This window comes from Benincasa hispida, chromosome 2 (assembly GCF_027475165.1).
Source record: "Benincasa hispida cultivar pf3 chromosome 2, pf3_genome.v1.1, whole genome shotgun sequence".
In the NCBI taxonomy this organism is placed as follows: Eukaryota; Viridiplantae; Streptophyta; class Magnoliopsida; order Cucurbitales; family Cucurbitaceae; genus Benincasa; species Benincasa hispida.
This window is the reverse complement of record NC_143479.1, coordinates 57,264,208-57,408,386: the sequence shown is the minus strand read 5'-3', so window position 1 is coordinate 57,408,386 and position 144,179 is coordinate 57,264,208. Positions and strand designations below refer to the sequence as shown.

The window sequence follows — 144,179 nt, the reverse complement described above, 5'->3', positions numbered from 1 at the left end:
CATACTTCCTTAGTATCGAAACATGGAAGACATTATGAACTGAAGACAATGTTGGGGGCAAGGCCAAACGGTAAGCTACAAGGCCAACTCGTTCCAGGACCTCGAAAGGTCCAATGAATCTCGGACTCAACTTTCCATTCCTGCCAAACCTCAGAATACCCTTTATGGGTGCCACCTTTAAGAACACTTTCACCCCAGTCTCAAATTCCAGGTCCTTACGTCAAACATCAGCATAGCTCTTCTGTCTACTCTGGGCTGTCTGCATACAAGACCTGATCTTCTATATGGCCTCATTTGTGATCTGCACCAATTCAGGTCCTAAAAATCTCCTCTCTCTTACCTTATCCCAACACACAGGGGACCTGTAACTCTTCCCATATAGGGCCTCAAATGGTGACATCCCAATAGTGGACTGGTAGCTCATATTGTACACAAACTCCATTAAGTGCAAGTGAGCATCCCAACTTTCGAAAAACTCTATGGCACAGGCACGCAACATGTCTTCCAGTATCTGATTCAATCTCTCTGTCTGCCCATCAGTCTGAGGGTGGAACGTTGTACTGAAGTTTAATCGGGTCCCCATTGTTTCCTGGAGACTCTTTCAGAAGTTAGACGTGAAACGAGGGTCTCTATCCGACACAATGGACACGGGTACTCCATACAATCTTACCACTTTCTTCATGTATATTTGTGCCCACTTATTCACTGAAAAAGTGGACTTTCCAGGTATGAAATGTGCTAACTTCGTAAGTCTGTCTACAACGACCTATATCACAGTGAAACCTTTAACTGTTTGAGGCAACCCCACGATGAAGTCCATAGACACATGCTCCCACTTCCATTCTGGTACATTTAATGGTTGTAACAAGCCTATTGGCCTCTGCCTCGGGGCTTTCACCTGCTGGCACACCAAACACTTACTGACAAACTCCGCAACCTCTCTTTTCATATCGTTCCACCAATAGTAATGTTTCAGATCCTAGTACATCTTGGTGCTACTGGGGTGGACTGAGAATAGGGAACTATGAGCCTCTGACAATAGCTTATCCTTAATGTCACTAACCGCCGTCACACATAGACGCCCCTAATAAAGAAGGCCGCCTTCTGCTGACATAGAGAATTCTCTATCCTGGCCTGACTCCACTTTACGAACTCTCTCCTCCAAATAAGGGTCGTCTCTCTGTGCATCAATAATCTTCTACCTTAGGCTTGCATCGACAATTGTGTTAACTGTGCCGCGACCTTCCCCATGACTATTGCAATTTTTGCCCTCTCAGTTCCCTGCATAGGTGAGTTGTCCGGTAATGAGAGCTGCGGAATGGGCCATCTTTCTGCTTAAAGCATTTGCCACTACGTTTGCTTTCCCCGGGTGGTACAAAATTTCACAGTCATAATCCTTTACTAGTTCCGACCACCTTTGTTGCCTCATGTTTAGCTCCTTCTGAGTGAAAAAGTACTTCAAACTCTTGTGGTCGGTGAAGATCTGTATCTTTTCTCCATACAAGTAATGTCTTCAGATCTTGAGAGCAAAAACCACCACTGCTAACTCCAAGTCATGCGTGGGATAATTCTGTTCGTGCTTCTTCAGCTGACGTGAAGCATAAGCAACTACTCATCCCAACCCCTTCTTGGATGCATCACTAAAAATGACGAAACCACCTGATCCATCCGGTACTGTGAGAGCTGGGGCTGAAACCAGCCTCTGCTTGAGGTCCTGGAAACTGCTTTCACAAGCCTCATTCCAAACAAATGCTGCCCCCTTCCGGGTCAACTGAGTTAATGGGGCGACTATGAGAGAGAAATCCTTCACGAACCGTCTGTAGTAGCCTACTAACCCCAGGAAGCTGTGCACCTCACTAACCGTGGTTGGACGAACCCAACTCGTAATTGCCTCCACCTTTGCAGGATCCATTGAGACACCTTCCTTGGATACCACATGCCCTAGAAAGGACATCTACTTCAACCAAAATCCATTGTTCATCTTCTTCCCAATTCCTTCTCAAATTCACCACAAATTTGGATCCCACCATCCACTCTAAGACTAGAAAATAGTAGAGAAGACTCTTGTGGTGGTCTACAACCAAGTGGTGCTGAAATTCATCAAGAATTGAAGGCGAATTTGGAGCTTCAAGGGTAAGTGTTCTCGAAACTTTGTCTTTCCTTTTTTAATTGCATGTTTAATCCTCTAAATTGGGCATCTTAGAGTGAAAATTGATCAAATCAACTTCTGCTGCATGCTCATTTATCCTGCAATTGGTATCAGAGCTAATTAATTTCACTCAATTTGCTTTGGTGGCGCTTAATTCATGAGATGAATGTTTATGGGAGCTAAATTGGTTTTTCTGGATTTGGCATTTTTTTTTACCCTGCATTTGTGGTCAAATTTTGTAATAATCTAGAAGTTTGGCTCGTTAATGAGTTAGGAAGAGTCTGTATTTTTCCTGAGATTTATCGAGTTGTACTTTGACCAAATTTTGAAGAGAACCGAGAAGTGCTCATGAAGAAGGAAAATAGAGCAGAATTTTTTTCCTTTTGGTTGAAATCACGAGAGGAAGAAGAAGATGAAGTTGACCGGTCAAAGTTTGATTGGCTCAATCTTTTTTGGACCGGTTCAACCCTATTTCAGCCGGTTCAGCCCATTTTCGAGGTGTTTCAAGCCAATTCAAGCTGGTTCGAAGTGTTCAGGACTTGTTCAAGCAGTTTTTTTAAAATTATTATTGTAATAATTTAGGTTTTTGCTTGCTAAAAATGCGAAAACTGGTCCAATTTAGTGTGTTTTAAATTTATTTATGCATTATGAATGTATGTTTAAGTAATTTAAATTTATTTGTGCATATAGTATGCCATATAGACTTAAATCCCCACCATAGGATAAACATGTTTCATGCATTTTATGTATGTTATAAATGTTATAATGTATTTTATGCATGATTATTTAATTTCATGAGTGTTAATATAATTAGTAATATTAATTAATGAAATGTATATATATGTTATGGTTTTTTGAATTGTTTATTTTATAATTGTTATAAAATAAATTAGAATTTTAAAATCTATAACAAGGATAATTGCATGTTCACCTAGGGTAAAACTGGTGCAACTCAAATAAACCTCTTTTAATAGTTAAAATTAGGTCGATATCGTGTAAGTGTTTACAAAACTCACCCAACAAAATTCTGTCTAAGGCTGGAGGTATTTAAGTTGACGGTTTACGGAACACCTCCTACCTGGGGATATAGTTGGCGTCTGAGTTGAGTTAACCCGATTTTATGAGCATGCGAGAGCGGTGTAAAGTGAGTTAAAATGATTTAAATCACTTAAACATCATAAGTTAATACAAACCAGTATAAACGTTATACTTGGATTGTTCACCTAAACTTAGGTTGTATATATTTAGTCGGAATATAACCAAGTATAAACCCAATTAAATTACAACACTTCAGTGGGAGATTAATAATGTATACGATACATTATCATTAGGTCTCACGTCCCTAAGATTTCACAACGTGAGATCCCATGCTCGGCTTCGAGTTGCTATTTGGGCAACCTCCCTTCGGAAAGTGTTTTCATGGGTCAATAACAAGGTGAATAGGGGAAGTAGTTCATAGTAAGTGGGTGAAGGGTGTGTGTCAACACATCCTACAGTCTCTTTTATTAGGTCACATCATGAGATTCCTATGTTTCACTTGCTTGGCGTTGATAGGCGCCTATCCCTTCGGAAGGTTTGTAACGTAGGATTCGGAACTCTGTGAACTCTAGAAATGGATAGAGTTACTTAGGTCCGTTTTCAAGCCATTGTTTCTCCTTCGAGGGCTTGTTTTGATTCTGATCTCTGTGATTCGAATATGGAGGGTATACACTTACAAGACTTACTAAGTGTTAGTAAAGTTCTTGACCAAAGAAACGGTAACGAAATACTATAAGAATAAGATTTATTTTGGTATTAGTATTTAGTCAAGAGTATCTTGATTCAGTGAAGGATTGGTCGACTGCCCTTCGGTTAGGGCCATTCTGACTCACTGAAGTATCCTTGCAAAATAGATAATGAAATATGGGTACATTATTACTTGTTAAATCAATTAGATTAAAATTTAGAGTAAATTCACTAATTAAACTTGTTCATTTCTTTCAGCAATGAGTACATCTATAGTTCAACCATTAGCTTCCGAGAAACTTAACGACGATAACTATGGAACTTGGAAATCTAATTTAAACACTATACTAGTTATCGATGATCTGAAGTTTGTTTTAACAGAGGAATGTCCTCCAGTTCCTGCTCAGAATGTGAACCGAACTATTTGGGACGCTCATGATAGATGGACTAAGGCTAATGAAAAAGCCAAAGTCTATATTTTGGCAAGTATATCAGATATACTATCCAAAAAGCATGAAAAAATGGTCATGGCTAAGGAGATCATGGACTCACTGCAAGCCCTGTTTGGACAACCGTCCTCCTCGGCTATGCATGATGCTATCAAATATGTTTACAATTTCCGAATGAAAGAAGGAACGAATGTTAGGGAACATGTTCTAGACATGATGGTCCACTTCAACATCGTGGAAGTAAACGGGGCTGTCATGAACGAGAAGAACCAAGGAGGGTTCATCATGGAGTCTCTTCCGAAGAGCTTTTTCCAATTCAGAACTAACGCCATGATAAACAAAATAGATTATAATCTTATCACTCTTCTCAATGAGTTACAGATTTACTAGTCCTTATTGAAAAATAAAGGTTTTGAGGCAGAGGCAAATGTTACTACTACCTCAAAGAGGAGATTCTAAAAAGGATCTACCTCTGGAAATAAATCTTTCCCAAAGAATAAAGGTATTCAGAAAAAGAAAGGAAAACGGAAAGGGAAAACACCTCCTACTACTACTGCAGAGAAAGAAAAATGTTTCTACTGCACCGGTGATGGGCACTGGAAAAGGAACTGCCCAAAGTACCTTGCCAATAAGAAGGCTGGAAAAGAGAATCAAGGTAAATACGATTTACTGGTTCTAAAAACATGCATAGTTGAGAATAATGATTCTACTTGGATACTGGATTCAAGAACCACTAATCATGTTTGTTCTTCTTTTCAGGAAACTAGTTCTTGGAAACAACTAGGACATGGTGAGATAATTCTTCGGGTTAGATCAGGGGAGCGCATCTCAGCTTTGGCAGTGGGAGATGAAAATTATTTTTGGAAATAGATATATATATACTTAGAAAATGTTCTGTATGTACCCTCTTGCAAGAGGAATTTAATATCTATTTCTTGTTTGATTGAACATATGTACAAAGTTTCTTTTGAAATTAATGAAGCGTTCATTACTATATAAGTTAATGCAAACGTAAATAATAACTTATATAAGTTAAAACCAACCAGAGTTAAGGCTATTTACAATACTGAAATATTTAAAACAGCCAAAACTCAAACAAAACGGCGACGCATTTCTCAAAGTACTTATCTTTGGCACTTAAGACTTGGTCACATTAATTTCAATAGGATTGAGAGATTGGTCAAGAATGGACTTCTAAACAAGTTAGAAGATAACTCTCTACCACCATATGAGTCTTGTCTCGAGGGAAAAATGACAAAGAAAGCTTTTACTGGAAAAGGTCTTCGAGCCAAAGAACCCATAGACTCGTGCATTCAAACCTTTGTGGACCAATGAATGTAAAGGCTCGGGGAGGGTATGAATATTTCATCAGCTTTATTGATGATTATTCAAGGTACGGTTATATTTACCTAATGAATCATAAATCTGAAACCCTTGAAAAATTCAAGGAATTTAAGATCGAGGTTGACAACCAATTAGGTAAAACTATTAAAACACTTCGATCTGATCGAGGTGAAGAGTATATGGACTTAAAATTCCAGGACTATTTGATAGAACATGGAATTAAGTCTCAACTCTCTGCACCTAGTACGCCACAGCAGAACGGTGTATCTGAAAGGAGAAACAGAACCTTGTTAGACATGGTTCGTTCAATGATGAGTTACGCATCGTTGCCTACCTCATTTTGGGGATTCGCAGTGGAGACTACGGTTTATATTTTGAATAATGTTCCCTTTAAGAGTGTTTCAGAAACACCCTATGAGTTATGGACAGGGCATAAAGCTATTTTACATCACTTCCGGATCTGGGGTTGCCCAGCACATGTGTTGGTGCAAAATCCTAAAAAATTGGAACGTCGTACAAAATTATGCCTATTTATAGGATACCCTAAAGAAACGAGAGGTGGGCTATTTTATGATCCTCAAGATGAAATGGTAATTGTATCAACAAATGCCACATTCCTAGAGGAAGACCATATACGTGATCATAAACCATGCAGTAAACTAGTATTAGAAGAGATTTCAAAAAATGTTACAGATAGATCAACAAGAGTGCTAATCAAACTGGCCAATCAACAAGAGTCGTTGATAGAACAAGCACATCTAGTTCGTCACGTCCATATCAAGAGTTGAGAGAGCCTCGACATAGTGGGAGGGTTGTTAGAAAGCCTGACCGCTATATAGGTTTAGCTGAAACCGAAGTCACCATACCTGATGATGGCTTAGAGGATCCATTGACCTATAAACAAACAATGAATGATGTTGATCGAGATCAGTGGGTTAAAGCCATGGACCTCCAAAATGGAGTCTATATACTTCAATTCAGTCTAGGAACTTGTAGATCAACCTGATGAGGTAAGACCTATCGGTTGTAAATGGATTTACAAACGTAAACGAGACCATATGGGGAAGGTACAGACCTATAAAGCCCCATCAGTAGCAAAAAGTTATACCCGGATAAGAGGGTAGACTATGAAGAAACCTTCTCACCTGTTGCTATGATAAAATCAATAAGAATACTCTTATCCATTGTCACTTTTTATAATTATGAAATTTGGCAAATGGACGTCAAGACTGCCTTCCTAAATGGCAATCTTGAAGAGAGTATCTACATGGTCCAATCAAAAGGGTTCATAGAACCAGGTCAGGAGCAAAAGGTTTGCAGGCTGAATAGATCCATTTATGGATTAAAACAGGCATCTAGATCCTAGAATATAAGATTTGATGCTGCAGTCAAATCTTATGGCTTTGAACAAAACGTTGATGAACATTGTGTATACAAAAGGATCATCAACTCCACTATAGCATTTTTTGTTCTATATGTAGATGATATCTTACTTATTGGAAATAATGTAGGATACCTTACTGACATTAAGAATTGGCTAGCAACTCAATTTCAAATGAAAGATATGGGAGAAGCTCAGTGTATTCTTGGGATCCAAATAATTTGGAACCGCAAGAACAAAACACTAGCTATGTCTCAAGTATCTTATATAGACAAAGTGTTGTCTAGGTTTAAGATGCAGGATTCCAAGAGAGGTCTTTAACCTTTCAGGTATGGAATACATTTGTCAAAGGAACAATGTCCCAAGACACCTCAAGAGGTTGAGGATATGAGACGAGTTCCCTACACATCAGCTGTCGGGAGTCTGATGTATGCAATGCTATATACACAACTAGACATTTGTTTTGCAGTAGGAATTGTTAGTAGGTATCAGTCCAATCCGGGGTTTGCACATTGGACTACCATTAAGAATATCCTCAAGTATCTAAGGAGAACGAGGAACTATGTGCTTGTGTATGGAAATAAGGATCTGATCCTTGCCGGATACACTGATTCTGATTTTCGAACCGATATAGACTCAAGGAGATCTACTTCGGGATCGGTATTCACTCTTAACGAAGGAGCAGTAGTGTGGAGAAGTATTAAGCAGAGTTGCATTGCCGACTCCACAATGGAAACAGAATATGTTGCTGCATGCGAGGCAGCCAAAGAAGCAGTATGGCTTAGAAAGTTCCTGAATGATCTAGAAGTTGTTCAAGACATGCATCTGCCAATCACTTTACATTGTGATAACAGTGGGGCAGTAGCGAACTCCAAAGAACCAAGAAGCCATAAGCGCGGAAAGCATATTGAGCGCAAATACCATCTCATTAGAGAAATTGTGCAAAAAGGAGACGTTATTATAAGACAAATAGCATCTGAGCACAACATTGCTGATCAATTTACAAAGGCCCTCCCAGCTACTGTTTTTTAGGGCCACCTGAAAAGTTTAGGACTACGAGTAGAATAAATACGGCAAGTGGGAGAAATTAAAATTGTGGGTATGGGATGCCCTAGTTTATTGTATTTAGATTTCTTTTCCTGTAATCAACTTTGTTGTAACCCACTAGGAGTTTTAGTCCAAGTGGGAGTTTGTTGGGTTGTATGTCCTAAAACTCGTAGAGTTTTTGTAAATAAGTGAATTTTAGTACATATGAAGTTATTTAAATGAATTAATTGTTTGTTCTAAATCCAATTAAACTATGAATCCTTGGCTATTATTATGAGTACTTGGACTTTATGTGGAGACATAAACAGGATCAAAGTTCGAGTAAGTAGCCTAAATAGTCTATAGTACATGGATCAGGTTGGGTACCTCTTCCTGGAGACACTATTGAATACGACCTGCTTCATGATTGTTACAAATGTTGTAAGGTGTCATAAATGAAGTGATCCTGATTTTTTCATGTAGAGACATGTGAGCGGGGGTATTCTACATAATAAGATTGTGTAAGACTGACCCTAAAATAATCACTGTTATGTATTAACACCGTTGACGATTAACACTGATTAATTTCACTTAACGATGACCTAGATAACTTGATCTGAATCTTGAGCTATCTATGAACTCCTGTTTATTCAGAATTATCCCTTGATCTGCATAAGTGAGAGTAAGCTCAATAGCACTACTCAATATTCCTCCCATTTCAGGGATAAGACCGGGTAGATAGCTGGGGACATAGAATTTGCAAGACGGAATTCACTCCTACCTAACTTAGGGATAGTAGAAAGGTTGTTCTCTTAAGATCTATTCCCGAGTCTTGAACAAGGGGCCCCATCCTCTCACTGGCCTGAGAGGGAATGGATTTAGTGATTAGATCCTAAATCAATTGTTCATTAGAGGGACAGTGGTACTTAAGGAGAAAAGATGTAACTCAGAGGTAAATCGGTAATTGACCTAGCTGAAGTTGTGAACGACCTGTGAAGGATTGACTTACCGATGACGGTTATATCTAATGGACACAAATATCTCTACAGTGAGGAGAATGCAGCTACGGGCTTTAGTGGAGTGCCCCGTTAGTTAACGAATGTTAGTTAACTAGGTTAAAGAGTTTGGCCGGTTAATCTCGGATCGTTGGAGCTCATAATCTGTAGGTCCATTAGGTCCCTCTACTAGCTCATAAATGGACTAAAATCTTAGATAGTATGGTGAATGAGTTTGAACCGTTCAAATCTTGGCTTAAGGAATGAAAGTAAGATATATACGATATATCGATGTTTAATTATGAATTTAACGGAAAAATAGAGTTAATTATAATATTTAAATATGATTTAAATGTTAATTATATTCATATCGGCTTTTAGAAAAATCGGGACAAGTGGGAAAAAATAATATTATTTTATATTAAAATAATATTATATTTAATTAAATTAATTAAATATTAAATTATTTGTATTTATTTAATTTTTTTTAAATTAAAAATCAATTTTAATTCAATTTTTGGAAATTCATTGAAAAATTGATTTTAAAATTGACTTTTGAAGATTGGATTTTCCCACTAATTTTCCCACTAACTAAGCTAGGAGCTTGGTTGTCTTCCTCACAATTAACCAACAAATTAACCATTTTGTGTTGTCAAATTTTAATGCAATTGGATTGCATGTTATTCTTTAATAAATAGAGATGATTTTGGCATAAAAATGGTTAAGAATTTTCTGAAAAAAGGTTAATTTTGCAAAATTCAATCCATCGTTCATCTTCTTCCCAACCTTCATTCCTTCTCAAATTCACCACAAATTTAGATTCCACCATCCAATCTAAGACTAGAGAATAGTAGAGAAGACTCTTGTGGTGGGCTACAACCAAGTGGTGCTGAAATTCATCAAGAATTGAAGGAGAATTTGGAGCTTCAAGGGTAAGTGTTCTTGAAACTTTGTCTTTCCTTTTTTAATTGCATGTTTAATCCTCTAAATTGAGCACCTTAGAGTGAAAATTGATCAAATCAACTTCCGCTGCATGCTCATTTATCCTGCATATGGATGATATCCTACTAATGTGGAATGATGTAGGTTTTCTAACTGACATTAAGAAATGGTTAGCCACCCAATTCCAAATGAAAGATTTGGAAGAGGCTCAGTTTGTTCTAGGGATCTAAATCATAAGGGATCGTATGAACAAAAGGTTGGCCTTGTCTCTGGCATCGTACATTGACAAGATGTTGATCAGGTACTCGATCCATAATTCCAAGAGGGGTTTATTACCTTTCAGGCATGGAATTATTTTGTCCAAATAACAGTGTCCTAAGACACCTCAAGATGATCAGGGTCGGTATTGGAAGCCTCATGTATGTAATGTTATGTACTAGATCTAACATTTGCTATGCGGTAGGGATTGTCAATCAATATCAGTCCAATCCAAGATTAGATCACTAGACGGCAATCAAAACGATCCTCAAGTATCTTCAAAGAACGAGGAACTATATGCTCGTGTATTGAGATAACGATTTAATCCTTACAGGATACACAGACTCTGACTTTCAGACTGATAGAGATTCTCGAAAATCGACAACAAGGTCGGTGTCCACTCTGAATGGAGGGGTTATAGTTTGGTGAAGGATCAAGCAGGGATGCATCGCATACTCCACTATAGAAGCCGAATACGTAGCCGCTTGTGAAACTGTTAAAGAGGTTGTTTGGCTTAGGAAGTTCCTTACAGATTTGGAAGTTGTTCCAAATATGTCTTTGTCGATCACACTCTATTGTGACAACAGTGTGGCTGTGGCAAATTCTAAGGAACCTTGGAGTCACAGAAGAGGCAAGCATATAGAATGGAAATATCATTTGATCAGGGAGATTCTGCATCGCGATGATGTGATAGTCACGAAAATCGCGTCGAAGCACAAATTTTCCGATCCATTTACAAAGGCTCTCACAGCTAAATTGTTTGAGGATCATTTAGAGCGGGTCTACAGAACATGCGACACCTTATCTAGGGCAAGTGGGAGATGATACTGGGGTATAGAGTATGCCCTAGTTTATTGTATATTGTACAGTTTTTTGAATTGTACATTAGTCTCCTGAGACATTTGGACAAGTGGGAGATTGTTGGGTGTTGACTCAGGAGGTATGTATGATATTAAATGCTCAAAATGATGCGATACTACTTCTATTTATGCGTCAATTAGGAATATTCATGTAGTATGCTCTGTATTGTCACAAGTTTCCTTACGATGGAACCAAGTGTAATTCCACCGCAAGTTTCTCGGTATGATCTGAGGTCGAACATGGGGAACTGGTTTTTTATTATTGCGGTATGTTCATGGTATATGCGACCAGGTTTTCAATTCTTTATAAAGGGGTCTGTATAGGTATGTAAATTGCGGTAAAATAAAGGAAAGTAGTAAAGATGCGATAAAACATAAAAATACAATAAACCTAAGATAGATGTTACAAGATATAGACTTCATGTACAAGATGCTAGGATTAAGGTTGTCTATGAAGGTCATGCAAAGATGTGGGATATGGCGACAAGTCTTATGAACAGAATAGAAAGAGAAAGATAAGCGTTATAAACAACACAAGCTCTTAATTGGATTGAAGGTAAAAATACTGTTCCGCTCTTCTCTTGGCATACACCTCTCAGTGATCAGCCATGTTCCCCACAAGTCTGTGGTGAAATAGAGCCTGACGTAATGAATGCAAGGGGTAAAGAGCCGTAAGCGTGGTGGGGGGTGACAGAGGACGGTTGCTTCCATGTCTGGAAGTACTACTTGCTTTAGTTAACGCACTCTTCTAACTCTCTCTCGATAGATCAGAATGACATCTTCACTTCTGCTCTCACAGGTGAAGATGTCGTCTAGCATGCTTTAGCTAAACGTATTTTATAATTTTAATATAGATTAAGTTCTTAGTGATTCATATTGCTCATCAGGAGATTGAGAAAAAATCATGAAGAAAGTGACTAATGGGTGAATGAAAATAGACAGAAAATGGTAGATGGAATCTATCGAAACATTTAATATTTCTACTAAGCGTTTGATAAGTGATTTTTGAATGAAGAGGTAAAGAAAATATGGAATAGAATGAAAGAGAGGCAGAACAGATACAAACAAGTGCCAACGTCTTGGCACAGATTCGATGGAGATCTGTTTGTCGGATCAAATGGTTTCGATGGCAAGAAGAGCTTCCCTCTCAGGCTTGCTCCACCAGTAGCAGGGATCTCTACACAGAGCTTCTATCAGGTGTATGGAAGGTTGGACTTGAGATTCACCTTTCGGCCTTATCTCGTTCTCTTCTCGGATTTCTTCTCTTCAGCACTCAACTCAGCCTTTTCTCTCTAAAATCTTACAGCATTTAGCCCCGTATCCAATAGCATACTTTTATCTGAAATCAATGGGGTATTTATAGAAGTAGATCCTTGACTCCGGCCTTGTGGTCCCCACTTGATGGTTATAGTAATTGCGCAGATGGAGGGATATTATTCCGTCTGTTATGCAATCAGACCATCAATTCTGCAAAACTGTTAGTTGTACACGTGTCGCAATCCTCCGCTCTCGCGTTGCTCAGTTGCATCTTTCGATCATAGCTTCGCATGCGGTGTTTGTTTTTATTACCGCATGCGGTCGAAGCATAGCTCTGGACCGACTGTCTCCTTGCGCCATCACTTCGGTAGTCGTCTCTTCATGGTTGATCGACAGGCGCAATTGTGACATAGATGCGTTGATTAGTTTCTCATGAGCCTTGAGCACAAGCGGTGACTTAGTCTTCTGCAAAACAGAGTAAAGTTTGGCTTGTCTTCCATCTTTTTGGCGTTAGTGGGTGTAATCGCAAACATTTATAATTATTGCCATACTAGGCTAATTTTCATACAATTGGCACATAATTACTAATTTTTGGCCGCAATATCTAGATAAGGTGGCATAAATAACTTGTATTTCTACAAGTTATCACACCCCCAAATTTAGATATATGCTTATCCTCAAGCATATCTTCTACAAGGCAATCATGCTCCAATCCTATCCTATATTTCTGCGATGATTGGTTGCTCCGAATGTTACACTTAGGCACATTACCTGACATCGCACTTTCCTTCTATCCCTGCTAATTCTTAGCAAGCCTTACTTTATTCTTCTATGTAACAAAATTCTGCTCAAAGACACTTTTCTAGTTTTCAAAATAGAATGCTTATCTCTTCTTTATGAAAGCAACTTGATGTATCTATATGCGGTGAGCAAAATTTTGTGTCATTTATTCACTTAGAGACAGTTGGTCATGGTTACACTCTTCGTTTTGGCTTGTCCCCATGGGTGTCATGCAAACATCCAACTACGATTGTGTGCCAGTTTCAACTTTTAACTCATGATAATCAGAGGAGTCGTCTCTTGCCTTCCTTTTCTCTTTTTTGTTTATACTCCGTTGTTCTTGGAAACCCACCTTCGTTTTGGCTTGCTCCTACGGGTGTCATACGAGCATCCAACTACGAGCAGACTTCTTTCACAACTGAACTCTTATCAAGTTGGGAACAGTTTTGAAATTTTCCCTTGCACTGACATTGGAATTTTGCATAAATAAATATTTTTTTTTTTCGATGGTATAAAAATGGACGCATTTTCTTAAATACTGCATATTCCTGATCTCATCTGCTCAGACCTTCCCCACCCCCAAATTTAAAGATGAGTAAGGTTCTCATTGCATTGTTTGGATAGACTAGACAAACACTTAGGAGAAAATTTCAAAAAGAAGGTTTGAGTAGAACTTTGAAAGATAAAAGGTAAAGTACTACTAAACTAAGAATTAACTAAGTGTTAGTCAGAATTTACTAAGTATGGGAAATGTTTCTAAGTGTAACACATAATACATCATAGCAACGCAATGAAGATCGTAAAAATACAAGAGGAAAAATATAGCAAAGATTATCAAAGGAAGATAACGAAAGAGGCATAGGCAAAGAGTAGAGTAAATTATGTACTTTGATTGTATTGACTATTAACAAAGTATGCGAATATATTATAAATGATCGCATTACAAAAACAAAATTTCTAATGCCTGTACAAGAGTCAAAGAATTTGGTTAAGTTACAAAATTTGATTCGGAAGGGTGCATGATTTGCAGTGCATATCATGCTTCCAATAAACGTAGATACATTTTTGATGAGGACGAGCAACACGCATACATCCCCGCAACACACCCCTTAAATAAATACATTTCTAGAGGATGCTTCAACATAGTGCATTTAACTAAGGCTGGGCAAAGGACGCATATGTGCGTAACATACCCCTCACTACAATATATTTGGGTGTATTAGATGCATATCTCCCTTTTCTTTCTACTTATTACACCCATCCTTTCGTTATATGCCAGTTTATTTTCCTGTCTTCCTAAGTCAAGTTGAAAAGATCTTGTGGTGATTTATCCAACATTCACAAAAACATGTGCCCAGTTCTACTACATGTAATGTAAGGAAACATATGCGACACAAAACTACTAAAGCATTAAAGACCAATACTACTAAATAACAATCACAGCATGAAACAAACGGTAAAAGAAAGCTGTAAACAAAGCAAGTAAACATAGATGGGAAGGCCGACTGAAAGAAGTTCTTAGAGTTACTGCAATCGGTTTCCCTACAAGCATTTTAATCCTGCTTGCCCAAATCAATGGTGTCCATGTGTCTATCGAAGTCACCTCAATAGTAGGGTTTGATCCGCTAACCATTGACTTTGAATGCGTTGCTCCCATCTAAAGTTGTTAATTCCACTGAGCTGTGGGGAAAGATGGTCTTGATCCGGAATGGCTCAGACCAGTGAGACTTCAGCTTCCCAAAGAACAATCGCAGACGTGTGTTGAATAGCAGTACCTGCTGACCTTTGATGAATCCGGTCGTTTATGCGTTCATCATGCCATTTCTTTGTTTTCTCCTTATATATCTTGGCATTTTCATAGGCATCCCTTCGCCATTCAATCAACTGATTCAATTGTAACTTTCGGACTTTCCCCGCACTAGCTAAATCGAACTTCAGCTTCTTGCATGTCCACATTGCCTTGTGTTCTAACTCAAGCGGCAGATGACAAGCTTTTCCAAAGACCAAGGTGTATGGGGACATGCCAATTTGTGTTTTGTAGGTAGTCTTGTAGGCCCATAGTGCTTCGTCAAGCTTGGATGACCAATCCCTCCTGGTAGTATTAACTACCTTCTCCAATATAGTTTTGATCTCTCTACTAGAATTCTCTGCCTGCCCATTAGTCTGTGGGTGGTAAGCAGTTGCCACTCGATGGCTGACGTTGAATTTAGTCAGCAGGTTAGCAATTATGCGGTTGATGAAATGAGAGCTCTCATCGTTCCATAGCGTGCAAAAATATTCTTCTTCAAAAACTTTGCCACAGTTGCTGCGTCGTTCTTGGCACATGCGATGGCCTCAACCCATTTCGAAACGTAATCAATCGCAACCAGAATATATTGATGACCTTCAGATGATGGAAACGGGCCCATGAAGTCAATTCCCCATACATCAAATAATTCAACTTCTAAGATTGACATCAATGGCATTTCATTTCTTTTGGACATATTCCCTGTCCTTTGACACCTATTGCATTACATAACATGGGCATGGGCATCTTTGAATAGAGTTGACCAAAAGTAGCCACACTGTAAGACTTTTGCTGCAGTTCTTTGCCCTCCAAAATGTCCTCCATATGGGCACTCATGACAGAGTTCTAAAATGCTCTTGGCTTCTTCTTCTGTTGGTAGGTATAATCATCCAATAATTGACCGCAAACTATATAGTTTACTATGTCCGCATACCAGGGGACATTAACGCCTACTGTCATCAGCAGCTCATTGGGGAATCTTTCCTCAATATCTTTTTCTGTCCTTTGAACCTCGCAATTTTCTAGTCTTAACAAATGATCTGCGACTTGGCTCTCGATGCCCTTCCTATCTTTAATTTCCAGGTCAAACTCTTGCAGGAGGATAACCTACCGTATCAATCTTGGTTTTGCATCCTTCTTCGTCATTAGATATTTAATCACAGAGTGATCCGTATACACCACCACATTTGTTTCAATCAGGTACTATCGAAACTTCTCAAGTACTACTACGAGCATTTCTTTCTCTGTGGTCGTATAATTCTCCTGGGCGTCGTTCAGTGTTTTACTCGTATAATAAATGGGATGCAATAACTTTTCCCGGTGTTGACTCAAAACTGTGCCCACAGCATATCTGCTAGTGTCACACATCAATGCAAAGGGTTGCGCCCAATCTGGCACAACCAAAATCGGAGCAGAGATAAGTGCATCTTTTAATGTGTTAAATGCTTTAGTGCAGGCGTCATCAAAATTATACTCGTGGTCAACTTCGAGAAGTGCACTAAGGGGTCTTGCAATCTGAGAGAAGTTGCGAATAAATCTTCTATAAAATCTTGCGTGACCCAGAAAGCTCCTTATTATCTTTACATTCATCGGTGGGGTAATTTGGAAATTGCGTCGATTTTTGCTTGATCAACTTCCAATCCTACCTTGGAGATTTTGTGACCCAGAACTATTCCTTCCTTCACCATAAAGTGGCATTTTTCCCAATTCAGAACAAGATTTGTTTCCACGCATCTCTTCAAGACTTTCTCAAGATTAGTCAAATAGGAGTCATAATTACTGCCAAAAACTGAGAAATCATCGATGAAAACCTCGACTGACTCCTCCAAGTAATCTGAAAAGATTGCCATCGTGCATCGTTAAAAAGTACCTGGTGCATTACAGAGTCCAAATGGCATGTGTCGGAATGCGAACATACCAAACGGCACGTGAAGGTTGTCTTGTCTTGGTCCTCCGACGCAATTGCTATTTGGTTATACCCTGAATAGCCATCAAGAAAGCAGAAAAATTCATTCCCCGCAAGTATTTCCACATTTGGTCAATGAACGGTAGTGGAAAATGGTCCTTTTTAGTGGCCAAATTTAATTTGCGATATTCCATGCAGATTCTCCACCCCGTGGTTGTCCTTGTGGGGACCAATCCATTCTTGTCATTAGTGATGACTGTCATCCCCCCTTTCTTTGGAACACATTGCACTAGGCTCACCCAGCTGCTATCAGATATCGGGTAGATTACACCGGTGTCTAGCCACTTCACTATTTCCTTCTTTACAACCTCCTTCATGGTTAGGTTTAAGCGATGCTGCCTTTCTACTGATCCATTCTTTCCTTGCTCCAGATGAATCTTATGCATGCAATACGAGGGACTGATTCCTCGAATATCTGCCAAGGTCCATCCTAAGGCTTTTGTGTTGTTTCTTAGGATTCGTATGAGAGCATCTTCTTTCTATTTACTTAGTGATGCAGAGATGAGAACTGGTAACGTGTCGTTACTTCCTAAGTAAGCGTACTTTAAGTGCACTGGCAACGACTTTAACTCTAATATAGGTGGCTCTTCTAAAGATGGCTTAATACGTTGCGAAGTTCGTTTAGATACTTTGAGTGGTTCAAAAGTAGATTCAGCATGAATTGCGGAGCAAACTTCCTCCAATATTGCATCGTCTTCAAAATCTTCCTCCTCCATTTCCTTCAAGGATTCGTGCAGCTGTTCTCCCTGAAGTTCTTTGATGTATTGGCAGTTTTCTATATCTTCTAGATACTTCAACGCATTGAGAACGTTGAACTTTACCTCTTGATCATCGACCCGGATGGTCAACTCTTCTTCCTGCACATCGATCAACGTTGAGCTTTAGCAGGGATCTCTACACAGAGCTTCGATCGGGTGTATGGCAGGTCGGATCTGAGATTCACCTTTTGGCCTTTCTCGTTCTCTTCCAAGATTTTTTCTCTTCAGCACTCAGCTCAGCCTTTTCTCTCTAATATCTTACAACACTTAGCCCCGTATCCAGTAGCATACTTTTCACTGAAATCAATGAGGTATTTATAGGAGTAGATCTTTGACTCCGGCCTTGTGGTCCCCACTTGATGGTTATGGTAATTCCGCAAATGGAGGGATATTATTCCTTCTGTTATGCAATTAGATCATCAATTCTGCACAACCATTAGTTATACACGTGTCGCAATGCTCCGCTCTCGCGTTGCGCAATTTCATCTTTCGATCATAGGTTCACATGCTGTTTTTATTACCGCATGCGGTTGAAGCATAGCTTTGGACCGACTGTCTCCTTGCGCCATCACTTTGGTAATCGTCTCTTCATGGTTGATCGACGGGCGCAATTGGGACATAGATGCAATGATAAGTTTCTTATGAGCCTTGAGCGCAAGCGGTGACTTGGTATTCTCCAAAATAGAGTAAAGTTTGGCTTGTCTTCCATCTTTTTGGCGTTAGTGGGTGTAATCGCAAACATTTATAATTATTGCCATACTAGGCTAATTTTCATACAATTGGCACATTATTACTAATTTTTGGCCACAATATCTAGATAAGGTGGCATAAATAACTTGTATTTTTTGGCTTCAGGTTGCGGCAGCTCCATCAATTGCGCCACATCCCCCCTATCCTCCCTTACTGAGGTCGATTCTCCATCCTTCTCAGGGCTTGCAGCCCTCTGCTTTGCTTCTTCTTCTTCTTCTCTTAGGCGCCTCTTCTCCTTTCAGCACAATCTTCTCTCTTCTTTCTCCTTCTTCTCGGCCTCTTCATCTTCATCATCATTCTTTTTCTCTTTGTTCTTTCTTGATTTGTGATGATGCGACGACTCCGGCTTTCCACTCTTCTTTCCCTTACTCTTATTATTCTTCTTATCTTACTTCTCAGCCTCAATAGCCTTCTTCAATCTAGCTCCTTCTTCCTTCTCTGCCTCGGCTGCCTTCAACTCTTCCTTCTTGGCCTCTTCTGGCAGCCCATCCCCTGCACCCTCCTCTATCGCAATGTCAGGGGTTATTAACGCTATTTCCGCTTCTCCGGCCTCTTCAACTGCGATCTCATTTTCTTCTCTTCTAATGATTGCAATTTCATCTTCTTCCATTTATGGAGGCTCATAAAAAATCTCTGCAATGATGGTGGCCAGAGTCTCTGGGACCAGAACATCATTCCCGTTTTCTTCTTCAACCACCACTTCTTCCACCACCACTACTCTATCCTTTATTGCTTCATCCGCCACAACCACCGCCTCCTCCTCCATAGACAGTGGCTGGTTTACAACCCCTGCCTCGGGCAGTCTACCTCCTTGTTCCAGAGTGATTAGGATGTTGCCAAACACCTCCGTATCATCTCGCCTCTTTCGTTCACTTTCAGTGGAGACGAATGGTGTTGGCGTGGGCATGCTCTCAGTGATTCCTCCTCTCTTGAATGCAGGAGGCCTAACTGCCAAAGGATTTCTCCGGGATCTTTCGGTGGGTCTGGGGATGGTACGGGCTTGTGTGGCAAGCCTGTGACTGACAGCCAGGAATGCTACCTCTCGCATGGCTGCTTGGTTAAGGACGGAAGGTGAAGCAGGTTGATTTGATGTTTGGTCGGCCATGGAAACGGATTGGAAGGTCTGGTAAACTTTGAGCTTTTGGGAGAAGAACAAGGTTTTGAAACAAAATGTTTAGGGTTCCGATTTGCTGGTAAAGAATTTCCAAAGACGGGGAAGGGGGTATTTATAAGTTGGGCCGTGGTGGGGCCCAGTGCGATTTGTGCGATGACTGACCTCGAGTAGCTCAGCAGGTGCGTTGTTCCACCTCCCGTATTTATGGAATTTTCAAAAAAAGCATCCTTTCGTCTGCCAAACCATAATTGCTTTGGGATACGAATCGATTGGACTTCTTACCGAATTACCAAACAAATTTTTTTTAATATTTTATTTGAATGGACGCATGATAAGTTATAACACATTGTGTTCAATAGTGCAACTGTATCTTGCAGAGGACGGGCAACAGCGCATATATCCCCGCAACACACCCTTTAAACAACGCATTTCTGGAGGATACCTCGACATAATGTATTTGGCTAAGGACAGGCAAAGGACATATACGAGCGTAACACACCCCTCAACTCAATACCATTGAGTTAGGTGAATGCAGTGCATTCCTAGTAGGTTTGGGATGCGTCCATTGTCGTCTTGCTTTCTTGTTGTTAAACGTTTTATTATCGTAACTTATATTTTACACATCGGTATATTTTTTTTTTCTTATGACTCAATCATTTACAATTTAAAGCACATACGCTGACTACAGAAAAAACTCAAAGAATTAAAGGCAGGAATGAATTAAATGCATTGAAGTAAATGAATAATTAAATTCGAAGAGTCAAAATTTGAACTAAATTAATCATTAAAACTGGGTTCAGAAATCAAAGAAGGAATTCAATAAAGTAGAGTAAACATAGTATTGAGATATGGACCGAACATTTTTGCGTTGTCTCTGATGATCACAATCCACATCTCCGCAGGTGATCAGGCTTGCCTGCTCAATGTTTTCACGGACATTGCTCTTTCCCTATTGATCCTGGGGCTTCAGAATTGCTGGGCAGTGTTCCAGGTGTCCGACTTCTCAGCTTAGAGGCCAGCTGGCCCACTTGGATCTCCAAATTCCTTATAGAGGACGTTTGCACTTGCATAACTGCATCATTCTTGTCCATGTACTATTTCAGTGGCGCCTCTAACGATCCTCCCAAGGCATTAGATGATGATGATGGTTGCTGGTTCTGCGGTCTTGATTGCCCCTGGTTGTGGTGAAACGAAGGATTTCCTCTATTGCCCCCCTGATGGTTCATTGGCCCCCCTAGGTTGGGATTGCCACCCCAACCGAAGTTAGGATGACTCCTCCAGCCCGGATTGTAGGTGTTGCTTAAAGGGTTGTTCTGGATAGCACACACTTGCTAAAGATTCAATGGGCATCCTTCAGCTCCGTGAGCCCTTCCACAGTTGATGCAACCAATTGCGACCACTTGAGCCGGCGCAGCGGGTTGCGCTGATTGTGGAGCAATGGCTCCTTGATTAATGGCCATTGATTGAAGGATTGAGGTTACCGTGGCCATCTAGGCGGCCAATGTAGTCATTGTCTCTGCAGGGACAATGGCTATTTCAGGTTTTCTTCTCTCGGCACCTCGATCTCCATATTTATCATCTATCTATTCATCCATATTCCACGAGATGCGGTCAAGGATTACTTTGGCCTCCGTGTATGTCTTGTCCATAAAACCTCCTGTCATGGAGGCATCAACAACAGCTTGTGTTGCTCTGTTCAAACCATTGTAGAATGTTTCCATCAAGACGCAATCAGGAATCCCGATATATGGGCAGTTTTTCACCAACCTTCTAAATCGCACCCAGGCGGTGCTCAGGGTCTCATTCTCTTTTTGTTCGGAGTTCAGCACATCCTTTCATCTTCTTGCGTTGACAACCAGTGGGAAGAACTTCTTATTAAACCGCTCAACCAATTGCCCCCATGAAGTGATTTCATTGGGCTCTAGTGAATAAGCCCACTTCTTAGCCTCATCCCTCAAGGTGTAAGGGAACAAATATAACCTAATATTCTCTAGGGTCACGCCAGGTAGGGAGAAATTACCGCACATCTCGACGAAGCTGGTCAGGTGGGCATGCAGGTCTTCACCTTGCAGATCCCCAAACTGCCCTGCATTCTGAATCATTTGAGATTTCAGGCAAAAATCGTATAGGTTGGATGCCGCATAGTTTCGCATTGGGATATTGCGATCGACTGCCAAGAATACGAGATCCTGAGCCGGTCGAACAACCCCTTGATTCACATCTGGAACCGAGTTATCATTATTATCTGCCATGCTGGCTGCCTTTTTTTGTCGATTTCTGTTCTTGCGTATCCTCGCGCGAAAGGTTCGCTCGACCTCAGGTTATTTATGCCACCTTATATAGATATTGCTAACAAAAATTAGTAATTATGCGCCAATTTTATGAAAATTAGCCTAATATGGCAATAATTATAACGATTACACCCACTAACGCCAAAAAGATAAAAGACAAGCAAAACTTTACTCTGTTTTGCAGAAGACCAAGTCACCGCTTGCGCTCAAGGCTCATGAGAAACTAATCAACGCATCTATGTCACAATTGCACCCGTCGATCAACCATGAAGAGATGATTACCGAAGTGATGACGCAAGGCGATAGTCATTCCAGAGCTATGCTTCGACCGCATGCGGTAATAAAAACAAACACCGCATGCGAACCTATGATCGAAAGATGCAACTGAGCAACGCGAGAGTGGAGGATTACGACACGTGTACAACTAACGGTTGTGGAGAATTTATGGTCTAATTGCATAACAGAAGGAATAATATCCCTCCATCTACGGAATTACCATAACCATCAAGTAGGGACCATAAGGCCGGAGTCAAGGTCTACTTCTATAAATACCCCATTGATTTCAGAGAAAAGTATGCTACCGGATAGAGGGCTAAGTGCTGTAAGATTTTAGAGAGAAAAGGCTAAGCTGAATGCTAAAGAGAAGAAATCCAGGAAGAGAATGAGATAAGGCCGAAAGGTGAATCTCAAATCTGACCTACCATACACCCGATCGAAGCACTGTGCAGAGATCCCTGCTACCGGTGGAGCAAGCCTGAGAGGGAAGCTCTTCCTGCCATCGAAACCATCCGATTCGACAAGCAGATCTCCATCGAATCTATGCCAAGACGTTGACACTTGTTTGTATCTTTTCTATCTCTCTTTCATTGTATTCCATATTTTCTTTACCTCTTCATTCACAAATCATGTATCAAACACTTAGTAGAAATATTAAATGTTTCGATAGATTCCATCTACCATTTTCTGTCTATTTCCATTCACCCGTTAGTCACTTTCTTCATGATGTTTTCTCAATCTCGTGATGAACAATATGAATCACCAAGAACTTAATCTGTATTAAAGTTATAAAATACGTTTAGCTAAAGCATGCTAGATGGCATCTTCACCTGTGAGAGCAGAAGTGAAGATGTCATTCTGATCTATCGAGAGAGGGTCAGAAGAGTGCGTTAACTAAAGTGAGTAGTACTTCCAGACATGGAAGCAACCTTTCATTCATTACGTCAGACTCTATTTCACCACAGACATGTGAGGAACATGGCCGATCACTGAGAGATGTATGCCAAGAGAAGAGTGGAACAGTATTTTTACCTTCAATCCAATTAAGAGCTTCTATTGTTTATAATACTTATCTTTCTCTTTCTATTCTATTCATGAGACTTGTCGCCATATCCCACATCTTTGCACAACCTTCACAGCCAACCATAATCCTAGCATCTTGTACATGAAGTCTATATCTTGTAACATCTAGCTTAGGTTTATTGTATTTTTATGTTTTATCGCATCTTTACTGCTTTCCTTTATTTTACCACCATTTACATACCTGTACAAACCCCTTTATAAAGAATTGAAAACCTGGTCGCATATACCATGAACATACAGCAATAACTGAACACCAGTTCCCCGTATTCGACCTCAGATCATACCGAGAAACTTGCGGTGGAATTACACTTGGTTCCATCGTAAGGAAACTTGTGACAACGCAGAGCATACTATATGAATATTCCTAATAGATGCATAAATAGAAGTAGTATCGCATCATTTTGAGCATTTAATATCATACATACCTCCTGAGTCAACAATGGATATGGCCCGCTTTGTAGATGTTACAAGTGTTGTAAAGTGCTACAAATGGTATGATCCTGACCATTCATGTGGAGACTGAAGGAACTCTTATTCAAGAGTACCTACAAGTGGAAGCAGATCTTTCCAATTCATTATGACAGAATTACTGCATATACATTCAAACATGCTTTCATAATGCTAAAGGGATCAAGAAATCATACCAGATGAAGATTTCTTCTTAACAGCGAGTATGAAGCCCAACCGTCTACCTCGAACAATCACCACTAGGACAGAAGAAAACGGAGAAGACAACACCACTTAGAGCCCTCAATATTCTTGGAGTGAGAATCCAAAGTGTGGGATTTGTTCGGATTTGGTAGAGGAAAGGAGGAAGAGTGATCGTACACAACGATCAAGCAAGTGGGAGATGTGGTTGTCTATCGCATAGACAATATGCTTGATCGTTTAGGTAAAGTACACGATCGTGTAGTAAAAGTAAGCAATCGTCTAAACGATCTTGTAGGAAAAGGTAAACGATCATGTAGGAAAAATGGTGAGCGATCGTCCAAATGATCGCGTAGGAAAAACTAAGTGATCGTCTATATGATCATTTAGTAAATATCATGAGATAAACGATCGCTTAGGAAAAAGGTAAATGATCTAGATAATAGCGCGCGACGGTTTAATAGGTATGCGATCGCTTAGCAATATCGTATATGTAAGCGATCGTGGAATCACTATCGTATAGGCACTGATTTTCTAAACGATGCCACTATCTTTTTCACAATATCCACACACGCTGAGATCAACACACCGTCTGGTATTTATGATGCCTCATCCGTTATTTAGAACAAAGAGGCACCTTCCCATTTCCTTTATAACTATCCATTGAATGTGATCTTATCACATTCATAACTTATAAATTAATGCCATATATTAATTATAATATTTTTCTCTACTAGATATAAATCATATTTATATCCAATTTCCTCCAAATTAATGTATCTCATACATAAAGTTAACTATATCATATTTAATTAACTCGTTCAATTATATCATATATAATCGAACTCCCTTTTGTTAATTTAAACATTTCAAATTAACCCAAAAACTGACTCTCAACTTGTATCCAAGCTACCAAGGGGACCTTATGGACTTATGGCTCGAAGCTCTAATAGTACGTGAGTAGCTGACTAAACTCTTTAGTCATAATATCCACAATCCGTTAACTGCCAGACATTCCACTAAAGACCGACAATTGAACTCTTCTTGCCATAGATATATTTCTATGTCCATTGGATATAGCCAATCATCAATACGATGACCCGTCACAGATGCTCGTAATTATAGCAGGCCAATTTACCATTTTGTCCCTGTAATTACATCTTCCTTCTTAAGTACCACTGATCCCTCTAATGAACAATACAACATAGTCCTACTATTTATGAACACCTCTCAAGCCATGAGAAGGTGTCTGGCACCACATTGTTCAAACCCTAGAATCAGCCCTTAAGGGAGCTATCTATCTACTTACCCCTGCCTCAGGGAAGGAGTGAATTCGAACTTGTGAAGTTGAGTTCCCAGCTCCCAAATCAGACGAATCCCCAAAATGGTAGGTTTGAGTCGGCATTCTGGCTACTCGCACCCATGCAAATCAAAGGACCACCCTCAATGGCAGAATTAATGCCATTACATTTCCAATTCACTGTGACAGAATTACTGCATATACATTCAAACATACTTTCATAATGCTAAGGGATCAAGAAATCATACCAGATGAAGATTTCTTCTTCACAGGGAGTCTAAAACCCAACCGTCTACCTGGAACAATCACCACTCAAACAGAATAAAATGGAGAAGACAACACCACTTAAAGCCCTCAGTATTCTTGGAGTGAGAATCAAAAGTGTGGGCTTTGTTCGGATTTGGCAGAGGAAAAAAGGAAGAGTGACCCTACACAATGATCAAGCAAGTGGGAGATGCGATCTTCTATCGCATAAATAACATGCTTGATCGTTTAGGTAAATTATACAATCGTGTAGTAAAAGTAAGTGATCATCTAAACGATCGTGTAGGAAAAGGTAAACGATTGTGTAGGAAAAATGGTGAGTGACCGTCCAAAAGATCGTGTAGGAAAAACTAAGCGATCGTCTATAGGATCGCTTAGTAAATATCAAGAGCTAAATGATCGCTTAGGAAAAAGGTAAACGATCATTTAGATAATAGCGCACGACGGTCTAATCGGTATGCAATCGCTTAGAAATATCGTATATGTAAGCGATCATGCAATCACTATCGTATATGCACTAATTTTCTAAACGATGACACTATCTTTTTCACAATATCCCCGCACTCCGAGATCAACACACCGTTTGTTATTTATAATGCACTCAACGAAGAGGCTCTTCCCATGTCCTTTATAACCGTCCAATGAATGTGATCTTATCACATTAATAACTTATATATTAATATCATATATTAATTATAATATTTTTCTCTACTAGATATAAATCATATTTATATCCAATTTCCTCCAAATTAATGTATCTCATACATAAAGTTAATTATATCATATTTATTTAACTCGTTCAATTATATCATATATAATCGAACTCTCTCTTGTCAATTTGAACATTTCAAATTGACCCAAAAACTGACTCTTAACTTGTATCCAAGCTACCAAGAGGACTTTATGGACCTATGGCTCGAAGCTTCAACGGTACGTGAGTAGCTGACTAAACTCTTTAGTCATGATATCCACCATCCGTTAAATACTAGGCATTCCACTAAAGACCGATAGTTGAACTATTCTTGCCATAGATATATTTCTATGTCCATTGGATATAACCAATCATCAGTACGATGACCCTTCACAAATGCTCATAATTATAGTAGGCCAATTTACCATTCTGCCCCTGTAATTATATCTTCCTCCTTAAGTACCACTGATCCCTTTAATGAAAAATACAACATAGTCCAACTATGTGTGAACACCTCTCGGGCCATAAGAAGGGGTGTGGCGCCAAATCGTTCAAGCCCTAGAATCAGCCCTTAAGGGAGCTATAAATCTATTTACCCCTGCCTTGAGGAAGGAGTGAATTCCATCTTGTGAAGCTGAGTTCTCAGCTCTCAAACCAGACGAATCCCCAAAACAGTAGGTTTGAGTCGACGCTCTGGCCACTCACACCCATGCAAATCAAAGGACCGCCCTCAATGGCAGGAGTTCCCAACTCACTCAGGATTGAGGTCATGTTACCTATGGTCATCCTAGTGAAGTGAAGTCCCAGTTATGAACAGTGTTATATAATGAGACGTTAACACTTTGTGGTCAGGTCTTATACAAACTCTTTGTATAGGACGCCCCCACTCGCATATCCCCTATACGAATGATCAGGATCAGATCATATGTGACAAATCATAACACTTGTGACCATTCCACAAAGCGGGTCGCATCCGTAGTGTTACTAGGATAAGGTTTCCCTCCTATATCCATATACTACAGACCATTTTGGTTCTCACTCAAGACATGATCCACTTGTATGTCACCACATACATGCTTCAGTCATATATATATAACCAGGGATTTTATGTTTATTGGTTTGTGGCAAAATCTAAATGTGCAAAGTCAAGTAGTGAAGTAAATATCATTTATATTATACATCACAAGTGTTTGTACAGAGTTGTTTACAAACTACTGGACATAAGACTTTAGGGCACAAACCCCAACAGAGACATGCGAGCAGGGGTATCCTATACAAAGAGTTTGTATAAGACCGGACCATAAGATGATTAGTCTCTTTATATAACGCCGTTGATAATTTAGACTTACATTTCACTAAAATGACCATAGGTGACATGACCTTAATCCTAAGTGAGTTGGGAATTCCTGCCTATAAGGGTAGTTCTTTGATTTGTATGGGTGAGAGTGGCCAAATTGCCAACTCAAGAAGCCTAGCATTTTAGGGATTCGTCTGATAGAGGAGCTGAGAACTTAGCTACACAAGACGGAATTCACTCCTTCCCCGAAGTAGAGGTAAGTAGATAAATTGCTCCCTTAAAGGCTGATTCTGGGTCTTGAACATAGTGGCCACACCCTCTCCTGGCTCGAGAGGACTCAGTCATAGTAAGACTATGACTTATCATTCATTCGAAATCAGTGGTACTTAAGGAGTTAGATGTAACTACAAGGGGCAAAATGATGAATTGGCCTAGTTGTACTTACGAACGATTTGTGAAGGGTCATCACACTATTGATTGGTCATATGGACACAGAAATATATCTGTAGTGCGAAGAGTGCAGCTATTAGTCTTTATTGGAGTGACCAACAGTTAACGAATGGTGGATCTCGTTATTAATGAGTTTAATCAGTTATTCACATATCGTTGGAGCTTCAAGCTACAAGTTCATGAGGTCCCCTTGGTAGCTCAATGGGTTCAAGTTAAGAATCAAATTTTGGGTTAATTTGAAATGTTCAAATTAATAAGAGGAAATTCAATTAAATATGATATAATTGATTAATGTATTCGATACATTATCATTGGAGGAATTAATATAAATATGATTTATATTAAATACCATAAAATAGAAAAAGAACTATGGTTTATTTGTTTCATATGATGAAATATTAAAACTATAGGTTATAAATATAATATGATACATTGATTATTATATTTATTTATAACATATTATATATATGATAATTAATTATTCTTTTTCTCTAATAACCGAATTGAGTGGGAGGTTATTGGAAGTTTTATGGTAACTGTGAGATGAGAGGAAAATGGTTTTCTAAAATTAAGTTGATGATTCATTCGAAATAATCTCACAAAAAGGCTATCAAGTAAAAGTGTTTTATTAAACGATAGCATACAGAGCATACAGGAATGAGTTACGAGTTTACTATACGATGGTTACTCGTTTACTTGTTGCTACACGATCGAGTAACAAAGACTACAAGATAGGCTTCGTCTTTCTAAACAATTGAGTAATTCGTCTATACGATGGACAATTTTCATCTCCTATTTACTTGATCGTCTACATTCTACTTTCCTCAATCCATAATCATACAGAGCCCACAACTCCTAGATTCTCACATCGAGAATACCAAGGTAACCATTGTGGTGGTATTCTAATTCTATTCGAGGATCGAGGTTCATTTAGACATTCGTTGACATTGTATTCTGATCGTTGCATTCGAGTTCATGCTGATTGAATAATTTGTTGAACGATCGAGGGATACTTGAAGAAGAGTTCTTCAAAAGTTTGAATACTCCATCCCTTGTATCTTCATTTATAAATAGCATGCTGTAATTTTCTGTTTATGCATAATCATGTATGTTTAAATTGTAATTGATTGTGTTCTATCTCAATGGGATTTGGAACGATCCGCTTCCGCTCAAAGGATTTCTATTTATATTTCCTTCAATAACCCCACTCTAACCAATCTACCTTAAGGAAGAACATAATTGGTGCAATTGATTATAGCGATCTTATCCATTTCCAAAGTTTGTAATGTCTTCCCCATGCAAATACCTTCCTAAGAGAGGGTGTGCCTAGGACAACACAAGGTCGAGCATGAAAGAAACATTAGAAGCTAATGAAGGAGGACCACGAGATATGTTGTCACATGTCCTTCTCCCACTTACTATAAACACTTTCTCCATTCACCTTGATATTGACCCATGCAAATACTTTCCTAAGGGAGGCTGCGCCCAGGGCACCACGAGGCCGAGCATGAATCCCATTCTATGAATTCTTTAGGAGAACGTGAGTGAAAAAATGACATATCATATATATCTTTTTCCTCCTGCTAAGTGTTTTACCTTTTGGGTTTATTAACTTAGAAAAAGTATGGCTAAACTATTTTAACTAAGTCCTTGTTAAATTTGCTCAATATAACACTTATATTGAATAGTTTAACAATATGTGTTTTTATTCATTAAACTCTTTTAATGAAATTAATCACTTATTGCATGCTTATAAAATATTTTCCCAATTCACCTTCCAGGTTCGTTCCCAGGTAGAGATGTTTCGTTTCCGTCAGCTTAAGAACCTCAACCTAGGCAGAACATTCCTTAGACAAAGGCAATTATTTTATAAATTTAATCTTTTAATCAAGTTTACTTTAATCCTATTAAACGATTAAAAGATTAATCTCATTAGAAATATGTTAACATAAGTCTAGGTGAATTAATTTTAAACCATTTAAAATTAATTTTTCACCAATATTTGCATGTAACTCTTGATTATAAATTTTAATTCTAATTTCATTGAACTTATTATCTTTATAAAACAATGACTTTTTCAAAATCATTTTTTTGCATTATGACGAATTTGATTAAATATAACGTTTATATTAATCTAAGTAATGTCATGCTCAATGCAAAGTTCATTTTTCATCTAATTATAATGCTTATAATTATCATACATAATAAATAAACATATATATTTATTTCTCTACATTATACATTATAACATTTATGATGCATGAATATGCTTACTCAAAACATGCATTCAAATAATAAAACAATTATATTATAATGCATGACCATGCATATATTAATCATATAACCATATAACTTTTATATGAAGCATGATCATGTTTATCCTAAGGTGGGATTTTAAAACTATATGGTATACATTATGTAACATATAAAACATACAATTAAATAATACATCACATGCATATAAAACTATATAAAAGCTATGATAGACCAAATATTGTCACCCTAATTTTAATAAAAATAAAATTACAAAGGAAAGCTGCCATCCTCGTGTCGAAGAGACTCTTGCGATTAACTATCTACCAGATACCTTCCATGACGTACAAGCCGAAATGAACAAGGGATTTTCGCTGAACTCTGCAGATGAAGTGCTCGATACATGAGTTTTGAGTACCGCATGTGTTGGACAATGAAGTTCATCGCATGGGCATCGTCCATCCACATGCGACTGTGAGCATTGCATCCACCACGCCTAAATTCCTTCACCGCATAGGCATTGACTGGCCACATGGTTTTGGGTTCCGTCTTGTAAGTGTCGATGCATGGTATATGTTAACGCACTTATCTTCAAGCTCTTCTGCTTTGCAACACCATCACCCCATCGCATGGAATGCGTTCCGTGGCAAGCCATCATCACATGCCATCTCGCTACAAGCCATCACCACATGCCATGATACCAGGCACCGCAAGATAGAAGCAAATCCATCTTATTTTCTTTGAAAATTTAGGTCTTCAGACAGCTTCGATTTTGACCGCAAATGACCCAAAAATACAGACTGGATTGCAAAAATAAAGGCCCATACATTAATAAAATAAACATAAAATTTTACAATCTATGGTGCCAATAAATGAAATGATATATCAAGAAAACCTCATACATTTTCAAGAAAAATGTAGAAAAATAACCCACCTCTTGAACTGCTTTTTGTTAAAAAAAAAAAAAAACATAAAACTCAAAATGAAAAAAACCATTGGCTCTGATACCAATTGCAATAATCAAATTTCTGTGGAAGCGTGTGAACTCCTTGCATTTAGACATTCGATTTATGGAAAACAAAAACGGTAAATAAAATATGCATCTATAGGATAAACATTCAAACAAAACCATAAGCATGCTAGGAAAGGGGAAGAAGAGAAGAAATCAAAACTCACCTTTGATGATTTTTCTAGCTTTTCTCTTCCTCCATTATCAACAATCTCGAACTTCTCCAATGAAGAAGTGTTAGAGTTGATGCCCTAAAGTCTCGTGTCTTGTAGTTTGTAAACAGTTTGTAAGAACGCTTGTGTTGTTAATATATGATATTTACTTCACATCTTGTATTTTGCCCAGTTACTTGTTTTATTTGCTTTACCACAAATCAATAAACATAAAATCCCTGGTTATCTATATGTGACTCAAGCATGTATGTGGTGACGTACAAGTGGATCATGTCTTCAGTGATAACAAAAATGGTCTATAGTATATGGATATAGGAGGAAAACCTTATCCTGAAAACGCTACGGATGTGGCCCGCTTTGTGAAATGGTCACAAATGTTGTGACTTGTCACAGATGGCCTGATCCTGATCATTCGTGTTAGGGACATACGAGTGGGGGCGTCCTATACAAAGGGTTTGTATAAGACCTGACCATGAAGTGTTAACATCTCGTTATATAACACTGTTCATGACAGAGACTTCACTTCACTAGGATGACCATAGGTAACATGACCTCAATCCTGAATGAGTTGGGAACTCCTGCCATTGACAACAGTCCTTTGATTATGGGTGCGAGTGGCCAAGTCGCTAATTCAAACCTACCATTTTGGGGATTCGTCTGATTTGGTAGCTTGGAACTCAGCTACCCAAGATGGAATTTCACTCTTTCTCTTGGCTCGAGAAGTGTTCACACATAGTTGGACTGATTCCGGGAATTGGGAGATGGAATTCACAGGGGTAAGTAGATAGATAGCTCCCTTAAGGGCTGATTCTGTGGCTTGAACGATGTGGCACCACACACCTTCTCTTGGCCCGAGAGGTGTTCACACATAATTGGACTATGTTGTATTGTTCATTAGAGGAATCAGTGGTACTTATGGAGTGAGATGTAACTACAAGGGTAAAACGATAATTTGGCCCAGCTGTATTTATGAGCATCTGTGAAGGGTCATCGTACTCATGATTGGTTATATCTGATGGACACAGAAATATATCTGTGGTAAGAAGAGTTCAACTTTTGGTCTTTAGTGGAATGCCTGACATTTAACGGATGGTGAATCTCGTGGCTAAAGAGTTTAGTCAGCTATTCACGAATTTTTGGAGCTTCGAGCCACAGGTCCATTAGGTCCCCTAGGTAACTTGGATAAAGTCGAGAACCAGTATTTGGCCTAATTTGAAATGTTCAAATTGACAAGAGGAAGTTCGATTATATATGATATAATAGGATGGGTTAATTATATATGATATAATTGGCTAAATGTATGAGATACATTATTTTGGAGGAAATTAGATATAAATATGATTTATATCAAGTAGAGGAGAAAATACTATAGTAGATATGTGATATCAAACTATAAGATAAAAATATAGTATGATTATATTTATTAATATTTTAGTTGGTTAATTATGTGATAATTAACCCAAAAATCACGTTTAGACATGGGTTAGTGGGAATGAGTTGGTTATTGTAACCGATGAAATAGAAATGAAATTGTTTAATTTTGAAGAGTTGGTTCAATTGTCCAAAAGAAAAAGCTGAAGCGCGCGTTGGTAGAATAGAAAACTATCGCTTAAGAAAATCGTGAGTCTATATGATAGTTGCTCCATGTCTAAACGATTCCACCTCGCACCTAAACGATCGCTTAAGCATTTCGAGAGCCTATACAATAGTTCCTCTCCGCCTAAATGATCGTCCACCTCGCGCCTAAACGATCGCACACTAATTCCTACACGATCACATAGCTTCCTAAACGATCATAGTGTGTGCCGATTTTGCTAAACGATCGTATACCATTTTCTAAACGATCGTTCAGTAAAACCTACACGGTCGTGTAGCTTCTCCTAAACGATAAGCATTTTGCTATGCGATAACGTCTTTTTCCCTCCCACTTGCTTATCGCCTACATAATCCGTGTTTTCTCCTTCCTCTACCAAATTCACCAAAGACCACGCTTTGGGTTCTCACTTCGAGAATACCCAGAGATCGTTTTTGGTGGTTTCGTTCCGTTGCGATCATGAGTTTGTGGTTGTGCGTGTTGCTACATTGACGATTGGGTAGAGGTTTCCGCTGCGGTGAGTTCCGAAGTTTCGAAGACTATCTTCAACTGGTATGGAACTCTCTCCCTTGTTATCTTGTTCTTAGCATGCCGATAATTACTTTTGTTTGCATAACTGTATGTTTTGAATGTATAATCTGTATTTCGGTCACGGTGAGATCGGAGCGATTCGAACGCAGTCATGGAACTCATCAGTAAGAGATCCTTCAAAAAGGACATCACCAACAAAGTTGCCTTGATATTCTCTAGGATTCCAAAGAAGTTGGTGAAGGAAGTCGTGCATGAGGATTTCTATGAGCAGCGGAAAGATCATTCCAAATTACAATTATATATGAACTTTATAATTACAATCATAAATAAAAACATACGGTTATGCATTCACTACAGAAATTACAGCATGATAATACAAATGATCAAGAAGAAACTCTACACACATTTGTAGACTCATCGCCAAGCTCCTTAATCACGAACACTCAAACACAGCAACCTCGAATGCTCGTCCAACACAATGCTACACTGCACAAACACCGCGCACTCGAACTCAGCAATCACTTCAATCTCGAACACCCCAACAGCACGAACAGCCTCCACAGAACCTCGACGATGTCGAGTTGATTATGACACCACCAAGAAGGATACCTTGGTATTCTCAGTGTGAGAATCCAGAGGGTGGGCTCTGTGTGGACTTGGATTGAGGCAGATGGTGGAGGAAACAACAATCATGTAAAAGTGAAAGATGGCTGAACCTATCGTATAGGTCGATGCCCAATTTAGCAAAAGCTAAAAGATTGTCTAGCAAAAGCTAAGCGATCGTTTAGCTCATCGCTTAGCTGCGTGTCTGTCGCCTACAAACACTACACGATTGTTTAGCTCACTCCACGTTGTCAATTAATAAATCCTATTTACTTGACAACTTTCATGAGAATCCGAGAGAGAAAAACCAATTTCACAAAATCTCAACATTAACATTACTAAAATTAGGAAAACAATTTTTCTTTTATCTCACGATTACCATGAAACTACCAACAACCTCCCACTCAATTGGTTATTAGAGAAAAAGATTTAATTATCCAATAATTAATATTATTATAAATATAAATGATAACCAACTTATCATACTATATTTATAACCTATACTTTTAATATTTCATCTCATGAAACATATAAACCATAGCTCTTTTTCTATTCCATGGCACTTAATGTAAATCTCATTTACATTAATCCTCCACTAGATGTATCTCATACATCATACCGATCATATCATATATAATCAAATTACCTCTCATCAATTTGAACATTTCAAATCAACACCAAGAATTGATCCTCAATTGAATCCATTGAGCTACCAAGGGGACCTTATGAACCTGTAGCTTGGAGCTCCAACGGTAAGAGAATAACTGACTAAACTCTTTAGTCATGGGATCCACCATTCGTTACCTGTTAGGCACTCCACTAAAGATTAATAGCTGAACTCTTCTTACCACAGTATATTATGTGTCTATCTTAACCTATCAGCAGTGCGACAACCCTTCACAGATTGTTCGTAAGTACAGCTCAGCTAATAACTATTACGCCTCTGTAGTTACATATAACTCATTAAGTACCACTGATCACTCTAATGAACATAAGTCATAGTCCTACTATGACTGAGTCCTCTCTTCCAAAGATAGGATGTGGCCACTATGTTCAAGCTCCGGAATCAACCCTTAAGGGAGCAATCTCTCTACTTATCCCTGCTTCGGGAAAGGAGTGAATTCCATCTTGTGGATTGAGTTCCCAGATCCCAGATCAGATAAGTCTCCAAAAAGGTAAGCATGTTGAGTTGGCAATCTGGCCACTCTCACCCATAATAATCAAAGGATCGCCCTCAAAGGTAGAAAACACTAAAGATTGAGGTCATGCCACCTATGGTCATTTAGGTGAGATGTAAATCTCTAGTATCAACGGCGTTATATACAGATTCTAGTCATCTCGTGGTTTGGTCTTATACAAACTCTTTGTATAGGACATCCCCACTCGCACGTCTCCATTTGAATGATCGGGATCTACCATCTGTAGTAGTTTACAACACTTGGCAACCTCTACAAAGCGGGTCGTATCGGTAGTGTCACCAGGATCAGGTATCCAACCTTAATCCTTATACTACAGACATATCTAGGTTATTATTTAAGGCATGATTCACTTGTATATCACATATACATGCTTAAGTTCACATCAGATAACCATGGAGCTTTGTTTATTGGATATGAGTACATGCCATAATGAAATAGCATTTATTTTATTCATCAAACAATGTGTACCATTACAAACAACGAGACTCAGGGAGAATTAGAACAACAATCCGAACAGTTGGAAGAGTGATCTTCAAGAACTTTTGAGGAGGAAAAGGGTACAGAATTTCTGAAGAGAAGTTAGAGAAAAGGTGGAGGTTTGGAGGCTTGTGTAAAAAAACTCCCTTGCCCTAAATGGGCTATAAAGATATATTTATATAGAGAAGGGTTAACCCTTTCTCCAAGAATTTTCCTTTATACCCTTAGTGCTAATTAATTAAATAACCCTTATTTAATTAATTGGCACATTAATTAACTAACCATATATTAAATCTCATTTAATATACATTTAATTAATTATCATAAATATCATATATTTATACTAACCACCAATCTCCATTATTTCTTAGTCAATTAATTAACCATTAATTAATCAATTAAATAACTATATTAAATCATATTTCATATGAAGTTAATTAACATATAAATACCACATATTTATATGCATACATCTCTTTATGAATCTAGTTCATATGAATCTAATATTTGAATCTTATTCAAATATATGTCTCCTACATAATTTAGATTATAAATAATATCTATAATTAACCATTAGATATTAATCTATTTAATTTAAACTCCCTCATTTGATTTGAAAAACTTAAATCATTCCACATTGCTATCCTTTTGTGAGCTAACAAGGGGAACTTATGGACCTATAGATTAGAAGCTCAAATGATATGAGATTAATTGATTAAACTCCTTTAACCCAATTAATCAATATTCATTAACTATCGATCACTCCACTAAAGACCGATAGCTACACTCTTTGCACTGTGGATATATTCCTGTGTCCATGGATATAACCAATCAACAGAGCAATGACCTTTTATAAATGCTCACAACTATAGTTGGGTCAAAATACTTTTTACCCCTACAGTTACATCTATCTCCTTAAGTGTCACTAATTCCTTTAATGAACAAATAATTTATAGTCCAACTATAAACTAACATCTCTCAGGATAGTGGGAGGTTAAGGCCTTATTGTTCAAGACCCGAAAACAGCTATTAAGGGAGCAATTTATCTACTTTCCCAAAGAATGGGAAAGAATGAATTTCATCTTGCGTAGTTGTGTTCCCAGCTCTAATTAGACAAATCACTAAAATGGTAGGCTTATTGAGTCGGCTATCATGGCCACTTTCACCCATACAGATCAAAGGACTACTGTCATAAATAGGAGTTCACAACTCACTCCATTAAGGTCAGGTCTCCTATGGTCATCCTAGTGAAGTATTAGTTTCTTCAAGTAATGGTGTTATAAAGAGAAACTAATTATTTCGTGGATTGGTCTATGTATAAACTCCTTTATACAGGATATACCCAATCACATGTCTTTACATGAACAATATGCTTTATATTGTTCATAACACTTACATTTCATGTAACAATTACAAAATGAGTCGTATCCAAAGTGTTACTAGGATAAAGCACCCAATCTTCATCCATTTACTGTAGACCTTTTAGGTAATTACTTGTAAAGGATCTCTTACCGAAGAGTTTCATGAGCGCATTCAGATCACCGATCTCACAGTGACCGAAATACAACAATATACATTAAAACATACAGTTATGCAAACAAATCTTAATTAACGGCATGCTATGAACAACAACATAACAAAGGAAAGAGTGCCATACCAGTTGAAGACAATCTTCAATCTTTGGAACTCAACATAGCGGAACCCTCCACGCGATCTACCAATGCCTAGAAGAGTCATCCACTACAGCAACACGAACATGAACGTCGCAGGGACAATACCACCAGAAAAGATCCCCTAGTATTCTTGGAGTGAAAACCCAAAGCGTGGTCTTTGGTGAATTTGGTAGAGGAAGGAGGAAGCACGGATCGTGTAGGCGATAAGCAAGTGGGAGGGAAAAAGGCACTATCGCATAGCATGATGCTTATCGTTTAGGAGACACTACACGATCATGTAGGTTTTACTGAACGATCGTTTAGGAAATGGTATACGATCGTTTAGCAAACTCAACACACACTATGATAGTTTAGAGAAGCTATGCGATTGTGTAGGAACTAATGTGCGATCGTTTAGGCGCGAGGAGGACAATCGTTTAGGCGGAGAAGGACTATCGTATAGGCTCTCAAAATGATTAAGCAATCGTTTAGGCACGAGGTGGACGATCATTTAGATGCAGAGCAACTATCGTATAGGCTCTCGATTATCTTAAGTGATTTTTTTCTATTCTACAATGCGTGCTTCACCTTTTTCTTTTGGACGATTGAACCAACTGTTCAAAATGAAACAATTTCATTTTTATTTCATCGGTTACAATAATCGACTCATTCCCACTAACCCACGTCCAAATGTGATGTTTGGGTTAACTATCATATAATTAACCAACTAAAATATTAATAAATATAATCATATTATATCTTTATCCTACAGTTTGATATCACACATCTACTATATATTTTCTCCACTACTTGATATAAGTCATATTTATATCTAATTTCCTCCAAAATAATGTATCTTATGCATTTAGTCAATTATATCATATATAATTAACCAGTCCAATTATATAATATATAATTGAACTTCCTCTTGTTAATTTGAACATTTAAATTAACCCAAATACTGGTTCTCGATTTTATCCAAGCTAGCCAAGGGAACTAATTAACCTGTGGCTCGAAGATCCAAGAATCCGTGAATTGCTGACTAAACTTTTTAGCCACGAGATCCACCATCCGTTAACTGTCAGGAATTCCACTAAAGACCAACAGCTGAACTCTTCTTAACACATATATATTTCTGTGTTCATCGGATATAACCAATCATGAGTATGATGACCCTTCACAAATGCTCGTAAGTACAGCTGGGCCAAATTACCGTTTTGCCTCTGTAGTTACATCTCACTCCTTAAGTACCTCTGATTCCTCTAATGAACAATACAACATAGTCCAACTATGTGTTAACACCTCCCAAGCCAAGAGAAGGTGTGTGGCGCCACATCGTTCAAGCCCCAGTAACAACCCTTAAGGGAGCTATCTATCTACTTACCCCTGCCTCGGGGAAGGAGTGAATTCCATCTTGTGTAGTTGAGTTCCTAGCTCCCAAATCAGACGAATCCCCAAAATGGTAGGTTTGAATCGGTGACCTGGCCACTCGCACCCATACAAATCAAAGGACCACTCTCAATGGCAGGAGTTCCCAACTCACTCAGGATTGAGGTCATGTTACCTATGGTCATCCTAGTGAAGTGAAGTCTCTGTCGTGAACGGTGTTATATAACGAGACATTAACACTTTGTTGTCAGGTCTTATAGAAACTCTTTGTATAGGACGCCTCTGCTCGCATGTCCTCAACACGAATGATCAGGATCAAATCATCTATGACAAGTCACAACACTTGTGACCATTCCATAAAGTGGGCCGCATCCATAGCATTACTAGGATAAGGTTATTCTTCTATATCTATATACTACAGACCATGTTGGTTATCACTCAAAACATGATCCACCTGTAAGTCAACACATACATGCTTGAGTCACATATAGATAGCCAGGGATTTTATGTTTATTAGTTTATGGTAAAGCAAATAAAACAAGCAAATGAGAAAAAATACAAGATGTGAAGTAAATATCATATATTAATAACACAAGCGTTCATACAAACTGTTTACAAACTATAGGACACGAGAATTTAGAGCATCAACCCCAACAACTTGAACATGAACCACTGATAACGGGCAGAAATGCACGTTATTACAATGCAAAGATATAAAACAATGTAGGATTGCGATGGTAAAAATATGTATAATCGTGTCCAAAAGCATTAAGTTGAGAACATTGCGATCGCATGCGCCCGTCACATTAAAGCAGCTAATTTACGTATTTTGTGCAGGAAAATGCGTTGGCGCAAGGCAGAAGTGCAATCCAAGGAATTCAGTGCCCGAGCATATTAAAAGATTGAGACTGTAAAGCTATGCGATTGTATGCGCTCACAAAGACCTGCTCAAGAAGGTGGCCACAAGACGATGCATCAAGGTGAAAGCTTAATAAATCACAATGGGACAGAAAGCTGATGACTGTCAAATTCGAATTTAGTTGACAAGCCGTTAACGACACACTATAGCAAGTACACTCAACTTTTCGGTGACAATTAATCAGCGCATCAGACAGAGATTTAATGGCATCCCATCAGTGCAATCATTTGAGAGAAAAGCCCTTCACCCTGAAGCTCTATAAATACCGAAGGCCACCTTCGTGAAAAGAGTTCAGCAATTCAGAATTTTGGAGTTCTCTTTCGCCATATACATAGAGATAATAGATAGTCGTAGTCTGTAATTTTTATACTTAGAAGGCGGAGGTGAGTGAAGAGAGAAGATGCCAGAAGATTATTCCTGGTTAGCTCGAGGGACTTCCGGGAAGCGCTGAGAATGGAAAGAGGGCCGACTCTTGCGAAAGAAAGAACATTCTTTTGGGCAAAGTAGAGTAAACTACAGTATAAAAGCCTCGGGAAGCAAGACATTGCTACTAGGCTCCCTATCCTTACTTACCATTGTCATCATGTATTCTGGTTTCATTTATAAAATGGAATTTGCATGTTTACATCTGTTCACTCTCTTTACATAACACATGAGTAACTAAACTTCCGAATGGGTTGAGAAGCACTTAGCTAGCATGGCCTAAGATCTTCATTTTATGCGATTATCTTGTCTTATGTATGCATCCATCACCCTTTAGAGATACTTGAGAGAGTAGTCTAAAGAAAGAACCTAGACTTGAGAGAGTTAGGTTAGAATCTAGGCTTGAGAAAGTTAGATTAGAACCACATAAGCAAGAGATAGAAACTTAGAGATAAGTTCTATTTACTATCATGCATCGCATGCACCCTAGAAATAGGATATGATAGTATGCTGTCGCCTTGTGTATGTGTGTGTCATTCATTATTGCATAGATAAGAATAGAGGCTTAGACATAAGTCCTATAGACATTATCGTATACATCGCATGCGTCCTAAAATTAGGAACTATAGCATTTGCATTGAGAGATGACATTTGTTGTATATGTGTAACACGATCGCATAACTTGAACGCAATCTTAGGAAGTGTTAGCTAAATCTCTTCTAACCCATTCCCTATATACTCATTGTAACTTTCGTTGTTATTAACTCTTTTCTCAATTCTGCCGCATAGGATTTATACTTTGATTGTTACCGCAAAGGAATTAGAATTTACCATTGCATATTGTCTCAATAGTCCCTGTGTTCGACCCTGGGCTTAACAGGCAACCTAGTAGGATTTATACTTAGATTCTACTACGAAAACTTGCATGTACAACACATACATCACCATCGCAATATACACCATTATTTTATCATATTCACGAATGCATCAAGTTTTTGGCGCCGTTGTTGGGGACTATGGCAGTACATATTGTGCTAACGGTAAATTTTTTTATTTTCTTTGCAGCTTTCCATCTCTGTGCACTGCCTTTCCTTTGATAAGGGAAGAAGCGAGTGTCGTATGAATGAAGGAAAAATTCCTGAGCCCAATTATGACCCAGAGATTGAGAGAACTTTTTGAAGAAGAAGAAGAAGAAACAACTGCCTACATCAACAACAAAAGAGAAATCCCAACATGGCAGAGCAATGATAACGGGCAGAAATGCACGTTATCATAGTGCTAAGTTCTTAAACAATGTTGGATTGCATTGATGAAATATGTTAAATTGCATCCATTAAGCATAAATTCTATAATCATGCGGTTGCATGCGTTTAACGCATTAGAACAATTGATCTTGGTATTTTTGTGTAGAATATGCGTTAACGCAATACAAGATTGCGATCATAGGAAATCATCGGTCGAGGCAACTTCACTGCAAGGCTTTGCATTGATCGTGCTCGCAAACATTTGCCCAAGAAGGATCGCCGCAACTTGGTCAGCGCAACATGGTGGGTGCATCCGGGTGAAAGGATAATTAAGAGTGATCGGACAAAAAGCTGATGACAGTCGAATCCAAATTAAGTTGACAGCCGATAACGGTCACAAAGTACATTAAGCTTTATCAGTGACAATTATGCGGCACATCAGTCAGGAATTAAAGCTGTCTCATCTGTACAACCAGGAGAGAGAAGCTGCCTTTTGATAACTTGTAGAAATACAAGTTATTTATACTGTTTTATTTAGATATTGTGGCAAAAAAGAAAGAAAAGTTGCGTCGATAGTGTAGAAATTGGCTAAGAAATGTGAGAATTATAAATTGTAGTCAATAGACCCATAACACCATTGCGATGGTAGAATAGAGTGTTTCAATTTATGTTTTGCAGGAAATCAGTCACCGCATGCGTTAATGGCTCAAAGATAAAAGAAACAACACATCTACTTCGCATTATGCCCATTATTTAGAAATGAAGAGAAGATCAACGCAATGACGACGCATGCGACAATCGATCAAGAGCTTTATGATCAACGCAAATTCACCGCATGCAGTAATCCAAATCAAGACCGCATGCGGCGATCGATCGAAGATGTAAAGACAACACAATTGCGGAGGATTCTGACACATGTGCAGCTTTCAGTTGTGCATTTCTGACAGGTTGATTGCATAACAGAAGGAATATTCACTCCACCATTTTAGGAACTACCATAACCATAAAGTGGGGACCACAATGCAAAGAGTCAAGCTTCGCCTATAAATAGCTTCTACAAATTCACTGAAAGATATACTTGAATACATAGAAACGTGTATATACTGATTTAAGAGAGAGACTGGTCTGAGCGACTTCCAAAGTAGATCCGGGAAGAATCACGAGATAAGGCCGAGAGTTGAGTCTCTGGGCAAAGAATCCTTCCAATCCCCGTCGTTGAAGCTCTGTACGAAGGTAACTTCTACCAGAAGAGCAAACCTGAGAGGGAAGCTCTCCTCTTCATCCATTCCACACACCGGTAAGCATAACCTCCGTTCAGATCTGTGTCAAGACGTTGACACACTTTCTGTATTTGTTTCTTAACTCTATTTCATCACTTGTACTCATCTTCTTAATCTTTCATTCACACCATGTATCGAACGCTTAATCGTAGTATTAAATGTTATTATAATTTCCATTATCATCTCTCTGTTTATTCCCGTTCATCCATGATTCACTTTCTCCATGATGTTTTCTTAATTCCCTGGGTAATTAGTAAGAATTAAGCAAGTAAATTAATCTGTGTTAAGGAAATAATTATGTTTAGCTAAAGCAAGCTAGAGGGCATCTTCACTTGTGAGAGAAGAAGTGAAGATGTTATTCCGCCTATCGAGAAAGGGTTGGAAGAATGCGTAAACTAAAGCGAGAAGTACTTCCAGAGATAGAAGCAACCTTGCATTCATTATGTTCATCTCTGTTCACCATAGAGATGTGGGAACACGACCAATCACCGAGAGGTGTACGCTAAGGGAAAGCGGAACCCTAGTTGCATCTTTAATGCAATTAACAAACTTGCGATGTTTTTACTATTTATTATTTCTATTTCTGATTCATCCATAAAGACTTGCCATCGCATACCACGATCCTTTGTTTAACTTCACAGTCAGTCTCGACTTCAGTATCATGTATCATGTATCTTGTATCTTGTATCATGTTAGCTTAGGAATTTATTTTCAACGAAATTTTATTTTATCAACGCAATTTATGTTTATCAAAATTTAAATTCACGTACAAACCAAATCTTTTATTAATTGTAAAATTGGTCGCATGTATCATAAAAGTAACACATTAACGAAAAAAATCCTTGTGTTCGACCTCGGATTATTCTGAGAAACTTGTGTTGGAATTATACTTGGTTTCAGCGCAAGGAAACTTGTGACACGCATTACTCTATCGCATACTAAAAGCATATAGTTAACACGCATATTTAGAAGTACTATCGCATAAAGTGTGCATGAGCATAACACATCATAACATTCCATCTTTGTCAAAAAGTTTATGTTTTTAACGCGTATACTTGTTCATTCATTCATATTCATATTTGTTTATCTGCTGTAAGATATAAAAAGAGCGTTAAAAGTTTATGGCAACATGAGCTTGTAGCACATTATCATGCATGCACAACACGAAATCCATTTTTAGTTAACACGTTTCACCATGGATACTTTATAAATACCAAGTGCATTCTTCAGAAAAGGGGTTCACCGTTTTTGCAATCTTTTGTTCCACAAGTCGCACGTCCGTGTTCTTAATTTTCTTTCATTTTAAGGCGGACGCGAGGGAAGAAGTTGTTTCGGTAGATCCTTCCAGTAAGCTTGGGAAAGCACCGGAAGCTCCAAGGACAGAGAGATGGTCGACGCCTGCGGAAGCGGGAACATCTTTAGATCATAATAGAGATTTCATTGTAAAAAGCCTTGGTTAGTAAGGAATTACTACCAGGCTCTCTACCTTTACTTTCCATTATCATTTTGTACTCAACTCATTTATAATAATGGAATTTCTTTCTCTATATCTGTTCACTCTCTGTTATTCAAGCATGAGTAGCTAAATTAGTTGAATGGGTTGAGAAGCATTTAGCTAGCACAACTAGGGAATATTCATTCTTTGCGATTATTTTGTTTATGTATGCTTCATTCGTCCATTAGAGATATTCGGAAGGGTAGTCTAAGGACAAGATCTAGACTTAGGAAGGTCAAGTTAGAATCTAGACTCGGAAGAGCCAGATTAGAACGCATAAACGGGAGATAGACGCTTAGGAATGGGAACTATTTGTTATCAACGCATCGCATGCATCCTAGAGATAGGATATGATTGTATTCGGTCACCTTGCTTTCATGCATTTTGCATTATCGCATAGGACAAGAGTAGAGACTTAGGGATAAACTCTATGGACATTTTGCATTCAACACATGCGTCCTAGATTTAGGAGTATCGCATTTACATTGGAAAATGACTTGTTGTGCATGGTTGTAACATGATCGCATAGTCTGAAGCATTCCCAAATAACGCTAGCTAAAGATCTTCTCAACCCGTTCATCGCATACTCATTGCATCTATCAATGCAACTTTCTTTTTTCAAATCCGCCACCTTTATTTATTTCTTTTTCATCAACGCAAACAACAAACCCAACACTTATTTATTTACTTTGTTACAACAAAGTTTTCATTAAAATTACCAATGCAATCTATTTTTACAAGTCCCTGTGTTCGACCCTGGACTTACCAGGAAACTAGAGGGATTTACACTTGAATTCTGCTAGGGAAACTTGAGTGCACAACGCAAATCCATCAATGCATATCATTCATATTTCCACTTCATAAATACGAGCATCAAGTTTTTGGCGCTGTTGCCGGGGACTTGGGCAAGATAGTTTGCTAATGGTAATTTTTTTTTATTTCTTTGCAGAACTCTCAATCTCTGGCGAATTAAGACCCCAAGATTGAGAGAACTTTTAGACGAAGATTGAGAGACCGCCAATAAAAACCACAATCTGATAAAGAAGAGACGGCGGAGCAGCCTGGAAATGGAGCACAAAATGATAATAATGTCATGGCGAATCCATCAGGGACTATGCATCGCCAAACCTTTATGATATCTCTCCGAGAATCATGAGGCCTGTCCTCGACGGAAGCAGATTCGAAATGAAATCGGTGATGTTATAGATGATCCAAACTGCAAGTCAATTCAGAGGAAGGCGTGGCGAGGACCCACACGCTCACCTCTAAAGTTTTATGAAATCTGCAATACTTTTGTGTTCCTCAACATCTCTGCTAAAGAAGCTCGACTAACGTTATTCCCATTTCTCTCTGTGATTGGGCTAGGAAATGGGCATATTCTCTCAAACCGGGAGAGATCACTTCTTGGCAGCAAGTAGTGGAGAAATTTATGAAGAAGTATTTTCCACCTACTAAGAACACAAGACGAAGGAAACTTATTACAAATTTTGAACAAGATATGGACGAATCGCTCAACGATGCTTGGGCGTGGTTTAAAAGATTGGTCCGAGATTGTCCGCATAATGGGTTACCAAACTGCCTTCAAATGAAGATTTTCTGTCATGGTTTGAATCCCGCTTCACAGACCACTACCAATGCGGCAGCCGTTGGTGGTCTGCTTGATAAAACTTACGATGAGGCAAAGAATATCCTGGATTGCATCTCCAAGAGCCATGAAGACTGGAGAGAGAGTCATCAAAGATTGAGAATTAAAGACTCTGATGCAAAAAACGGTGCTATTACTTCATTACAAAACCAAATGACCGCAATGATGAATTTGATCCAAAGAATGGAGATCAACAGCCCAACACCGCAAGGTGGGCAAATCAATGCAATCAGTCAAAACACCGCAAGGTGTGTGACTTGCTGTGGTAGGCATGCGATGGAAGATTTCTCACAAAATCCACAATCTATATAGTTTGTAAAGAATAATCCCTTTTCAAACACCTACAACCCCAGGTGGAAAAGTCACCCCAATTTTGCTTGGAAGAATCAATAACAAAATTTTCAACCCGTGGTGCAAAAAGAAGGGCCACCAGGATTCTTTCAACGCAACAATGGTCAACCGAGCAATCAAGCAAGTAGTTCACAACAACCACTGCAATCCTCTTCCTTGGAGAGCCTATTGAAGTAATATATGGAGAAAAACGAGATGATGCTTCAAAGGTAGGCCACGTCCATCCGCAACCTTGAATTACAGATGGGCCAGATTGCGAGTGAGCTGAAAAGTAGACTGCACGGGGTGTTGCCAAGTTCAACTGAACTTCCACACAACCCGAGGGGATAAGGTAAGGAACAATGTCAGGTTGTGACATTGCGCAGTGGGAATACTATGGAGGGAGAAAATAAGGAGCATAGTAGAACAACTTACATTGCAGCTGAACCTGAGATTGCGATAATGCAAGAAGAAGAAAGAGAAAATGAAACAATAAAATAAGAGGTTGCATCAACCTCGAAGCCAAATGAAACGGGAACCGTGAAAGACCAGTTACCACCCTTCCTTCAGAGGCTAGGGAAGAAGAAAAACGAAGAGGTACAGTACCAACGCTTCTTATCTATGTTAAAGCAATTACATGTTAACATTCCTTTCAGTGAAGTGATTGAGGAAATGTCTGCCTATGCCAAGTTTCTGAAGGACATGGTAACTAAGAAGAGGGGCGCTGGAAAATTTGCCACGGTGGCATTAAACAATGTTCCAAATCAATTATCCCACCGAAGAGGAGCGATCCTGGGAGCTTCACTATTCCTTGGTCCATAAGAGAACTTTACATTGGCCAAGCCCTGTGTGACTTAGGGGCCAGCATAAATTTGATGCCACTATCAATTTTTAGACAATTAAATGTCGACCAACTTGTGTCCACATCAGTGACTCTCCAATTGGTCGACATATCTCTAGTCCATCCAGAACGTAAGGTGAAGGATGTGCTGATAACAATTGACAAATTTATCCTGCCAGCTGACTTCATCATTTTAGACTATGAGGCTGACAAAGATGTGCCCATCATTTTGGGGCGACCTTTTCTATCAACGGGTCATGCTCAAATTGATGTGTATAAGGAGAAATCACTTTGAGTATTAACGGACAAAAGCTCAAATTTAATATAATTCGTGCCATAAAGTTTCCAGATGAAGAAGACCTGCAAGATTCTGATGATGACCTGAATTTGATTGAAGAAGAAAAGTCTGATGAAGAGTATGAAGAAGAGGATGCCAGCGCATTCGTTGCTGCCTACAATGTGATCACAAAAAAAAACAAGGAAAAAGAAATGATCGCAAAGCAAGAAGTAGAGGTGACAAAAGAAAGAAAAACAACGCAACCTTCCTTAGTGGAGCCACCAACACTTGAACTAAAGACCCTACCAACCCATTTAAAGTACGCATTTTTTGGGCAGAATGAGAAGCTGTCAGTGATCATTTCCTCTACGCACAACGAAGATCAGAAGAATGTGTTGATGAGCATTCTCAAGAAACATGTGCGAGCAATTGGCTGAACGCTCGCTGACATCAGAGGAATTAGCCCTACGTACTGCATGCACCACATTCGTCTTGAAGATGACTACAAAGCAACAATTGAACATCAATGCAGACTCAACCCTGCGATGAAGGAGGTCGTCAAAAAGGAGATTATCAAATGGCTAGATGCAGGCATTATCTACCCCATAGCCGATAGCACATGGGTCAGCCCCATGCAATGTGTGCCGAAGAAGGGCGGAATGATGGTAGTCCCAAATAAGAACAACAAATTAATACAGCAAAGGACCATCACTGGATAGCGCATATGCATGGACTACCATAAACTGAATGCGGCCACAAACAAAGAACATTTACCCCTGCCGTTCATCGATCAAATGCTAGACAGACTCGATGGGAATGATATTTACTGCTTCTTGGATGGGTATGCCGGATACAATCAAATCATGATAGCTCCTGAAGATCAAGACAAAACCACATTCACCTACCCATATGGGACATTCGCTTTTTATCGCATGCCATTTGGCCTCTGCAATGCGCCAAGCACGTTCCAAAGGTGCATGATGACGATCTTTTCAGATTATCTCGAGGACTCCATGGAAATATTTATGGATGGCTTCTCCGTTTATGGGAATACTTATGTAGTCTGCTTAGACAACTTCGAAAAGATTCTAAAAAGATGTGAAGAGACGAATTTGGTGCTCAATTGGGAAAAATATTATTTCATGGTCAATGAGGGTATAGTGTTGGGACATAAAGTCTCCCAGGATGGGTTGAAGGTGGAAAAAGCAAAGATCGACGCACTTGAAAAGCTTCCACCTCCAACCAGCGTGAAGGTTGTGCGAAGCTTCTCGAAAAATATTATTTGTCAAGGACTGTTTTAAGATAGCACGACCTCTGAGTGCATTGATAGAGGCTGACAGAAAATTTGGGTTCGACAACAACTGCCTCAACGCATTCAGACTTTTAAAAGATGTGTTTATTGCCGCACCCGTACTGATTGCGCCGGACTGGACATTGCCATTTGAAATCATGTGCGAGTAAAACTTTAAACCCTGCTCAAACAAATTATACCACCATAGAGAAAGAACTCCTGGCTGTGATTTTTGCGTTGGCAAAATTCTGGGCATATCTGTTGGGAACCAAGGTACTCATCCACACTGATCACTCGACGATCAAATACTTAATGACAAAGAAGGACACAAAGCCGAGGTTGATCAGATGGGTTCTCCTCCTTCAAGAATTTGATATTGAAATAATTGATCAGAAGGGGACAGAGAATCAAGTTGTGAATCACTTGTCCAAACTGGAAAATCCCAAGGTTGACCGCAATAAACCTAAGGTGAGTGCTGTATTCTCGGATGAGCAGCTGTTTCACATAGAAGAATTTCCTTGGTATGTGGACATCATTAATTATTTGGTTTGTGAGCAACTTCCTGAAGATTGCACCTATCATCAACAGAAGAAGCTCAAGCACGAATGCAAACATTACTATTGAGATGAGCCAAATCTGTATAAGAGAGGTGTAGACTAGATTATTTGATTATGCATGCCAAATGATGCTCAACAATGCATATTGTCACAATGCCACGACTCACCATATGGTGGGCATTTTGGAGGGTAACGCACTGCAGCCAAAGTTTTGCAAAGTGGATTCTTTTGGCCCACATTATTCAAGAATGTTGCTGACTACGCAATGAAATGTGATCGGTGTCAACGCACAGGCAACATTTCATGGAAAAACACAATGCCAATGAACACTATCTTGGAGCTGGAATTATTCGACGTATGAGGGATTGATTTCATGGGACCATTTCCTCCTTCACATGGCAAGCATTACATTTTATTGGCCGTCGATTATGTCTCCAAGTGGGTAGAGGCAATAGCATGCACCATAATTGATGCGGCGGTAGTCTCCCAATTCCTAAAGAAAAATATTTTCACTCATTTTGGCACTCCTCTACAAAGTGGCCCCTGGAACATTTTGTCAATCATAATATCAAAGAGCTGATACGTAAGTACAACATCCTCCACAAAGTGGCCCCTGGATACCATCCACAAACGAATGGTCAGGCTGAAGTGTCTAATCGTGAAATTAAGTTGATACTTGAGAAGGTAGTAAAGCCTTCACGGAAAGATTGGGCAACAAAACTTGACGATGCATTGTGGGCATACCGAACTACATTTAAAACACCAATAGATATGTCCCCCTATGCGTTGGTATTTGGCAAGGCATGTCATTTGCCTTTGAAGCTGGAGTATAAGGCATTGTGGGTGGTCAAGAAGCTGAATTTTGATTTGAAGAAAGCAGAAGACGCGGGAAAAATGCAGTTGGTCGAGCTAGAAGAATGGAGGATCTACGCATATGAGAATGCGAAGATTTATAAGGAGCGCACCAAGCGCTAGCATGACAAACGCATATGAGGTAAGAACCTCCAAGTCGAGCAAAAGGTCTTACTCTTCAATTCAAGACTGCAGCTCTTCCCAAAAAAATTAAAATCATGCTGGTCCGGTCCCTTCATCATTAAAGAAATATTTCCACATGGTAAGGTGGGCCTGATCACTGAGGATAGCAGCCGGACATTTAAGGTTAATGGACAACGAGTTAAAGCATATTACTGAGGTGATTTTCAACAAGAAAAATTCTTCGTGAAGCTGAAAAACCTAGATTACCCCCCTACATGATTTTTGAACTCTTATTTCTTCGTCTCTTTTACTAGTATTTAGCTATCTAAATCTTACTGAATTTGACTTCTTTGTCTAAAAAAAAAAAAAAAAAAGAAAAGAAAAATTGTTGTTTTGTTTTAAATCATTTGACCCTCTCTTTGTCTATTTACAACGATTATGGCACAGGATTGTGGAGATGTTACGTGACAAAGTATTTATCTTACTCCATCATCACAACCCAAAGAAGAGAGATTGTCGCAAAGATGGATGCATCAATACATAATGCGGGCGACAACGCAAAATTTGGGGGTGTACTCTTCCCTATCTTTATTTCCAATTTTGCTCTATCACATCGCATGTTAATTTTCAAAGTCTCATCACCGCATCCTATTTAATTACCACAATCATCTGACATAGATAAATTTAGTAGTTTATCGCATTCTGTTCTTTGCCAAGTATGATTTCAATGATGACAAATATGCTTCTATTTCTTTCATATATACTAGAGTCAACTTAGTCTTAAGATAGACACCTCATGAAATATTTCTCGAAGTTAGGGGTTTGCTAGCTTTCTTTCAAACTCTCTTTATAACGCATTCTATGACCATCGCATGACTTATTTTAATTTATTGGCAATGAGGACATTGAAGCATTTTAAATTTGGGGGTGAGGTATTTATTTTCGACCTTGCTATAAAAAAAAAATGAGAATAACAACTCTACTGTCAACGCAATGGGAAACCCATGTTGATAAGAGTTAAGTTGTGAAAGGCACATACCCATAGTTGGATGTCCGCATGACACACATGGGGGCAAGCCAAAACGAAAGTAAGTCACTAGGATCAACGCATAAATCAATGACCGCAACTCCACTGCCAAATCGGTATGAGTTTAGTCTAAGAAAGAGTGCATTGCTCGTAGTTGGATGTCCACATGACACACGTGGAGGCAAGCCAAAACGAAGACAAGGCACTTGGATCAACGCAAGGTCAAAAAAAAATATCAATGAAGAAAATTTTTGTGCAAAGATAAAATCATTTGTCACCCTGGTAGAAAATTTTCTTTTTGAAATAAATCATTCGATGTTTCGAAATTTAGTTAAGTCCTTTTAAAAGTTAAGCTTGCATTTCCTAGGTCTTAGAAATATTTTAAGAAGAGACTTGAATAAGACTTAAGGAAATTCTGGTATATAGGATTTGAACGAAGTATTCTTGAGAAATCTGGGAAAGAACTTTGCGGTTGACTTGCTAAAAAAATCTTTAGCTTATGCTTGAGGACAAGCATTGTTTAAATTTGGGGGTGTGATAACGGGCAGAAATGCACGTTATCATAGTGCTAAGTTCTTAAACAATGTTGGATTGTGTAGATGAAATATGTTAAATTGCGTCCATTAAGCATAAATTCTATAATATTGTGGTCGCATGCGTTCAACGCATTAGAACAGTTGATCTTGATATTTTTGTGCAGAATATGCGTTAATGCAATGCAAGATTGTGATCATAGAAAATCATCGATTGAGCGCAACTTCACCGCAAGGCTTTGCATTGATCGTGCTTGCAAACATTCGCCCGAGAAGGATCTCCGTAACTTGGTCAGTGCAACATGGTGGGTGCATCCGGGTGAAAGGATAATTAAGAGCGATGGGACAGAAAGCTGATGACAGTCGAATCCAAATTAAGTTGACAGCCGATAACGATCATAAAGTACATTCAGCTTTATCCGTGACAATTATGCAACGCATCAGTCAAGAATTAAAGTTGTCCCATCTGTACAACCAGGAGAGAGAAGCCGCCTTTCACCATGGATGCTCTATAAATACCAAGTGCATTCTTCAGAAAAGAGGTTCACTGTTTTTGCAATCTTTTGTTCCACAAGTCGCACGTCTGTGTTCTTAGTTTTCTTTCATTTTAAGGTGGACACGAGGGAAGAAGTTGTGCAGGTAGATGTTCCGATAAGCTTAGGAGAGCACCAGAAGCTCCAAGGGCAGAGAGAGGGCCGATGCCTGCAGAAGTGGGAACATCTTTAGATCAGAATAGAGATTTCAGTGTAAAAAGCCTCGGTCATCAAGGAATTGCTACCAGGCTCTCTGACTTTACATTCCATTGTCAATTTGTACTCAACTAATTTATAAGAATGGAATTTCTTTCCCTATATCTGTTCACTCTCTATTATTCAGGCATGAGTAGCTAAATTAGTTGAATGGGTTAAGAAGCATTTTGCTAGCACAACTAGGGAATCTTCATTATTTGCGATTATCTTGTTTATGTATGCTTCATTCGTCCATTAGAGATACTCGGGAGGGTAGTCTAAAGACAGAATCTAGACTTGGGAAGGTCAGGTTAGAATCTAGACTCGGAAGAGCCAGATTAGAGCGTATAAATGGGAGATAAGTGCTTAGGAATGAGCACTATTTGTTATCAACGCATCGCATGCATCCTACAGATAGGATATGATTGTATGCGGTCACCTTGCTTTCATGCATTTTGCATCATTGCATAGGGCAAGAGTAGAGACTTAGGGATAAGCTCTATGGACATTTTGCATTCAACACATGCATCCTAGATTTAGGAGCATCGCATTTACATTGGAAAATGACTTGTTGTGCATGGTTGTAACATGATCGCATAGTGTAATGCATTCCCAAGTAATGCTAGCTAAAGTTCTTCTCAACCCGTTCATTGCATACTCATTTCATCTATCAACACAACTTTCTTTTCTCAAATCTGCCACCTTTATTTATTTCTTTTTCATCAATGCAAACAATAACCCCAACACTTATTTATTTACTTGATTACCGCAAAGTTTTCATCAAAATTACCAACGTAGTCTATTTTCACAAGTCCCTGTGTTCGACCCTAGACTTACCAGGAAACTCAGAGGAATTTACACTTGAATTCCACTCAGGAAACTTGAGTGCACAATGCAAATCCATCAACGCATATCATTCATATTTCCACTTCATAAATACGAGCATCAAGCAACCAGAAGACATAGCAAGAAATGCAAATAATATCATGGCGGACCCTATTCTCTTAGTGAACGACCGTAATAGGCCCATCTGGGACTATGCGTTGCCCAACCTCTATGATTTCTCACCAGCAATCATGAGGCCAACCCTGGATGGATCGAGGTTTTAGATGAAGCCGGTGATGTTGCAGATGATTCAAACTGCCAGATAGTATGGCAGTAGCATGGCAAGGATCTTCACGACCACCTCTAGAGTTTTATTGAAATCTGCAATACGTTTGTGTTCAACAAACATCTCCGCTGAGGAGGTTCGACTAACATTGTTCCCATTTTCGCTGTGTGAGCACATAAATGGCCTTATTCTCTCGAATCAGGGGAGATCACATCATGGGAACAAGTAGTGAAAAAGTAAAAGAAGTACTTCCCCAGATAGAAAATGCGAGACAGAGGAAGCTTATCACTAATTTTGAACAAGATATTGACGAATCGCTCAGTGATGCCTGAGCGAGGTTTAAAAAACTGGTGCGAGATTGTCCGCACAATGGCTTACTAGATTGTCTCCAAATGGAAATTTTTTACCACGATTTGAACCCTACATCGCAGACGTCTGCCAATGCGGCAGTAGCTGAAGGTCTGCTTGACAAGATATATGACGAGGCTAAGAATATACTTGATCGCATTTCGAAGAATCATGAAGACTGGAGAGAAAGCGATCAATGACTAGGAATTAAAGATAGTGATGCAAACAATGGGGCCATCACATCCCTACAAAACCAAATGAATGCGATGATTAATTTAATACAAGGAATCGCAATCAGTAGCCCAAGAATGCATAGGGGGCAAGTCAACTCAATCAATCAAACGAGCGCAAGTTGTACTACTTGCGGAGAAGCCCATCCAATGGAAGAATGTCCGAGAAATCCACAGTCTGTTTGTTTCGTGAAGAATAATACTTTTTCCATTACTTACAACCCTGGGTGGAGAAACCACCCTAACTTTGCATGGAAAAATCAACAACAAAATTTTCAACCGATGGCGCAAAAAGAAGGCCTGCCAGGATTTTTCCTGCGAACAAACGGTCAACTATAAAATCAAGCTAGTAGTTCGCATGCGCCGAAATCTTCATCTCTGGAGAGCTTACTGAAGCATTATATTGAGAAGAATGAAACAATACTCCAACCTCAAGCGACGTCTATCCGCAACCTAGAAATTCAGATAGGACAGATTACGGGCGAGCTCAAAAGTAGACCGCAAGGGGCATTGCCGAGTTCTACTGAACTACCGTGTAACCCAGGGAGTAGGGAAAAGAGAAATGTCAAGTTGTGACTTTGCGAAGTGGAAAGATAGTGGTGGGAGAGATAAAGGAGCTAAGCCGGCCTATTCCAGTTGCGATGGAACCACAGACCCCGTTGACTTAAGAAGAACCAGAAGAACAAGAGATGATGGAACTAGAAATTCATCCACCTCTAAGCCGATAGAGCAGGGAACCGTGAAAATACAGCTACCACCATTCCGCCAGACACTTAAGAAGAAGAAAAATGATGAAGTGCAATATCAACGATTCATGGACATGCTGAGACAGTTGCATATCAACATCCCTTTCACTAAAGCGATTGAATAAATGCCAAAGTATGCGAAGTTTTTGAAAGACATTGTGACGAAGAAAAGGAGCACATGTAAGTTCGCAACTGTGGTGTTAACACAAAGTTCAAAAACTATTATTCCACCGAAAATACACGACCCCAAAAGTTCCACAATACCCGCTTGGCGGGATATATATTGGTCAAGCACTTTACGATCTCGGGGCCAGTATCAACTTAATGCCCCTTTCAATTTTTAAGCAGCTGAATGTGAGGCAGCTAGCGCCATGATGGTGACTCTCCAGTTAGCTAACAGGTTCCTTGTTCATCCAGAAGGGAAGGTGAAGGATGTCCTGGTCTCGATTGACAAATTTATCTTACCAACAGACTTCATCATCCTTGATTATGAAGTGGACAAGGATGTACCCATCATTATAGGATGACCATTTTTATCCATTGGTCGCGCTCAGATTGATGTGTACAAGGGAGAGATCACACTGAGCATGAATAGAAAGAAGATTAGGTTTGATATTATCAGAGCCATAAAGTATCCGGAAGAAGAAGACCTCACAGATTCCGAAAATGAACCCAGTTTGTACAAAGAATAGAAGTCTGAAGATGAAGATGAAAGAGAGGATGCGACCGCATCCATAGTAACCTGCAATGTGATCATAGAAACAACAACCAAAGAAGAAAAACTGACAATGAATGAAGAGAAAAGAGCACAAAAACTATCATTGGAACAACCGCCCACAGTAGAACTGAAAACCTTGCCAAACCACCTGAAGTATGCTTATCTGGGGTAAAATGAAATGTTACCAGTGATAATTCCCTCTGTACTTCAAGAAGATCAAAAGAATGTGCTGCTGAGCATCCTGAAAGAGTACATAAAAACAATAGGTTGGACGCTAGCAAACATTAGAGGAACCAGCCCCGCATATTGCATGCACAGGATACATCTCTAGGACAATAAAAAAGGATCGATCGAACATCAACGCATACTAAACCCTGCAATAAAGAAGGTCATGAAGAAGGAGATAATCAAATGGTTGGACGCAGGCATTATTTATCGAATCGTTGATAGCACGTGGGTCAGCCCCGTGCAATGTATGCCAAAGAAAGGAGGGATGACGATAGTCCCAAATGTAAATAATGAACTAATATCGATGAGGACCGTCACTGGCTGGTGAATCTGTATAGACTACCGCAAACTAAATGCGGCAACAAAGGAAGATCATTTCCCTTTGCCTTTCATTAACCAGATGCTAGACCGCCTAGTAGAAAATAATTACTTTTGCTTCTTGGATGGATATGCAGGCTACAACCAAATCATGATTGCTCCTGGAGATCAAGAGAAAACCAAATTCACCTGCTCCTATGGAACATTTGCGTTTCGACGCATGCCATTCGGCCTATGCAATGCGCAGAGCACATTATAGAGGTGTATGATGGCCATCTTTTCTGAGTATCTTGAAAATTCTGTAGAAATTTTCATGGACGACTTCTCAGTGTACGGGCAAGCATACGAAGTCTGTCTCAATAATTTAGAGAAGATATTGAGGAGATGTGAAAAGATGAACCTTGTGCTGAACTGGGAGAAGTGCCACTTCATGGTGAAGGAAGGTATTGTGCTCGGGCACAAAGTCTCCAAGGATGGGCTGGAGGTGGATAAGGTGAAGATTGAGGCAATTGAAAAGCTCCCACCTCCAGTAAATGTGAAAGCTGTCAGGAGCTTCTTAGGACATGCAGGCTTTTATCGACGTTTTGTGAAGGACTTTTCAAAGATTGCGTGACCATTGAGTGCGTTGTTGGAGGCAGAAAGAACATTTGACTTTGATGAACAATGCCTCAGCGCATTCAAGATACTGAAGAACGCATTAATAACCGCACCTATGTTAGTCGTACCGGACTAGACAAAGTCATTTGAATTGATGTGCGATGCAAGCGGTTATGCAATGGGGGTAGTATTGGCGCAAAAGAAGAAAACAATACTATATCCCATCACATATGCAAGTAAAACCTTGAACCCTGCTTACACTACCACATAAAAAGAACTACTTGCGGTGATCTTTGCTATGGAAAAATTCAGAGCTTACTTGCTGGGATCCAGAGTGATCATTCACACCGACCACTCGACAATCAAATATTTAATGACAAAGAAGGATGCAAAGCCGAAATTGATTCGATGGGTTCTCCTCCTTCAAGAATTCAACATGGAAATCATTGATCACAAAGGAACGGAGAACCAGGTTGTAGACCATTTATCAAGATTAGAAAATCTGGAAGTCGACCGCAACCAATCAGAGGTGAATGCAACTTTCCTAGATAAGTAGCTGTTTAAAATTGAAGAGTTACCATAGTATGTAGATGTGGTCAATTTCTTGGTTTGTGAGCAATTTCCTAATAACTACATAGCCCTCCAAAAGAGGCGGCTCAGACATGAATGTAAATCATATTATTGGGACGAGACAAATCTTTACAAGAGAGGATCAGACCAGATTATGTGCCTATGTGTACCAGACGCTGCTCACTAGTGCATACTATCGCAATGTCATGACTCAGCATATGGTGGACACTTTGGAGGCCAACGCACAGCAGCAAAGGTGTTATAAATTGGATATTTTTGGCCAACTTTATTTAAGGACGCAAGAGACTATGCAATGAAATGCGACTAGTGCCAACGCATGGGAAACATTTCATGGAAGAATGCGATGCCCATGAATATCATCTTAAAATTGCAGCTATTCAACATATAGGGCATAGACTTTATGGGACCATTTCCACCATCCAATGGTCACAAATACATTTTATTAGTTGTCGACTACGTTTCAAAATGGGTAGAAGCGGTATCGTGCATCACAAGTGATGCGGCGGTAGTCTCCAGGTTCTTGAGGAAAAATATTTTCACTCGTTTTTGCACTCCACGTGCCATAATAAGTGACGAGGGCCCTCACTTTGTTAATAACATCATCAACAAATTGTTGCTCAAGTATAATATCCACCATAAGGTGGCCACCGCATACCATCCACAAACAAATGGTCAAGCTGAAGTGTCCAATAGGGAAATCAAGCTGATATTAGAGAAGGTGGTGCAGCCTTCACACAAAGATTGGGCAATAAAGCTGGACGATGCCTTATGGGCATACAGGAATGCCTATAAGAAAACTATAGGCATGTCCCTGTATGCGCTGGTGTTTGGAAAGGCATGCCACTTACCGCTTGAGTTAGAGCATAAAGCAGTGTGGGCAGTGAAAAAGCTCAATTTTGATTTAAAGACTGCAGGGGAGGCAAGGAAACTTCAGTTGGTCGAGCTTGATAAATGGAGAACTCAAGCATATGAGAATGCCAAAATCTACAAGGAGCGCAGAAAACATTGGCATGGCAAACAACTATGCGAAAAGAATCTCCAATTCGGACAAAAGGTCTTGTTATACAATTCTCGGCTATGACTTTTTCCCGGAAAATTAAAATCAAGATGGTCTGGTCCATTCGTAATCAAATAGGTATTCCCGCATGGTGCGGTTGAGTTATCTAGTGAGGACAGGACCAATGCATTCAAAGTCAACGGGCAAAGAGTCAAAATATATCACAGAGAAAACTTGCATTCGGGTAAGCCAAACCTTCTCTGAAGGATACGTTGCTTGTAGTTGGATGTCTTTCACGTAACCCATGTAGGCAAGCCAAAACAAAGGTGGCGTAGTCTGGATAAGGGTTTCTTTTTTAGCAAAAAAAAAAAAAAAGTAGAATAAAAGTTTGGTTCCCTTAAGTTTTACATTTCCACCTTGGGACTAGGAAGCTTAATACTTGATCCTCCGAGCCAGAGTAAGGGAAAATAAGTTGAGGACCGAATAAAACCTTCTCTGGCTAGTAAAGACCTAAATAGGATTGGCTAAGCATACACACACGTAAGGGATAGAGAATTAGTTTTAAATTTCTTGATTTAACTCATGCATTTGAATGACCCTATCTTTGTGAAGAGTTTGTTATCTTTAGCATTGAGATTTGAGTCACTCATTTGCACCACATGATTTATGTATAGATTTTGTTTTACCTTGCTCGGGACGAGTAAGAATTAAGTTGGGGATGTTTGATAGCTCTCAAAACGAGCTATTATTCCTAGCTTAATTTAGGCTCGTTAATGAATTTTTAAGTTAATTATCCTATTTTTCAAGTATTGATCGCCGAAGAGGTAGAACCGAGCAATTGGAGTCAAATTGGGTTAATTTAGCAATTTGGAGGTGATTTAAGCATTCGGGCTTCAAACGAGGAGAAATGACCAAAATTCCCCTGATTGGAGCATCGCAACCCTTGCTAAATACTCCAGTGCAATGCTGAAAGACAGAACACATGGATATAGGGTAGCGTTGCAACGCTATGACTTTTAACAAAATTCCACCAATGCACGTGCGCAAGGAAGTGTCATGCAAAAGTTGCAATGCCACTCCAATGCTCGAGGGCTGTTCTTGACAAGAGCGTTACAATACTCTTCCTAGCGTTCCAACACTCGCCTATTGAATAAAAGGATTCTTTTCGAAAGGTAAAGAGAAGGCTGATTTCATAGAGGCCAAAGTGGAGCTTCAATTTTCTTATTCTCCTTTCAGATTTTAGCATCTTCACTTAGGTTTTACATTTTATTTTGAATTGTAATCGAAAGATCGGATCTTTACCTCGAGTTTATCTATAGATGTTTTAGGTAATTCCTATCTAATTTCTTTAAGAAAGAGTTTCTATGTTCAATTTCTCAGAAATGACCAAAATTCCCCTAATTAGAGCATCGCAACCCTCACTCAACACTTCAGCGCAATGCTGAAAGACAGAACGCATGGATATAGTGTAGTGTTCAACACTATGAATTTTAACAAAATGCCACGAATGCACGTGCGCAAGGAAGTGTCGCACCAAAGCTGCAATGCCACTCCAATGCTCGAGGGCTGTTATCGACAAGAGTATTACAATGCTCTTCCTAGCGGTTCAACACTGCGCCTATTAAATAAAAGGATTCTTTTTTAAAGGTAAAGAGAGAAGGCTGATTTCATGGAGGCCGAAATGGAGCTTCAATTTTCTTCTTTTCCCTTCATATTTTAGCATCTTCGCTTAGGTTTTACATTTTATTTTAGGTTGTAATCAAAAGATCGGATCTTTACCTCAAGTTTGTCTATAGATTTTTTAGGTAATTCCTATCTAATTTCTTTAAGAAAGAGTTTCAATTTTCAATTTCTCGAGATTTTTTTAATTAAATTTGATATTCTTCAACTATATGCCTTCTTTGAATTTTAATGTAATTTAGATTTGTGTTTATGTGTTGGACTGACGACCTTATCGTCTATGCTTGAATTTACCCTGGTAGCATAGGATTGAATGTGAATGCTTAGATTTATAGGCTGGACTAGAATCTTAACAATGTATGTTCAACCTAGGTTCAAAGAATAAATTGATTAATTGAATTAGGTTGTCCAATGAATTAGTCAACACAATTGAATCCTTGATCTTCATGCATATGATTTTTAATTCTATATGATCCCGGAGAACTCAGTAGAATTTAGAGCATATAGTTTAGTTAGTGTTGGCTTTCTAACCTTAATTAATGTTTAAGATGCTAGATCGATTTGCTTTTAATTAGTTGCCAGCCTTTGCAGAGACTACTTAAATCGAATTGATTTAATAGTTGTGCATGCATAAAATGGAATGTTTGTTTAATTATTGAACTCCATGATAGAAATTTCATAGGATTTTCTCTCTTGCTCTAGAAATTGGATAGACCTCTATTCTAAATTACATTTACCCTTGCATTTTATATTTCCCACGTTTATCTCTTTCACATCAAAGCCCCCATTTACCACTCTAGTTAGGAAATTCGCTTAACGAAACAAATCGTCTTTGTAGTTATAGGAGTAGTTCGGTATTATAAATTTTCTTTTCATTTATTGCTCTCTTCGGGAATTAAACAACACCGGAAATGGTCGCGATCATCCTATAGATTAGAAGCTCCATCAATACAAGATTAGTTAATTAAACTCTTTAATTAAATTAATCAACATTTATTAACTATCGATCACTCCATTAAAGACCGACACCTGCACTTTTCGCACTATAGATATATTTCTGTGTCCATTGGATATAACCAATCAACGGTGCATTGCCCATTCACAAATTTCTTGTAAGTACAATTGGGTCAAAATTATCGTTTCACCCCTATAGTTACATCTAACTTCTTAAGTACTATTGATGCCTGACAGAGCTCATAATCGATGTCGTTAATTCGACTCCAAACTGAATCAAAAGAAAATTTGTAAAATCACCGAACTACTCCTATTACTACTAAAACGTAGCAATAGTTGTAATTGTAGGGTCGAACAACAAAGAAGTGAAGAATGAATTTCTTTTTTGGTTAGCAATACTTGCCTCGAAATTGGGGAATGAGTGAATTACTTTTTATGTAGCTGTGTTCCCAACTCTCCAATTAAACAGATCCCCAAAATGGTAGGCTTATTGAGTTGGCGTTCTGGCCAATCTCACCCATACAAATCAAAGGATCGCCTTCATAGATAGGAGTTTACAACTCATTCAAGATTCATGTCATATTACTTATAGTCATCCTGGTGAAATGTAAGTCTCTATTATGAACAACATTATATAATGAGACTAAATATTCTGTGGTACAGTCTTATACAAACGCCTTTGTATAGAATATCCCCGCTTACACGTCTTTACATGAATGACCAGGATCAGATCATTTGTAGTACTTTACAACAATTGTAACATCTACAAAGTGGGCCATACTCGTAATGTCACCAGGATAAGGTATCCAACCTTATCTATTTACTACAGATCATTTAGGTTTTCATTTAAACATGATCCATCTGTATGTCTCTACATACATGTTTAAGCTACAAGATAACCCTGAATGTTAGTTTATTGGTTTGTGGTTAATGCAACTTATTTTGAAATAAAACATCATATATTTTATTATATGAATAAAATGTTTGTACATTACAATTACAAACTATGGGACCCTACGAGATTTAGGGCATCAACCCTAATAATCTTCCGCTTAACCTAAAGCTAGTGGGGTGTACAGTGTAAAGTCAAACTAAAAAACAAACTATACAAATAAATAAACTAGGGCACTAACCGCCCAGTACATATCTCCCACTTGCCCTAGTCTAAATGTGGCCTGACCCATAAACCCATACTCTATAGGTGATCCTCAAACACCTTAGCCGTGAGGGCCTTTGTAAATGGACCAACAACATTGTGCTCCGAAGCTATCTGCATGATGATCACGTCCCCTCGATGTACAATCTTTCGGATGAGAAAATATTTCTAATCTATGTGTTTCCTGCCCTTGTGACTTCTAGGCTCTCAGGAATTAGCCACAACACTACTATTGTCACAATAAAGTATGATGGCCTTTGACATGACTGAAACAAATTCCAGATGAGTCAAGAATTTCCTGAGCCAAATAGCTTCCTTAGCAGCTTCACAAGCCGCTACGTACTCAGCCTCCATAGTGGAGTCAACATTGCACCCTTCCTTGGTGCTCCTCCAGACTATTGTTTCTCTGTTAAGAGTGAACATTGATCTTGATGTGGGTTTCCTAGAAACCTTATTAGTCTGAAAATCAGAGTCTTAGTATCCTGTAAGGATTAGATCCTTAGAACCGTACAAGAGCATGTAGTCCCTCATTCTTCGTAGATACTTAAAGATGTTCTTAACGGCAGTCCAGTGATCAAATCCTAGATTAGACTGATACCTACTGACTATTCCCACTGCATAGCACATGTCGGGTCTCATGCATAACATTGCATACATCAGGCTCCCAATAGCCGATGCATACAGGATCCATCTCATTTTCTTAACGTCTTGAGGTGTCTTAGGACATTGCTTCTTAGATAATATCACTCCATGCTTGAAAGGTAGTAAGCCTTTCTTGGAGTTATGCATCGAATACTTGACAAGCATTTTGTCAATGTACGATGCTTGAGACTAGCATTTTGTTCTTTTGATCTCTAAAGATCGGAATTCCTAGAACAAATCGAGCTTCTCCCAAATCTTTCATTTGGAATTGGGTCGCTAGTCAGTTCTTAACTTCAGTCAGTAGACCTATATCATTCCCAATGAGTAGGATATCATCTATATATAATACTGGAAAGCTACTGAACTGTTGATGATCCTCTTGTATACACAAGGCTTATCAACATTTTGATCAAAACCATAAGATTTGATCGTAGTATCAAACCACATGTTCCAAGATCAAGAAGCTTGCTTCAGTCCATAAATGCCGATTAAGCCTGCAAACCTTTTTCTCTTGACCTTGCCTTATGAATCCCTTGGGTTGCTTCATATAAATGGTCTCCTTAAGATTGCCATTTAGAAAGGCAGTCTTGATGTCCATTTGCCAAATCTCATAGTCATACTAATAGATAGGAAGATTCTGATAGACTTTAGCATGGCAACAGGTAAGAAAGTCTCTTCATAGTCAACTCCCTCAACCTGGGTATAACCCTTTGCCACTAGTCTAGCTTTGAAGACTTGCACGTTCCCATCAGCACCTCGTTTTCTCTTGTAGATCCATTTGCAACCTATAGGTTTAACTTATCAGGTAGATCTTCAAGATTCCAAACTGAATTGAAGTACATTGACTACATTTCGAGATCCATAGCTTTGATTCATTCATCTCTATCAACATCCTCTATTACCTTCTTGTAAGACAATGGATTCTTAACCTATTGGTCAGCTACCATAGCTAAGATTTCCATTAAACCCATGTAACGGATAGGTAAGTTCGTAACCCTTCCACTACATCGAGGCTCCCTCAACACATGAGGTGGATTTGACTTACCAGATGATCCAACTTCAACAACTCTTATTGAGGCGTTGGGTTCTTCAACAACTCCTGTTGAAGGTTCAACACTTTCTTTGGAAAGTTCATTCAACACAACTTTACTATGAGGCTTGTGCTCCCTTATGTGGTATTCTTCAAGAAAAGTAGCGTTTGTCTACAAACACTTTGTTTTCTTTAGAATCGTAGAAGAAACCACCTCTCGTTCCTTTAGAGTAGCCTACAAATAGACACAATTTTGAATGAGATTTCAGTGTCTTAAGATTTTCCTCAAGCACATATGCTAGGCAACCTCAGATTCTGAAATGACGTATACAACCATTCCATAACTCCAAAGGTGTTTTGGTAACACTTTTTGATGGAACGCAGTTTAAAATATACGTTGCAGTCTCTACTACATAGTCCCAAAACGAGTTAGGTAAGGAAGCGTAACTCATCATAGATCGAACCACGTTCAATAGGGTCTGATTTCTCTTTTTTGATATACCATTCTGCTGAGGTGCACCAGGTGCTGAGAGTTGGGATACAATTCCAGAATCTATAATCCAGGCAGAATCATGATTCTCCACTAAACATGTTTCCAAAACAAATAAATCGCATTTACCTTACTTGGCTTTCTTCTTTTCTGCCAAGTACTTGGGATAGTTCCTCTTCCAATGTCCCTCCTAGTTGCAATGGAAACAAATTTCCTTTACAACCTTGGCTTTCTTACCTTTTTGAGCAGCAGCTGGTGGCTTATCTTTTCCTTTTCCACCTTTCTTCTTCTTCCACTTCTTAGTGCTGAAAGAAGAAGGTACAGACTTTGTCCCAAAAGTCGAACCTCTGTGGAACTTTTTAGAGGATGAAGCAAAATTTGCCTCACTATTCTTTTCCTTGCTTCTCATCAAGAACTAAAAGGTTTGTAGCTCATTGAGCAAGGTGGTTAGGCTATAGTCAATCCTATTCAAAACAGAATTACTACAGAAATGTAGGAAACTTTCAGGTAATGATTAAAAAATGAAGCTAACCTGGTTGGCTTCATCGATGATGGATCCATTCATCTCTACCACGTTGAAGGATCGTCATGTTGAGAACATGTTCTCAAACAGATGCCCTTTCTTATATACGGACATTAAAGATACGCTTGAAAGCATCATACCTGAGTTGTGTGGACGATTGTCCAAACATTCCCCTCAGGGACTCCATGATCTCATAGATCGTGAGCATGGGCTCATGGTCAAGACTTCAAAAAGGCTCACCAAGATGTACGCTCGGGCCTTTTCTTTTATCCGTGTCCATGCTCATATGCTTTTAGAACATTTCAAGCAGCATTAGGAGTTGAAATGGGAGGACAGTCCTCCATAAGGACAAAATGAAGGTCATCGATAATAGGTATTGTGTTGATCGTGTTTTTTCATAAAGTGTAATTTTTTCTAGTTAATTTATCAACAACGAGTAAATTTAATGTCGTGGAAGTCATTGTGAAATAAGATTGCTAAAACCATACACATTATTTATTATTAGTTTATTTGCATTAAACCAACAAGACAACCAATCAATTTTAGCAAAAATAGACTAATATACCCTAAGTGACATCTATTTTGCGATGATGTTTCAGTGAGACAGGACAAAAGTCACTGTAGGGTGATCAAGTGCCCCTTCACTGAAATAAGATATTCTCAATCAATAGACAGAACAACACCGTGTTACTGTAACTATCAGTCATCATTGTTCAATCCAAAATTTGTTAAACTCGCTTAACAATTCTTGTAAGTGTAACCCCTCATTTTAGGTCCTAGAGTTTCGCCCCAATGAGCCAACCGTAGGGAAAAATCTATTGGAACATGAAACTAAAGCAACCCTATCCATTCCTGGAGTTTGAATAAAGTGTCATGCAAAAATGCCATCCTTTAGAGGGACACCCACGCTGCCACGAGGCCATGCATGAAACTTTACTTCAAACTAATAAGAGAGACTGAGGGATGTATTGTCACACGTCCCGCTCCCACTTACTATAAACACTCTTTCCATTCACCTTGATATTGATCTATACAAATGTCATCCGTATGGGGACACCCATGGTGCCTCGAGGCTGAGTATAAATCTCACGATGTGAACTTTGAGAAACATGAAGAGGATGAAATGAAGTATCAAATACACATTTTACACCCACTGAGTGTTTTACCTAGGGTTGATTAACTTAGGAAAATCCGGCTATTGAATTTTAACTAAGTGATTATTTAATTTGTCCAAAAACAACACTTAGCTTTGGATAGTTAAACAATTTTGATTAAGATCCGTTAAACTCTTTAATAAACTTCAATCAAACTTGCATGCATGTGACAAAGCTATCTAATTCATCTTCCCAGGTAAGTCCTAGGTAGGGGTGTTACATTTCCGTTAACTTAAATACCACAGCCTAGATAGAGCTCGCTTTAGACAAAAGGTCCCTTATAGATACATTTTTTTACATGGTTAATCTTTTATTAGGAATCAATTTAATCCTATTAAACCGACTAAAAGATTAAACTTATATTTCTAATCTCATTAGAAACGTGATCTTAGGTCTATGTGAATCATGTTTTAAAATAAATTTAAAAGATGATTTTTAACCTAAGATTTGCATGCAACTCTTAATTATTGATTTTAATTTCTAATTTCGTTTTGTTATAACATTTATAAACAAATGAAATAAATTAAAACCATACATTACAAGCTTTGACATACTTCAGTAAATTATAACATTTATAAATTAACCTATAGTACTGTCAAGCTTCATGCAATTTCATTTCATTACTAACTTATATAACATTTATATAATAAAGTAATGAAACATACAATAGCATACATCCATACATACATTAAACTTATATTATAACAATTATAATATAAATGATGCATGGATATGCTATTAATGCATGATTGCATATATTATAACATTTATACTATATGATGCATGAACATGCTAGATTAAAACATGCATATACAAATATTATAACACTAAATGATGCATGAAATTAAATGCATAACCTATGGTGGGATTTAATTCTATATGACATACTATATGACATATATATAATAATATTAAATCATACATCACATGTACAATAATAAAAGCAATTAACGGACCGGGTTGGACTCCTAAAAGAAAAATAAAAGGGTAACTATCACAAAAGAATATCCATCTGGTTCGATACAGGTGAATCGGGCCTTGAACCAGTCGAACCATACTAGAAACTGGTCCAAATGAACCCAAAACTAACTAAACTGGACCAGCAAACCACGAATCACACACAAATTGGAGATGAATCGAGTGCAATTTTCATCTCGGAGCGTTGCAACGCCGGGCCCTAATGTTGCAACACTATGAAAAAGTTTCTCGTTCGCCGCATCTCAGCATCGCAATGCTAGGGCACAATGTTGCAACGCTACAGTATAGACGCCTTTGTACTGTTTCGAACTCTTTCGAAATTCCACCGTTTTTTCGCCTCATTTTCTCCAGAATTTGGCCACGAAGTATTATGAATGACTAAAGGACTTTGAATACAAACTCGATAGCTTAATTATGCCCCAAAACACGGGCCTTTACAAAACGAAAAGTAAAAGAAAACCATAAAATAATACAATCCAATCCCGTAACATCTATTAATGCAAACCACAATCACAATTACTCATCTCATGAATAGATAGAATGCAGTAAAATAAAATCACACCATTACTGTAAAATTAAAGTCTGAAAAATTTATGGAAATTGGGATCAAAACTTGGCTCTGATACCAATTGAAGGAACCATGTGAAGGGACCTTGAGCGGAAGCGGGATTGTCCCAATTTTCCAAATTTATGGAAGAAAAATTTTATGGAGAAAAATATTCAGATCATGCATTTAATTCAAAATATAGCATGCTTCTAAAATAAGAAGAGAGAAACAAGAAGGCTTTCAAAAACCTTATTTTTGAAGAACCAATCTTCACATAATTCCTCTTCTTTATACAAATAAAAAACAACTCCAAATAGACACTACCAAGAAAGAGACCTTGGTATTATCTGGGGTGAGAGTCCAAGAGTGTGTGGTGCTCTGGTGATTTTGGATTAAGAGGGAGGGATTGATTGAGAGAAGAGAGGAGAAATAATTGGGATTAATTTCTTCTGATAAAACACAAAGAGCTTTACTGTCAGTTTTTCAGGAAGAAGATGAAGTTATTTTAAAAACTGATTCCCACTCACATAAAATGGAGAAAAAATAAGGGGGGAGAGAGAGGGAGTTGCTCCCTCCCATAATTTTAAAAAATTAATTAAAATAATTAAATAAAATTTATTTATTTATTTAATTAAATAATTTAATATATATTAATATGATAACTACCTTATCATATAATGTATATTAAACTATACATTATATCAAATATAACATATAACCTATAGTTTTAATATTGTATCATATACGATATAATCTATTGTTTCTTTTCTCTCACTAATGAATTTTAATATAAAATACATTTATATTAAATTCAACCATATGAATCCAATTCATATAATTAATATTTGAATCATATTCAAATATTTATTTCCTCTCATAAATACTTAATATATAATGTATCAAATACATTATAGTAATTATATCACATATAATTAAAATTAAATTAATTATATCATATATAATTAATTCCCCCAATTATTTTGAACAATTCAAATTAATCCAAAAATTGATTCTCATTAATTCTTGTTGAGCTACCGAGGGGACATCATAGACCTGTAGCTTGAAGCTTTTGTTGAGAATGTCCTAAAGCTTGCAGTTCGTAAATATTTAAAACATATTCTATTTATTAATAAAAGTATTATTGAGTTGTTCATTCAAATATTTTTGATATTGCATTCTGTTATAAAAATTCAATAAACGAATCCATGGATATAATATGAATACTTTAATCATTATGTGGAGACATAAAATTGGATCAAGTTTTAGTATATACCAAAAAGGTCTATAAGTATATGGATGAGATTGGGTACCTCGTCCTGGTGACACTATTGGATGCGATCCACTTTGTATACTGTTACAAATGATGTGATCCTAAAATCATCCATTGGAAAGATACGAATGGGGGCATCCTATGCAAAGGATGTTTGCATAAGATTGAACCTCGAAATAGTCACTTTTCTTTATAATGACCATTTACTGTTAAAATTGACTATTTTAAATTCGATGACCTAGGATAACTTGATCTTAATCCTGAGCTAACTATAAACTCCTGTTTATTTGGGATTATCCTTTGATCTACATAGATGAGAGTAGTTCAAAAGCACTGCTCAATAAGCCTCCTATTTTGAGGATAAGACCGGATAGATAGCTGGGGACATGGTTTTGTAAGATGGAATTCACTCCTACCCAATTTAGGGTTAGCAGACATGTTGTTCCCTTAAGTACTGACTCCTAGTTTTGAACAAAGGCGCCCCGCCCTCTCATGACGGAGAGAGATATGATTTATTAGTTGGACTGTAAACCAATTGTTCAATAGAGGATCAGTGGGAGCTTAAGGAGCAAGATGTATTTATAGGGATAAAACGATAATTTTGACGTAGCTGTAAATACGAACAACCTGTGAAGGGTCAACCTACTAATTGATGGAACACGAGACATACGCAGTGGAACTAGGACCTAATTACACTCTAATTACTCTTAAATTAAAGGAAATAAGCATGCATCATGAAGGAAAAAAACAGTGAATTAAAAGTGTAGAGATACTACCTTTGAAGCTCCCGAAAGCCGCTTCTCCTCGTTGAATCTCGATCCGAACTCTTTTAGACCACCACTAGAGTTGACCTACTATCCTTTGGACTCAGAACTGAGTTGTGGGACTCGGTGGATGAAGAGAACCGAGAGAGTGAAAAGAGATGAAAATAAGGAATGGAATTTTGAGTAGGTTTATGTGTTTCCTTTTTTTTCTTCACAAAGTTGTAATTTTCCAGCCCAAATATCAAAAAACTAATTTTCAAAATGGCAAAAGTCTTTTAACTAAACTGAAGAGCCCAATTTATAGAAAAAAGACATGCAACAATTGCATGAAAAAACTTCACAAAAACCCAACACCTAGAATCCACTCACTTAGTGGGCTTAATGTCTCCACTATAAGCCAACATCTAACCCACTATTTTTGTTAGTGGAATTATCCAACAAAAGTTTGGATTTTCTCACTAACTATAATCAAAGGGCAAAATAATCATTTGGTCAAAGTCAAACTTTGACCAAAAAGTCAACAATTTGACTTTTTATGATTTTTTCCGTGTTGACTAATTTTGACCTCCCGAGCATGAATCTGCATTCATTTTCTTGAAATTCAAATCACATTTGAATATAAGGTCGGTCAAAGTTTTGACTTTTCAAAGTCAAAAGTCAACTCTTTGACTTTTTACAACTTTGACCATTTCCATCATTTTCAAGCTTTCAAATATGAACGTATTCATATTCTTGATATTTAAATCACATTTAAATATTAAAGCTGTATCTCTAAGTTAAAAAAGACCCGACCACTATATCACATATACTTGTCGGTTTCTTTATCTCTACCTAATTCGAACAATTCAAATTATTTAATCATACTGTTCTAAGTTTATTCCATATGAGCTAGTAGGGGAACCTAATGGACCTATAGATCATGGACTCCAACGATCCAAGATTAGCTAGCTAAACTCTTTAGACAGAGCTAATCAACATTCGTTAACTAACGGGTCATTCCACTAAAGTCTCGTAGTTGCACTCCCCTCACTATAGATATATTTGTGTCCATTTGATACAACCATGATGAGTAAGTTAATCCTTCACAGGTTGTTCATAATCTCGGCTGGGTCATAAAAACCGTTTTACCCCCAAGACTACATCTTGTTCCTTAAGCTCCACTGATCCTTTAATGAACAATTGGTTTAAGGTCCAACCTTTAAATCGAATCCCTCTCGGGCCAAGGAGAAGGTGGGGCCCCTTGCTCAAGACCTAGATTCAGTACTAAAGGGAACAATCTATCTACTATCCCTATGACGGGTAGGACTGAATTCCGTCTTGCACCCTATGTTCTCAGCTATCCACTCGATCTTACCCCTGAAATGGGAGGCTTATTGGGCCAGCGATATTGAGCTTCCCTCACCTATGTAGATCTAAGAATAATTTTGAGTGAACAGGAGTTCATAGTTAGCTCAGGATTAAGATTAAGTTACCTAGGTCATCAATTAACGAAATAGTAAGTTTTATACATAAAACGACATTTAGAACGTAAAAAGTGACTATTTCATGGTTCAGTCTTGTGTAAACTCTTTATATAGGATACCCCCACTCACATATCTCTATATGAACGATTCACGATCACATCGTTTGTACTATCTACAAAGTGGGCCGCATCCTTAATGTCCCCAGAATAAGGCGCCCAACCTTATTCATATACTATAGATCATTTTGGCTATATATTTGAACTTGATCCACATTTATGTCACTACATAAAGTTCAAATTACATTAACTCGGAACCTTAGTTTATTGGATTCAAGATTACAATTTCAATAACAACTTTATCGGAAAAAAAAACAGAATATATTTATTAATTTACAAACTACAAGTTTTAGGACATAAAATCCAACACTAATTATAGTTAAAGTGGGCAGACATATATCTACAGTGAGAAGAGTGCAACTATCGAGCTATTGTTGTGTATCTCGGTAGTTAATGAATATTGATAAATTTGCTCTAAAGAGTTTAACCAATTAATCTCAAATTGTTGGAGCTCATGATTTGTAGGTCCATAAAGTCCCTCTACTAGCTCGTAAAATTACTCCTTGGATTATTAAATTGAGCAAATTTGAAATGTTCAAAATCGAAATTAGGATTTTGAATTTGAAATGTTCAAATTCAATTTAGGGTTTGAATAATTATATTTGACATAATTAAAACGTTTAAATTTGTCGAAATTAAATCATAAATTAGAGAGATTAAAATATTCATATATTGATTTGATATTGATTAACATGAATAGGATTTTAATTAATTTAATATTTGATATTAAATTATTATTTGATTAATTAATTAAAAATTTAAATAAATCATTTTAATTTGTTAAATTCAAATTTAGAATTGAATTTATGTTTTTTTGTCTAATTTGATTTTAGAATAAAATCAAAATTAGATTCAAAATCAAAATAAAATTGATTTTTTAAATTGAAAGTGGAAACATCTCAAAAATTTTATTTTGAGTCGAATTATCCATGAATTAACACCTAAGTCCACTTTGTTAATGGTTTATGAAGTGTCACTAAGCTGATTAACAAAGTGCTTGCATGAATTAACTCTTTAAAAGATTCATTTTTTCAGAACTTTAGACTTCATGCAATTGAAGTTCAGAATTCTGCACTCTCTCTCAAACCCTCCTCACTCTATTCACCTAATTGAGCTAATTAAGAGATTCCATCTATCAATCCAAGTTATGTATCTATTGGATATAACCAATCAACAGCACGATGACCCTTCACAAATTGTTCGTAAGTACAGCTGGGCCAAAATTACTATTTTGGCCTTGTAGTTACATCTAACTCCTTAAGTATCACTAGTCTCTCTAATGAACAAAAAAATCATAGTTCAACCATGATCTCCTCTCGGCCAGAAGAGGATGTGGCGGCACATTGTTCAAGCCCCAGAATCAACCCTTAAGGGAGCAATTTATCTACTTACCCTAAAATTGGGGAAGAAATGAATTCCTTCTTGTGTAGCTGTGTTCTCAGCTCCCCAATCAGATGAATCCCCAAAATGGTAGGCTTATTGAGTTGGCGATCTGGCCACTCTCACCCATAAAAATCAAAGGACCACCTTCATAAGTAGGAGTTCACAACTCACTTAGGATTTAGGTCATGTTACCTACGGTCATCCTAGTGAAATGTAAGTCTCTGTGATGAACGACGTTATATAATGAGACCAAAGATTTCGTGGTTCGGTCTTATACAAACTCCTTTGCATAGAATATCTCCGCTAAAAAATCTCCATATGAATGATTAGGATCAAACCATTTGTAGCACTTTATAACAATTGTAACATCTACAAAGTGGGCCATACTCGTAGTGTCACCAAGATAACGTATCCAGCCTTATCCATCTACTACAAACCATTTAGATTATCACTTAAACATGATCCACCTGTATGTCTTTACATACATGTTTAAGCTACAAGATAACCCTGGATGTTAGTTTATTAGTTTGTGATTAATGCAACTTATTTTAAAATAAAACGTCACATATTTAATTGCATAAATAAAACATTTGTACATTACAATTACAAACTATGGGACCCTACGAGATTTAGGGCATCAACCCCAACAAAAATATCTAACTGTCTTTTTAGGGGAATTTTTTCGATCTATATGTTTGTGTTCATGGTAATCTCTCTTCTCCGAAGGTAACTACCATTGATGTGTGTGTGTGTGTGTGTGTTTTTTTTTTCCTTTTCTCTATTTTGTTTTTTTTTTTTTAATTCTTCCTTCTACATTCTCAATAACAATGTAAGTGATTTTTTATCAACTTTATTTTGATTGATGTGTTTATATTTATTATTACTATGCAATATATTGAATAGAGAATGGAGAGAAAATAGGGAAAGATAAAGAGACAAGAGGGAGAAATAGAGGGAAGATTTAAGAAAATGAGGAAGGAAAATGAAATATGGAGGGATGAATTAACAAATAGGGAGATCTTCGATTTTAATCATATTTAATTTTAATAGCAAACTTTTTATCATTTTCTTGAATCTCATTGTTAATTCAATTATTATATTCAATTCTCCTTGCATTTTTAAGGTGAGATTTTTTTCCTCCTCCTTCTCCAATAAAAACATCATAACTTTCTAAAAAAATATGCATGTAATTATTTGGTTGTATATATTAATTAGTGTTTTTTTTTCTTAATCAATGAAAGTAGAGATATAAGAAAGAAAATTTTGGTTGGGGTGGGTGAGAAAAAAGTGAGAATCAAGAAGAGGGAGAGATACAAGGGAAGATTTAGAATAATAGGGAATGAATAAATTTAGAGATAAGTTGAGAATATAATCTCTCTTGTTGGGTTTTATATCCTAAAACTCGTGGTTTGTAAACAACGAACATATTCTCTTTTGCAATAAAATTGTTATTGGGGTTTATTTAGTAAAAATATTATTGAATATGTGAATTGCATTTAAAAACCCTAAATCCAATAAACTAAGAACCCTTGGCTATTATTGAGGCTGATTCCCTAAATTTCATGGATCCTGTAGTTTGTAATTTTAATGTACAAATGATTTATTTATTTAATAAAATATGAGATACTTTATTTGACATTTAATAGCATTAACCCACAAAACCAATAAACTAATATCTGGGGTTATCTTCTGTAACTTAAACATGTATGTAGAGACATACATGTGGATCATGTTTAAGTGATAACCTAAATGGTCTGTAGTAGATGGATAAGGCTGGGTACTTATCTTGGTAACACTATAAATACGGCCCACTTTGGAGATGTTACAATTGTTGTAAAGTGCTACAAATGATTTGATCCTGATAATTCATGTAGAGACATGTAAGCGGGGGTGTTCTATACAAAAGGGTTATTATAAGACCCGACCACAAAAAAAATAATCTCATTATATAACACTGTTAGTTATAGAGAATTACATTTCACCAAGATGACTATATTTGACATGACATGAATTTTGAGTGAGTTGTGGACTCATGCTTATGAAGGCGGTCCTTTGGTGAGAGTGGCCAGATCGCTAACTCAATAACCGTACTATTTTGAGGACTGTCTGATTGGGGAGCTGGGTACAACTACACAAGATGGAATTCGTTCATTCCCTAATGTCGGGGTAAGTAGATAGATTGCTCCCTTAAGAGCTAATTCCAAGGCTTGAACAATGTGGCGCCACACCCTCTCTTGACCTGAGAGGGGTTTGGTCATAGTTGAACTATGACTTATTATTCATTAGAGGAATCAGTAGTATTTAAGGAGTTAGATGTAACTATAGGGGCAAAATGGTAATTTTGACCTGGTTGTACTTACGAGCAATTTGTGAAGGATCCTCGTACTGTTGACTGGTTATATCCAATGGACACATAAATATATCTATAATGCGAAGAGTGTAGTTCTCGGTCTTTACTGGAGTGACTGGTAGTTAATGGATGTTGGGTAATTTAACTAAAAGAGTTTAATTAATTATTCAAGTATCATTGGAGCTTCAATCTACAGGTCCATAAGGTCCACTCTATAGCTCAACAAAGATTATTCAGAATTAATTTGAATTGTTCAAATTAATTGAGAGAATTAATTATATGTGATATAATTAATATAAGGTTTGATACATTATAATATAAAGTTTAATTAAATATTTGGATATGATTCAAATATTAATTGTATAGATTAGATTCATATAATTTAGTATAAAGGTAATTTACATTAAATATCATAAATGATTGAGAGAATACAAACTATAGATTATATTGTATTTGATACAATATAAAAACTATACGTTATGTGTTATATTTGATATACATATAGCTTAATATATAAAACACACATACACACACACACTTCTCTACCCAAAGGAGAATACAGAAGGTTCAACTTGTGGTGGTGTCTTGTTCTTTAGTTCTTGGTTTGAGAGATCATGATTTCTCGTGACCAATTGGAGAGAAAATTACGTGAATATTGTTTTTTCAAGGGTTAGTAAATCTTAACCTTATTTCTTTTCTAATCTTTTTTTTAGCATGCTGTAAATTCATTTAATAATGCATAATTTTATTCTCTGTAATTTTTGTTCTCTATAAAATTGAACATTAGAACGATCCTCGCTTCCCCTACAGTCCTCATGGTTTCTTCAGCTAAAGTATGAATACTTGAATTATATGTGGAAACATAAAAGTGAATCAAGTTCGAGTAATAGTCAAAATGGTCTATAGTATAAGGATAATGTTGGGTACCTTATCTTAGGGACATTATGGATGCGGTTCACTTTGGATTTAATACAAACAATGTGATTCTGAATCATCATGTGGAGACATACGAGTGGAAGCATCCTATGCAATGAGTTTTCATGAGATCGGACCACGAAATAACCACTTTTACTTTATAACATCGTTTACTGGTAAGACTGACTATTTCAATACGATGACTTAGGTAACTCGATCTTCATCCTGAGCTAACTATGAACTCCTATTTATTTAGGATTATCCTTTAATCTGCATGGATGAGAGTGGCCTGAGTTTACCGACTCAATAAGCCCCTCATTTTAGGGATAAGGCCGGGTAGATAATTGGGGACGTAGTCCTGCAAAATAGAATTCATTCCTACCCAGTTCTAGGAATAGTAGATAAGTTGTTCTCTTAAGTGCTGACTTCGGGTCTTGAACAAGGGACCCCACTCTCTTATTGGCCAGAGGGACTTGATTTGGTGGTTGGACCACAAACTAATTGTTCATTAGTGGATCAATGAGACTTAAGGAACAAGATGTAATTACAGGAGTAAAACGGTAATTTTGACCAGCTATAATTATGAACAACCTGTCAAGAATCGACTTACTAATCATGGCTATATCGTGTGGACAGAAATATATCTACAATGAGGAGAGTACAACTACTAGGCTATAATGAAGTGTCTCGGTAGTTAACGAATGTTGGTTAACTAGTTAAAGAGTTTAACTGGTTAATCTCGAATCATTGGAGCTCATGATCTATAGGTTCATTACGTCTCCTGCTAGTTCATATTAGACTAAATCTTAGAATAGTTTGATGAGAGAATTTGAATTGTTCAATTTCAGCTTAGTAAATAAGTGTTATTTATATTCGATATACTTAATATATTATTGTTTAATTATGAATTAATTTAATATTTGATATTGAATTAATATTAATAATTAAATTGTTTAATTAATTATTTGAAATTAAATTTGTAATTTAATATTTGATATTAGATTAATTATAATTAAATTATTTAAAATTAGTTATTAAAATTAATTTTATTTAAAATTGTTTTGATTAGAATTAATTATTTGAATTAATCCAATTTGAATTTTGAAAATTAAAAAATGGGTGAATGGAGTTTTCCAATCTTTTGATCCACTTCAGTACCTCAAATCCCACTCATCCTCATTTTAAATAGAAGAAAAATTGTTGAGAATTGGGTTGAAATTTTGGTTGTTTGAAGCTGAATTTTACCACTAAAAAACCATAAACTCTCACTCTCCAAAACTCTTTTTCCCTTCAAATTTCATCACAATTTGGATCCCACGATCCGTTCTAAAGTCGAAAAATAATGGGGAAGACTTTAACGGTAGTCTACGAATGTATCGTGATCAAATACAACCATAGACAACTTCAATTTTGAGTTATATCAAGGTTTGTACATCAAACTCTTTTCAGTTTTGGACAAGCATGGTTAATCCTTTAATTAATGAAACTAGAGTATTTGAGATCTTTATTGCTTCTATTTGCATGTTTCTAACTTCAACATTTCTAATTTTAATTTCGAAATCTGACTATGATTCAATTATATTATACTCATTATCTCTTTATTTTTAAAGAAAAATTTGTTTGAAAAGTTTTAAGATATAACTATAATTAGGCTTATGAAAATAAAAATGATAAAAAAATAAGAATAAAGATAATATTTTAAAAAAATAAAATTATAAATTTAAAAATAAGGTTTCATATAATGTGGGAAGAAAAACAAGTTTACTGAATTTCTTTGTCAAAAATAATTTATAAATAAGAAATTTATTTTACTATTTTAATTATAATGTATAACATCTTTTATGAAAATAATATTTAAATAATATCTATTTATGACATGAGTAAATTTCATTCAACTGATAAGATTTTAGGCATATATATATATATTTTTCTTTGTACATAACTTTTAAAGATTAAAGTAGGGCTATAGAGGAAAATTCATCTTCATATTTTTCCTTAAACTTTTTATGAAATTCTATTTTTTTTTTCTCTTCAAACAATTGCAACATATGAGAGTGATTACTTTGACAATAAATATATGAGAAACATTAAAATTAAAAAATGTTACAATATCCATATTACATTACCAAAATTCATAATATATATATATATATATATATTTATTTGATAATTTATTAACTAACACAACTTTTTTTAGTAATATATATATATATATAATATATATATATATATGTGTGTGTGTGTGTGAAAATATAAAGAAAAAGCTATATAATTCTTATTACATGTTAAAGATTCATATATTTTAAATTTTTTAATTAAAACTATGAGATTTCACGTGCATTGAACGTGTTCTTCAACTAGTAATAATAAATGTCATGAGGTGTGATATTTCTTTTTGTAACCGAGTCGTACCAGAGTAAATAGTCCTCTGATATAGTTAGTCCATCTACTACATCTACGATGTGCCTGCCACAACGAATATAGTTCGCATGAAGTCGTCACCAATCTTGGTCATGCTTATCTCTTAAATCATGATACAATTAGCATGCACGGCCACGCGGATAAGCGCCCCAATGCACGCTTATGCGCGTCACACCGTCTAGCCCTCGCGCGCACAATCGCATAGCACCGTGCCACACCCAACACCGTGTCACACCCACCCTATGTGAGTCCTAACACCCATCAATGCCACCTACACACTGCAACGCCAACAAACTTTCCAAATAACCTCCAAGTTGTGTTTTTGGGTATTAAACCTATTTTTGGGTATTTTGAAGTAGGTAAACTGGTTATTTTAATTTAATAGAGGAATTTTCGAGCTAATTTAGGATTTCTTTGAAAAGAAGTAGAATTTCAGGGAAATCAGACCAAGAGCTGCTCGAGGAAGATTTTAAGAAAAATCTTCAAGAGGAATGTGAGTGGTTTTAATTATTTTCGTATGTTGAATTATATATGTATATGCTAGTATATATATGTGTAAAGTTTTGAAAATTGGCAGGACCAGGAAATGTGTTTTTCTGGATTTTATTGGTTCTTGTTATTTTGCTTGTTGTGATTTGCATTGGAAACTGGGATTGTACCCTGAAAAATTGTTAGTGTGTCTATAGCACGTCTAACGAGATTTAAAGACATGTGCACATTTGATGGGCTATAAGGGTACTGGGATTGTTTCTACATCATTCATATAGAGAATTCACAGGAATATTCGTGGAAATACATGATCATGCCAGGGATATCCAGTTACCAGGTTAAAAGGGTTGCATTCTTATGTGTGATAATTGTTGGAGTGTAAAAATTGGTTTCCCCAAAATGTTTTCCTTGAAAAAAGACTTATTTTCATTTAAAAGATGCCACTCACTGAACTTTTTAACTCACGTTTTTCAATGTTTCATTCCTCCCAGGTAGTAGAAGCAGAACGTTCTGGGAAAAACCACCCAAGGTATGGAACTACTACTCTCTTACAAAGTGAGACTCGGATTGGATTATCTTTGAAATGTTGGGGATGATACCCTAAAGTCTCATGTCCTGTAATTTGTAAACAAACTTTGTAAACAAAGTTTGTATGAACACTTGTGATGTATAATATATGATATTTTCTTCACTACTTGACTTTGAACATTGGATGTTTTATTTGCTTTACCACAAACCAATAAACTAAAATCCCTGGTTGTCATTATGTAACTTAAGCATGTATGTGGTAACATACAAGTGGATCATGTATTAAGAGATAACCAAAATGGTTTGTATATGGATATAGGAGGAAAACCTTATCCTGGTAATGTTACGGATGCGGCCCGCTTTGTGGAATAGTTACAAATGTTTTAACTTGCTATGGATGGTCTGATACTGATCATTCGTGTGGGGATATGCGAGTGGAAGAGTTTGTATAAGACTTGACCACAAAGTGTTAACGTCTCGTTATATAACATCGTTCATGACAGAGACTTCACTTCACTAGAATGACCATAGGTATTGATTGGTTATATCCGATGGACACAGAAATATATTTGTGATAAGAAGAGTTTAACTATCGGTCTTTAGTGGAATGTCTGGTAGTTAACAGATGGTAGATCTCGTGGTTAAAGAGTTTAGTAAGCTATTCACATACCGTTGGAGCTTTTAACCATAGGTCCATAAGGTCCCCTTAGTAGCTCAATGGATTCAAGTTGAGAATCAGTTTTTGGGTCAGTTTGAAATGTTCAAATTGACAAGAGGGAGTTCGATTATATATGATATGATTGAACTGGTTAATTATATATGATATGATTAACTTTATGTATGAGATATATTAATTGGAGGAAAATGGATATAAATATGATTTATATCTAATAGAGGAGTAAGCACTATGGTTGATATATGATATTGAACTATAGGTTAATTAATATAATATGATTATATTTATCATTTTATTTTGACAATTATTAGATAATTGTGTCGCGTTTTCTTCGTAACCTGTGTTAGTGGGAAGTTTGACTCAGTTTTCGTAACTGATGAAAAAAATGAATTTTTTTTTCATTTTTGTAAAAATATAATCGAAAAGATCACGGTTAATTGCTCATGAAGTGTTTGCTGTTTATCGCTTAGTAAAATCAGAGACTATACGATAGCTCGAGTTTACTACACAACTTCTTACATGCGTGCGCTTCTTCTAAACGATTGCTTATGTTTTACTAAATGATCGCTTAGTGCCTGAGCATTTACTAAATGTTCATATAGACGATCACTACCTATTTCCTACACGATCGTGTACTTCACCTAAACGATCAAGCATTTTGTCTATACGATAGACGAAGCTTAAGCGAAATAAAAGAAAAGCATAAAAGGATACAAAAAAAAATGATATGATGCGTACCTGAAAAGATATCAGCTTTCTTAAGGACTTTCCAATTGTTATTATTCAGGCTTTCCCAGATCGATGGAGACTTTTTCATGATCAAAGTCACCTAAAAAATATGGCATCATCCTTTGGCTGTTAACTTTGGATGCATTTGCCTCATCTTCATGCATTAGCTTTACCGCTCCATGAGGGTAGATCTTCTTAATAATGAAGGGTCTTGACCAGCGTGATTTCAATGTACCTGGAAACAAACACAAACATGAGTTGAATAGTAGGACTTTTTGGCCAACTTCAAAAGTTTTCTTACTAATGCATTGGTCATGCTAACGCTTCATGCGCTCTTTATAGATATTGGCATTTTTGTATGCTTGTAATCTCCATTCATCTAGCTATAGTAACTACAACTTTCTTGCTTCTCCTGAGGCTTCCATATTAAACTTGAGCTTCTTGATGGCTCAAAATTCCTTATGTTTAAGTCCCAAAGCAAATGGTAAGCTTTACCAAAAACCAGTGCATATGGGACATTCCATGTGAATTTTATATGTTGTGAAATACGCACATAGAGCCTCATCCAACTTTTGTGCCGAATCTCTTCGCGTTGAATTGACGACCTTTTCAGGTATTGATTTGATTTCCTAGTTGAACACCTCAGCTTGACCATTTGTTTGAGGATGGTAAGCTATTGTGAATTTATGATGAACATTATATTTAACCAAAAACTTGCTGATGATACGATTGATGAAATGAGTTCTTTAGTAACTTATGATGGCACGTAGGGTGCCAAAGCAAGTGAAAATATTTTCTGTAGGAATTTCGAGACAGATGTTGCATCATTTGTAGTGCATGAAATTGCTTCGACCTATTTTGAAACATAATCAACGGCTACCAGAATGTAGTTGTGGCTATTTGAGGGCGGGAATGAGCTCATGAAGTCAATTCCTCATACATCAAACAATTGAACTTCTGGGATAACGTTCAACGACATCTCATTTCGTCCAGAAATGTTCCCTGTGTATTGGTAACTGTCACACTTTATAACATAGTCTCTGGCATCTTTAAACAATATGGGCCAATAGTACCCACTCTAAAGTACTTTTGCTAATGTGCGTTGACTTCCAAAATGGCCATCGAATGGTGACTCATGACATTGATATAAGATGCAATGAATGGAAATTTCTGGAATGCATTGGCTTAGGATATGATTTGGGCCTCTTATAAAGATGTGGCTTGCCTCAATAGTAAAACTTAAATTTATGCATAAGTTTCTTCTTTGTTGTGAAGAATATTCCTTTGAGAATTGGTTGCAAACTAGAAAATTAACAATGTCGGCATACAACAACAAGAATTCATCAACATTTAATATTGTTTCATCAAGAAAATAAGCATTCACTTCTGGTTGGTAGCGATCACTCTCAACATTTTCAAGCAATGACAAAGGACCTGTAACTTTATTTTCTGATCCCTTGCAATCAATAATTTCAGTATCAAATTCTTGTAAGATTAATACCCATCTAATTAATTGCGACTTCACGTCCTTCTTGGTCATAAGATATTTGATGGCTGAATGATCCATATGAATGATACCTTCGATCCTAACAAATATGGTCTAAATTTTTTCACAGCGAACACCACTGTGAGCAATTCCTTCTCGGTTGTTGTATTTCTCCTATGTACTATCAAGAGTTTTGCTCACATATGCATAGGATGAAGAACTTTGTCCTTGCGTTGGGCGAAAGCTGCACCCTATCGCATAATCACTCGTATCACATATCAATTCGAATGGTTTTGACGAGCCAGGTGTGATCAAAATAGGAGCTATGATTAGCGCTTCTTTTAATGTTTCAAGTTCTCTTGAGTAGTTAGGATCAAATTCAAACGATCTATCTACTGCCAACAGTAAATTCAACGGTCTTTCGATTTCAGAGAAATCCATAACAAATCTGCAGTAGAATCCAACACGTCTGAGGAAGCTTCAAAGTGTTTTCACGTTGGTAGGCAGTGGCAATATTTCTGTGGCCTCAATTTTAGCTTTGTCAACTTCCAACACGAATTTAGACACCTTGTGTCCAAGCACAATTCCCTCGATTACCATGAAATGAAATTCCTCTCAATTTATAACCAGATTGGTGTCTTCGCATCTCTTCAAAATCTTCTTAAGATTTTCTAGACTTATTTCATATGTCTTTCCATATACTAAGAAGTCATCTAGAGAAGATGGCCATCATGCAGCTCTAAAAGGTGTTTGGGGCATTCTGTAACGACCTGACCCCCTAGGATTCAAGCTAGGCCGTTACTAAATACATGCATGCATGGAACTTAAAACGACATCTTTTTATGGTGAAATAAATGCTAAATAAATAAGGTAAGTTCAAAAGTTCTTCATTAAATTCAAATATTAAAAACAACAATAGGGTACCCATAAATCATAAATGATAATAAATAAGTTTGAAAATAATTCTTAATAGTAAGTTTCAAACATCAAAACTGAAAGTTAAGAAAAACATGAAAAGAAATCTAAATCTCATGAGCGGAAGCATAAAACTGGTCCCAGTGGCTCGATCACGAATTTCACTTGTCAATTACCAGTGCATCTCTACCTTTACCTGAAACAACAACATGGGAAAGAATGAGTATAAAATATTCAGTAAGTAACCCCACTACTAGAGTAAGGCTAGGCATCTATGTCCTTTAGATACCTACCTCTGGTGGAACATATAAACTACTCTAGTCCTCATAGGACACATACATACATGAAAAACTGATTTTTATCCTATTGTATTTAAGTATGCCCGCTACCTCTAGTAAATCCCGAAAGAAACACAACCCCTAGTGAATCCAGAAGGAAACATAACCCTTGGTGAATCTCGAAGGAAATATAACCCTTGGTGAATCCCGAAGGAAACAAAATCTCTGGTGAATCCCGAAGGAAACACAATCTAGTGAATCCCGAAGGAAACACAATCTGGTGAATCTCGAAGGAAACACAATATCTAGTAGGCATCTAACTAATCAATAAAGACACTATCACAGTCTCAACATCACAATTATCACAATATGGTTCTATAACATACATATACACCTCAACATTATAATTATACAACATGCATATACGCCTCAATATCCTCATGTCAAATATAACCTCAGTGAATCAAATATCATCTCTTACTAGCATGCAAGTATCTACGTGCACAAATAAATGTTTCAGATTCTCATACAAGAACATACATTGGTCATACTATCCTATCCGTTTATCATGCTATCATTCTGTCCTAATATTCATCTATCATGTTAGCATATATCTATTGTTTGGCCCGTGGACAGTTCCAGTAGTAAGATTACTTACCTTAATCGAAAATCCATAGATAAAATCAGACAACCAAATGATGATAGCGGTTTGAAGGGACGACCCTAACATACGAATACAACCATTAAATTTCAGTCCAACAATAACTACGAAACCTCAGACCCAAATCCAAAATACCCAAAGAAACTTGATCAACAACCACTTCCAAGATTTCGACTCCAAAATCTCCTCCTAATAGATTTTAAATCCCAATGGACAACGACTTGGAACCTTAAAGATACAATGGTTAAGTCAACATTTAATTCAGTAAACAAAATGTGCCCACAAACCAACTACAAGGACCACAACTCTTACCAAAACTCTTGCCGAACAATTTCGGATCCACTGGACAGTCGCTTCTGTAATTTCCCAAGCTCAAATCTAAAATTAAAAATAATGCGACTAATTTAACTTTCATTCCAACTTAATAGGCATCCAAAGAAATCCTTCAAGAAACCTGACCCAATAGAAAAAGATCTTACCCAAATCCAAGAGTACTCTGTCCGGCTAGGCGAGATCGACGCGTGGAGGGGTGAGCGACAGTGGACGAGCGGCTGGCCGACTAGTCGAGATTAGCGGTGAGCAGCAGTCTGGATAAACGGTTGAGGAGAATGGGCGGCTGGGCAATGGGCTGAAGGCGGCAGGAATGCCCTCAAATAATAAAAATTACTAAAATTACATTAATAAAAAAATACGGGGTGTTACACATTACATAGCCTGAAAGGCATGTGTCGGAAAGAGAATGTCCCACAAGGGCAGGTGAAAGTTGTTTTTTCTTGGTCTTCGGGTGTGATCATGATTTGGTTATACCCTGCATAGCTATCTAGGAAGAAAAATAAGTCGTTCCCTAGTAATCTATCCAACATCTGATCAATAAATGGCAAAGGAAAGTGATCCTTCTTAGTAGCTGTGTTGAACGTCCTATAGTCCGTACATATTCTCCAATCTATAACCGTACACATCGGAATTAGTTTGTTGTTTTGGTTGGGAACTTCAGTTATTCTGCCTTTCTTGGGATGCATTGCACGAGACATGCTATCTGAAATAGCAAAAATAATTCTTGCATCCAACCATTTAATAATTTCCTTCTTGAAAACTTCATTCATCACAGGGTTGAGTTTGCGCTGGTGTTCAACAGAACCTAATTTCGTCTGGTTTTATGTATGCAATAGGATGGACTAATTCCCTTGATATCAACTAGGGTCCACCCTATCGCTTTAATGTATTTATTCAGAACCTTCAAGAGAGCATCTTACTTCTTTTCTGAGAGTGTTGCTGAAATAATGACAAGTAAAGTATCATTCTTACCAAGGAACGCATATTTCAAGTGGCCAGGGAGTGCTTTCAATTCTAAAACTGGCGATTGTTCGAGTGAAGGCTTGATTTTGCCTTCTCGATCTTCTAAACCCAAGGGCTTAAAATCCCTTTGTATCTCTTTTATCACATAACAAAATTCAAATATTGAGTTCAGCTTGTCCTTCAATTCCATTTCTTCTTTGATTTTAAATTCCAGCCTATAAAGCCAAACCTTTTCCAAGTCAACCATTTCGTATGCATTGATTTCATCAAGATATTCTATCACTTTAAGAATGTTAAACTTCATCTTTTGGCCATTAACTTGCATAGTGATTTCTTCCTTGTACACATCAATTTGGGTTCTTCCTTTGGATAGGAAGGATCTAAAATGCATTTGAAACACGTGACTAGCATAAATGTTCTATTTGTATGGAAGGAAAGTTTAACAAGAAACCTTTTAAACCTGTTACTTACAGAAGTACAGAATTACTTGAATTGATTCATTTTGATTTAGCTAATTTAGAAATCACCACAAGTAGAGGCGGGAAAAATTACTACATATCTTTTGTTGATGATTTGTGTAGATATACTAAAATCTATGTTTTAATATCCAAAGATGAAATTGGTAATATGTTTTTGAAATACAAAACAGAAGTAGAAAATCAGTTAGATAAGAAGATTAAAAGGTTAAAAACATATAGAGATGGTGAATACAATGATAACTCTCTTAAAAAATTTTGTGAATCAAATGACATTACTCATGAATTTACTGCATCTTAATTCACCACAAAAAAATGAACAACGTAAAAATAGAACTTTTAAGGAAATGATGAATACTATATTGTTTAGTTCTGGACTGGTTAATAATATGTGGGGGAAAGCTGTGCTTTCTACCTATATTCTAAATAGGATACCTTGAAAAAAATGGATAAGACAACTTGCAAACTTTGGAGAGGTTATGCACCTAATCTCAATTACCGAAGGGTGAAGAGATGTTTGGCTAATGTAGCATATCCTACTTTTAAAAAACCTATGGTAGGATCTAAACCTTTCGATTGTTTGTTTATTGGCTATGCTCAAAATAGTGTTGCATATAAATTTATGTGCTTGAATGATAGATCCATTTGTGAATATAGGGATGCCAAATTCCTTGAATATATATTTCCAATAAAAAAAGGTAAAATATGAATTAGATAGATCATCTAGTTGTGATAATGTATCTAATTCAATGCATTCTCCATTTAATAATATGCATGAAACTAAAAATGATAAAGCTACTAGTAGTATTGTAACAACCCAGATTTGTACGCATACAGGAAATTAAATGTCAAATATTAAGCAAGACAAAATTTTATTTAAAGGGAAAATTTAGAAGGGAAAAAATAGGAAATTTATTCATTATCCAAAAATAATAAATAAGGGAGCAGAATCAGGGAGGATTAATTAGAAGTTGGACGCTAGCTAATTCAGGAGACAACGGGCAGTAGATAACTTTTTTTTGGGCACTGCTCATTGGAAGAATTGGAGGTGAATTAATTGCCCATATACTCTTAAAATTTGAAAGAGTTAAAAAGAGGAAGTGGAATCCACAAGCAGTGAAGGCAACCACGCGTGAAAACTAGCGAGATTGGAGAGACAGTGAGAGAGAGCAGGAGTGAGAGCAGAAGAGAGAGCAAGAGCGGGAGCGAGACCAGCGAGAGCGAGACCACGATCAACGATAGCGACAGCGAGAGCCAAACCAGCGAGAAAGCTGGAGAGAGCGAGATTCTGAGAACAAAGAGAGCGAGATTTGGACAGAAGCGTGGATTATGCGTTGAATTTGGCCACGATCTTATAGATTATATATAGAAAAATCCTAAAATTGAATACAAACAAAGAATGATGATGTAAGGGAAAACGTTAGCCAAGATTAGGTGTCTTATTGAGAGGAGTCCTTAAACCCTAAGTAATTTTAAAGAAGCCACCTGTACGATGATTTGTCACACTGAGAAGAGCTCAAAACTATTATAAATAAGACCATTTTCCTGAAGATTTAACCCATTCTCAAACAAATCTCAATAAAAAAAAAATCGTGTGAAATAGTAAGTGTAAGTGAGGAAGTTTTGTGAGGTTAAAAGAGAAAAGCTCGGGTAAGGTGCTGCCCAAATTTCTACCCAAATTTCCTTCTAGTTTAAAAAGGGAAAGCTCTACTGATCAAATCATAAAGAATAATAAGAAATAACTAGATCACAGTAAATAGTTTATCTCACCCTCTCTTTAAATGTTCTATGGTAGTGTTTATTATGTTGCATGATTATGTTAATTGTTATATTGCATTACATGTTTAGAACACTTTTCTCTACAAGGGACCCCATGCATTATGTTTGTTCATGATTACGTTAAAATCAAGTTTTAATTAGGTGTAAGTTATGCTTCCAGTCTAATCTTGCGTTTATGTTAATGGTTGATGTTGGATACGACTCTGGCCCTATTGACTGCATGGCCTGCTAATCATCAGATGGGTTAGTTTCCGCTTAAGTCCTCATCTTCCTATCAGGGCGGAGAAATTTATGCTTCCAGGGCTGGTAGGGCATGTATGGTTGCACCCCTCCAAGCCTAATCTTACGTTATGTTTACGCTAGAGACTAGCAGGGTATGTATGGTTGCACCCCTCTAGTCCAATATTATGTTTATGCTAATGATTGATGTTGGATGCAACTTTAGCCCTACTGACTGCATGACCTGCTAATCATCAGATGAGTTAGTTTTCGCTTAGGTCCTCATCTTCCTATTAGGGCGGAGAGATTTATGTTGGAAGCATAACCGACCACCACATGTTATTATACGTTTTCGGTCTCAACCATATATTTTCATGACATGTTGCTTGTGATTGTGCATTTGGTCACTACCCTACGTGAAAACTACTTACTGGGTATATTATATACTCATCCTATATTTTTACAGACTTTGTAGGTAAGGACACAACGTAGATGGCAGAATTGGATGTCGCTCAAATGGCCAACCATCAAACTCACTATTATAGGCATATGCATTTTGTACCACCATGCTAATGTTTTATGGATCCTGGTATTTTGATAAATAAACTTTTCATATAGTTTTTCTATCTAATTAATAAAATTTAGATATGTTCTTTGAAATTTTCACAAAAACTCATCTCATGATAGAAAAGTCTAAGTATGCATGTCGTAGCGGTCGGATCATAATGTGTAAGGATCCGGGCGTTATAAGTATGCTTGAAACAGAAGACGTTAGAACCTATAATAGAATGCATGAAATTGAACTTGGAAGAAGTAAAATACAGAGAATCGAGAAAAATTTTGGTCTTGATTTCTTGATTACTTTTTTAGTTGAAAGGCCAGATGATATTGACTGACAATTTGCATGTATATATCTAATAAATGAGGATCCTATAACATACTAAGAAGCCTTAAGTTCTTAGATTACCAAAAAGCCTCAAGTTCTTAGACTCTAGCTTATGGAAGGAAAACATCAATAATGAACTAGATTATCTAACCATGAACCGAACTTGGGACTTAGTGGATCTTCCTAAAGGAAGTAAGCCTATTAAGTGAAAATAGAATTTCATGAAGAAAATAAGACCATATTGTTCAATTGAAAGATACAAGGCTAGGTTAGTAGTAGTAGGGTATACACAAAAACAAGGTATTTACCACTTCGACACATATTCCTCGATAACAGAAATAACTACAATTAGAGCCTTGATTGTACTAGCTGCCATCCATGGACTTTTAATTCATCAAATAGATGTCAAATCTGCTTTTCTTAATGATGATCTAGAAGAAGAAATTTATATGATATAATCTGAAGGCTTTACAATTGTTGGCTAGGAAAATAAAATATGTAAACTTAAAAAGTCTCTTTATGGTCTTAAGAAAGCTCCCAAACAATGGTATGAAAAATTCAACAATACTTTAATAAAAATAATGTGTTTAAAGTGAATTCCTCAGATAAGAGTGTTTATTCGAAATTGTTTGAAGTAGAGTGTGTGATTGTATGCTTCTATGTTGGTTATATGCTCATCTTTGGAACAAACATAGAGGTAATAAAGAATACCAAGTTGTTATCATCGTCACATTTTAAAATGAAAGACCTGGGGAAAATTGACGTAATACTTGGTGTTAAAATAAAGAAAGCAGAAAATGGTTTTTCTCCGTGTCATTCATACTACATTGAAAAATTATTAAAGAGATTTGGCTGCTTTGATGGTCCTCCTGTAAGAACACCTTAGGATGCTAGGATAAGCCTTAAGAAAAGTAAGGAGTTAGTATGTCTCAATCTGAATATGGAAAGATCATAAGTAGTATTATGTTTCTAATGATACTAGATCTGATATTGCATACGTTGTGAGTAGATTGCGTAGATATACACATAATTCTAATAAATATCATTGGGGTGCTTTCGTCGTTTGTTGAGATATCTTAATGGCACAATCGACTATTGTTTGTATTTCAATAAATTCCCTGCTGGGTTGAAGGTTATTGTGATGCAAATTGGATAATTGATAATGACGAGGTCAATTCTACTGGTGGATATGTATTCCTATTCGATGGAGGAGCTATATCGTGGAAGTCTACAAAATAGATGTGCATAGCAAGATCCACCATGAAATCTGAATTTATTGCTCTAGAATTAGCTGGACAAGAGGTTGAGTAGCTTAGAAGTCTACTAGGAGATGTACCATTATGGAGTGCATCAGTATCGATTTTGGTACATTGTGATTCACAAGCTTTCATAGGAATTGTCAAGAATAATGTATATAATGGAAATGAGTCATATCTGTCTTAGACATGAAGCTATGAAATAGTTGTTAAAAGAAGGAGTTATTTCTTTGGAATTTGTGAGGTTTGTGAGGAATCTGGCTGACCCTCATACCTAAGGACTAATAAGAAAAATAATTTTAGAATCCTTAGTGAACATGGAGCTTAAACCCTTATAGTGGTCCATAGTTCACTATCTGGGTGGTCTATTGCAATAGACTTGATGACCCATAGTCTTTTTATTTTTTGGGGGTTTATTACAATAGACTTGATGGTCCAAGTCTTTTTCTTTTTGGGAGGTATATTGCGATAGACTTGATAATCCATGTTCTTCTATTTGGGTGGTCATAGTACAAACTTGATGGATAAAACTTAAACCTTGAAATGATTCATAGCCTTTTCTTTGGGTGGTCCTGATATGGACTTGATGGATAATGTTGAAATCTTCATAGCTCAGTATCTGAGTGGTTTGTCTCTGATATACTTGATGAAGTTGGTTCTGGTACGGACTAGATGACAAAGTCTTCATAGCTCAGTTTTGAGTGGTTTGTTTATAATAGACTTGATGAAGCATTTGACTTGATAGTGAAGGTATGACTGCCTTCTATGAAAGAGTTTAAAGGTCTCTTTCTAGAGCTTTCACAGTGAACCAAGGTTTACGTGCATGACCTTAATTAGCACACTCTATATCGTAGAATCAAGGAAAAGTACTTAGAGTAAAATGTGTTGTGGGGGTCTCAATTAGTGTTATGGAAAGTTCAAGAGGTAACTCACTTTCTCTAATGAAGTTATTGCCTCACTTGACTATGCATCAATTCATATTACTAGATATTGGTGTTTAAGTTTGATCTCCTATCTTTGCCCAAAACATTTTCTTCAAATAATTTGTTTTATTTTAATTTTTCTATAACAATCATTTGTAGGGAATTGTTGGAAATGACTTTTGGGCTTAGGCCCATAGTAAAAGTAAAAAGAATCCTACATTGGAGAATTAAACATTGCTTTAAAGGTATAAATACCAAGGCATGCTAGACGTAACTCCAAAATGTGGTGGTGATGGAAGTATAACCCTTTCACCACACGTGCATGCCGTTGTCTATTCAGTTGAACGAGCGGGTTTGGGTTATTGTACTTATGCGAAAAAGAGAACTTTTTATTACTCATTCCTTTAATTTTTTCCAACCTAAAAATTAAATGTTTTTTTTCCATTTGTGACCGTTCTTCCCGTTTATGATTTATTGTTTTTGATTGTTTCTTCCTGTTTGTGACTATTTCTTCCCAGTGTGGTTGTTCAACCCTAGCCTTTTTGATAAGCTTCTTCTTTAAGAACCCAGAAACACTGATATGAAAAATCAAGTTTTCCAATATTGTTTTTGCACTCTCTTCTACCTGTTTTCAGTTCCATTCTATTCTGAGCATCGTTTTTTTGCTTAATTCCAATCCATCTTCTAACGAGTGCACACTTGAATTTGGATGATGTGTTAACCTTGGGCACAACCAGTACAACGATTGATACTGAGGTTACACCATAATTGCTTTGAGGATAGTGGTTTCTCCATGGTGTAACAACACTCTCGCATCCGTTTTTACACTTGGGACATAGAAATACCCATGCTTATATTCATATAGTGCGAGGAAATGAAAAACCTATGAATAGTTATGAACTTGAAGAAGATCAAAAGTCCAGAGGAAATGAAAAGTCTTATGCATAATTATGAACTTAAATATCAACAGTTTGTGGAAGTATATCAAAAGTTTGTGGAAGTATCATGTTGAGGTTATTTATATTAATACGTGAGTTTACTATCTTCTGAGTGGGGTTTAATTTTTAAGAAATGATAGGTAAGTTTTAATTAGTTAGTTTTTCTAAAAAACCCTTTTTTTTTTTTTTTTTAAAAAAAACGTATATTCCCTTAAACATATAAATAAAGGGAAAGAACCATTCCCTTATGTGATTTACAGGGGGTGGAGAAGGGGATATTGATTTAACGATAGGAGTTGTGACTTTTAATTATTTGTGACAGAAAGATGAGAGAGATAAATAAATTTAATTTTGATTTTTAATGTAGTTTTTTTTTCCTTAAACTCAAATTAATTAATTAATTTATATTTTGATGATAACAAATTTGTTTTTATTTATTGAAAAGTTGAGTGTTTTGAAGTATTTATTGTGTAGAACTCGGAATAATGATTCCAACACAATTTGAATTGCCTAAATCGGAGTTCAAACAAAGAAAATACATGTGAAATAAGTTTAACGGAAAAATTCCAAGCTGATGACATGACATATATATTATTTTTAATCAAAGTAAACCAATTGAAAGGTGTCACTTGGAACATGAATGATACATGGTGAGCTTTTGTTTTTTGAAGTTGTTTAAAATGAAAATGAATTTAGAAAGCAAATGAATATAATATTATTTTATGTGTGTCTAATGACTAGTTAGACAAATTATGAACTTTTATTTTAATTATATATATATATATATGTCTAATGACTAATTAGGTTTAAATCTTCATCATTCAATTTTCTTTTCCAATATCCAAGGACCCAAATAAAATGTGGTTTCCAACAATTTTTCATCTCTATTTAAACTCATATTCTTCTCCAAATCATAGTAACAATTACATATTTTTACAATCTTCAAAACTACAATTGTTATTCTCTCAAAGCTCTCATTTTTTCTTTTCATCTGATTCTTGAGAGATTTATTGTATTGTGAGGATTAATTTGTTGAGAACTATAATTTGTAAATCAACTCTTTTAGAAAAATTTTCTCATATTGTTCTTCATTTCTAAATCTATTGTAAAGGGTTACTCTTGAACCCATAACAAGACTATTGTAATAGTTTGATCCTCAACCGTGGAAAGGATCAGGTTTGTTCTTACACCCGAAAAAAGAACGTTGTAGCAGTTCAACTCCAAGTTGTGGAAAGAGTAAAGTTTGTAATGACATATCCAAGAGAAACTTGGGAAGTGGATGTAGGCTGGTTGTCCGAACCACTATAAAATTTCTTGTGTTAATTTCTCTATCTCTCTCCTACTTTAATTTTGTAATTAATTTGTTATATTTTATTGCATGAAATTAATTGTAATATTTGTTCTTTAAATTAATTGCTTAATGTTTATTTAGGTGGGTTGAATTGATCTTTATATATCTCATACCAATCTTTCTATTGAAATCAAATTGGGTGCTTAAAAGTGTTAGTTTTGATTACTTGACTATTTTGGGTTGAATTTATTTGCATGGATTTATTGTTTAAATTATTTGTTAGCGAAAAGTTTGTTAATTTTTTTAATATGACCTATGGTAGTAAATTTTTTTAATTAGTTTGATTAAATTCTATTCATTTCTCTATGGTTGTTATACCGATCATACATTTAAGTACTTTTAAAGTAGTAGATGTGTGAGTTTTAAGTTGAGTGTTAAATTAGGTATTGTAAAGATATACAAGGGTAAATATTAACTTGAGCATGCCATTTTTTTAAAAAAAATGTTTAGTTTTTCTTTTTTTTTAGAGACAAATATTTAAAAATTGACTCATCAACCGGTGAAATGGATGATTCAAACTTCTAACTTCTAGGTCAAAAAATGTATGATTTAATCAATTGAGCTAGTTGATAGTACATAAACATGTCTACAATTAAACAACATAACTCAAGATGATTTTTAGGTAATTAAAACAAACATTAAGTCACAAAATCATATATAAAATGATTGTATATTCTTAAAGTTCAAAGCCTAAAATATATAGATATTTTAATAATTTAAGAGTTCAAAATGAGACACATTTGAAAGTCAAGGAAACAAAGTTATTATTTCTTTTATTCTAAATTAGGGTAAAAAACACATGGTGAATGGATAATATAACAACCTTAAAAGCTACGTTACATATCATACAACCACCACACACATGATACGATGATTGTGTGCACAATTAACCTTCCAAAACCCCATGAAAAGGAAGAAACTACAACACAACATAGCCCAAAACACAAACAAACATACATTAACAACTGATAATAAAGAACTTTAATAAAAATCAATCTGTTTGCGAGAATTTTCTCCATCCAATTCAACAATGTTCAATCTCTCAGCCACTTCCACCCAAAACACCCTTCAACTTCTTGATCGTAACGGGGTCCAAGAACGTTGTCTTTGCGACGATGTCGGTTGGCAACTCGTTGCCAAACAAGGCATAGTCCAAAATTTGCAGCCCTGGGTTAGGGCTACTAAAGCTGACAAACCCAAGAGCAGTGGTTTTGCCAGAGTTGATCTGGAAATGTAGCAGCCCTTGAGGGAATACCATAATGTCACCTTTGTACAATGTCTTGAAGTACACGGTATTTGCCGACGAAACAAACCCGGCACAGATCGTGCCTTCGACCACAAGCAGAACTTCAGAGGCAGCAGGGTGGGTGTGCATTGGTATCACACCACCGACTGCTAGGTCGAGGCGGGCTAGCGAGATTCCAAGGCCATTGACACCGGGAAATTGGGCAGTAAAGGCGGGAGTCACTGCAGCCTTGATGATATTTGAAGTGTTACCTGTTAAAAATATGAATAAATGATTTAAAAAGTATATCTTATTTATTAACTTAAATTTTGAGATAAATAATAGTTTAAAGTGCTTGAGTTGGAATTGTGGATAATGATTAGGTGTAACTTAGATTCACCTAATCTATACATTTTGTTTTCTTTTCATAGTAGAAAAAAAAAATAATCCAACTTAAAAAAAAAATGTCTGACACAGTAGATTTTTATTTTTTTAAAATATTTTTTATCTTTAGCTTCTCTCCCTTACACAATTGTCATATTTAGCAGTTTGGGAAGAGATCTTAAAAAGGACATTTTACAAAAGGCACAAAAGCAATTTTAGCCCATTGCTTGTTTAGAAATCATTTGAAAAGTACATTTTAGGAGGCTTTGAAGTTGTTACTAAAACACTTTTGAATTTTTTTAAAAAAATAATAACTTATTTCATAATCATTCTCAAATACGTTACATTTAATGCCACTTACTTGTTCATACGTAAATTTTCAATCTCATGACTAATGAAAATAGAAGAACGGTTAGAATATGAATAAAGTATCAAGTATTATATAACCTATATCAATTCAAATCTAATGAATGTAGTTTAACATTTACCAGCAACACCAAGGCCCGAATAAGCAAAGTCTTTTTCCGTGACAAGGGATACCTTCTTGCACGGGTATCCAGCAGGGGTATCAGCGGATTTGAGGTCAGCGACACAGAAGTCTTGGACAAGAGCATCGGAAAAGGAAGCTGCAAGGACGGAGAAGGCGAAGAAAAGAGGAAGAACCATCATCTTCTTAGCCATAGATAACAATAATCGATATGTGTCTACTTGAAGCAAAGTAGGGTTTGAGAGGCCATTTATATAGAAGTAAAGGGAGGTATGTAAAAGGATAACAATGGTAATAGCGCATCCCATTCCCATGCAGCATTTTGTGCCATTACTTGAAGTTGAAAGGGCGTGGTAATATTTGGACAAAAATTTGAGCTGTGAAGCATGTGAATGCCTCTGATTTTCCATTGAAAAGACAACAAAAAGTTTCTTTTTGTATGGTGTCAAAATCACTTAAAAAGGGGAAAAATATCTTACCCAAAATATCTCCTCCTTTTTTTTTTTTTTTTTCTTTTTTTTTACTACCAGGAAGAACCCCAAACATTTATTGCATTCAAGAAATATTTCAGACAATTAAGTAAAATTTTCAAAGAATGTTCAGCTTTGATGATTATCAAATTCAATAAATAAACCACAAAAGAGAATGAGTACTTAAGAGAAAAAAGATCTTATTAAATTTGTATAATATGTGATTAATTGGTAAGAATCAGGATGTGTTTGAGATAATGCTTTTGAGACGGTTAAAAGTGATTATGCAACAATCTTAATCGCTTTGGTAAGATTGATTCGAAATAATTAAATTGGTTAGAATCACTTTCTTAATTAACATATTCCCTACAAACTTTTAAAAGTAGATTCTCGTAGGATCAACAACTTCCCTAACATTATTTAACAAGAAAGAAAAACTATCCAAGTTTTTATAGCGGGTCTATTTAATCGTTAACGTTAATTACAACTTAACATTATTTACCAAACACTATAACATACTTTTTCAAGTTTAAAGTTAAAAATTTACTAAATACTAACTTACAATATTTTATAGTTGATTTTCGTAGAAACACACATTTTCCAACAATTATCTTAAAAGCTACAACAACCCCAAACTAATCCTTAGTATATTTAATTTACTATAGGATCAATTTCATTTCAATATATCTTCATATGCATGAGTTTATTGTAATTGGTGATGTATCAAAACCTTATAACTTACTATATAGTGCTATTTTATGAATATGGATACTTCTTAATATGAATACGAGATTTCCTCGCATACATCTATTAATGTAAAACTACCCTTTCGAATTATACACTCTCGTGGAAACGTAAATATGAATATTTTTTTGAATTGAAAATAGTTGTTTGGCTCATAAAAAAAGGAAAAAAAATCCAAAGTGGGTCCATTTCATAGTCACATGAGGATGTAAGGGGATAGAATAATGGAAGGGCAAAAGAAGACAATATAACAGCTAGCTCTGCATATTTGGAGGAGCCTATTATCTTCTTTGAATTTGAAGTCATGCAGAGCTTTGTGTGGAGGAGAAAGGTTCCCTATCTTGTGGGTTACTTTCTTTTACTGCCTTCCTTTGGATGTGCTTAGATTTGGATGACTTATCTTCCGTCCTCACATAAATATTTACCAAAATAATTCTCTCTGTATAAGATACATAGTTATCTTATCTATTATATATTATAACCTAGTAGAATATTTCAAATTTGTTATCTGGCGTTCCGAATGACTTAGTACAGAGGTCCAGGGACGACGTGCCTTGATGGGGGTTCGGGGTCAACGCTCTCGAAACCTAAGTTGAATTTGTATTTGGTATATTTAATTATTTGTGACTTAGGTACGACTATGATCTTAAGATTTAGAGAAGCGTACTATATGAATTATTTAACTCTGAAGAACCATTATTTTGTATTCTGTAATATTCTCTCTAATTAAATTATACTCTCTTTACCCCCTAGACATAGCTAACATACAGTTAGTGAACCATATAAATTTGTATATCAATTATCTATTCTTCTACGTTTTTTATATTCTTTACTTATCAATTTCGTAACAGAACCTATAAACTCCCAATATAGATATTTGGTCGAAATTTGGAACCTAATCCAAGAATGATAAACCTGAAGAGGCATCATGCATCTTGAGGGGACATTATTGTTGATGACTCTCACGATCTTTATAAGATATATGAGTTATTCTTCTCATGATTAATTGGATTTGAGATGAAACTCTATGTTTGTATGGTAGACCAGACCCAATATATAACGTAATTTCTTACTTCCCTAGCTATTTTTTAGTAGTGATAAATTGGGTGTTGATTGTTCACAACTCTATCTTTGAGGAGTAATATTTGTGTGCAACCTGACGTCCATGCATCCCTTTCAATCACAAAGGAAAAAATATCAAAGTAAAAAAAATTACCACACGACAATTTGTAATTGAACACTTGGATAAGCTACATAAATATGAGTACAACTTGAGATGCAACAAAATGTTTCTCTAACTTTGAGATTAGTGTCTATAATATGACAATATATATAAATTCGTATTAATCGAATCGAACTAAAGCTTTGATGATTTTTTTATATTCTATTTTTTAATCTTGAACTTTTTTTTTTATTTATGCTTTCTAATATATTTTTAATCCCAAACTTTTAATAAGATAATTAAACATTAGTATTTGTATTTCTTTTCTCCTACCATTAATTGTTGTAATGATATTACTAAAAGAATTGTTTTAAAGATAGATAAATATAGCTTTCAATATGTGTATTTATGTCTTGTTATAGTTTTTTTTTTAGTACAAACACAACTCAGGTTGAATTTGCTAAGGGCATGTATTTGATTTATGTATGCAAGCTAAAATATACATTGAGTAAAACATATCTTAAATGTTAAAGTCTTGATGAGGCAATCAACAATTTGGTCGGAGGATGGTACATAACGAACATCAAGCTGACCACTGAGCACTTGATCACGAGCAAAGTGAATGCCGATCTCATTGTGCTTGGTCCGCGCATGAAACACCGGATTGATAGCTAGAGCACCGACACTGAGGTTGTCACACCACAAGATTAGAGTCGACTTCTGTTTGACACCAATCTCAGACAATAGTTGTTGCACCCAGATGATTTCAGTAGAGGTATGAGCAAGCGCTCTATATTCAGACTCCGTGCTGGACCGGGCGACAACAGATTGTTTCTTTGAGGACTAGAAGATAAGATTACCACCAAGGAAGATGAAATAAGCAACAACTGATTTTCGATCATCTATGTTGGCTGCCCATGCCAAAACAGACAGGTCAGATCCATATTGAATGTAGAGGCCAAAGTGTCGAGTGCCACTCACATATCTTAGTACTCTCTTCACCACTTGCCAGTGAATGTCCGTAGGTTGCTTTAAGTACTGACTTAGATGATTAATCGCATATGTAATGTCAGGTCGCGTGGTGGTTAAGTACTTTAGGGCGCCAATCGTACTCCGATAAACATAGGGATTGTCAAGAGGAGTGCCATTGGAGATGGAGAGTTTCTTGTTTAGAACACTCGGAGAGGGTGCCGATTTTAGATCTCAAAGGTCAAGGCGGTGGAGTAGGTCCTTGACATATTTTTCCCGATTCAGTATAACTCCATTTGCGACAGTGTGCAGTTGGACTCCAAGAAATTAATGGAGTTGGCCAAGATCCTTTGGAGAAAATTTGGAGTCCAAGGTTGTTACAAGCTTGTTGATTACCTGTGGATCGGTGCCAGTAATAATTACATCATTAACATATACTAGTAAAAGTATCAAGGCAGAAGTGCTCCAATATATGAAGAGGGATGTATCAGACTTAGCATTCTGAAAGCCCCAGCTACATACTGCTGTCTTCAGTGTGTTGTTCTAGGCCCTTGGCACTTGTTTGAGGCCATATAGGGCCTTGTGTAAGCAACAGACATGATTTGGTAGTTGAGGATGAAAACATCCTTGTGGTTGACACATGTAAACTTCTTCATTGAGGACCCCATTAAGGAAGGCGTTAATGAAATCTAACTGTCTCAATTGCCACCCTTTGGACATAGCAAGGCTAATGATGATCTGGATGGTGAACGCCTTCACCACTAGACTGAATATCTCGAAGAAATTAATGCCCGGATTTTGATGGAAGCCTTTTGCTATGAGTCATGCCTTGTAGCGTAGAATGAAGCCATTAGGACTCCTTTTGTAAGACCCTAACATTAAATCTAAAGTGGGAAGTTAAATAGAGAAGAAAAAACCTAAGTAAGGATATTGGAACAAAGGGAGAAAAACATCAAAATTATCCAAAAAGGTGACAAAAATCCAAACGCCTATGAAGGGTTAAAACATATTGGACGCAAGAAGGCATGGAGGATGGAAGCTAGAAGACTTGAAAAATGGCTAAGGGTTGCACATAACCAACGTAAAGGCATACATGAGGACACAGGCAGCAAGCATGCGTCGAAGTGAGCATGCTAGGCACGCCAGCCATGCGTCGAGGCCAAGTGCACAGGCCATGCATCGAGGCCAAGCGTACAGGCCATACGCCGAGCGCGCAGCCCATGCATCGGTGGTAAACGTGCAACCCATGCATCGATGATGAGCACGTAGCCCATGCATCGATGGTGTATGCCGAGCACGCAGCCCATGTGTCGATGAACGCCCTGCTTATGTGTCGAACAGGCAAGCGGGTGATCCATCCTATGCGCTGCCAAGCAACCATGCGTCGATGCGCCAGGCCAAGCGCACGCCCATGTAGCCGAGCATGCCTATGCGGCCGAGCAAGCGTGCAAGTGCCTAGGCAGTTCACCATGCGTAGATGGTCAGCACCATGCATAGATGGTCAGCACCATGCGTTTATGCTTAGTAGGCTAAGAAGCACACTTAGCAAGCCATACGTCGAGGGTGAACGGCCACCCTATGTGTTGGTGATGACCAACTCATGCGTTGGCTAAGTTGAACTTTGATGAAGGAAAGGTGAGTTGCTATGCATTAAGGATAAAAGGTGAGGCTAATTGATGGAAAACTTCAAGGGAGAAAGCCAAGGGTATACGAATATAAGACTTAAATAATTTAAGTAATGAAATATGTGAGGTATTTAAGGGATTTAGGTGGCAAAAGGAAGATCACATAAAATTCAAGTAAGAGGTGGCTAAAGGAGATTTCATGCAATTGAAGTCTTATCACCCAAGCATGAGGTGGGTGAAGGAGATTTCATGCAACAAAAGGGATTTTGGCTAGCAAGCTAGAAGGAGAATAACTCAAGGCTAGGCTAAGGATAGGCTGGGTAGACTGAATGTTGGCAACTCCAAAGTGAGACAAATGGGAGTTGTGTTATCAACATGGGGTGAGTTTGAAATGGCTATAAATAGGGGAGTTGGGCAAGGGGAAGTCATTCATACGAGCACCTAAATCGTGTGTTGTGAGAATATTTAGAGAGTGACATTTGAGTTATTAGGCTGCCAAGTTCATTGGAGATCAAAAGAAACAAGGTTGCGTTAGTGAGGCATTGAGGCAGCCGGACGCACAGCCAGCCCACGCCCTGTGCGCACGTAGCATTGCGTCCATCCGTCCGTCCGCATGTACATCGCTCGATGCATCTCGTGCGCTAGCTCAACACAGCTGCCTTCCCCGTGCAGCGCATCAAGCCTAGTGCAATGCACGCCTAGCGCATGCCTAAACGCGCCAGCCCCTGTGCGGCACAACACGCCCACTCTGCCTACTGCCCAACGCCCAGCTGCCTATCTTAGACCAAATAACCTCTAAAGAGGCTAACTTTGGTATTTTGGCTAATTTTGAGTAGGGTAAGCTGGTTTTTTCAATATATAATGATATTTTGGCTAAATTTGACACTATTTATTGATATAACAAGTATTAATTGAAGAATTTCCATTGATATGGAGGAATTCTCAGGAAGGTAGTCTGAAGGTGATTTTAATGGAAAAACATGCTTACGGTGAGTGTTTACTTGGCTTTATGCTTTAATATGTGAATAAATGCATATGTAAGTGCAAAATACATGCTTATGATGATTGCCATGATATTGTTTGTGAAATTTCTATGGAAATTGAGATTATACCTAGATTACATAGTTAGCATGCTTAACAAAAGGTGCTTGGCAGAAAAATATAGTCGACCTCGGTCGGCGGGAAATAATAGTCGATGACGACCGACGGGGAATATAGTCAAATACCTAAGTATGACTAGCGGGATAAAGAATTGTCGGTGTGCACATTGGCGGAAAAAGTGGGTTATAGGAAAGTTTCTATAAAAAAGTTATGATGATTGATAATGTGTCCATGATATGAGCATGCCACGTATAGCATGGGACTGGAGGATGTTGATTGGATGAACATATACATGATCATGCATAAATTATACTGGAATTATGATTTTGTGATTGATTTCCCAAAAGATATGATTTGCAAAGTGATTATTATTTTAAAAGAACTACTCACTGGGCTTAGTAGCTCACACTCTTCCAAATGTTTTCTTATATCCCCCCTCCCAGGTAGCAAAGCGGAGCATTCAAGGAGGAGTCTGCTAACCACCATCACACCAGGACTTGAATTCTCAGGGCATGGCTCGGATCATATAATAAAGGATATAGGAAATTAAACTATGTGTATGAAAGATAGATAGAGTGTTGTAAACATGTTGAAATCCTTAATAGATATGAGGGGAATGTTAAATTTAAATGTTGTCTTGGAATACTACCGGTTTACCCTCATGCTCCCTTCCCGGTCTTAGGGGTTAAGGTTAGGGAGGGGGTGTGACAGCTTGGTATCAGAGCAAAGGTTTACGTAAAACTTGGAGAAAAGTTTAGTCTAGCATAAGTATAAATAGAATATAGGAAAAATAAAGGAAAAGGGATAGGTTAAAGCCAAAGCGGTATCAGAAAAACGCTTACCTATGGTAGGGAAGCCAGATAATAATAAAAACTAGGCCAGCTTAAAACCTAAAGAGGAGTAAATATAATGAAATATATTAGGAAACCTAAAATAGAATCAGGAAAAGTTAGGAGAAAGAAATGAGAAATAATAAGTGGACATAGGAAAACATGAGAAAATGGGGAAGTGAAAATAATTAGTAAGTAATAACTTGAATAATGTCCACTGTAGGAAATGAATCCGAGCAAACAAGACTAGTGGTGAAATGACTCCGGAACAAATGAAAATAATATGATCATAATAAGTCCCATCAATAACCTATATGAAGAGAAACATTCCTACCATGAACCACGAATAAACACACACACATTATATTTACATACATGCATGTACACATATATAAGAACATATATACATATGGAAGATTAAATTAGAAAACAATATTTAAAAAAAAAGTAATGAAGATGCTTTCAATGTGTTTCAAATCCTTGTCACGTTTATTATTATTAAAAATGAAATGGATTATTATGATTGTTATTATTAATAAGTGGTGGAAATTATAAGATGAGTTGAAAGACACAGCAACAAGTTGACCCTAAATGACCGTCGGCCCTGCCATGGGCTGGCCATGCAATTTGGCGTCATTAAATCCCCACAATAAACTCTCTATTTTCCACTCTTTATCGTGCCTTCTATCTTTCTGACTTTCCTAATTTCTTTCCTTACTAGGGCTTCCTGTTGCTTTTACAGAACTCTAAGAGTCACATCTACCACCTTGCTGGCCCATGAAGGCTGGCTTTTCAAAGAGATACTTCAGCGGGTCCATCCTTGCAATCAGCATGGTCGTATAGTTCAACATGTAACTTGGAGACCGCGGTGCTAACCTAGGGGAAAACCCTGAACAATATGAAAATAGTGTGAATAATAATACTGAATATCCTATTACCTTGAACAATGCAAACTTGGTGGAATCCCGAACTAACATGGGATGTCCATATCCTGGGAAAAATCATAGTGGTATATGTCTGAGAGGAACCAGAATTTGCTACGGGTGTGGTAAGGTTGGCCATATCCGCAAAAACTGTTATATTTTCCAGATAAAAACAAGAGAGATTCAGGAAAAATATCAACGGAAATTGGTCAGAGGTTCAAGTTCAGGAAGCAACAACATATTGCCTGAACTGAGGACCAAGAATGGGCACGTGTAGGAAAGAAGGATATTCCTCGACGAATCATAATTGAATTCGAGGAACAACCCACCTATGACTCTAACAACACGGAATCCTATAAATTTTGTATCTTTTGTAAGGAAATAGAACATGTGCAGGAAAGATGTGTATGGAGAGACGAGTGAAAGACTATGTAGACTGAAAGAAACTACTAATGTATATAGTAACCATGTTCATAAATAAAAATAGTATGTTGATAACATGTGTGTAATTTATATGTGAATGGTTGTAGATAAAATGCTAAGAAGTGGAAAACATAGAACGGGGCAACCCTCTGGAAACGAAAATGAAAGTGCCTCAAGCTATCCAAAAGAAAAATCCAGGGAGGAAGTACAAATGGATAAATTCACCCAAGACTTCAAGCAAGCTTAGAAAATATAGAACCTGATCCCCAGAAGAAATATGGGATAGAACGACTAAAGGCATTGAGAGCCACAAACTTTGAAGGAACAAAGGATCCTGCAGATATAGAGGCATGGATGAATCAAATAGAAAAATGTTTCCAAGTGATAAGATGTCCTGAAAACCGTAAGGTAAGTCTTGCCACATTCTTACTGCAAAAACAAGTAGAAGATTGGTGGAAGCTATTAAAGAATAGGAGAGGCGATCAAGAAGAAATATGTTGGGAGAACTTTCGAAAGGAATTTTTCGAAATATTCTATCCCCGATCATTCAGGGATATGAAACAAGATGACTTCCTACAGCTCATGCAGGGAAACATGACTGTAGTGGAGTATGAATTAAAGTATATGGAATTATCCAAGTATGCTTTAAACATAGTGGTGGATGAAAAAGAACATTGTCGAAGGTTTGAAATAGGATTAAAATAAGAGATTCAAACTCTTGTTACAGCAACCGCAGAATGGGGAGAATTTTCAAAGCTAATAGAAGCCGCGATGAGAGTAGAAAGAAGTTTAACAACGAAAGAAGTAAGACCAGAAAGAGACTCATAAATGAGTCAGTGGCGGAGGGAAGAACCAAGAAATTTTACCCCTAGGGTTGAAAGCAGAAGTGGATGGAAAAGAAGAGGAACTACTAACATTAAAGCAGACCCTGAACGGGAGAGCCAAATAAAGGAATCAATGATGAGTGTTAACCAAAGACCAAGATGCCCGATCTGTAATAAATATCACTAGGAAAGATGTTGGGAGAAAACCCAAGAACGTCGCACACGTGTTTTAATTGTGGCAGACCAGGACACTTTAAATAAGAATGTCCTCAGTTGATGGATACTGGAAATGTACAACCACCAAACAACCCAGGAGGAAGATTAACAACGGTTGAAGGAGGACGAACTATAGGAGGAAGAAAAAAGGAAACAGGAAAAATGACGTTGGGAAAACTATATGGACTAACTCAAGATAGAGAGGACAATATGTCCGTGGTGGGAAAAAGGAAAAAGAAAGTTTTAGAAGACTATAATAAAAGTTGTGGTGTAATAAAACTGTATGAGGTAAATTATTAAATAAAAGTTCTGTTGTAAATTAAGTTTCGTTGAATTTCGAGGACGAAATTATTTTAAGGGGGTAGTAAATGTAAGACCCTAAAATTAAATCTAAAGTGGGAAGTTAAATAGAGAAGAAAAATCCTAGGTAAAGATATTGGAACAAATGGAGGAAAACATCAAAATTATCCAAAAAGGTGACCAAAATCCAAACGCCTATGAAGGGCTTAAAACATGTTGGACGCAAGAAGGCATGGAGGATGGAAGCTAGAAGACTTGAAAAATGGCTAAGGGTTGCACACAACCAACGCAAAGGCATACATGAGGACACGGGCAGCAAGCATGCGTCGAAGTGAGCATGCTAGGCACGCTACAGGCCATGTGTCAAGGCCAAGTGCACAGGCCATGCGCCGAGCGCGCAGCCCATACGTTGATGGTAAACGTGCAGCCCATGCATCGATGATGAGCGCGCAACCCATGCGTCGATGGTGTATACCGAGCACACAACCCATGCGTCGATGAGTGCCCTGTCTATGCGTCGAACGGGAAAGTGGGCGAGCCATCCTATGTGCTGTCGAGCAACCATGCGTCGATGTGCCAGGCCAAACGCACGCCCATGAAGTCGAGCATGCTTATGCCGCCGAGCGTGCCCATGTGGCTGAGCAAGCACGCAAGTATCTAGGCAGCACACCATGCATCGATGGTCAGCACCATGCGTTCATGCCTAGTAGGCTGAGCGAGCACACTTAGCAAGCCATGTGACGAGGGTGAGCGGCCACCCTATGCGTTGGTGATGACGAACTCATGCATTGGCTAATTTGAACTTTGATGAAGGAAAGGTGAGTTGCTATGCGTTAAGGATAAAAGGTGAGGCTAATTGATGGAAAACATCAAGGGAGAATACCAAGGGTATACGAATGTAAGACTTAAATAATTTAAGAAGAGAAATATGTGAGGTACTTAAGGGATTTAGGTGGCAAAAGGATGATCACATAAAATTCAAGTAGGAGGTGGCTAAAGGAGATTTCATGCAATTGAAGTCTTATTACCCAAGCATGAGGTGGGTGAAGGAGATTTAATGTAACAAAAGGGATTTTGGCTGGCAAGCTGAGAGTTGTGTTGTCAACATGGGGTGACTTCCTCTAGGCTAAGGATAGGCTGGGTAGACTGAATGTTGGCAGCTCCAAAGTGAGACAAATGGGAGTTGTGTTGTTAACATGGGGTGAGTTTGAAATGGCTATAAATAGGGGAGTTGGGCAAGGGGAAGTCATTCATACTAGCACCTAAATCGTGTGTTGAGAGCATACTTAGAGAGTGATGTTTGATTTATTAGGCTGCCAAGTTGATTGGAGATCAAAAAAAACCCAGGCAGCCCGGACACAGCCATCCCACGCCCTGCGCGCACGCAGCACTGCGTCCATCCGTCCATCTGCGCGCGCATCGCTCGACGCATCCTATGCGCCAGCCCAACACAGCTGCCTTCCCCGTGCGGCGTATCACACCCAGCACAACGCATGCCTAGCGCACGCCCAAACGTGCCTTCCTTGGGCACAGCACGCCCACTCTGCCTACTGCCCAACGCCCAGCTGCCTATCTTGGACCAAATAACCTCTAAAGAGGCTAACTTTGGTATTTTTGCTAATTTTGTGTAGGGTAAGCTGGTGTTTTCAATATATAATGATATTTTGGCTAAATTTGACACTATTTATTGATATAACAAGTATTAATTGAAGAATTTCCATTAATATGGAAGAATTCTCAAGAAAGTAGTCTGAAGGTGATTTTAGTGGAAAAACTTGCTGACGGTGAGTGTTTACTTAGCTTTATGCTTTGATATGTGAATAAATGCATATATAAGTGCAAAATACATGATTATGATGATTGCCATGATATTGTTTGTGAAATTGCTATGGAAATTGAGATTATACCCAGATTACATAGTTAGTATGCTTAACAAAAGGTGCTTGGCGGGAAGGCAGGAATTAATTTCATTTTTTTTGGGAAAGAAATAGATCCAAAACTTTTCTCAACCCGTTCACTGCTATACTCATCAGCATTTCACTGCTTTACTGCAATTAGTGACTCGTGTTTCAAACTCCATCGCATGTTGTTTATTTTTCAGTTGAACGCAAAACGAACAACGATCGGTATGTAACGATCGGTGGGTAAGCGGGTGGTGGGTAAATGATCGCTGGGTACACTATTGGTGGGTAGACGATCGGTGGGCTGGACATTACACGATGAGAGTAGACGATCGCTGGGTAAATGATCAGTAGGTGAATGATCGTTGGGTAAACAATCGCCAAATAAGCAACTGATGGATAGGCGATCAGTGAGCTGGATACTAGATGATGAGGGTAAACGATCATTAGGTAAACAATTGGTGGGTAGACGTTCAAAAGAGGGAGGTGGGAAGGCTGGGTTATCTGTAGAATTATAGTTGGTGATTGGGTGTAGATTGTTCTGATAATTTATGAGGGTGAGTTTGTGGACGTAGAGGGCATAGAGTCACTGTGCGGTGTGTCTTGACTGAGGGGTAGCCAGGAAACCGGGTGGACAGCAACTGCTTGCTTGGCCGGTGTACAAGCTGAAGAAGCCACCTGGCAAGGAAAATCAGTTTCATCAACACAACATGCCGAGAGACGAATAGCCTACTAGTGGGGTTGAGGCATTTGTAGCCTTTGTGATTCACAGCAGGGCCGAGGTAGATGCACTTCTCTATGTGATAGCTCAACTTATGTGAATCGTACGGTCTCAAGCAGGGGAAACATGCACACCCAAATATTCGAAGTGAAGGAATTCGACTATCGAAATTTTCGTGAGAAGCGGAAGCAAGACAATTCCAAATTACAATCATGCATAACATTTACACAACTTCAAACATAAACGGATATGCAAATATTATAGCATCCTCTATATGCATCTCCACGCTTCGATGTACGACTCAATCGAACAACTACAACCACGAGCGCTCGATCTACACGACTACATCATAGCATGAACACTTCGCGCTCGTCCTCAACGATCTCTTCGGTCATGAACTCCTCCACAACACCATAAATGAACTCCTCCAAATCACCACAAACGGCCTCCGAAAAACCTCGACGGTGTCAAGTTGATTCTGACACCACCAACAAGACGACCTTGGTATTCTCGGTGTGAGAATCCATAGGGTGGGCTCTATTCGGACTTGGTGTGAGGCAGATGAATGGAGGAAAGACAGATCGTGTACACGACTAGGCAAGTGGGAGAAGTCAGAGACCTATCATATAGGTCGATGGCCAATCATTTAGATAAAGCTATACGATCGTTTAGCTCTATCGTTTAGCTCGGTCGAATCTACATGATTATTTACCTTGGGCTAGTGATCATTTAGTAAATACTGCACGATCATTTAGCTAGCACCTACACGATCGTTTACCTAGCCCAACCGTTGTTTAGTAAATCTGTATTTACTTGACAACTTCCGTGAGCTTCTTTTTGCTGGAGAGAAAACTCAAAATTTTTTCAAACTTTTGTTAAAACCTCTTTTTCAAAATAGGAAACCGATTTCCTTTTAAACTCATGGTTACCATGATGAATAACCACCCACTTCATTTGGTTATTAAAAGAAAAAAAAATTAATTATCTAATAATTAATATTATTATAAATATAAATGATAACCAACTTATCATACTATATTTATAACCTATAGTTTTAATACTTTATCTCATGAAACATATAAACCATAGTTCTTTTCCTATTCCATGGTACTTAATGTAAATCTCATTTACATTAATCCTCCACTAGATGTATCTTATACATCATATTGATTATATCATATATAATCAAAATACCTCTTGTCAATTTGAACATTTCAAATCAACACCAAGAACTTGATCCTTCAACATGAATCCAATCTACCAAGGGGACCTCATGGACTTGTAGATCCGAAGCTCCAACGGTACGTGAATAACTGACTAAACTCTTTAATCACGGGATCCACCATCCGTTAACTGCCAAGCACTTCACTAAAGACCGATAGCTGAACTCTTCTTACTACAGATATATTATGTGTCAATCTTAACCAATCAGCAGTATGACAACCCTTCACAGATTACTTGTAAGTACAGTTGGGCCAATAATCGTTATGCCCCTATAGTTACATCTGTCTCCTTAAGTACCACTGATCCTTCTAATGAACATAAATCATAGTCCAACTATGACTGAGTGAGAAGCTGTGGCCACCAGCAATACTTATCCCTGCTATGAATTCCATATTGTGAATTGAGTTCTCTCAAACAAGGGTAGGCATCACTTGATAACAGGCACGTGTGCTAGATGTTGGATTGCGCAGCAGTGCGTTCATCGCATAGGAACAGTTGAAGCAGAATATGCATTGACGCAATGCAAGAATTGCGATCATAGCATTGGTCGATGCAAGGCTTTGCGATGATTGTGTTCGTAAACATTCGCTAGGGTCAGCATGGTTCTGGGTGAAAGGCTAAGCGCGCTGATGACAGTGAATCCGAATAAGTTGACAGCCGATAATGATCACAAGTACATTCAGCACCATCAGTTAGGAGCCGTCCCATCTATCATGAGAGATTCAATTTGGATGCATAAATACCAAGGGCATCCTTTTGTTCGAAATTTCATACTTCAGATAATATCTCGCTCAAACTCAAGAGAAGAGGCGAAGAAGTTCTCGACATCACCTCTTGGTATTCTATACCATTGTTCCATCTATGCGACTCAGCAGCTAAGTCGAAAATGACCTAGCATATTCTCGTGCGAACTCGGAGAGAGAGATAACATTGAATGGACTCGAGACAAGGTGGTGTGAAATAGTTTATGAGGTCCTAGAAGTATATTCTAGCCTTACCAATCTGATGCAATGCTTAGGATGTGTTATGGCATACTCATCGCATAATCAACAAACTTTTTGAATTAGGAAGATGATGACGAATCGAGTTCTCAGCGAATTTACACTTGGATTCCGCTGATGGAGTGCGCAGGCATCAAGTCAACTTTGGCAGTGTGCTAACAGTAGTTTTACTGAGCAGACTGTCGACACATTCAGATGACTTAACCAAGACTGGCCTTAACGCGAATAATATAATGGCCAACCCCATCCTTTTGACGAATGACCGCAATAGACCCATTAAGGACTATGTGTCACCTAACCTCTATGATTTCTCTCCAGGAATCATGAGGCCGTGTTAGATGGATCGAGGTTTGAAATGAAGCCAGTAATGCTGCAGATGATTCAGGCTGCTAGGCAATTTTGAAGAAGGCGTGGTGAAGACTTGCACGCCCACCTTTGGAGCTTTATAGAAATCTGCAACACTTTTGTGTTCCCGAATATCTCAACCAAGGAAGTTTGACTCACTCTATTCCCATTTTCCTTATGCGATCAAGCAAGAAAATGAGCATATTCTCTCGAACCGGGGGAGATAACATTGTGGGAACAGGTGGTGGAAAAGTTTATGAAGAAGTATTTCCCACCAATCGAGAATGCTTAGAGATGGAAATTAATAACAAATTTTGAATAGGAAGATGATGAATCGCTCAGCGATGCCTGGGCGAGGTTCAAGCAGCTGGTAAGAGACTGTCCACATAATGACTTACCAGACTGCCTACAAATGGAAATTTTCTACCAAGGACTGAATCCCTCTTCGCAGACTGCTACCAATGCGGCAGCCACTGGTGGTTTGCTCGACAAAACATATGAGAAGGAAAAGAGTATACTTGATCGCATTTTCAAAAATCACTAGGATCGGCGGGAAAGCGATCAAAGATTAAGAAAAAAAGATAATGACGTAAACAATGGGGCCATTGCATCCTTGAAAAATCAAATGACTGCGATAATGAGTTTGATACAAGGCATCAAAATTATAATACGGGAGCGAAGAAAGGGCAGGTCAGTGCAATTACTCAAACGACTGTAAGTTGTGTCATTTGCGGAGATGCTCACCTGATGGAAGAATGCCCAACAAACCCGCAATCGGTATGCTTCATGAGAAATAATACCTATTCCGATACATATAACCCCGGGTGGCAAAACCACCCAAATTTTTCATGGAAAAATCAACAACAAAGCTTTCAACCTGTGACACAAAAAGAGGGGCCACCCGAGTTTTTTCCGCAAAACAACAGTCCAGCGCATAGCCAAGCTAGCAGCTCACAAACACCACAATCTTCGTCCTTAGAAAGCTTGCTAAAGCAATACGTTGAGAAAAACGAATCGGTGCTTCAGAATCAAGCTACATCCATTAGAAATCTCGAAATTCAAATGAGAAAATTTGTGGGCGAGCTGAAAAATAGATCGCAAAAAGCGTTGCCGAGCTCAACGGAGCTCTCTCGCAATGCTGGGCATAACGGGAAGGAACAATGCTTAGCAGTCTCCTTGCTAAGCGACAACATGATTGCAAAAGTAGAGGAGAAGCCCATTGCGACCAACTTGAATGCGGTGACAATCGAGGACCCGTTGACCTATAGTTTGGAGAAGCCCGAGAAAATAAACCCTGAAGTTGCGTCCACCCTAAAGCCTCTAGATCTTGAGACAAAAGAAGTTTATCCACCAGTAACTCTGCAAAGATTGAAAGAGGAACAAAATGAGGAAGAAAAGATCGCAATAGTGGTTGCAGCGCAAAATTCTATGATCCCACCTAAAATGGGCGACCCAAGAATCTTCACAATACCATGCTCTAACGGAGAGACCTACAGTGGTCAAGCACTATGCGATCTTGGGGCAAGTATAAACATAATGTCGCTATCAATCTTCAAACAACTGAATGCTGGCACACTTACGCCCACAAAGGAAACTCTCCTGCTCGCTAATAAATTTCGAATACACCCTGAAGAAGAGTTGAAAAATGCCGCAATTTCAATCAATTAATTCATCCTACTGGCACACTTCCTCATTTTGGATTATAAAGCGGATGAAGATGCACCTGTCATATTGAGACGACCATTCCTTTCGACTGGTCACGCTTAAATTGATGTGTGCAAAGGGGAGATTGTAATGAGCATTCATAGGGAAAAACTCCAGATTAAGCCAGTAAAGATCCCAGAGGACAAAGAAAAGAGAGAAAAGCATCCATGCCTAGAATAAGTGGCCCCTGAGTATTATATGATTCAACCTTATCAAGGACGCAATCCTTTTAATTATCCTTTTCCTGCATCAATTACTTCATGAACTTTTATCATCTCGTTATTTATTATCGCAATTACCTTTTTGTTACCAGCATCGTTCTTACTTCTCTATTAAAAAAGGAATATATATATATATATATATTGCTTTGTTTAAAAATCATTTGACCCTCTTTTTGTTCGTTTACAACGATTAAGGCACAAGATAGTGGAGATGTTACATGAAGCAGCAAATTATCTCACTCCGTCACCGTAATCCAAAGAAGATAGATCGCCGCAAAGACAAATACATCAGTACATAATGCGGGCGACAATGCAAATTTGGGGTTGTATTCTTCCTTATCCTTTATTTCAAATTTTGTGCTATCGCATCGCATTTTAGTTTAAAAGTCCCATCACCGCATCCTCTTTGATTACCGCAATCATTTGACATAGATAAATTTAGTAAGTCGCGGCATGTTGTTCTTTGCCAAGTATGATTTCAATGATGAACAACATGCTTCTATTTCTTTCGTATATACTAGAGTCATCTTAACTTTAAGATAGTCACCTCATGAAATATTTCTAGAAGTTAGGGGTTTGCTAGCTTTCTTTCAAACTCTCTTTACAAAACCTTCTAAGAATATAGCATGACTTATCTCAATCTTCTGGCAATGAGGACATTGTCGCATTTTAAATTTGGGGGTGAGGTATTTATTTTCGACCTTGCTATTCTATTAAAAAAAAAAACTTTTTTGAGAATAACAACTCAACTGTCAACGCAATGGGAAACCTATGTTGATAAGAGTTAAGTTATGAAAGGAACTTACCTGTAGTTGGATGTCCGCATGACACACGTGGGGGCAAGCCAAAACGAAAGTAAGTCAGCAGGATCAATGCATAAATAAATGACCGCAACTCTGCTACTAAGTAGGTATGAGTTTAGTCTGAGAAAGAGTGCATTGCTCGTAGTTGGATGTTCGCATGACACACGTGGGGGCAAGCCAAAACGAAGGCAAGGCACTTGGATCAGCGCAAGGTCAGAAGAAAATAATAATGTCAAGAAATATGCAAGGACAAAATCATTTGACACCCTAGTGGAATTTTTTTTTCCGTTTTGAAATAAATCATGCGATGTTCCAGAAATTAGTAAAGTCCTTTTGAAGGTTAAGCTTACAGTCCCTAGGTCTTAGAAATATTTTAAGAAGAGACTTGAATAAGACTTAAGGAAACTTTGGTACATAGGATCTGAACGAAGTATCCTTGAGAAATCTAGGAAAAGAATATTACGGTTGACTTGCTAAAGGAAGTCTTTAACTTATGCTTGAGGACAAACATTGTTTAAATTTGAGGGTGTGATAACGGACAGAAATGCACATTATCATAGTGCTAAGTTCTTATACAATGTTGGATTGCATTGATAAAACATGTTAAATTGCGTCCATCAAGCATCAATTTCATAATATTGTGGTCGCATGCATTCATCGCATAGGAACAGTTGATTTTAGTGTTTTTATGCAGAATATGCGTTGACGCAATGTAAAAATTGCGATCATAGGAAATCATTGGTCGAGCGCAACTTCACCGTAAGGCTTTCTGATAATTGTGTTCGCAAATATTTGCCCGAGAAGGATCGCCACAACTTGGTCAGCGCAACATGGTGAGCGCATCTGGTTGAAAGGCTAATTAATCGCGATGGGACAGAAAGCTGATGACAGTCAAATCCAAATTAAGTTGACAGCCGATAACGATCACAAGTACATTCAGCTTTTCGGTGACAAATATTCGGTGCATCAGTCAGGAATTAAAGCTGTCCCATCTGTACAACCAGGAGAGAGAAGCCGCCTTTCACCATGGATGGTCTATAAATACCAAGGGTATCCTTCAGAAAAGGGGTTGAGCAGTTTGAAATTTCATACTTTAGTTTGCTCGTCTTTGTGCATAGTTTTCCTTTTGTTTTAAGGAGGAGTAAGAGAAGAGTGGTAACGCCGAAGATCGCTCAGGGCAACTCGAGAGAGAACCTTGAGGTGAAGAAGTAGAGAGCAGGCTGACTCTCGCGAGAGCGAGATTATCTTTTGAGCACGAGTAGAAAACAGTGTAAAAGCCTGGGCAACAAGAGATTGGTACCAGGCCTTTTATTCTATACTTGCATTGTTATTTTGTACTTCATCTTTATATTTATACAATGGAAGTTCTATTTCTACATCTGTTCACTCTCTTAGCATGAGTAGCTAAACTAGTCGAATAGGTTGAGAAAAACCAAGCTAACATGACCTAGGAAGTTCATTGCTTGCGATTGTCTTGTTTTATGTCGTGCCAAATACCCTTTAGAGCTACTCGAGAGAGAGTCTAAAGAAAGAACCTAATGACTCGAGAGAGCTAAGTTAGAATTTGGACTCGAGAGACAAGATTAGAATTGCAAACAAGAGATAGGGACTTAGAAATAAGCTCTGTTTATCAACCTGCATCGCATGCATCCTAGAGATAGGAATGATATTATGTGATCGCCTTATTTGTGTGTGTGTCATTTCGTCATCGCATAAATGAGAATAGAGGCTTATGTGTAGGTCCTATAGACTTAGCGCATATATCGCATGCGTTCTAGCCTTAGAAGTCGTGGCATTCACACTGAGAGGTGGTTTACTGTTGTATGCATGTTGTATGATCGCATAGCATGAACGCATCCTAGGAAGTATTAGCCGAAACTTTTCTCAACCCGTTCACCGCATACTCAACGCATTTCCCGTTTATCAACTCTTTTCAAACTCCGCCGCGTTTGTTTATTTTTCATTAACGCAAACAACAACCCCAACACTTTATTTATTTATCCAGTCACAGCAAAGTGTTCATAAAAACTACCAACGCAACCTATTTTCACAAGTCCCTGAGTTCGACCCTGAACTTACCAGGAAACTCAGTGGAATTTACACTTGGATTCCGCTGATGAAACTTGAGTGCACAATGTAATTTCACCATCGCATATCATTCATAATCCACTTCAATAAAATAATACATCACCACTCTCACCCATACTAATCAAAGGACCGCTCTCAAAGGCGGGAGTTCACCAAACACTTAGGATTGAGGTCGTGTCACCTATGGTCATTTAGGTGAGATGCAAGTCTCTAGTATCAACGGTGTTATATAAAAAGTCTAGTCATCTCGTAGTCCAGGTCTTATACAAACTCTTTGTATAGGACACCCCCGCTCCACATCTCCACACGAATGGTTAGGATCAACCATCTATAGTAGTTTACAATACTTGCAAACCTCTACAAAGCGGGCCGTATCCGTAGTGTCACCAGGATTAGGTATCCCACCTTAATCCTTATACTACAGACCGATTTAGGTTATCACTTAAGCCATGATCCACTTGTATATCACATATACATGCTTAAGTTCACATAAGATAACCAAGGAGCTTTGTTTATTGGATATGAGTAAATGTCAGAATTAAATAACACTTATTTTATTCATTGAATAATGTGTATCTTTACAAAACAACGAGACTCTGGGAGAATTAGGACACCAATCCCAACACGAAGCTCTTCAAACTTGAGCTTCTTTTTTAACATCATTTCCATTGGAGACTATCCATTTAGGATAGGGGTGGGAAGGCCATTAATTAGCAGAGTTGAGTAAGAGAAAGAATCCCACCAATGATGTAAGGGAAGATGTGCTTGGGCTAGTAGGGTTAGCCCGTCTCCACTATGTGTCTGTGCTTCCTCTCAACCTTTCAATTTTGTGTTGACGTATATGGACAGGTATACCTGGAAGCAATGCCATGTTGAAGAAAAACTTTATGTATCTTGACAAATTCTCCACCATTATCCGACTGTAAGGACTTAATCAGTGTATTGAACTGAGTTTGGATCATGGTGAGAAAGTGTTGAAAAGCTGCAAGAGTGTCACTTTTTAACCTTACAAGATAGATCCATGTGTACCTGCTGTGATCATCAACAAAGATAACATAATATTTCTACCCATCTGTAGACAGCAGAGGAGCTGGACCCCACAAATCAGTATGTATAAGTTCAAGATGCTATTGAGTTAGAGTTAGGGAAAGCTAAAGAGTGTGATTTACCATAGCTACAAGAATCACAAAATTTGAGCTCTTCATTAGATAACATAGGGAGATTATAGCCTTTGATAATAAATTCTAGTGTTTTTGACAAAGGATGGCCAAGTCTTTTATGCCATGTAACCTTAGACACCCTATGCTTTGAAGAAATGCAAAGACCAGACAGATCTTTATTCTTGTGCACTAGCTGCGACGGTCCTCCGTTTCCTACTGACTTCGAGTTGACTTCTGTACCTTCTAACTAATACAGTCCATCTTTAAGCACTCCTTTCATTACTATTTGTCCCGTACCCTTGTCCCTAACAAGACAGTAATCTGTGTGAAATTCAATAAACACGTTATTGTCTTTTGTTAGCTTAGATATACTTACCAAATTTTTTGCTATGGCAGGCACACATAACATATCATTCAGTTTCAAATTGCAGGCATCATTAGACAGAGTTGCAACATGAGAAATTTCTAGAGTATTACCATTAGCTACAGTGACTGCTTCAATACCTGAGTATTAAGTTAGGTTGCCAAGATTGTTGAAGTCTAAGGTAACATGATTGGAGGCACCACTGTCAGCATACCAATTTGCATCAGTCATGTTCTCTTGTCTTGTCAGAAAGGGATTACTTCCATAGGCAGTGGCTAGGGCTGTTGGATGCGGTTGTGTGTTTTTGGTCTGGTTGTTGGGGAAGGGTTGTCCCTTATTTTGAGGAGAATTGGGAACAAAGTCTCTGTTATACCTGTTGAAGCAGTAAATTGCTATGTGTCCTACCTTCCCACAAACTTGACATACAGGTTTGTTGTTGTTTCTTCCCCTATCTCGACCTTTGCCATGGCAGCCACCACCTCGTTGTCCTCCCTCAGTAGACTGGTTGCTGCTATTGGTCTTGTTATTTTGGTTGACATGTCTAATATTTGTCATCTTCACTGATGCATTACTGACTTTGTTGAAGCCTACTATCGTCTTTTGGTTTGACTAATGTTTCAATCTCCTTTCATATAGGAGAAGTTCTGATTGCATATTAAGCCATGACATGTCGCTCTCTCTTGGATCGTGGCCACGATGGCATTGTACTCTTCATCAAGTCCTAGTAGCACCTGTGTAACAAGAGCTCTTTGTGGCACTGGACTACTAGCTTGCTCAAGATTGTTAGCATTCATTTTCATAGTTCGAAGGTACTCTTCCATTTTCAAATTACCTTTTCTAGTTGTTTGAAACATGTCTCAGATAATCCTCTTCAGCCCTAGACTGAACTCCAAAGAGTTGTTGAATGCTGGTCCACAGATCCCTTGCACATTCACATCCCATCACTTGAATGGCAACTTCTGGTGTCATGGAGTTATATAGCCATTCTAGGAGGAGTTGATCTACAGCCATCCACGCTTTGTATTGAAGATTTACCTCAATTGTTGTCGACGAGCTGGAAGCACCACTGCCGGAGCTTCCTTCTGTGCTACGCGGAGCAGCTCCTGCTTCAGTCAATCTAGTTGGTATGCTCTCACCGACTGCAGGTTGCAAAAACGTTGGGGGACAAACTTTTTGTCCGGTCAGGTGCCTTTCGAGTCGGTAGCTCCGAAGGATTGGAAGCGTCAAGTTTTTCGATAGAAGGAAATTGCTACGATCAAGTTTGATGGAGGTTATTGATGACGTAAATTTAGTGAACACAATATGTGATATATGTCTTAGGCTATGCGTTAATTCTCATGTGTCGGTGGTTATACGTTGGAATGAAAGTATGTGTTAACGAATGTATGCGATGACCATGCGTTCCCGTCACAAGTTTTCTTGCGCTTACGCCAAGTATAATGTGAACGCAAGTTTCTCGGGTGATCTGGGGTCGAACTCAGGGACTTGTAACTAAATGCTATGCGGTAATGTGTTTTGCGGTTGAATAAAAGAATGATGGAGGGTATAAGCAACAAACTACTCCTACTCCTAACTAACAGACAAAGCATTGGAAGTATGCATGAGAGGTAGAGGCACAGCAACTGCTGACGCATAGTAAATGCATGGAAAAATAGATAAAGATGTAAGGATGTCTTCATCGTAACCCTTAGCTTGACTGCAAGGGCAACCTCAGCCAACGCAAGATATGCGATCATGCTACACACACTTACGCCTAACTCTAGGATGCATGCGATGTATATGCGAAGTGTCGAGAGGCCTTATTCCTAATTCTCTACTTCTGCTCATGTGCTCCCACACATAAACAAGATGACCGTATACCACCGTATCCTACTTCTTGGACGCATGCAATATCCTTTCCATAGGGTGCATACGCTGTGTGATAGAAAACGGAGCTTATTCCTAAGTTCTCCATTTTTGCTTATGCGTTCCAACCCGCTCTTTTGAGACTTAGATTTTATTTTTAGACTACTCTCTCAAGTATGCCTAAATGATGAATGTGCACTCATAAGACAAGGTAACCGCATAAATCTGGCTGACGTAAGATTATTCCTATCTCTAGTGAATACTTGCTTACATTGCTTAATGTGGCCAACCACTTATCCTCCCGGGCAATTAGTTGTTGCTGACTTTACTCATAGACAAGCGTTGCGTCCACCTATAGATAGGCATTGCTACAGCTTCATACTAAGCAAATAAGGTTTTCTCACAACATTCACGCAACGTACACCTCCCAGTGGTTTGCTACATGCTTCATATTCCTATGCCGCATGATTAAGTATGCGATACTTTAGCAATCTCACTAAGTGATGCAATGAAGGTTAAAGACGTTAAGTAAAGAAAGATGGAGATGGAATTGAAGGAAACATTGAAATGCATTGAACACACAATGTATTAATTTCTTAATCCAAAATGTAACACAATATAATATAAGAAAATAAGAGAAAATGAAAGGACCTGTTGGAAGCAATGTCTTGCTTCCAGCAAACGTGTGTCCAGGTTGCCGGTGGTGCCATGGAAGGGCGGTGGAGCTGACTCTCTTAAGATCTAACTCTGGCGAAGGCTCCGATCGTCACTCAGAATGGATGAAGGAGATGAAGAACTCTCAAGCTTTCTTCTAACGCGTTCGTCTAGATAACAAGGATCCACCCAAAGGTAGAAACTTGGATGGAAACCTTGGATCAAATGAAATTCTGCTCATCGGCTTCTATTTATAGAGCTTGATCGCCGACAGTATTAATGGATCTACTCTGATTCTGACATTCGCGGTGTGATGGTTCTTTTCTGAATTCTCTGCTGCTAACGGCGTGGTAGGTGAAATGTCAACTTCATCTTTTGATTTTCCCGAGATATGCATTGATGCTTCCATTCCACCAACCTTGCGTTCATCCCTCTATTATGGTTATCGTCATGTAGTCGCAATGTCTTTGCGATGACCACATTCGTTCGATGATCGCAATGTCCTTGCGATGATCGCAAGTTCTCAGCGATGACCGCATTCGTTTGGTTATCACAACTTCTACACGATGATCGCAATCGCTTGATGATCGCAACTCCTATGCGATGGACGCATGCGGTTGATTACCGCAACACCCATGCATTGAACGTGTGCGTTTGCATTTGCGATGGAGAATTTCTTCGCATGCGGTCGTCTATGTGATAGCCTGGCTTCCGCATCTGCGTCCACTTTTTGCGTTAACTACAAAGATAGACAATTTAACACATAATAACGCATAATAGTGGGTTAGCCGAGATTTTTAATGCTAAATGACGCAAACTCATTTTCTCATGAATTTTTAACATAATTGTCGCATATTCTGCTTAACAGCCTTCATAATTCTAAATAAAAGGCCTAAGATGACGTGCATTTCTGCCCATCATTAGTTATTTGATTGAGGAGTTGGTTTAAGGGTGGGCTATTGAAGTTGGCTGTACCGAGGATGGTTCCCAGGTTTCCTTGATTGACGTTGGTCATTGTGTGCTCTGATACCAAGTTAAAGTATGAAGTTGTCGTTTGAAGAGGTGTACGACGGGACGGTAAACGATAGTAGTCAAAAGATAGACGATAACACCAGTGAGTAGACGATAGTGTCAAGCGGTAGACGATAGCATTTAAAGGAGGTAGATGATAGCGTCGAATGATAGACGATGGCGTTTAGAGGAGGTAAACAATAATGTCTGAAGGAGGTAGACAATAGCGTTAGGAGATAGAAGATGTCATGTAGACGATATCGTTAAGAGGTAGACGACAGCGTTAAGTGATAGACGATGTCGTGTAGACGATAACGTCAAGAAGTAGACGATAGTATATTGACGTTAGTATCAAACAAAGGTAAACGACAGTTTTAGCTAGGTAGACGATAATGCAGAGGATACACGACAGTGGCACGCCAACCTTTTCTTTATATTCTCTTGTATGTTGAAGTGTACATATGTGTTGTATTTATACAATATGGAATCCCTAATTTGGGAGTATAAGAATAACTCAACAAAAAATAGTTAGACACTTGTTGTAACCATCCTATTCCTTTGGTAAATCCTATTCTTTTGGTAAAGAGGCAAGACTGTAATTTATGAAGTCTTGCACTGCTGACGAAGCTACTATGTGGATTTTCCTTTGGTGGTGTGGCTGGCTGTGTTGGCATCCTTAACAAATATGACTCCTAAAATTCCAATTATATGCCTCTGCAAACGCGGGCGTTGTAGCGTTATGATTCCCACAAGTTGGACATCCAGTTTTTGTTGGAAATGGCAACATCCTCAGACGATAAACATGACAGCAGCAAACGGTTTGAAACGGAACCTACAAAACAAAAGTTCGTTATAGGTTGAGTTGCGGAGCTCGCTCTCTTTAAGACGTTTCGCGTTTCTGTCCAAGTGTGCAAGTAGGTCAGGATTTCATGACCGGTAATATGTCATTGTCAAGCCCAGGAATGGCTTCATCACCGACAATGATGTAGTTGATGATGAAATCACCTATGAAGGGATCTATGTAGATGTTAAACCTCTCCCCCATCGCAGAGTCATTGGGGGCCATGTTTGTTATCAAGCTATTGGGCTCACTGAAAGGGAGGTCGATTCCCATGCCACGAAATGCTTCGATAACATCAAGGTTTGGTTCGTACAACCGAACACGACGAATGTTGTATTTTAAACATAGTTGCACCACCTGCCAAGGCTCTTGCAGATTATTACCAGCAAGTCCATGGTAGGCATGGAGAAGAACGTCATATGGTTTGACGATGGATGACATGGCAGCCATGAAGAGGACAATCATGTGGAAAAGCTTTGCCATTTTTTCCCAATGTGATTGATTTAAAATCCAATTTAAGTTTGAGTCATATTATCGAACAAACGAAGTAATAAAGAGATCATGAAGGCATATTTGTCTTTGGGACCTGAAAAAAATGGAGAACTATTGTCTTATTTTGTTGCATGTATGATAAATGAGAACTGAACTTACCACGACAATTTTGTTGAATGTTCATTATGCATGAACCAGATCGATAACCAATCCTACTTGACACGAAATCAATTGATAAAAATTGTGTCTAAAAATGGAGTCCATTTTGACTTGTTTGTAGCGGACTACTTTTTGAAGAACAAATGATTCACATTTTCTATAGGTCTTGGCTTGTATGCTTTTCTTTTCTTTTTCTTTTTTTTTTTTTTCTTTTTTTTTTGCTATAATTATTTAAATATTATGGTCCTACAAAATTATTCTTATTTCGAATTTAGTTTGAAATTTTGAACAATTTAATTTTTGGTCCTTATAGTGAGTGGTTGGCATTAGTTACATAAAAACCATCAATTGATACTTTTTGGTCGACAATTTCTAAAATTTGGTATGGATTCCATCTTAACCCTCAATTCATACTAATTTTTGTTAGTTTAAAGTGTATTTTTCAAAATAGATTAAATAATTATAATAGATTTTTATGTGAGAAAATGTTTTCAAAATTTATAGAGAAAAGAATAATGAAATTTTTTTTATAGCACTATGACTGATTTTTATTTTTTTTTGGCTAGTATATATGATAAAATAGAATGAGAATCGGATTATAAAGATAAAAATGGTAGTTTAACATATAAATTTAGTTATCTTTAATTCTCGACCAAAAAAAAAAGATGAAAATAATTACATAGATGTTATTTTGAGCTTTAAATGGCATTTGGGCAATTGGCAAAGTTTATTAGGGTCAGTTGGGGTGAGTTGAAGTTCATTTATGTCTTCAAAATACATTTTTGCACTTTTATAACATTTTTCGCCATTTGACGAAGTTCATTAGTGTTGCTTTTGGGTGTACCGAAGTTCATTTAGACCTTTAAGGGCCGTTTATTTTTTTGGAAATGTAGATAATATCCAAAATCATAGATGTTCAGAATTACAGATGTTTGGCATCTCTTAAATAAATATGCTTATTTTATGATAATGTTTTTGAAGATATCTGAGAATATTTAGATAACTGTATTTTTTTTTTTTTGTAGGATTCCTATTCCAGAATGTCTTAAATTTACATAATATTTTAAGAATGTCCTTACAACGATTTATTAATTTATAATTAATTTAAAATAATTTGAACTTATATAACATATTTGTCTTTATTAATTTGAATTTCTTTTTAAATTAATATAGTTTTGTTATTTTATTTCTTATTTTTCTCAACAGAACAATATATATATATATAGATTTAATATTTTTTTATAAAAAATATTAATTTGAAATTGAATTTGAATATCTTTCTAAAAAAACAATTACAATATAATCAAATAGAGTAAAATACAGAATTCACAGTATTTATTTTAATTATAAAATGAGAAAAAAGAAGAGTAACATTTATATATAAGAAAAAGATGGTTAGAAAAGTAAACAACGATGCCTCAACTTAGGAATCCAGAAAATCCATATTTCAGGAGGGCATCTAAGACCCCAAGATGCCCTCTATAAAGACTTACTCTCTCACTTTGTAAATGGGAATTTAAAATTTAAAATTTGAAAATGAATAAAATTCATAATTAAAATAATGGAAAGTAGGAATTGGAAGTTTAGATTCATAAAATGGGATTAGGTTAAGGGTTGACTAGATAAATAGTAAATTTAGATGTTTCATTTAGAAAAATAGTAAAAAAAAATTCAAACTTGTGGAAATAGCAAAATCAAATTAAATAAAGAATAATAATGATAAATTGTCAAACCTGCCCTCACTTACAAATAAATACCTAATGTTCATAAGTTGAAGTACAAAACTTCAAATACACTGTAACTAAACAATTACCATAGTAACCAATGTAGTTTACCAAAAGTCCAATCAACACCTACATGATATGATTACTACAATTCTCCAAGCATTCAAAGAAAGTAAAAAATAATTAAAACCAAAATCACCAACAACTCAAATAAAAGAAAAAAAAAAAAACTAGGGATTTGAAAAGTTTCTCCTCTTCCTTCGGGTTTGCTCTAAAAAAGAAATTAGAGATTTGAGAATTTCTTCATGCAACCACAACGCCTCTTCCTTTGGTTTTCCTTTTCGTCGGGCGATCACAATACACACTGTCATAGAGAATAAGAAACAATTGAAGGAAAGAAAAATCATATATTAGAGTTGTATGACTATCGATTACAGGTTCATGAACGAACAAAAAAAAGTGAGAAAATGAAAAAAAACACACCTTAACCTGCTGGTGGTATGATATGCGGCTACGATAATAGTAGAACACCTTAACTACGATAATAGTTGAAAAAAGAAGGTAACAAAAAACTGAATTTGATAACAGAATGCACAAATAAATTAAAAAGGAATAAGATAAACCAAATTTGATAAGAAAATGTATAAATAAATCGACACTGAATAAGATAAAATCAAATCTGATGACAAAAGATAGGTTTGGATAGATAATTATGGAGAAAAAATGAGGAAGATACAAAAGTTTGTTATAATAATAGATCACAAAAAAAGTTATGGTTCAAATCTCATAAGTTTACATTACAATTATATGTGTAAATATAAAATAATTAAATCTCATAGCTTCATATTACTATTAGACCGTATGTGTAACTATATGTTAGTTAATTGGTGAAATCTTATATAAACATAACTATAATAATATGATAAGTGCTAAAATTGATTAAAAAATTTTTGAAGAATATTTTAATGATTTGGAAAAAAGAAATATCACTTCGTAAAAAAAAGTCATTCAAGGATATGAGAAATATAAAGCTAATTTATTAAGAATATATGTATAAAATTATGAAAAACAATTCAAAGATTTGAATAAAATTGAACATGTAAAAGTAATGAAAAATCATTCAAAGATTTGAATAAATTTGAAATTTGATTAGATAAAATAAAATTCAATAATATATGGATATTTAAAATATTAATTTGATAGAAAAATCTATATATTTAACTCAGGTGAGATTAATTCAAAAAGTGGTTAAACAAAATCTAAATTAATAATAAAATATGGAGATTATGTTAACTACATTAGCAAAATTAGGAAGACATTTGTTCCGGAAAAAAATCAGCAATTACATTGTATATATAACTCGACCTTGTGTTTTATTCTGCAATTACCTTGTATTTGTAGTTTCATCAATAACAACAACTACTACCTTGTATTTGTAGTTTCATCAAATTGTATACATAACTCGACCTTATGTTTTATTATGCAATTACCTTGTATTTGTAGTTTCATCCATAACAACAACTACTATCTTGTATTTGTAGTTTTATCAATAACAACAACTACGAACCAGTTAAGGGCAGATCAGGTATTTTTATTAATAACAACAACTACGAACCAGGTAAGGGTAGATCAGGGATTTAGAATTTTTTGACCATGTGCATTCATGTGAGTTATCATAAATCTTATTTCTGAGCGATTTTGCCATTTTTCAAAACGAAACCTTAAATTTTTCTATACACTCCAATCCTCCTTTAAATTATTAAGTGGGCTTCATTAGTTGGCAGCCGTAATCCAACAGAGAAGGGTAATTAGACAGCTGGAATGAAGGAAGTAGGAGCTGGAAGTGGTTGGTTGAACGGGTAGGGCAACAACTGAATTTAATAGCCTCTATTATTCTAAATAAACACTCAAGCCGGAGGAGAAGTAGTAGAAGGAATATTGAGCAATTGTGTGTACTTGCTGTTGGTGTGAAGAAGAAGGGGAAGAAGGGGAAGAAGGAAAGTAAATTAATAAAATTAAATTAATAATAATTATACATATAATAACAACCTTATTATATGTATATAAACTATATGTTATATCCCATATAATACATAATTTATAGTTATATTTTGTATCAAATACAATATAACCTATAGATTTATTTTCTCTCAACCATACATAATATTCAATATAAATCACATTTATACTAAATATGAATCTCATCCATATAGTTTGAATCATATTCAAATTCCTCTCATAATATTTTATATTATAATGTATCAAATACATTATATTAATTATATCACATATATAATTAATTTAATTAATCATATCATATATAATTAATTCCCTCAATGAATTTGAACATTTCAAATTAATCCAAAATTAATTCTCAATCAAATCTCTGTTGAGCTACAGAGGGGACCTTATGGATCTGTAAATTGAAGCTCCAATGGTATTTGGATAATTAATTAAACTCTTTAATTAAATTACCTAACTTCCATTAACTGTCGGTTATTTGAGAGTTGCACTCTTCGCACTACAGACATATTTATGTGTCCATTAAATATAACCAATCAATAGTGCGATGACCCTTCACAAATTGCTCATAAGTACAGTTGGGTCAAAATTACCGTTTTGCCCCTACAGTTACATCTAACTCCTTAAGTACCACTGATTTCTCTAATGAACAATAAGTCATAGTGCAACCATGACCAAATCTCTCTTGGCCCAGAAGAGGGCGTGACCACTATTTTCAAGCCCTGGAATCAACCTTTAAGAGAGCAATTTATCTACTTGTCCCGACATCAGGGAAGGAGTGAATTCTGTCTTGTGTATCTATGTTCCCAGCTCCGCAGTCAGACGAATCCTCAAAATTGTAGGCTTATTGAGTTGGCAATCTGACCATTCTCACCCATACAAATTAAAGAACCGCCTTCATGAGCAAGAGTTCACAATTCACTCAAGATTTAGATCATGTCACCTATGATCATCCTAGTGAAATGTAAGTCTCTATTATTAATGGCGTTATATAATGAGACTAATCATTTCATGGTCCAGTCTTATACAAACTCTTTGTATAGGATACAACCGTTCACATGTCTCCATATGAATGCTCAGGATCAGATCATTTGTAGTACTTTACAACACTTGTAATACCTACAAAGTAGATTGTATCCGTAGTGTCATCAGGATAAGGTACCCAGCCTTATCCACCTACTACAAACCGTTTAGGTTATTATTTAAACAAAATTCACCTGTATATCTCTACATACTTGTTTAAATTGCATAAAATAAACTAGGATATTTAGTTTATTGGATTGAGTGTATGCAATAAAAATTATTTTATTAATAACAACTTGTTTATACAATGTTTACAAACTACAAGAATACAAGAGATTTAGGACACCAATCCCAACAGTTTACTCACAAAGATTGGAATTATGGTAAAAGGGAGATGTTGAGTGCATTGTTGATCTAATTCAGGTTGTCTTAACTACTGAAATTGGAAAGAGGTTACAGTTTAGAAGTCATTGTCGTTGAGCCATGGAGATTGTAGCACCTTGGAGTAAGTAAGTGAATTATTATGTTCCCTAAGTTTTCTTATAAGTGTAAAGTGTAGAGAGTAGAAAGAATGGATTCATGCAGTTAAAAGAATCTAGTTAAATTGGGGAAACACCTTGGCTGTGGCAGGTTGCGTGCAGTTGAATGAAGGGCTGACTGTGTGGTTCGAGGTGCCACTCACCATCAAACCACTCAATATAAGGTGCCTTGTTGATTCTCGCATTCCATCACACAAGCCTACTATGGTAACATTAGACATATGAATCGTTGAATACATAACTGTCGCATGCTTTATGCACCTGCTGGATGCATTAGGGTGTTGAACACATAGTTTATCCTGCTGTTCTCCCCGTGATTTTGATTCTACAAGTGCTTAAAATAATGAGGGAGAATGGTGATGAATTACTATGATGAATGGATATGGATGATTGATTTGTCTCTTGGTAAGAAAATCAGGCGAAGCATTGGTAGTGGACGCGTGTGTTGGGTTGTATGTCCTAAAACTCATAGTTTTGTAAATAGTAAACATATATGAAGTTTATTCAAACAAGTGTTGTTGATTGTTTAATAAATCTAAATCCAATAAACTACGAACCCTTAGCTATTATCATGAATACTTGGACCTTATGTAGAGACATAAACTTGATCAAGTTTGAGTAAAATAGCCTAAACCGTCTATTGTACTTGGATTAGATTGGGTACCTATTTCTGGAGATACTATTGAATACAACCCGCTTTATGATTGTTACAAATGTTGTAAAGTGTCATAAACGATGTGATCAGTTCGTTCATATAGAGACATGTGAGCGGGGGTGTTCTACACGATGAGATTGTGTAAGACAGAGCATGAAATATCACTGTTACGTATTAACACTATTTACTGTTAACACTGATTAATTTCACTTCTTGATGACCTAGATAACTTGATCTGAATCCTGAGCTGTCTGTGAACCCCTGTTCATTTGCAATTGTCCCTTGATATTCATAGGTGAGGGTAAGCCCAACGTTGTTGCTCAATATGCCTTCCATTTCAAGGATAAAACCGGGAAGATGGTTGGGGACATAGAATTTGCAATATGGCATTCACTCCTACCCATTTTAGAGATAGTAGAAAGGTTGTTCCCTTAAGGGTTGATCCCAAGTCTTGAACAAAGGGCCCCATCCTCTTGTTGGCCTGAGAGGGAATGGATTTAGTGATCATGATCCTAAATCAATTGTTCATTAGAGAGACAGTGGTACTTAAGGAGAAAAGATGTAACTTAGGGGTATTTCGATATTTGACCTAGTTGAGGTTACGAACAACATGTGAAAGATCAACTTATTGATGACGATTATATCAAATGGTCACATAATATATCTACAGTGAGGGGGGTGCAACTAGAGGCTATAGTAGATCGTCCTGTTAGTTAACGAATGTTGATTAACTAGGTTAAAGAGTATGACTGGTTAGTCTTGGGTCATTGGAGCCCATGATCTGTAGGTCTATCGGGTCTCCTTGCTAGCTCAATACGAATAAAATTGAAGAACTAGGTGAAGTAAGAATTTGAAATGTTCAAATTTGGGTTTTAAGGAAATTTGGGTTTCATATGAGATATAATTTACAACTAAATAATTAATTTATTAATTAATTAGTTTTTTAGAGTATACTTGATCATTAGCATGAAAGTGTTTTCTAAAACTTGATTAATGTGATTAATCAAAGCTAGGTGTCAAAGACAATTTAATATGTGAAATTTTTTTTATTTTTATTTAATTGAAATTTTTTTAATTAAATAATTTCCAAAATTTAAAAAATTGTATTTCATTTTTAATAAAAAATTAGTTAGTGGAAAAATCCAATTGTTGGATTTTCCCATTAACTAAGTGGACTTTGAAGTGGCATTTCTCAAGCTTGACACCTAGAGATTACATTCTAGTGGAGTTCGAGGTGAAGGACATTAAAAATTGGATTTTGCATATGTTTTCTTTACAAAAAACTTTGTTTTTAAAATTTACAAGACTAATGCTTCCTCAACTTTTGACCTATAATCTTCCACCTCTTTTCTCTTTACTCTCCTTCTTTCTATAGTGAAATTCCCTTATTTTCATTAACAACATGGTCCCACAACTGTGTTCTTCAACTGAAGAATAATGGGATTTACCGTTGGTGGTGTTCATCGAGCTCGGGAGAGGAAGATTGTGGTGGAGTCTTCAAAGGTTGTATTTTCTATCCCTTTTGCATGCTTATTCTTGTTTTTATTGCAATTAGAATGTTGTCGATTTCATCGCTGTGCATGCGTTCTTTATGTTCCATCAGTGTGCACACCTTGGGAATACGTACAAGTTCTCTCAAGTCAGACCCAAGAATAAATCTAACTTAATTTTTCTGGTAAGTTCAGGGTCAAATGCAAGGACTCTAACATGTTCTAACACAGACTTTGTTTTGGATCTGATGCAGATATTTCCTAATTAATTGAAGTGTTGGTTATTTACACGAATCTATAGCACGCATGCAAGAAAAAAAAAGTTTAGAGGGAGAAAAGGGTTTATGTATGAATGGTTTAAAGTGTTAGTGGTATGTGTTGATTTCCTAGCAGAAATAGCAAGCCTAGATGAGCACAATGGTGATGAAATGAAGATGGTGTAGATGCTTGTTTGCAATCTAAGTGTATGTGCTATACGTTGAAAATTCTATTATTTAGTTCATGCTAACTTTAACATCTCTTAATGCAAAAGCCACATGTAATCCTATCTCTAGGGTGCATGTGTTGGTCATAAAGAACATGCTGAAGGAACTCTAAATAGAGAACCAGTGAACGGAAGTGGATCGTTCCAAATGCCATTGATAAAGAACACAAATATTTGAAAGTCAAGAAGAATAGATTATGCATAACAAGTAAATTACAGCATGCTTCTTAAAGAGAAAACAAGGGATTAAGTATGCAATATCTTTGAAGAACCCTTTATTCAAGTATCCCTCGATCATTCAACAATGTGTCCAATAGCACAAACTCGAACGCAACGATCAAAACTCAATCTCAACAAGAAACTGGATGAACCTCGATCACAATCGAGTACAAATCGACCCTCGACCCTCAACCCTTGAACAGAACTGAACATCACCACAAAGGTTACCTTGGTATTCTCAGTGTGAGAATCCAAGAGTTGTGAGCTCTGTATGACTTTGGATAGAGGAAAGGAGGAGGTAAACGATTGAGTATGCGACAGAAGAAGGAAGTCTATCGTATAGACTTGATACTCGATCGTGTAAAAGAAGAAGCCTATCATATAGACTTGCTACTCGATCGTATAGCAACAAGTAACTATCGTATAGTAAACTTGATACTTGATCGTTTAGTCTGTGTAATACTATCATTTAGTAAAACTCTTTTACTTGATAGTTTTTCTTTTATTGTGAGATGATACGAATCAATCATCAGATGATTTGGAAAACCATTTTCCTTTTTATCTCGCAGTTACCATAAATCGCAAATAAACTCCCACTCAAGTCGGTTATTAAGAAAATGAATAATTCATTATCATATAATTAACATATTATAAATAAATTTAATAACTAACTTATCATATTATATTTATAACCTATAGTTTTAATATTGTATCATATGAAACATATAAACCAGAGTTCTTTTTCTATTTTATGGAATTTGATATAAATCATATTTATATTAATTCCTCCAATCAAATAATGTATCAAATACATCATATCAACTATAACAAATATAATTAAATCAATTTAATTATATCATATATAATTAAATTTCCTTTTGTTAATTTGAACACTTCAAACTCACCCAAAATTTGATTCTCAACTTGAACCCATTGAGCTACCAAGGGGATCTTATGGACCTGTAGCTTGAAGCTCCAACGATACGTGAATAACTGACTAAACTCTTTAATCACGATATCCACCATACGTTAACTGCCGGTCACTCGACTAAAGACCGACAGATTCACTCTTCGCACTACAGATATATTTTTTTGTCCATATAACCAATCAACAGTGCGATGACCCTTCACAAATCGCTCATAAGTACAGCGAGGCTAATTTACCGTTTTGCCCCTGTAGTTATATCTAACTCCTTAAGTACCATTGATTCCTCTAATGAACAATAAGTCATAGTCCCACTATGACTGAGTCCTCTTTTCTCAAGAGAGGGTGTGGCCACTATGTTCAAGACTCGGAATCAGCCCTTAAGGGAGCAATTTTTCTACTTACCTCTATTTCAGGGAAGGAGTGAATTCTATCTTGTGTAGCTGAGTTCCTAGCTCCCCAATCAGACGAATCCCCAAAATGGTAGGTTTGTTGAGTTGGCAATATGGCCACTCTCACCCATACAAATCAGAGGACCGCCCTCATAGGCAAGAGTTCCCAACACACTCAGGAATAAGGTCATGTCACTTATGGTCATTCTAGTGAAATATAAGCTCAATTATCAACAATGTTATATAAAGAGACTAATCATTTCAGGGTCCGATTATATACAAACTTTTTGTACAGGATACCCCCACTCGCATGACTCCATATGAATGGTCAGGATCAGACCATTTGCAGCACTTTACAATACTTATAACATCTACAAAGCAGGTCGTATCCATAGTATCACCAGGATAAGGTATCCCTCTTTTATCAATCTACTACAGACCTTTCAGGTTATTACTTAAGGCATGATCCATTTTATAACCATTGGATTGAGTAAATGCTTATAAAATAACACTTATTTTATTAACAACATGTTTACAGAATGTTTACAAACTACCAGACTACTAGGAGATTTAGGACAACAATCCCAAAAATCTCCCACTTGTCCTAAAGCATCGGGAGACTAATGTACAATACAAAAATAGTACAAAATACAATAAACAAGGGCATAGTTATACCCCAGTAACATCTCCCACTTGCCCTAGACAAGGTGCCACATATCCCGTAGACCCAGACTCTCTAGATGGCCCTCGAACACTTTAGCCGTGAGAGCTTTTGTAAATGGATCAGCAATGTTGTGCTCCAATGCGATCTTCGTGACAATCACATCACCGTGATACATAATCTTCCGAATCAAATGATACTTCCGTTCTATGTCCTTTCCTCTTTGGTGACTCCGAGGTTCCTTAGAATTTGCCACAACCCCGCTATTATCACAATAGAGTGTGATCGACAAAGACATATTTGGAACAACTTCCAAATCAGTAAGGAACTTCCTTAGCCAAACAACCTCTTTAGCAGCTTCTCCAATAGCTACGTATTCGACTTCCATAGTGGAGTTCGCGATACATCCTTGCTTGATGCTTTTCCATACTACAACCCCTCCATTCACCTTGTGACTCATTCCTTCGGTCGAGCGTTCTTCGAACGTCGATCAATCTATCACAGGCCGTTCTGTCATTGTCTGATTTTTTGTTGTCTGATCACACTCGAAATGATGTATCTACTTATCGTATTTTTGCCCCTGCTCGGTAGTTCCATAGCAGGTTTTTTCGGATGTTTTCTAGGATAAGAAGAAATCGCTAGAATCTCTATCAGTCTGAAAGTCATAGTCTGTGTATCCTGTACGGATCAAATCCTTCTCTCCATACACGAGCATATAGTCCCTCGTTCTCCAAAGATACTTAAGGATCGTTTTGACCACCATCTAGTGATCTAATCCTAGATTGGACTGATATCGATTGGCAATCCCTACTGCATAGTAAATGTTAGGTCTAGTACATAACATTGCATACACAAGGCTACCAACAGCCGATGTGTAGGGAACCCCTCTCATTTCCTCAACCTCTTGAGGTGACTTAGGACACTGTTTCTTAGATAAAACAATCTCATGCCTGAAAGGTAATAAACCGTTATTGGAAATCAACATCAAGTACTTGATCAACATCTTGTTAATGTACGATGCTTGAGACAAGGCCAACCTTTTGTTCTTACGATCCCTTATGATCTGGATCTCTAGAACAAACTGTGCCCCTTCTGAATATTTCATTTGGAATTGGGCGGTTAGCCATTTCTTAACGTCAATTAGAAAACCTACATCATTCCCAATGAGTAGGATATCATCCACATACAGCACAAAGAAAGCTACTGAGCTATTGATGATTTTCTTGTAAACACAAGGCTCATCAATATTCTGATCAAAGCCATATGATTTGATCGCACTATCAAGTCAAATGTTCTAAGATCTAGATGCTTATTTCAGTCCATAGATGGATCGATTAAGCTTGCAAATATTTTGCTCTTGATCTTGGTCAATGAATCCTTCTGGTTGAGCCATGTAGATGGTCTCTTCAAAATTACCATTCAAAAAGGCAGTCTTGACATCCATTTTCCATATCTCATAATCATAAAATGTGGCTATGGACAGGAGAATCTGGATAGACTTTAACATGACAACATATGAGAAAGTTTCTTCATAGTCTACTCCCTAAACAGGTATAACCCTTTGCCACAAGTCTAGCCTTAAAGGTCTATACCTTTCCATCCACACCTTTTTTCTTCTTGTAGATCCATTTGCAGCCTATAGGTTTTACCTCATCAGGTTGATCCACAAGCTCTCAAACAGAATTGAATTACATAGACTCCATTTCCTGATTAAGGCTTTAATCCATTCATCTTTGTCAACATCTTCCATTGCTTACTTAGAAGACAATGGATCCTCAACTCCATCATCAGATATGATGTTTTGGGCTTCTGTTAAACCCATGTACCGTACAGGTGGGTTCACAACCCTCCCATTACGTCGAGGCAGTCTCAACTCTTGAGATGATTGACTAGATGTACTGACATAAACAACTCTTATTGATCTATCAGCCTGTTCAACAACTCTTGTTGAACTCTCAGTAGCCTCTTTAGAAATCTCATTTAAAACAAGCTTACTTCGTGGCTTATGATCCCTTATGTAGTCTTCTTCCAAGAAGATAGCATTTGTCGATACAAACATTTTATTCTCACTTGGATCATAGAAGTATCTACCCCTCGTTTCTTTGGGGTAATCTACAAATAGGAAAACTTTCGAACGAGGTTCCAACTTTTTAGGGTTAGCCACAAGCACATGGGTTGGAAATCCCCAAATCTTGAAGTGGCATAAACTCAAGAAAATCGACACTCGAGATTTCCATGAGCAGCGGAACAAGATTATTCCAAATTACAATCATGAATCAACAATACATTTACAATCGACTTGAATACAAACGGTTATGCAAATATACAGAGAAATTACAGCATGAACATCAATAAATGTACAAAGAGACAAACTCTATACGAACATAGACAGAAGCGTCTCCACGCTCTGATGCGCACTCTGATCGATCACAGCAACCATGAGCGTCCGATCTACACGACCGTAACAATGCACGAACACTTCGCGCTCATCCTCAACGATCTCCTCGGTCACGAACTCCTCCATAACACGAACTCCTTCGCAACACCAGGAACAGACTCCTCCAAAGCCACACGAATGACCTCCAGAAGACCTCGACAGTGTCAAGTTGAGTCTGACACCACCAACAAGGCGACCTTGGTATTCTCGGTGTGAGAATCCAGAGGGTGGGCTTTGTTCGGACTTGGTGTGAGGTAGACGAACGGAGGAAACAACAATCGCATACACGACTGGGCAAGTGGGAGAAGTCGGAGACATATCATATAGGTCGATGCCCAATCGTTTAGATAAAGCTATGTGATCGTCTAGCAAAAGCTATGCGATCATTTAGCTCTATCATTTAGCTCAGTCGATTCTACACGATCGTTTACCTTAGGCCAGCGATCATTTAGCAAAGCTATGCGATCGTTTAGTAAACACTGCACAATCATTTAGCTAGCACCTGCACGATCGTTTACCTAGCCCAACCGTCGTTTAGTAAATCTATATTTACTTGACGACTTCCATGAGTTTCTTTTCGCTGGAGAGAAAACTCAAAATATTTTCAAAACTTTTGTGAAAAAACTTCTTTTATTCAAAATAGGAAACCGATTTTCTTTTAAACTCACAGTTACCATGATCAATAACCACCCACTACATTTGGTTATTTAAAAGAAAAAAATATTAATTATCTAATAATTAATATTATTATAAATATAAATGATAACCAACTTATCATACTATATTTATAACCTATAGTTTTAATATTTCATCTCATGAAACATATAATCCATAGTCCTTTTTCTATTCGATGGTACTTAATGTAAATCTCATTTACATTAATCCTCCACTAGATGTATCTCATACATCATACCGATTATATCATATATAATCAAAATACCTCTTGTCAATTTGAACATTTCAAATCAACACCAAGAACTTGATCCTTCAACATGAATCCAAGCTACCAAGGGGGCCTCATGGACCTATAGATTCGAAGCTCCAACGGTACATGAATAACTGACTAAACTCTTTAGTCACGGGATCTACCATTCGTTAACTGCCAGACACTCCATTAAAGACCAACAGCTGAACTCTCCTCACACAGATGTATTATGTGTCAATCTTAACCAAATAGCAGTGTGACAACCCTTCACAGATCGCTCGTAAGTACAGCTGGGCCAATAATCGTTATGCCCCTATAGTTACATCTGTCTCCTTAAGTACCACTGATCCCTCTAATGAACATAAATCATAGTCCTACTATGACTGAGTCTACTCTTCCAAAGAGAAGCTGTGACCACTATATTCAAGCCCTGGAATCAGCCCTTAAGGGAGCAATCTCTCTACTTATCCCTTCTTCGGGAAACGAGTGAATTCCATATTGTGAATTGAGTTCCCAGCTCCTAGATTAGACAAGTCCCCAAAAAGGTAGGCATGTTAAGTTGGCAATCTGGCCACTCTTACTCATACTAATCAAAGGACCTGCCTTTAAAGGCAGGAGTTCACAAAACACTTAGGATCGAGGTCGTGTCATCTATGGTCGTTTAGGTGAGATGCAAGTCTCTAGTATCAACGACGTTATATACAGAGTCTAGTCATCTCGTGGTCCAGGTCTTATACAAATTCTTTGTATAGTGTTGGATCGATATGGCAACCCTAGAGGGGATGAATAGGGTTTAATTAAACCTTTTTTTTTTTAAATTAACCCAATTAAACTAATTAATACACTTTTTATAAATAATAAGAAAAATTCAAATTATGCAACAAATAAGATGACAAAAAATGTGATAATTTAATTCTATCAAATTTTAGCAAATAAATAAGAACAAACTAAAACATACAATAAATTGTTTAAATTAATTGCAAAAATAAAAAGGAAAGAGTTAGAGAAAAAGACACCGTAATTTTTATAGTGGTTCGGTCAAACTCGACCTACTCCACTTCTTAAGTGCCTCTTGAAAATTTGAATAAAATCTTTCCGACTCTTTCCACGGATTAGAGCCCAACCGTTACACCACTGCTCTTTTTACGGGTTCAAGAGCAAACCCGATCCTTTCCACGGGTTAGGATCAAATTGATACAAATGTTGGAATTTTTTAAGAACACAATACAACTCTCACTAGAGTGGATTTACAAGTTTAAGCACTCAACAAGTTTATCCTCACAATACAATAACACTCTCTCAAGAATAAGATGAAAAGAAAAAAAAATTGGGAACTTAGAGAGAGCAACAATGGAACTTTTGAGTTTTGGAGGATTATGAAATGTAAAATTTGTTGGTTTAAAATTTGGAGAGGAAGATGGTTTATATAGAGATGGAAAAATTTTTAGAAACCACAATTAATTTGGACCATTGGATTTTGGAAAAGAAAAATCAATGGTAGAGATTTTAAACTAAACTAGTCGTTAGATACAAACAAAATATAATATTAAATTCATTTTCTTTTGAAATTCATTTTCTTTTTAAAATTAATCCAAAAAAAAATATATATATCATGTGTAAAAAACTAGCTGTTAGACACAAACATAAAATAATATCATTTTCCTTTTAATTCATTTTCTTTTTAAATTCATTCTTTTTAAAGTCAATCCAAAAATAAAAAGCATACCATGTGTAAAAAACTAGCCGTTAGACACAAATATAAAATAATATTAAATTTATTTTCCTTTTAAATTTAAATTTAAATTTTTTTTTATTTTAAATCAATCCAAAATTCAAAAGTCCATCATATATTAATCTCTTAATGATCTATCATTCAACCAATATGCTGCCACATGTCTACATGCAAATGGTCTGGTTATGCCACATCATCCACCACGGTTTTTTCTCTATAGACTTGTTTCGGTCATATCGTCTTCGTTTTAGCTCCGATTTGATTGATTCAAGAGGTGTTGGAATCATTGTTCTGAGCTCTACGCTATGGACATATTAAAACATTAAGATTTTTAGTAATTAAAAATTGAGTTTATTATAATCAAAATATTGATTAATTAATTAATTAAAATTAATTAATTTGAGATTAAGGGCCAAAAAGCCAACAATCTCCCCCTTTTTTATGATGACAAACCATTCAAGAAAAAAGCTTGAAATACATGTAAACCATATGTAGCACATAATAAAATTCAACATATCACCATAAAGATCATTCTTGAAATTCGCTCAAAAAAAAAAAAATTCTCCCCCTAATTAATACAATCAAAATCATAACAAATTTATAGTATATTTTTCTTAAACTTCTCCCCCTTTGGAATCATCAAAAAGAATAATTAAGAAAAATTTAGAACTACTTAAATGTTTCCCTTAAAAACATGAACATAAATTTAGCACAACTCCCCCTAAGAATATTAACACATGCTTTCCATATCTCCCCCTATCAAAATGCCTTCTAAACGATTTAACAAGTAAAATTATAAAATCAAGAGGCATCACAACGAATAATACTGAGCTCAAGCCTATTTTTGCAAAAGTTTTCTTCATTCAAAGGCTTGGTAAAAATATCCGCTAATTGATTATTAGAGCCTACAAATTCAAGAGTAATATTATCATTTTGCATATGCTCTCTAATAAAGTGATGCCTAATATCAATATGCTTAGTCCTAGAATGATGTATAAGATTTTTAGTCAAATTAATAGCACTAGTATTATCACAAAATATAGGCACATTATCAAACTTTAATCCAAAATCACAAAGAGTTTATTTCATCTAAAGAATTTGAGCACAACAACTAGCAACTGCAATATATTCCACTTCGGTAGTGGATAAGGCAACCCAATTTTGCTTTTTACTAAACGAAGAAACTAAGGAACTACCAAGAAATTGACAAGTCCTACTAGTACTCTTACGGTCAAGTAAACTACCCGCAAAATTCGCATAGGAATATCCTACCAAATTAAATTCAACATTTCTAGGATACCATAAGCCTAAATCAATAGTACCAAGCAAATATTTAAAAATTCTTTTAACGGCATGTAAATGTGATTCCTTAGGACAAGATTGAAATCTAGCACAAAGACATACACTAAACATAATATCGGGTCTACTAGCGGTTAAATAAAGTAAAGATCCAATCATACCTCTATAAGTTTTTATATCCACACACTTACCTTTTTCATCCTTGTCAAGCTTAGTGGATGTGCTCATAGGAGTTTTTGCAATTTTACCTTCATTGAATTTGAACCTTTTGAGCAAATCCCTTGTGTATTTTTCTTGACTTATGAAAATATCATCCTTGAGTTGTTTGATTTGGAGTCCAAGGAAGAAGCTAAGTTCTCCCATCATACTCATCTCAAATTCACTATGCATATACTTAGAAAATTCTTCACACAAAGATGGATTAGTAAAACCAAAAATAATATCATCCACATATATTTGTACTAAAAGCATATCATTTTCAATAGTCTTAATAAAAAGAGTAGTATCAATTTTACCTATTTTAAATCCATTCTCAAGCAAGAAATTACTAAGTCTATCATACCAAGCTCTTGGAGCTTGTTTTAAGCCATAAAGAGCCTTTTTCAACTTATAGACATGATTAGGAAAATCAAAACTTTCAAACCCCGGAGGTTGCTCTACATAAACTTCCTCCATGATATAACCATTTAAAAATGCACTTTTCACATCCATTTAATACAAAATGAAATTCTTATAAGAAGCAAAAGCAAGCAACATTCTAATAGCGTCTAATCTAGCAATGGGTGCAAAAGTTTCTTCATAATCTATTCCTTCCTCTTGACAATAACCTTGAGCTACAAGTCTAGCTTTAATTCTAATGATATTTTCATTTTCATCCATTTTATTTCTAAAGACCCATTTAGTTCCAATTATAGAAGCATGAGAGGGCCTAGGGACTAACTCCCAAACTTTATTCCTTTCAAATTGATTTAATTCTTCTTGCATAGCTAAAATCCAAAATTCATCATTTTCGACATCTTTAAAATTTTTTTGTTCAATTTGAGAAACAAAAGCAAGATTATTAAACATATTAAGAGAGGAACAAGTTTTCACACCTTGTTCGGGATCACGAAGAATTAATTCTTTGGGATGGGAAGGAGCATACCTCCACTCTTTAGGCATGGATGAAGAACCAACTTCGTTCTTTTCAATTAAGCTCACCTCTTACTTGAAACAATTTCCTTGCCTTTGTCACTAGCAAGTAAATCTACAAAATTTCGTTCTAAAATATCACTATAAATAGGCTAATTAGAAATAACATTGCAAGATTCATCAAATACTGCATGCATAGATTCCTCAATTACTAAAGTTCTTTTATTGAAAACTCTATAAGCTTCACTAGTAGAGGAATAGCCAAGGAAAAACCAACATCCGTCTTAGAATCAAATTTTCCAAGTTTTTCTTTGTTATTCAAAATAAAATATTTGCAACCAAAATCTTTGAAATACCCAATATTTGGAATTTTGTTATGCCAAAGTTCATAAGGAGTTTTATCCAAAGAAGGTCTAATTAAAACTCTATTTAAAACATAACAAGCGGTGTTAACGGCTTCCGCCCAAAAGTATGTAGGTAAACCATACTCATGCAACATTGATCTAGAAAATTCTTGCAAAGTACGATTTTTCCTTTCAACTACACCGTTTTGTTGAGGAGTTCTTGGAGCGGAGAAATTATGAGAAAAACCATTTTCTTCACAAAAAGTTTCAAAAGCATTGCTATCAAATCTCCTCCATGATCACTCCTAATTTTAGAAATCAAAAAACTTTTTTCATTTTGAACTCTTTTTGCAAAACTAAAAAGCTTTTCAAAGCATCATCCTTATGTTTTAGCATCAAAACCCAAGTAAATCTTGAAAAATCATCAACTATCACAAAGACATAATAGTTCCCTCCAAAACTAGCAATTCTAGAAGGGCCAAATAAGTCCATGTATAATAGTTGAAGGGGTCTAGTTGTAGAGATTACATTTTTAGATTTGAAAGAGAACTTAGTTTGCTTACCCATTTGACAAGCATCACAAACTTTGTCTTTTTCAAATTTAAATTTGGGAAGACCTCTAACCAAAGAATTCTTGGAAATATTTGAAATTAAGTTCATGCTAGCATGTCCTAGTCTTCTATGCCATAACCAAGAATCATTATGTAAAGCCGATAAACATTTATTATTAATAAGACAATCATTCAAATCAATAGTATAAACATTTTCATCTCTATTTCCAACAAATATAACTTTTCTATTACTAGCATTTTTAATGATGCAATTCTTTTTATCAAACAAAACTCTAAAGCCTTTATCACATAATTGACTAATACTAAGTAAATCATGCTTCAAACCATCAACCAAAAGTATATTTTCAATTAAAATAGAAGATTCATTACCTATACTACCTTTACCAATTATTTTACCTTTCTTGTTATTACCAAAGGTTACAATACCTCCATCCTTTTTGGAGAGAGAGACAAACTTGGATGGATCTCCCGTCATGTGCCTCGAGCAACCACTATCCAAGTACCACTTGTTTTTCTTAGATGCTTTCAAACAAACTTACAAACACAAATGTTAAAGTTTGATTCTTTGGTACCCACACTTGTTTGGGTCCTAGATGGTTACCATTGACAAACTTGGGAATCCATTTCATTTTTGCATAGACATTTAAGGTATTGGATTTAGACAAGTAACAAGAATAAGTTGTATGTCCAAACTTGCCACATGAGAAACAAACAACATTATGCAAAGATTTATCTCTTACAACAAATTTATGCACTCTACTTTTCTTGGAGAAATTATTCCTTGGAGCATTGTGAAACTTTGCCCTTTGAGAAAAATTTCTTATTGGAGAAGTAGTATGAGCATATTTCAATTTAAACACTTAAGTCTAATATGGCCTTCAACACCACAATAATGACATATAGGTACAAAGTTAGATTTAACATGCTTAGACACAACCTTAGGCATATTAAGCTTAGGCATATTATGAGATGCTTAGATTTAACATGCTTAGACACAACCTTAGGCATATTAAGCTTAGGCATATTATGAGATGCTTTAACAAAGATAGTTTTAGAACTTGAAGGAGTAGAACATTCATCAATATAGCCTAAACCTCTTTTATCACCAAAAGGCTTGCCTACTTCAATTATCTTGTCTAATCTTTGAGCACCTATTGTCAACTTTTTAATAGATTCTTTAGCCTTATCAAGTTCTTGCAAAGCACTAAATTCCTGTTCTTTGAGTAATTTAAACAAATTATCTTTTTCACAACTATCATGCTTAAGAAATTTAACTTTGTCAAGCAAGGCATTTTTCTCATCACAATCAAAAGCATGCTTGTCACAAGAGATATTCATTTCATCAATATGCATAGCATCATGCTCATTCTCTTTTAAGCACGCAATTTCTTCAAGTAAAGACTTATTTTTACTAGATAAAACATTGTATTTCTTTTTAAGCACAACATACTTAGAACTAAGTTTTTCTAAATCATTTTGCATATTTTCAAAAGCTTCGAACAATTCATTATAAGAAAGAGGATCTAGAGTTACCTCATCATTTTGTTCATCCTCTTTGTCACTATGAGCCATGAAGCAAAAATTGGCCACTTCTTCATTATCACTCCCACTTTCGCTTTCATCACTATCATCTCCAGTAGCTTTCATTGATTTCTTCTTGGATTTCTTGGATGATTTGAGAAAAGGACAATCAGTTCTAATATGACCCGACTTCTTGCATTCATAGCATATTACCTCATCCTTTTTGCTCTTTTCACCTTTTGACTCTTTTTGGTTGGAGAGATGCTTCTTGAATTGCTTCTTTCTCTTGATGAAGTTCTTATACTTACGTGAAAGATAGGCAACATCATCTTCATCAAGGTCATCTTCATCTTGGGAGTCAACTTCTAAAGAGATGGTCTTTAAAGCTATACTCTTTTCTTTCTTTTTCTTCTCATCCTCCATGTTTTTCTTGATCTTTATTTCATGCGTCAACAACGAGCCCATGAGTTCATCAATGGAGAGAGATTTGAGATCCTTTGCTCTTGAATGGCGGTGACTTTAGGCTCCCATTGTTTAGGCAAAGACCATAATAGCTTCTTTATCTTCTCAAGATTTGAGTACTTTTTCCCAAGTCCTTCTAAAGCATTGACAATGTTAGTAAATCTAATAAACATATCGGAAATAGCTTCATTTTCATCAATTTTAAACATTTCATATTGATGAACTAACATGTCAATCTTTGTTTCTTTTACTTGACTAGTTCCTTCATGAGTAATTTCTAATTTATCCCATCTCTCTTTAGCGGTTTTGCAAATAGACACTCTATTATACTCAACTTCATTCAAAGCACAAAATAAGCAATTAATAGCTTTGGCATTTAAAGAGCATGCTTTCTTTTCATTTATTGACCATTCTTCCTTAGGAATTATAATGCTAACACCATCAATATCTTTTGTTAGAATTTTAAAACCTTCCTCAACAATATTCCATAAATCATAATCAATAGAAAGCAAGAAAAATCTCATTCTATTTTTCCAATAACTATAATTAGTACCATTAGAGAAAGGAGGCTTTGTAATAGATTGACTATTGGTAAAAGGGATAAAACCTAAAGTTGCCATAGCTTAAAAACAATTAAGTTTATCAAGAAATAAATATTTCAAGAAGAGCAACCTGCTCTGATACCAATTGTTGGATTGATATGGCAACTCTAGAAGGGGGTGAATAGGGTTTAATTAAACCTTTTTTTTTTAAATTAACCCAATTAAACTAATTAATACACTTCTTATAAATAATAAGAAAAATTCAAATTACGCAACAAATAAGATGACAAAAAATGTGATAATTTAATTCTATCAAATTTTAGCAAATAAATAAGAACAAACTAAAACATACAATAAATTGCTTAAATTAATTGCAAAAATAAAAAGGAAAGAGTTAGAGAAAAAGACACCGTAATTTTTATAGTGGTTCGGTCAAACTCGACCTACTCCACTTCCTAAGTGCCTCTTGAAAATTTGAATAAAATCTTTCCGACTCTTTCCACGGATTAGAGCCCAACCGTTACACCACCGCTCTTTTTACGGGTTCAAGAGCAAACCCGATCCTTTCCACGGTTTAGGATCAAATCGATACAAATGTTGGAATTTTTGAAGAACACAATACAACTCTCACTAGAGTGGATTTACAAGTTTAAACACTCAACAAGTTTATCCTCACAATACAATAACACTCTCTCAAGAATAAGATGACAAGAAAAAAAAATTGGGAACTTAGAGAGAGCAACAATGGAACTTTTGAGTTTTGGAGGATTATGAAATGTAAAATTTGTTGGTTTAAAATTTGGAGAGGAAGATGGTTTATATAGAGATGGAAAAATTTTTAGAAACCACAATTAATTTGGACCATTGGATTTTGGAAAAGAAAAATCAATGGTGGAGATTTTAAACTAAACTAGTCGTTAGATACAAACAAAATATAATATTAAATTCATTTTCTTTTGAAATTCATTTTCTTTTTAAAATTAATCCAAAAAAATATATATATATCATGTGTAAAAAACTAGCTGTTAGACACAAACATAAAATAATATCATTTTCCTTTTAATTCATTTTCTTTTTAAATTCATTCTTTTTAAAGTCAATCCAAAAATAAAAAGCATACCATGTGTAAAAAACTAGCCATTAGACACAAATATAAAATAATATTAAATTTATTTTCCTTTTAAATTTCTTTTAAATTTCAATTTTTTTATTTTAAATCAATCCAAAATTCAAAAGTTCATCATATGTTAATCTCTTAATGATCCACCATTCAACCAATATGCTGCCACATGTCTACATGCAAATGGTCTGGTTATGCCACGTCATCCACCACAGTATTTTCTCTATAGATTTGTTTTGGTCATATCATCTTCGTTTTAGCTCCGATTTGAGTGATTCAAGAGGTGCTGGAATCGTTGTTCCGAGCTCTACGCTATGGACATATTAAAACACTAAGATTTTCAGTAATTAAAAATTGAGTTTATTATCATAAAAAAATTGATTAATTAATTAATTAAAATTAACTTATTTGAAATTAAGGGCCAAAACCAACATATAAGACACCCCCGCTCCACGTCTCCACATGAATGGTCAGGATCAACCATTTGTAGTAGTTTACAACACTTGCAAGCCTTTACAAAGTGGGTCGTATTCGTAGTGTCATCAGGATCAGGTATCCCACCTTAATTCTTATACTACAGACCGATTTAAGTTATCACTTAAGGCGTGATCCACTTGTATATCACATATACATGCTTACGTTTACATAAGATAACCAAGGAGCTTTGTTTATTGGATATGAGTAAATGCCAGAATTAAATAACTCTTATTTTATTCATTGAACAATGTGTATCTTTATAAAACAACGATACTCTGGGAGAATTAGGACACCAATCCCAAAAATCTCCCACTTGTTCTAATGACTCGGGAGACTAATGTACAATATAATATAAAAATGTACAATATACAATAA

At 36.9% G+C, this 144,179-nt stretch overlaps 2 protein-coding genes and 1 non-coding gene across 3 annotated transcripts; 1 reads left to right on the top strand and 2 right to left on the bottom strand.

Moving 5' to 3' along the window:
* The first annotated feature begins 4,134 nt into the window (after positions 1-4,134).
* Positions 4,135-4,713, top strand: LOC120072136 (uncharacterized). The gene has a single exon (XM_039024548.1). The coding sequence runs from the start codon at positions 4,135-4,137 to the stop codon at positions 4,711-4,713; it is 579 nt and encodes a 192-aa protein (XP_038880476.1).
* Positions 4,714-53,665: 48,952 nt separating this feature from the next.
* On the bottom strand, positions 53,666-53,772 carry LOC120072442 (small nucleolar RNA R71). The gene has a single exon (XR_005480500.2). It is a non-coding gene; the product is annotated as a small nucleolar RNA R71 (small nucleolar RNA).
* Positions 53,773-93,638: 39,866 nt separating this feature from the next.
* On the bottom strand, positions 93,639-95,210 carry LOC120071474 (auxin-binding protein ABP19a-like). The gene is made up of 2 exons (XM_039023785.2): positions 94,989-95,210; positions 93,639-94,388 (listed from the first exon to the last, which is right to left on the bottom strand). The coding sequence occupies exons 1-2, from the start codon at positions 95,179-95,181 to the stop codon at positions 93,934-93,936; spliced, it is 648 nt and encodes a 215-aa protein (XP_038879713.1). The 5' UTR covers positions 95,182-95,210; the 3' UTR covers positions 93,639-93,933.
* Between the last annotated feature and the right edge of the window lie 48,969 nt (positions 95,211-144,179).

Coding starts and splice junctions, on each gene's coding strand:
- LOC120072136 (XM_039024548.1), top strand. CDS start 4,135: ATGAGTACATCTATAGTTCAACCATTAGCTTCCGAGAAACTTAACGAC.
- LOC120071474 (XM_039023785.2), bottom strand. CDS start 95,181: ATGGCTAAGAAGATGATGGTTCTTCCTCTTTTCTTCGCCTTCTCCGTC. Junction 94,389..94,988: donor TTCGGGCCTTGGTGTTGCTG/GTAAATGTTAAA, acceptor TATTTTTAACAG/GTAACACTTCAAATATCATC.